We start from the raw sequence: 144,179 nt of genomic DNA, 5'->3' as shown, positions 1-144,179 counted from the left end.
TGAAATTATTCCCAACAATATGCATTATTTTACTATTTTCATTTTATGTTTCCTAACAATTGGTCCCAACAATTCTAACATATACATATATATTTCTGCATACATATATTTTAAGTTTTTCTTTTTCTTTACTATGGAACGGTACAACTACTCTAAACATTAATTAAAATAAGAGATATTGAAAAGAGAAGATAATTTTCTTTCTCTTCCAACTAAAATGGGTAATACACCTATATATATATTGAAACTCTTCCACTTTCAAATAAAAACTTAAGTAAAAATAGAATAATAGTAATTAATAAAAATAAAATATTAAAATTAACCGGGCAGACTTTTTAGCCCAAAAACCACAGGCTTTTTAGCCCCGGGCCCGATTAGCCCGGCGGGCTCATTGGGCGGGCTTTTTAGGCCCGGGTTTTTTCGGGCCTACACTTTGTCCAGCCCAAAACACGGGCGGGCCGGGCCGGGTCAATTTTTGCCAGCTCTACCTAAAAGGTGTTTTGCCGTAAAATAGAGATATATCCTCGCGTCCACAAAAAATACTTTTAAAAGAAGACGTTACAAATTTTTAATAAAAATAGTTAAATATTATTATTAAATTGAGATTTTATTAAAAAAGAGAAAAGAAAGGAAACCTAAAAAAACGCTTGAGAGCATAGAAAAGTAAACTAAGGGTCGAGCCTTATTAAAACCTTTTTAAGGCAAACTCGAAAGGGAAAATCCTTTTAAAAAAAAGAGTACCCGTCTAAAAAAACCAAAACTGTGCAGGAGCGGAAGTGAGACAGCTTCAAAGATTCCGGCCTAACCATCATCCCTAAATTGCTCGGCCCCCAGACACAGGGAAACAAAACACAAAAACACAAAAACAAAACCAGTCAAAGCACAACAAAAAAACCAACAAAACTAGTTAACAATACAGACATGACTGTGAGAAGCCATGTCATGACGAACAACCATTTTAATCTCATCGATCTCGTGAGGCCACCAGCCTTCAATCCGTTGTTGTTGAGCCATGATATCAGCTACAACATTACCTTCTCGGAAAATATGCGTAACATGAAGTCTAAAATTCTGAAGGCATTTCAGAATAGAATTCCAAGCTGCCGCGAAACGCCAGGGAACGGCAGACGAGCGAGTTTGGAGAATGAGTCCAATTTAAAAATAATATTAATAATAATAATTAATTGTATTGTGAGTGAAAAAATGACTCATTATACGATAAAAATCAAATTTAAAAAAAATAAAAAATGATTAATTTTTGTGAACGTCCTAAAATGATAAAAATAAATTATTCTCATGCGAGGAGTATTCAAGTAACGAAAATAATTGTCTGCAATTAGCCTGCATATATACAGCCAGTTACTTGGGTCCATGTGCACATATACAACAATAATTTTTCAAAAAATTAATAATACAAAAATAATGGTGTCACTACAAGAAATTGGGCGATTACTGACGGAAAATTTCGTCGTGAACGCCCCAATTTCTGTCGCTAAAACCGATCACCGACGAATCAACGACGGTGACCATGTGTCACCGTGAAAGTGGTCGTTAAGTTGACTATCGACGAAATTAAAATTCGACCTCGGCGGGTAGGACCCAGACCGAACCGGACCCGTTGCTCGGGTTCGGTTCGGGTCCGAGTCGGCCCGCACACATTTTTCGGTCCGGATCGGTCCGTCCTCTCAAAATTTTCGGTCCAGCAAGGTCGATCCAGGTCCTACACACCCCTGACGTCATCGATTAGAGACATACTAATGTCCGTCAGTAAATTCGTTGGTGTCCGACACACTTTCTTGTAGTGTGTGACGCAATGTATATAGCGCTATATATATATATATATATATATATATATATATATATAGGGAGTGGTTCAATTGAGAAGCTCAAATGTGTTGAGAAGTTGAGAAGCAATGTAATAGATGAACATGTTAGTGCATTTTGATGAACATGGTAATTAGACCCTAGATCAATAAATTCTTTGAACATACCAAATATAACTGACGAACATACAAATCTATTTAATTTGTTAAAAAATACGTCACCGACAAGGATCGAACCCCAGATCAAACTCGTGTTCATAAAAACTAATTGGCATGTTCATCTATTAGATTGCTTTTCAACTTCTCAACACATTTGAGCTTCTCAATATAACCTAACCCTATATATATATATATATATATATATATATATATTTGAATTTCTAAAGATTTTGAATTCGAATTTTGTTGGAGGGGCTTTTTCCTGGATATATATTTTCATAAGTTATCTTTTTCAGTCCATAAGAAAAGTTTATTTTAACAATCAAGAAAAGCTTAGGTCTTGTTTTACTCTTTATCTATATTTTTTCATAATTTATTTTTTCACTTTATAAATAAAATTTATAATATTAATTGACAAATGTATTGTGGCGCAATGAATAAGGTGTTGGTTTACAAATATGGTTCAATTCCAAGTTGCAAGGTGTTTTATTTATATTTATAACTTTTATTTTTCAAGAAAACTTGTGATACTGCTGCTGCTGAAATAAGATTTTATTAAAAAGAAACAACGGAAAACCAAAAACCCTTGAAAGCACAAAGCTGCAGACTAAGGGCCGAGCCTCGTTAAAACCTCAAAACAGTTGAGGAAAAAGAGTACTCGTCAAGGATCAAGGTTGACAGAGCTGAGTTAGGAGGTCTCAAGGATTCCGGCCGAACCATTACCCTTAGGCCTCCCGGCTCGAAACCGATCCAGAACGAAGAAAAAAACCAAAAAATCACGCGAAACGAGTAAAATAGGGAATAGAAACATCCTCCTTGACAAAATCATTTAAACCAGCAATGGCATGAGGCCAAAAACCCTCTTCCCTAGCTTGAGAAGCCAAAAAATCCGCCGATCTGTTGCCCTCACGAAAAATGTGGGAAATGCGCCATGTGAAAGTATGGAGTTTGGAGAGAGCAAGCTGCCACCGAGGCTTGAATCTCCAAGGAACCGTTTCAGAGTGCGACTGAAGAAGCTGAACAACGTAAGAAGTGTCCGACTCAAACCAAACTCTCTCCCATTTGGCACGATGCACAGATTCAATCGCAATAATAATAGCTAAAAGCTCTGCTTCGAACGCAACCCCCTGGCCGCCTGAGAAATGATAACAACCAAGAACGTCATTGAAGGCATTCCTAAAGACGCCCCCCGCATGAATCCTCCCTTCACGAACCGAACCATCAGTATTAACTTTAATCCAAGACGGCGGTGGAAGGTGCCAAGCAACGTAAATATAGGAGAGAGGCTTCCTGGGTTGTCCAGCGATGGAAATATTCTTAAGAATGAGAAGATCAGAAACCGAGTTGGCCATAGTACCAAGGACAAAATTGTTGGTAGCTTCACAAAGAAAAACCCGGACCTGCTTGAGAATCAAGTGGCGCGAAGGTGCTAAATTTTTGTGTATGACGTTGTTGCGGTGAGACCAGAGACTCCAGAGGAGAGAGACAACCCCAGCTTTCCACAAATTGCCAACTTGTTTGCTGTTGTTCTGGTGGATAGAGAAGCGAATCATGCTGCCCACGTCCAACGGCAAAGGTTTCTCAATCAAAAACCAACGAAAGACATCCGCCCAAATAGAAGCCGAGAAGGGACAGTTTAACAGAACGTGATCCATCGTCTCTTCCGCTGCCGAGCATAAAGTGCAGCGGTTCGGCCCCTGAATACCAAAGAGGCGGTTCATATCAAAGGTAGGAAGCTTGCCAACAATAGTGCGCCAGACAAAGAGAGATCGCCTAGCGGGGATAAAAGGGGCCCAAATCCAGGAGCCCCAGTCGACCTTAGGGAACTGAGGTCGAATGTGAGCAAAGGCAGAAGCAGCTGTAATGTTCCCGAAACCCGAGTGAATCCAGGATCTGTCGTCCGCCAGTCCAGGAATGGGGGTAGATATGATGTCGAGAGAAATGCGCGGGAAAGACTGCATAAAACTATAAGTGAGGTGCCATTTATTATCAAAGTAGTAGTCTGAAATTTTCTGAGAGAAATATGTTGTCATGAACTCCGGAATTTGAATTTTGTCGATCAACCGATATCCGAGCCAATTATCTCTCCAAAAATAAATCGTATCTCCAGTGCCAATCGTGCAGAAGGTATTCGAAACAATCTCCCGAATCGTCCTTCTAACACCAGTCCAAATCGACGAACTCGCCCATTTGGAAGCCCAATCCATGGTTTGAGTGAGATATTTCTGACGAAGCAGCCGATAGCCGAAGCTGTTCATGTTCATAATATACCAACCAAGCCGAAACATGAAACTATTATTGATGTCAGAGAAAGATTTGACTCCAATGCCGCCATGTTCCTTCAGAGCACGAGCTCTGTTCCAACTCACAGAAAAAGAAGGTTTCTTCAGAGTACTCCCAGTCCAGATGAACGCTTTACAAGCTCTGTCAAGAGCATGCAGAAGTTTCGCTGGCCATTTATAAACAAGCATGCTATGTACCGCAGCACTGTTGATAACAGAAGAGACTAAGCAGAGCCTGCCCGCCATAGAGAGTTGACCACCTTGCCACCTAGGGAAATGGGCAAGAATCCGATCATAGATAGGTCGAAGCTTAGCAGAAGAAGGTCTTCCCGAGAAAATAGGCACTCCCAAGTATGTGAAAGGCATGGAGCCAATGTTGAAGTCCAAAACCCGTTGAAGCCGAGAACGTCGCCCAGGAGACACCCATTTCCCGAAGTAAAGAGTAGACTTATGCTTGTTGCAATATTGACCAGAGACCGTGGCATATAGCTAAAGAATCGAGTCTATCATAATGCAATTACGCTTTGATGCCTGACAGAACAAGAGGACATCGTCAGCGTAAAGCAGATGAGAAGGGAAACTCAAAGATCTCGAGAAACGCATGCCGGTGATTAAACCCCGATTAGCAGCATCCAGAAAAATACGGCTAAGAACATCTTCCGCCAAGGCAAAAAGAATGGGAGACAAAGGATCTCCTTGTCTTACCCCGCGGCCGCATTCGAAATAGCCATAGAGAGCACCATTGAACCTAATAGAGATGCGAGCCGAGCTTAGAATAGTTTTGATCCAAGAGCAGAAAATATTGGAGAAGCCAAACTCTTGAAGCACGAACAGAAGAAAATCCCATCTAAGCGTATCAAAGGCCTTATGAATGTCGACTTTAAGAGCCATGTTTTTGCCGTGTAAAGACCTCTCCATGCAGTTCGCCCCTTCCGAGGCAAGAGTGATACACTCATGAATAGAACGTTCCAAAATAAAGCCAAATTGATTGTTGGAGACGATGGTGGCAGCAGCAGCATTCAGCCGGATCGCCAGAATCTTGGAAATAACTTTGAAAAAGAAATTGCCAAGAACGATGGGCCGATAATCAGAGATAACTTTTGCATCTACTTTTTTGGGAAGGAGGCTCAGAGTATTGGAATTGAGACCCGAAGGGAGATAATGATGAGTGAAGAATCTTCTGATGGCGGAAGTGAAATCATGCTCAATAATGTCCCAAGCGGAACGGTAGAAAGTACCTCCAAAGCCATCCGGGCCGGGAGCGCTATCTTTGTCCATAGCAAAGACCACCGCTTTGATCTCCGTCGTAGTCGGACAAGTAACCAAAGCCGAGTTCTGGTTCACAGTGAGGCTACTGGTGATATAATTAGTAATCCACGAAAGATCGCCCCCAAGATTCGAATCCGCCGCAAAAAGAGATTTATAAAAGTTTTCCACATGAGACGCCAAAGTGTTATTATTATCAACCAGGACGTCGTTAATCTCAAGATGCTTGATGGTATGACTAGCGCGCTTCATTCTCACCATGTTATGATAAAACTGAGTATTTCGATCTCCATCTTGGAGCCATCGAATTCTACTTTTCTGGCGAAGCAGGTCATCTTTCCGAGAGAGCATGACCGAGATAGAGGCTTCAAGTTCAACTTCTTGATCAAAGAGCTCCTCAGAATAGCCAGCATTATCGATATGTGTCTGAAGAGAAGAGAGCTTATTATAGAGCTCCTGAAGCGAAGTGTTGAAGTTCCCAAAAGTGGATTTATTCCAAATTTGGAGTTCCTTCCTCAAACGTTTCAACTTGTGCATCATACGCACCATGGGGCAGTTCGAATCAACCACAGGAGCCCAAGAACGTTGAACCATTGGAATAAAGTCAGAGTGAGAACTCCACATGTTGAGGAAACGAAAAGGACGAGTGCCAGAGGAATTAGGAGGAGTGGAACATTTAAGCAAAATAGGAGCATGGTCAGAGCCAAGACGAGGCAAAACCCGGCTCTCAGAAGAGTGCCATTGCGCAGCAAAATCCTCGGAGAAAAGAGTGCGGTCCAGCACAGACTCAGTAGTCAAAGGAAATTTGCGCCTGTCCGTCCAAGTAAAAAAAGGCCCAGAGGTGGGAGCTTGAATGAGAGTATGACGATCAATGAAAGCTTGAAAATCTCTACTGGAAATACGACTGGGAAGCCGGCGTCCACGCCGCTCATGAGCTCCAAGCACAGCGTTAAAGTCTCCAAGAATCACCATTTGAGGGACCATACAAGAAGAGATATCATCCCAAAGAATCCTGCGAGTGATATAATTACAACTCCCGTGAACAATAGCCACTCTGAAAGAATAGCTAGAAAACAAGATGTCAACAATAACCATTTGCTCCGTGGACATGATCAACGAGCAGGTAACCCCGGTGGCGATGAGAATCCAGATGTTGGAAGCATGAGGGGTGCGATCATTTTGATGGAAAGGAGTCAAATTGATAGATTTCCAGAAGGAGGCCGGAATATAAAGAAAGTTAGTCTTAGGTTCAATAATGCCCAGGATAATAGGATGATGAGCATGACAGTAATTGTGAAGCAAATTACGTGCCGTGTCCGTCATACCACGAATATTCCAAGAGAGAATATTCATTGAGAAAGGTGGATATTTTCGTCCTCCTCCTGAGGATCATAATCATCATCCACCAAATCACCCCATTTCCGTGAAGAAGCGGTGTCCATACTTTTACCAGCAGCAGAAGAAGTTTGATAGATAAGGAACTCTGAAATTTGGACGCCTTTATCCACCGCTTCCTTAACCAAAGAGTTAAATTCCGTCGTGGTCCCCTGAAGTTGTCCTACCGGATCCCCAATAGGAGCGGCCTGGTTGTGTCGAAGACGATCTTTGATAGTCGGAGAAGCCGTGCGCACCAACTGTTCGACAGTTTGCTTAGGCGGCCTACCCCGCCCTCGTTTGATTGGCACGGATTCAATCATGTCATTTGTATTACGACTAATTGCACCATCTGTTCGACAGTTTGTTTCTTGTTCTGGCCTTTCACTAGAACTATTTGCCTTTTGATTTTGAGTTAATGTAGTTTCTAAAATCTGCACTTTCATCATGTTTCCCAAGGCCACCTCCTTATCAGCAAAAATATCTGTCTCAGTGCTCTTGTTATTAATTTCATCTTCGGGTATTATATGTGGAACGATGTTCGAATCAGGAACGGGTCGGCACGCAGCTGCAAGCAAATCAGGTCCGGACAAACCTTCTTTACGCTGGGGCAAATTATGTGCCCCATCTGTCTGACAAAACTCGTCAGCGTTAGTGTGATTAATATGTTCCGCAGCGCTGATAATGGAAGTCCTCTCCTTGTCAATGACATGCTCCTGGTTGACGGCCTCATCTGCGGAAGGCTCTTGAGATAAAGCATCGAAAGAATTACCGATAGGAATATCTTTATTTTTCTTCCATTCTTTCCCCAAAGTTTTGTTTTGAATGTTTTTGAGAGAAGGTTGATCCGAGCTTGAAGGATTCGTGATGTCCGTGTTGTTGTTCTGCTGTTTCTTGCGGCGGCATTGAGCAATGTTATGACCAGCAAGATTGCAAAAGCCACAAAAATGCGGCAAATTTTCATAAACGAATTCAACCTCGAACGAGCGCGTCCCCTTATCCACCGTGAGAGTTTCGGGAATAGGCTTAGAGACATCCATGTCGACAAGAACACGAGCAAAGTGACCCACTTGTCCAGAAAACGCAAAACCGTCAAGTTTAATCGGAAGACCGACATATCTGGCGATGCCGATTATCACTTCCGGATGCCAGTATTCGTGAGGAAGATAATAGATTCTCAGCCAGACTTGGGAGAGAGCAGATGATTCTTTGTATGGGTCAAAATCCGGAACCCATTCCCTGATTCGAATAATACCTTTGTTCAATTTCCAAGTAGCCCTAGATTTTGCCGAAGCAAGCTCAGATTCATTCGCGAAAATAATCGAAAAGAAACCTTTCCCAAGTGGCACCACACGGATCGCATCCGAGGTTTTCCATAAAGCCATGAGTTCTTGTTTAATGTCAGAAGCAAATCTGGGGGCGTCTCCCTTATTCAGCAAAAGCCTGGCGTGAACAGCGAACTCAAACTCCTTGAGTTTACTTTGATACAGGGCTTCTGGAATCCGAAGAATAGATTTGTTGCCAATGTTTACCGGGTGAAGAGCGTTGTAATCCTGTGCGAAAACATCTGCTGGTTTGGGAACTGATCGTTGGACCGTTCGCGCAAAAGAGAGTTTGTTCCTTTTCGTCTCATCGTTATGGCTATAAATTCCCTGCCGCGTCGAGTTGACAAGAGCCTCGGAATGACTCTTGCTGTTCTCAGAAGCGGGTTTGAGAGTGGAACTCGAGGGAACATCCGAGGGCGGAGTTTGGTTCTTACCGGAAGAAGCAGGCAAAGGCCTGACAAAGTTGTTGGAGATTGGAGGAAAATCTGAAGCCATGGACTTCTCTGACACAAATCGTCGAACACGTTATGTGCACAGCGGAACCATTCGCTCCTAAACTAGTCCCAATCTAAAATGCCGTTTTTTCTATGGGAATTGATCAGATCACAGAAAATCAAATATACAAAAGAGTCAACAACCTAGCAGACATCAACCTAGCAGTCGATCTTTGAAATTCGGCTTTGAGAGAAAATCAAAGAAACAAAGCGAAAGTAAAGAAAAATAATCACCGTGCAAAAACTGCCTCTCAAAAGTGTTCAAACGGATCGAAGAGAAGGTGATAAAAATCACTCTAACGAGAAGTCAGATCACAAACCTCTCACCAAGAGCAAAACAAACGTTCTGGAAAGGTGGCTGGGAGGTTGGCCGTCCAGTTCTTCACCGAACAGCGGCGTCGTTCTCCTCAGCTGGGTGAGCCGGATCTCTGGTTGGCCGTCGTTCTCTACGGCGCTAGGCGAGGCGCTCGGCCCCGCGGGGAGGGCGCGGCCGCGGCGCACGGCGAGGGTGAGCGAGACGGTGGAGGCGCGGATCGGGTGCTGGCGAATCTGGGTCCCACACACACACACTCCCACAGTCAACAATTGCAAGCCAAATAGACCGTGCCTTGTGATACATTTCATAAAATCAAATAAGACTTTTCTTTAAAGTAAATAAATCTTTTTATTCGTAAAATCAGATAAGATTTTTGTTTGTAAATGAGATTTTACTTTTTATCTATATTTTTTTTTTTGCGCAACATGTAAATAATGCTTTTCATAGAATCAAATAAAACTTTTCTTAAAATAAATAAGATTTTTTATTCATAAATGAGACTTTGCTTAAATGTAAATAAAACTTTCCATAAAAATAAGGGATTTTGGCAAATAAAATCATGAACTATTTCGAATTTGCAATTTTAACGTGACTTTTGAAGTGTGGCAAATTAAATCATCACCTTTTCAATTTTTGCAATTTCGTCCCCCCATTTTTTTTAGTCCTCAGATTGTTGAGTTGGAGTTTACGTTGATTAGTTTGCCACGTAATATTCATGTTACGACGTTATTTTCTATAAAATTGTTGGATATTGAAAATTATATATGGTACAAATATAGGATGCAATGCTTTTATAATTTGAAGAAATTTTTAAATGAAATTTTACGAAACGGCATCATTTATGCCTAACAAAAACAACGTCGTCTTTACTAATCCACGTAAGCTCCAATTCAACATTCTGGCAACCGAAAAAAATTAAGTGGACGAAATTGCAAAAATTGAAAAGATGATGATTTAATTCGTCACACTTCAAAAATTACGTTAAAATTACAAATTCGAAACAGTTCGTGATTTTATTTGCCAAATCTCTAAAAACAAATAAGATTTTTATTTAGAGCAAACAAGACTTTAAGACATTTTATTCGTAAATGAGACCTTGCTTAATTGTAAATCTGATTTTTTATGAAATCAATTCAGGCTTCACTTTTTATTCCCAAATGAGACTTTATTCAAATGTAAATCAAATAAAACTTTTTTTAATAGAAAATATTGCCTCCGTCCACCACAAGTATGACATTTTTTTTTGGCCACAAGTTTTAATAAAATGAATGGTGATTTTTACGTAGTGGAGAAAAGGGTCTCATAATTAATTGTATGTAATGAATGGTTGAAATTGAATTAAAATTGATTTTTTGTAAATAAGGGTATTTGTAAGAATAAAGGTTAGGAAAAGATGTGAGACCATGTTCTAAAAAGAAAATTGTCATATTTTTGGTGGACATAGAAAATGGCAAAAATGTCATACTTTTCGTGGACGGAGAGAATAAGATTATAAGACTTTTTTATTCTTAAATGATACTTTTGCTATTAAATGTAAATAAGACTTTTTATAGAATCAAATAAGACTTTTCATAATAGCAAATCGAACTTTCAGACTTTTGGCAAATGTGACTTGCTTGAATGTAAATAATATTTTTCATAAAATCAAATGAGATTTTTCTTAAAAATAATAAGACTTTAAAAAAAATTTATTCGCAAAAAATTGCTTGAACGTAAATAATATTTTTTCATAAAACAAAAAAAAATTGTACAAAATAAAATAATCAAGACAAATAAGACTTTTCTTAAGAGCGAATAAGACTTTTTATTCGTAAACGAAAATTTTGTTTAAATGTGTATTAAACTTTTCATAAAATCAATTACTAAAACTTTTAGGTGCGCTTATTTTGATTGTAAAAATTTTATTGGAAAATGATGGATAAGAAAATATGAGAAAATATTATTCTTTTTCCCCTTTTTTTGTCATATGTTTATTAGAGATGAAAAGATGAGAAAATGTTGGAAAATATTTTCACACCACTACCAAAGATAATATTATCAAACATTGGAGAGAAAATGAGTGAAAAAGAGCTGCCCGAGAGATATCATGCTCAGAGAAAATTTTCTATTATAATAAATATATGAAAATGGTGGAAAATGATGAAAATATATATTTTCTCTCATTTTTCATCAAATTAAACGCACCCTTAAGGAACATACTTGAATGGCAAAAGTGAAATACTGTTATGATATGGAGATAGTATTAATTAGGGCAAATAGTGCCAAAATCCACGTACTTTTAGCGAATTCTGGTTTTAATCATGACTTTCAAATGTTAGCGTAAAATACATTAACTTTCGATTGATTTTGATTTTCCCACGTCGAACTCCTCCAGCCAAACTTTTGTTAACTTGGAAATGACATGGCTTACTAATGCTGACTTGGATAGTAAAAACGAGGTGATTTGATAGTAAAAATAAAAGGCAAATAGTGTGATGAGGAATTAGCCATGGCAACTCTAGAATCACAACAAAAACTGCCTCCAATCGAAGTGGTGAACAAATAATCCTTGGTTGACGAAGAACCTTAAGTCTTGTAAAGAAGAACTCTAATTTGTAGGTTGCAAACTCAATTCTACCCTAATTAACGAATTTCAACTCAAATGACAACTAGAACGACGACATTTTATGGGATAAATCAGACGAATCATGAAAGTAGTGTATTTTATTTTAAAATTGAAAAGTCATGGAAAAAATCAAAATTCATTGAAAGTTGGTGTATTTTACGACAAATAACCCTTTCATTTAAAAACCTCGGCGGACGATGTTGCTATGCTGTCAATTTTGGCTGCATGGTAAACTTTAAATTTGGTGAAATTGTAATTTATAAAAAAATTAGAATCAATTGAAAATTCATATATTTTACGCTAATATTTGAAAATCATGATCAAAATTACAATTCATCAAAAGTTCATGAATTTTAACAGTATTTACCCCATTATTTATCTGTAACTACCGAAGCGAAATTCGATAAAAATGCTCGATATATTCATTGTGTAGCTAACAATAGTACCAATTGACAAATTAACTAAAAGCTATTTAAAAGTTTCTCATATATAGTGGCAAAAATCTAAGTGGTCCAAACAATGACTTTATAACATATATATTACTCAAACTTTAGGGGTGTGAATATGCAATTATTAAATACTTCAAGGACAAACATGATAAAAGGTGAAAAGCATGATGATGCTCATATTCATATATATCTCCTGGTTAACAAATCATTGAAAACCCTTCCACACCATGTGGTTTTGAAACTCCCATATATTTCTTCCAATACCCTAAAAAACTAGTGAAAGATTATTTTGTACTTTCCCAGTGAGGTGAGGTCCACTCGGTTCATGGATATTGATTTCTTGTGTACTAATATTGGGGGGTCTGGGATTCATCTTGCTCATATTTTCATGGCAAAAACCAGCACAAGTTTCCATGTTCTCTCACTCATTCTCTTCCTATTCTTGATCACTAATTCCCCAATTTTATCAAAAGGGAGACTGCTTGTGCATTGCAATAATTCTCGTATGTTATTACAAGCATCATCAACTTCTTACAATGAAACTAGTCTTGGTTTCAAGAAAAGGGCATCTGCTGCTGCCACTAGAAAATCGTTCCGTGCCGCTGCTCATGAAGTTCCTAGTGGTCCAAACCCAGAATCCAATTGAACCAACGATTTCTTGCGCCAACAAGTTGTTGATTTGAGTTTGTGGCAGCTACGGATTTTTGCAGGTCATGAATGATGAAGGAAGAAGGACTCCAGCACAGCTGCCATCAACTGTACATTTCGCTCAGGTTTTGCTACTTAATTAAGACTGTTTTTTTCATCCTTTCACAAAATATTTCATGTATGTATGTGTAAAGAATAGTATTTAATTTTTATTGATTTGGTAAGGGGTGGCTTCATTCTTATTTCTTACACAAGAATGTATTTCGTTGCCTATTTAATACTATACCTTTCTATGTTAATGCATATAATTTCAATATTCTACTTTTAAAAACAAATAACCTTAGCTCAAAGAATGGCTGTAATTTTCTTGTATTTTTTCTATTTGTGCTAAAGAATTTAGATAAATTGGGTGGATGTGATATACTAATATTTTTCGTCGTGTAATGCCAAACGATGCTATAAATTACTACTTTTTACCCCTCACATTTGGTGAATTTCATGTGATCTTCCTGCAAACTATGAGATGGCTATTTCAAGAATCTTTGATGGCAGTGATTCAGAACCGAAAAAGATGAGAAGTCAATCGTGAAGTGTTGTCTTCATGCAAACTTATTTTTTGTTTATTTGATTTTTCGCATTGTTAAAAATTAGTGATAAAAGAGCTATGGATTTTTGTGTTTGTCCTGTAAAAGAGGTGGCCCAGAAGCCTACAAAAAAGAAAGTGATTTGATATGATTTGAATAAATGTAACAGTCCAAGATTCGAATTATTGATGCTTTTTATGTGACAAAGCATGTCACACAAGCTAATTCCTAGGTGTTTCAACTATATTTGCTATGATGACTTTGCCTTTTGTTAATTCCAATGTTAATTTTACTACCTACTTTAGAACAATCACGAAAAATAAATTACTACTATTGAAAATTTTGTTAATTTATTATGTTTTGGGAATTTTTCATGAAGAATGATTTTTAATGGTTAGCGCAAGTAAATTAAAAGTGTTAATGAGTACACATGTTTGATTTAATTTGTTTACCCAGAGAAAGAACTGAGAAAAAAATATAATACTGTTTGCTATTATTACGTTTTTTCATTCCTTTTTTTTTTTTTTTATACTTCATGATTTCTTTCTGTTACGTAAGTGGTTTTGCAATTGAGATTACTTATATATAACAAATGGTGCTTGTTTACTTTATTACGTAATTATAAAACATCAAATATATGACTCATGCTAGCTACTAAATAAAACAAGGATATCTATAGATGGTTCAACTTTTCATTTCTTCACTTTTATGAGTTTTGATATTTTAATTGTGGCAGCTTTAAATTAGTGAATATTTTAGCCTTATATAGTTTGGATAGTATGCATGGAAACAAAAATGAAAGGGGAGTTTGTAGCTAACATATATGCTTAACGCTTTTCCTTGCTCTGAGAAAGTATTAAAGCTTAGCTAGCTAATGCACATTGAAATTAAGGAGTTTGTGATTTTTACTTTACACTTTTTAAAGGCTTCCAAAGATTCCGATATATATAGGTCTTTGTTATAATGCAGTATTGATCCTTATTTTCTTAACAAGATCTGAAATTTTCAGATAAAAACAATTTGATTAAAAATAATGGAAAAACGCATTAAAGTTACATTATTGTATGATTCTGGAAATATCGTGACAACCAAAAGAAACTTATGTATATACATGAAGCTTATGTCGTCCCTAATTTTCCTTATACTAAACATCAAATTTCTACTATTGCAAATCAATTTGGGGACATTCATATGGTAACATTCATAAAGGCGAAGTTTCGATATCATATATATATTTTTCATCCTCCAATTAGAAAAATTGTAAAATTTAATTAGGGACTACCCTAAAAAACATCCCGAATGATAAATAGAACCAACAGCCTTTGCATAATTACTTCGATTTAATACCATAATAATAGTACAGTACTCCAATTTTATTTGACAGGCAGACGTTAAAATATCTAGTTGGCCTCATTAATTTCTTCAATGTAGCATATAGTACATGTTAGTAGTCAACAAAATACATATTCATAAAACTGTATATCACATTAATTAATGACCTATTGGAAGAGAGAGCTTTTGCCAATATATGTTTCAACTTTACCATTTGAACTATGTCTCATGGACGACGAAAAAATAATATTAATATATACCAAATAATAATTTGACGTTTAATTAACTAATTAAAAATGACCTTCTAATCTTATTTACTTCTCTAATTTAAGAAGAATGTCACTTTTAGTTAATACAATTATTGTAAAATACTAACAAGCTAGAATTATGTTATTGTTTATTTATGAAATTTGGTTCTCATATCTTACAATAGCTTTGTCTTTTAGGTTAATCCAATCCTATATATATAATTAGACCTAAAGTTTTTGAATAATTTCCACATTATTGTGAGAACTAGCTAGCCAGGGCCGCTCTAGACCAACCTAACTTGGACTCTATATGAAAGGAGGATATCATCTATATAACCAATGCCTTTAAATAATTAAATGTGTCCCAAAAAGAAGTACACTTTGCTTACATAATATCTCGGATATATGTCAACATTAATACTACATGTTTGGTCCCTTATTAATCTAGCACTACTACCACATTAGTAATGGTGATGCGAATTGAATTTACATATTAATTATCGTCTGGAAGGAAATTGATGATAAACTTGAAACAAGCTATAGCTAGCATTAATTATGAGAAAAGAAGAAATATCATTTGCACAGTGAAACAAACAACCAAGATAAAAACTTATATATTCAATTAATTAGAGCTGCATGACAAATAATACCACATTTCTCATGGAAAATGGAACTGCATGCATGCCTTTTAATCACCTAAGCGTTGGCAAATCCATTTCCATGATTGTAATAAGCCATTACATATAAGTTTTCCAAATGAAGGGAACAAACACGTTCATCAATTACTACAACATAACCACATTATCTATCAACATTCGACATTCCCAACTACTTCAACATAAATGAAACCATCCACAATTAAGGACGAATTTATCTAGTGGCCACCGCCAAGTCCTCCACCACCACCAAAGCCACCTCCGCCTCCAAGACCACCACCGCCACCTCCTCCGAAGCCACCTCCACCACCACCCCCTCCAAGTCCTCCTCCACTACCAGCACCGCCTCCAAATCCTCCTCCAGCTCCGCCTCCCAAACCACCACCGCCTCCGAATCCTCCACCTCCTCCGCCTCCCAAACCACCACCTCCTCCTAATCCACCACCGCCTCCTAATCCTCCACCTGATCCGCCTCCCAAACCACCACCTCCTCCACCAAGACCCCCGCCGCCGCCAAACCCTCCTCCACCACCTAAACCACCGCCGCCGCCGATCCCACCACCGCCAAACCTACGCTTAAACCCTTTCTTATGGCCGTGCCCTAAACCACCGCCGAAGCCGAAGCCCTTGCGCACGAACGGCTTCGGCTTCGGCTTCCTTAGGAATGGCTTGCCCAAGAACTTCTCGTCATTGCCATCAACATCAGCAAAAACCAAACAATCTACAAACAAAATCACCAAAACAAAACCAACTAGAAATCGAGAAGCTGCGCCCATCTTCATACAAGAATTGCATGACTACAGACTACATTTATAATGAATGAAAAAAGTATTCCACTAAATAGCACATGGTAGTAGGTCCACTACAACTCAACTGCCAACTTATTTTTGCACTAAATGCATGTGTGTCTCTAATTTAATAACTTTGCTGCCCAATTCGTGGCAATAAAACCATTTTTTTCTTTTTTCCTTCAACTGTCATCCAACTCTTGAAAGTTGAAACACAAGTACTTATATACGGATTTGCAGAACAATAATACTTGTGATATATATTAAGTGGTTGGATTTAATATAGGAGTTGATTTGCTGGTCTACTAAATTGAATGCAGTCACGTGTTCATTTATTCATTTAATTAAGGCACTAACCAAACTACGTCCTTCACTCGCCCCATACTTTCTGAAATTGGACCCGCACAAGACGTGACCAAATACTCCATCCCTCTTTCAAATAACTCCAAGGAGTCGCGAGTTTTAATATAAAAATAAAAATTAAAGGTAAACAAAGTAATGATGAAAAGTGAAAAATAAAATTAAATGAAATATTATTAGTGTTGGAACATAGAGGGTGTTTGGATAAGTTTATTTTAAAGAGCTACTTATAAGATATAGTTTCTTGAAAGCTTATAACTTATCAAAGTGTTTGGATAATTGAGCTTAATTATAAGGTAGAGAGGGAATTTTTAGCTAGATAGAGAGAATTGGGCATATGATGAAAATAACAAATTATAGTTGAATAATATTTATAAAATCATTTTTACATAGTATAAGATTATGAAAAAATAAGTTGGGGTGTAGGAACGTATTTTTTGGGGAGCTTGAGGTTTATTTTTTGAGCTTATAAGTTGTTTGAGAACTTAATTTTCTAAACACTTTGAATGGGCTTATAATCTGATTTGTTTATGCTGGCTTATAAGCTCTTTAAAACAACGTATAAGCTAAGGCAAACACCCTAATGGTCCAAAAAAGAAAAGTTAGGAAGTTATTTGTAGGACGAATGGAGTATTAATGAAATCGTCGCTCCTATTTTATAATTATTTATTTATAAAATAAATTATTTTTATAGAATTAATCCTAATTAATATTTATTACTAGAAAAATGAAATAAAAAGGTTTATACTATATCCTAACTTTGGATTAATTAACCATAATATGTTATTAATTTAAAATTTTGAAAATATTATAAAAAATAAATTTAAACCTTAATTAAATTTATGGACCCTATTTAATTATCTTAAAATTATAATAAAACATATAAATAAATATTAAAGAAACAAATTTAAAATTATACAAAAAAATTGAAAATAGGTCAAGTAATATAAATTATATAATGAAATAACAAAACTTGAACAGAGGATGTCATGTCGAGCAAATTAATAGTCATTCAGAATCTAAAAGATGAACTACCCAAAAGGTTTAAATCAAATTATGGCCTAAAGAATAAGGTTGAATTGAAATTAGACAGATTTTAAAATTTCAAATCGATCCGAATCAGACAATATTTTATTGAATAAATTTGATTCAGTTTGATTTTAAAATACATATGTGAACGTTGCATGATTAGAAAAATTAAAAAATATATATATTCAATTATGTCTCTCAAATTTTTTAATATGATTAGAAAATAAATAAAAATAAAGTTTAGATACAATATTAATACTGATTTGCATAATTGAGTATTTTTATCTTTAAGAATTTCTCCAATCCATCATTTTAATATAATAAAAATCAAGTAAAATTAATTTAAATAAAAAAAAATTAAAATCTCAAAATTTCAATCTATCGAAATAAATAATAAGAGATTAACCTTATTATTTTTAACTGTTAATATTTATCCTTCAAATAAACTCCAACTAAAAAAATTAGGAATGGTATATATATATTTGCCTATTGAAAAAGGGTCATAGTCTACAATTCACAGTCTACAGTGCAGTTGCGCATTAAATTCTAAATATCACTTTTCATAGTTGATGAGCGATGACAACCATTTATTGTTCACTGAATTATTGGACTATATGTGCTTTTGTGGTAATTAGTATTCGTATTTTTTATTTTCTATTAGAGCATCCGCAATGAGCTTACTTGATAGCCTACTTGATAGTGGGAGACCACATTGAGTAAGTAATGCTACATTGGAGTTACTTGATAGCCTACTTGATAACATTAGTTTTGATTTTTATGTTTGTCGTTTAAATTTTATTGCTCACATTTAAATAACATATTTTTCTAATAGTTAAATACGCCATTAAATTAAAACATCATTAAAAATTACATAAAATTTAAAAACACCTAAAACATCATAAAAAATTACATAAAAATTTAAAACACCTAAAACCATCATTAAAATTACATAATTAAAATCCTAGTCTAGACCATGACGCCTGAGCACGTCGGCGACCATGGACGCGTGCAATGCCCTTTGTGCGTCTGTCATGTGCGTCGTATCCGCACTCAGGATCTGCATATCGAGCTCCCTCTCCTTGATATCGTTCTTCCGCGTGTACTGGGCGGTGAATGCCCTCATCTGTTGGTCGAACCTGTCCAACCTCTCCACTATTTCGGGTGGAGGCTCTGAGCTCATCTGCGCCGCCGCCGCCTTCGCCGTCTTGTGGCCAATGGGCCGGGAAGAAGAGATCTTCTCGCCCGACGCCGAGGTGGTGAAGCCGCCCTCTTCCGTAGTCTTTGTCCTCTTGGAGGCGTGCACGTCTCCGGCGAGGTACATCGACTTGAACTTGGGATTGTTCCGGAGAACTTTCCACGCGTTCCAATAGTTGAATGCGGCCTTTTGTGGGCTTCAACCCTTGAAGAGGATTTGGGCCTTATCCCGGAGCATATCGTCGGAATGGCCGGAAGGCCAATTGTTGCGCGTCTCCGTCCAAATAGCTTCCCAGAGACGCATATCTGCGCTCACTCGGGCCCAGTGGCCTTGAAGTTGCCGGATCTTAAGGTCGACGCCGATGATGGGGTTGACACGTTCGCGGATCCGTCCCCAATATGCCTCCCCCTTCTGATCTGTCCCACGGATGGCGTCGTTCGTCTCCTCCGCCTAAACTTGGACGATGAGATCCGTATGCTCGGGAAGGTAAGTATGACGGATCCTTACTTCCTTGTCGTGCTTGATTTTGTTGGCCATTTCCTTCCTCCGACCGTCTTTCTTTGGTTTGGAGGCACTTTGCTCTGCACTTACTGGTTCCTCATCGGCACTGGCTGGGGTCTCCTCCAAGTTGATTCCCACCATATCGGGGTGATAATCGGCGGAGAGATCGGGGCACCAATTAGGAACATAGAAAGGGTTGTGTGGATCCATGAAGGAAGAAAATTAGAGGAGAAATGGAGGAGAAAAAAATTGTAGACGAAGAAGTGTGAGGATAAATGGAGGAGGAGGGGTTTTTTAAAGAGGAGAAGAAGAAGGAAAAAAAAAATTGGAACGGTAAGTCAAAGCCCGGAAATCGAGGAAAAACAGTCAAATTTTGAATTTAAAATTCGAATTTTTCCTTTTTTTTATAAAATAGCAGGCGCGTGCATTGTACGCGCCTAATTCTCCCCCCATCGTGCATACTCGAAGACTCGAGTAGCACTCGAATAACCCCCCCTGCAACGCCCTACTCGAGTGCAACGCTCTACTCGAGTAGGTGCGTTGCTGATGCTCTTAAGGAGTATTAGAGCATCCACAATGGAGAGCCAAGATGAGCTCTTAAATATGGTCCCCACTCTTTAAGAGTACATTTTCCATAATGGGAGAGTCTACCCATTGACTCTCTAATTTTTATTTTCATTTCCTAATTAATTTTATTATTGTTTATAATTAAAATTAACATTAAATTTAACAGCTTAATCTTAGATCTAACGACGTCAACGATAACCAAGGTATTAAAAATAGGGTTAAGTATCAATTTGGCCCCTAACGTAGAGGCCCCTGTAGCTATTAACATCCTATGGGCAGTGGTGTGTCAACTAAGCCCCTGAAGTACCTAATTTCCGCCAATTAACCCCTCCGACTTAATGGACGGTTAACACCTTTAACTATTTTTATTTTATTTTATTTTATTTTATTTTATTTTATTGGTGGTGGGACCCACACCATCTTCTTCACCAAGCTCGCCGGAAACACGCCAGAAACCTAATCCACCCCTTCCCCGAAAATTCGGCGTGGCGGCGACGACGGTGGCCGGCGGAGCTCTGGTGGCGAGCTCGGCAAGGCGGCACGTTGAGGAGGCTCAACCGCTTTGTTGCTGCTCATTTCGCTGCTATGGAAGACCGAAGGTGGCGCTCAGGGCTGGAAAATGAGGAAAAGTGGTGGCTTCGCGGTGGTGGTGCAGCAGAGCGCGAAGGCGGCGCTGCCAAGCTGCGCGCGGCTGTCGACTGCTGCTGGAGTTGCTGTCGAGTTGCTACTGCTGTTGTTACTCTGTTGCTGCTGCCGCTTTTACACCGTGGAAGAACGGCAACTGGTGGTGGTGGCGAGGAACGACGGCGGCGATGGAAGTTGGCGGCTGCTGCTTAGATGCACTATTTCGACGATAACGTCGCTGGGCCACCATCCACGGTCCATATACCTTGAAGTCACCAGATCTATCTATCTTTATCAGTTCCCTGCTTTTTCGAACCCTTTCCGCCTGCTGGAAGTAGGAGATAGGATAAGTCAAAGTAAGGATCGCTAGGCTAGTCAAAAGAGAAGAAAGCATTTCCAGCCTAGTCAGTCATTCCTTTCAAGGAAGGATACCCCACATTCAATTCAAAAAATTTAAATTAAAAAATTTAAAAAGTTAACGGTGTTAACCGTCCGTTAAGTCGGAGGGGTTAATTGGCGGAAATTAGGTACTTCAAGGGCTTAGTTGACACACCCCTGCCCATAGGGTGTTAATAGCTATAGGGGTCTCTACGTTAGGGGCCAAATTGATACTTAACCCTTAAAAATAATTACATCAAATTGATGAGGACTGAAATATGCACCAGCGCTGTGCTAAACAAGGCTATAGTATTTTGCTTTTATCTTTATTATCAATACTATTATTATTATTAATATTTGGTTCAGTTGGACTTGACAGGGAATTATTACGGCAGCGCAGCACGACTCTCGGTTCGATTAAAGAGCGAAGCTCATGTAATAGGGGCTTAGGCCAAATTATTTAGGGCTAGTGGGCTAATGGGCCAGATAGGCTCAAGGCCCTTACTTTCTCTCTTTCCTATAAATAGCTCATTTTAGCTCTCATTTGGGGATAGTCATTTTTCTAGCCTACAACCTGTAAATTGTAAAATACTCTCTCGATTATAGTGAAAAACCCCCAAAACCCCCGTGGACGTAGGTCTTCTCGACCGAACCACGTAAATCCGGTGTCGTTTACTGCTTTCTAGTTTAAGTGTTGGTTTCTCGTTTCACCACAAATACTATCAATATTGGTTTAACACACTTCTACCCGTCCAAAGCACTAAATGCTAGAATTTCTAAATGTTTGGCAAAATTGATTTGACACGCTTTTCACCTGTCCAAACTTCCAATACCAAAATTGCTGAAAGTTTGACATATTAAACATACTTCTGACGTGTCCAAAATTGCATAGTCTGAACTGGTGTGATACACTTCTAACCTGCACAAAGTTACATAGCCAAAACTATTAAAAGTTTATCACAATTTATTTAGGGGTTATTGCCATAAAATACATCAAGTTTGTCAATTTTCTGATTTATATCATCACCTTTTTTTTTTGCTAAAAAATACATGAATTTATAATTTATTCGTAAAAATCCCACAGTGAATATCTCCGACGAAATCAAAACTTATGTATCATTTACGTGGCTTATGTGGCACTGACGTGGCATTTAATTTATTTGAGAATGATGATGTGTTGCCACTCCCCACCCACCCCACAGACCGTCCCCTTACCCCCTCCCCTCCCCCCAACCCAACAGACCGTCCCCCTCCCTCACCCCCCGCCGCTGCCACTTCTCCTGCCCGGCGGGCGGAGCCTTCCCCTTCCCCCAACCCCGCCGCCACCACTTCCCCTCTCGATCTCTGCCGCCTTCACCCAAAGTCTTCCAATTTGCAGATCTGTAATTGAGCATGGTGAAATTGGTGGTTTTGATCGAATTTTTGAAGAAATTGGTGGTTTTGGTCGAGGGAGAAAGATTGGTGGTTTTGGTCGAGGGAGAGAGACTGGAGGGCGAGCTCTGTTGGTGGAGGAGGGCGGCGAAGGGGGGGAGGGCCTGCTGGTGGTGGGGGAGGGCGGCAGAGGCGGGGCTCTATTGGTGGAGGAGGGCGGCGAAGGGGGGAGGGCGGCGGAGGGGGCTTTGTTGGTGGAGGAGGGCGGCGAATGGGGGAGGTTCTGCTGGTCGGGGAGGATGGCGGAGAGGGGGCTCTGCTGGTGGGGGAAGGCGGCGGCCCGGATCGACGAGATCAATCTGGCCAGCCTCGTCGTGGCCCGAATCGAGAGGGGCGCGGTCGAGGAGCTGGTTGACGAGTCCCTTGGGTATGGGATGGATGCGGAGACTGCAAGGATGATTGAGGTGGTGGCGCCGCTGGCGTTTAGGCGCCTACATGTGGAGAAGAAGGCCAGGCTCTCCATGGATGAGGTTTTGAGTTGCTTGAATGAGATTAGGGAAGGTGATGTTGTGGCGGTGGAGAAAAAGACGAAGGGGGAGTTTGAGTATGAGATGGGGGGCGGTGACGCTACCGTCGCCGGAGAAGGAAGAAGGGGGAGTGGCTGTGCGTGTGTGTGCGGCGCAGTGGGTGTGTGCGTGTGTTTGTGTGTGTACATGTGTGTCTGTGAGAGAGAGAGAGAGGAGTGTGTGTATGTGTGATTTGGCAATTCCGGCAGCCACCTCAAATTAATTTGGGCGGAATTATAAATGGTGGGACAATTACGAACTAATTATAAATTCATGTATTTTCGAGCCAAAAAAAAAAAGTGATGATATGAATCAGAAAATTGGCAAACTTGATATATTTTATGGCAATAACCCCATTTATTTAACACACTTCTAACCTGCATAAAATTGAATAGTTAGAACTGTTGAAAGTTTGGCGTGATTGGTCAGACACGCATTTGACCCCTCTAAAGTTGCAAAGGAAGATATGGTGAAGGTTTCTTTTAACCGGCGAAAAAATTTAAAGCTGCTGAAAATTTGACATAACTGGTTTGAACTCACTCATTTGACTATTTTTTTATTTTTTATTTTTGGAACTTTTTTCACTAAATTATTTATTTCTTCTTAAAATTACAACCACGTCGTTTTTAATGAATAAAAAATTATCTCTTGAAATTTTAAAAATCTTATCATACTATTCATACACTCTCACTATTTTATTTGAAAATATACTTATTTTAAAATTCTTATTCTAATTTATATTTCTAAATTAGATTATTTTATTTTTATTTGTGCCTATCAAATCTATATATTTTTATTTATTTTTAAATAAGTTAATATGGATTGTTGGATAATAAAATTCAAATTTCATTATCTTAATAAAAGAGGTTCACCGAATTTTAGTCTGCATTAAAATCTACTTTAAATAAATGTTTGTCCTTTTATTAATAAATTCAATTTGTATATTTTATTTGCATTCATAATTCATGATTCAAAAATTAAAAATCTATTTTATTATTAAAAGATGGTAAATATTATTGAAGAAAGTTGTTGGAACACTATATATGGTTTATATTTAAATATGTCTTTTTCATTTAAATTCTTACCAATATATTTTAATAGCCAAATTATTCATATTTTTAATCTTCACTAAAATGTCGATTAATGGTGTCATAATGTGTAGCAAATATTATCTTAAAGTAAATTCTTTTAGCTAAATATTCATTTTCAAAATTTGTGATATAATGACTAATTTAATTTTATATTAAAAAAAATAACAATTGTACTAAGCATAACAAATAATTGTACACTACCCAAATCAAATGTATGGCCCGATGGCCCTATAAGAAACTACCAACCACCAAATCAAACCTTTTTTTAGCATACAAAAGTGAAAAAATAATCGCACGCAGGTGAAACTACTGCCCACACAACCCGCACTGAAAAAAAAAAAAAAAATTGGATGCCTCAACTTCGCCACTTGAGTTAGGCCACATTGGCCAAACCCAATTTATTAAAAATATGCACAACACCATATAATTTTAGAGTTAGAAATCCTAGTCACAAGCGCCGCTATTCATATTTTCTACAGCTGCTCAAAGTGTTCATGTTAATTTTGTTACTTCATCACCAGCATCGCTTCTTTGTTCTTTATTCCTCTTGCTTCTTTTCTTATTTCTTCAACAGCGTTGATTCTTAATCACAATTTCTTTCCGCCGCCTATGTCGAATCGAGTTGCAATCTCTAAGACGTGGCTGTAATTATAGGATGTGCCCTTAAGCTCTCCGCCGCCGCCGTCGAATGAAGTTGCATTCTCCAACGGACACAAGACTCTCCTTTGCTGCCATAAGAGGAGGTGCTCTTGAGCTCCCTCGCAGCAACAATTGCATTTGTGAAATAGGATAACTGCAAATTTAAAATGTGGGAGTGAAGCATCCATCTTTATATAGGGGGAAATTTGGAGGCTACTTATGGAATTCAAGTTTCTCCAGCTACAGTCTCAATATTTGTGTATTAACCATCAAATTCTATGATTACTATATTTACCCAATAGATTGTTAGATGCCAAACTTGGCCTACAAAGTTTAATAGATTCTTGTAAACCAGATGTCAAGATTAATGTACTCCCTCCGTCCACTAATTCAAGGTCTAGGAGAGGAAACACGGGTTTCAAGAAAAAATGTATTTTTATTAATTGAGTGAAGAAGAGACCCATATTTTTATTAAAGTCAAAGCAAAAAGGCATGAATTGAGTAGAGAAAGTGTACTTTTGTGATTAAAATATGAATAAATACTTACTAAAAATAGATAGGCTTTGAATTAGTGGACGGACCAAAAAGACAAGTAAGCCTTAAATTAGTGGACGGAGGGAGTATTTTTTTTTTGGGTTAAGTATCAATTTAGCCCCTAACGTAGAGGCCCCTGTAGCCAATACAACCCTATGCGCAGGGGTGTCTCAACTAAACCCCTAAGGTCCATGTTTTGCGTCAAGTAAACCCCTCCGTCTAACGGAGAGTTAACTCCGTCCGAATTTTAATTTTTATTTTATTTTTTTTATTTTGTGGGGCCCACCATTAAGGGCAAAACATGTTCTCCCTCTCGGTCTCCCTCCTGCTGCCGCCTCCAGACGGCAGCGCCGCCACCGGAGCCGGCGGCCCTGCCTCCTCTCCCTTCCCCCTTCTTCCTATCTCCCTTCTTCCCTCATCTCTCGCCCCCTTCGACCTCTCTCCCTCTCTCTCGTTCTCCCTCTGTTTTCTCCTCACCACAGCTGCGCCCAGCCGCCACTGCCTCTCACCAATCGTCGGCGACAACAGCAGCGTCGCCGCGGCGCCTCACTCTTCCCCTCTTCGTTCTCCCCATCTCGCCTCTCTCTCCTTCTGATTCCACAGGAAATCCCCAATTTCTCAATCCCTAATATCTCTTCGGTCTAAATTCCGGCAAGCCGCCGCGCCTCACTCTTCCCCTCTTCGTTCTCCCCATCTCGCCTCTCTCTCCTTCTGATGCCACAGGAAATCCCCAATTTCTCAATCCCTAATATCTCTTCGCTCTAAATTCCGGCAAGCCGACTCACCCCCACTACCACCTGCGATTCTTCCTCTTCGTATCACGACCGAAACCGCTGCCCCCTTCCTCCTCCATGGACCGGTCGAACACAGCCCAAACATCCCTGTATCAAGATTAAACTTGTAAGTTTTTATTTCATTCTTCCGTCTTTGTTCCAAGTGATCGATCGATGTAAAAGTCCATATGTCTATCATCTGTGACATGATTTTGTTATGATATCTATCTGAAAATAGATTGTGGTTTCTTCAAATTGTCCTTATGCAGTGACAATGGGTTTCGGTGATGGATTTGACTATGATTCTGTATCTGTAGGGATTGAATTATGAAGAACTGAATTGAGAGTATAAGCGGAAGAAACTATGATAGAGGGGTGGGGAGTAATCTCATCTCAAGTAAGTGGGGAAGATTTTCTTAATGGTGGGAGAACGAGAGAGAGGGAGAGAGGTCGAAGGGGGCGAGAGATGAGGGAAGAAGGGAGATAGGAAGAAGGGGGAAGGGAGAGGAGGCAGGGTCGCCGGCTCCGGTGGCGGCGCTGCCGTCTGGAGGCGGCAGCAGGAGGGAGACCGAGAGGGGGAACATGTTTTGCCCTTAATGGTGGGCCCCACAAAATAAAAAAAATAAAAAAAAATTTAAATTTTTTGACGGAGTTAACTCTCCGTTAGACGGAGGGATTTACTTGACGCAAAACATGGACCTTAGAGGTTTAGTTGAGACACCCCTGCGCATAGGGTTGTATTGGCTACAGGGGCCTCTACGTTAGGGGCTAAATTGGTACTTAACCCTTTTTTTTTATGTAAAGATAATAGATTACACATTGGACATTTTATGCTAGCACATTGGACAAAATGAGATACTAAATTGGCGGGAAAATGGCCAAACTTAGCTGCACTTGGCTTTTATATATCCAAATGGTGATTCAAAGGAGTCAAGATATATATCATACAAAAAAAGAATTATTTCAACATCTAAATCATGAAGAGATTTACGATGAATTTATCACTTTGATAAATAAAATTCATGGTTCAACATTTGAATATTATAGGTGATGAAAATCATCTTTTTTTTAAATTGTATTTTTTTTATAGCAAATTCATAATATTTAAATTTATAGTGTATTATTAGGACCAGGACTTATTTGAACTACACATCCTATATAGTGTGTGGGTTAGTGTGATGCAAAAATGAAACATAACATGCATTTAAAAGAATAAAAGATGAACTTGGATTCAAGATGAAACAGACATACATTATACATAATTTTATTCATCAACATATGAAGATAGGTTTTAATCGATACATATATATCTCATACAACAATATTCCATACACGCTCTATGTTACGTAAACCTATTTCATTAACTAGATAGGCCCAACATGAAACTAGTACGGTAATAATCAGATAAAGAATATCACAATACTTTTTTGAGAATGGCTATCACAATACTTTTAACAACAAATTATTTGATCTTTTATTTAACAACATAAATAATAATACTAGCCAGTAGTAGTACAGTAGTACTAATTCGAAATGGAGGACTAGTCTAATGGCCACCGCCACCTCCAAAGCCCCCACCGCCACCAAAGCCGGCACCAGCACCGGCACCGGCACCACCACCAAAACCACCACCTCCTCCTCCTCCAAAGCCACCTCCACCACCTCCTCCTAATCCACCTCCACCACCAAAACCTCCACCCACTCCATACCCTCCTCCAACTCCACCACCAAAACCACCACCCCCTCCTCCGCCAAAACCTCCACCACCACCTGCACCTCCTCCTAGTCCTCCACCTGCACCACCTCCGACTCCCCCTCCACCACCAACACCTCCCCCGCCTCCTAGGCCACCTCCACCACCAAGACCACTGCCTCCACCTACTCCGCCACCTCCTAAGCTGCCCCCACCACCTAGACCACCTACTCCGCCGCCAGCACCACCTCCTAAACCACCTCCTCCGTTGCCGCCACCAATCTTATGCTTATACCCTTTCTTATGCCCTAAACCTTTCCCCGGAAAAGTCTTACGCGGAAAATGCTTCTTATGCAAGAACTTCTCATTATTCTCATCATCAGCAAACGCCACGTCACCAACAATCAAAACCACCAACACTAAACCAACAACACAACGAGAAAACGAACCCATATTATCACAAACCAGCAAACCCTGATCAACACATGCATGCAAAACATGATTGGTTGTTTGCGTATTTATAGCCAATCAAATTATCTCATAACCACATATTCACATAGTCATCTGCATTACCTTCTCCAACTGTCTCCCAACTATAGACATTTCAAATAAATCCACACAACTGGCAAAATTACTTTCTGCATTATATTCATGAGTTCTCGTGCAATTGGGATTTTGACTTTGAGAAATTAAATTTTGGACCGATAACCGTCCCTGGCTATTATTTATGTTCATGAACCAATCTATATAATATATAAAAGAGGAGTTTTCTCCCTCTACCATTTTTTCTCTCTCTTCTCCCATCAATTTTTTCATTATTTTTCATCTCTTTTTTCTTCTACAATTTTAATACTTTTTTAAATAATATCAAATTTAATTTATGAAGAAATATTTAATAAGCATCTTATGTTTAAGTTTGTAACAAAATATTTAATATGGTATAAAAATTATTAAAAATAAATTTAAAACAAATAAGTTCCTAAAATTTTAAAATATTCTATTTTCTTTCTCTTTGTTAAAATTTTACAATTCTTTTATTTTTGTCTGTGTATGAAAATATTTATTTATATGAAAAAAATTGATGGGAGAAGAAAGAGAAAAAATAGAGGGAAAAAACTCCCCTTTTATATATTATATAAATTTTAAAAAAATGAATTTCTTAATTTTGTGAAAGAAATTTTGTTTATGGGTTTAATTGTAGTACTTAATGAACTTTGGGGTGTTAGTTGCTATCAATGTTATGTTAAGGGCTTAAGTGTAATTGGGGTGGTAACGTTAGGGGTGTTTTTGCATATTAACCCTTTAATATAATGTGTATATATTATATCATCTTAAATTTTTTCATGCATGTTTTGATTTAGACGAAATTAAAATTTAGGGCAAATTCTGAAATGAGCTAATGTTTATGTATTTATACTACAACTTTATATAGCTAAAAAAATATATCAAAATTCACTAATAATTTTTGGATTTACAACCAATTAACGCCTCAAAAAAATATGTTGTAAAATGAAACTCAATAAAAAGTAATTAAAAGTTCCAAAAACCCTTTCAAGACCAATAAAAAATTTGAAAGAAAAATATCTAGATATTTTGGTGGAAATTTTAAATAGATAATAATCATCATTAGATAAAAAGGTTTTGTCAAGTTCTTTGTCATTCATTTGATATGCCTCCAATTATAACATGATTTCATTTTTATTTTAAGACTACTATCTTCATTCTAAATATAATATTTTAAAATATAATTTTTTTGTTATCACCAACTATAAGATGGTTTCATCTTCATTTTCATGCTACTATATTCACATACTATAATATTCTAAAATATACTAATTTTTTTTTACTATTTTAATTAAATAAATATCACTGTGCATCGCACGGAGTAATACTAGTTTGATCAATAATAATTTGTTCGTGCTTATAATTACGAGCGGAAATATGTTAGGCTAGCTACTCTACCATTGCTAACCCTAGCTTCAAAAAAACCTCATATTGTTTAATAAGTAGTGGTAGTTAATCGTTAAGAAAGTTTATAACTTTGAAACTAATCAAATTAAAGTTGGTTTCCATTCTTCTCAAAAAAGAAGTTGGTTTCCATTAATGCCTTTTTGATCAGTTTAATAGACCGACATATTCATGCCTACTTATATATAGTGTATATTAATTGTATGATTTAATGAATATAGTTATCAACTTTATTAATTAAGTAATATGATAAATAATATGCAGTATTTCATTTATGATCATTATTTACTAACCAACATTCCCGTGTAATACTTAGAGCCGTCAAAATTGGCCCGTCTGATGGGCTCGATAAATTAGAGGCCCAAAAAATCCCGAGGCTAAAAACCCATCCGTCAAGTAGGCCCGTCGGGCTAACTAGGCTTTGGGGCTAAAAAGCCCAGGATCTTTGAGCTTTTTGGCACGCCCATTTTTAATTAATTATATATTAAAAATATTAAAATAGAAAATTAAAATTAGAATCACTCATTGTGCTACTAATATATGTATGTATTATTTAACAAACTTATTTTTCACTTATGATTTTTTTTATTAAGCAATTAATATTTAGATCTTTTTTGTTTTCTTGTAATATAGATGCGCAAAAAGATGAAGAGATACGATTGTACAAAGAAGACCCAGATGTCGTTGATTATGAATTATTAAGACTTTAAATTTGTTTAAATACTTTATATAAAGTTGAAAATATATGTTTTCAAATTCAAGGTTTAATTTATTAAGTAATTGATGTGGATTATTTTATGTTATTTTTAAAACATATTTTACATTTGTATATATTTTGACTTTATTTATTTATTTAACCATGTCGTTTAATTTCAATATTCGACGTACATCGCACGGATGAACGTACTAGTTACTTTATACGTTTGTAGATTTTATAGAAAATTAAATTTTTACTATAAGCCAACTATAATCGATATTTACCTAAAAATACCTTGGGATAAACTTACCTATCAGATATCCTATATGATTTGTTTTTTACTTGGAGGATGGAGAGCGATAGAATTTGAACCTTAGACAAATGCCCTACATGATAAAGAATTAAAAAGTCTGTCAAAACCTCGAATTCTAATCAGATTGATTCAATTGCCAAAATCTAATTATACTGAAAAAGTAAAAAACAAAAAAAAACCAAGTTGCTACTTCGTGTGTGAATATAACCCTAGACAGATGTCTATATGATAAAGAATTTAAAAGTCTGTTAAAATCTTGAATTCTAATCAGATTGATTCAGTTACCGAAATCTAAATAAACCATGTTGCTACTTCTGTGTGTGAATATATATACCTGACGATTTTGCAGCAATCTCCAAACAAAAGCAAACATCCGTCTCCTCTTTTTCCTTCATTATTATTCTTTTCCTTCTTCTTATCACTAGTTTTGCCGTAAAATCTTGCAAGCATGGATCCAAAAACTTCAAGAGTTTCATGGAGCAACCACAAGAAGAGGTTGCATTTGCCATTCGGGTACAGATTCGACCCGACGGGTGCTGAACTGGTAAAATTTTATTTGATTCCGAAACTGTGGGGCGAAGAGCTTCCATCAGACTACATTATGGATCTTGATGATGTCTACCGGTTTGAGCCTCACCAATTTCCTTTCAGTAAGTTGGGACAGCTTTAACATGCATGCTTCTGATTTGCTGTTTCTCAAATTTGCTTCAGCTTTTGAACTTGTCTTTTCATGGTTTTAAGGTTTGTCTAAGTGACTAGTTTTGATGTTTTTTGATACGGGTATCAAGTGTTTGGTCCAATGCTTTGCTCAATCTGGTGCAATGTGTTATTGTTATTCAAATCGAAATTCAAGCATCACTTTTCAAGTTTGATTTTTCGATTTGTTATCTAATAATTTGTTCTTGTACTACTGTTATTCAAATTAAGTTCATGAATCTAACGGAGGAAAGATACCACCTTTCAAGTTTGAATTTTTGTCATCTAATCCTAAAAATCAAGTATGATCACTGATTCTATAGTTACTAATAAGATAGAAGATACTTTTATTTTTGATTTGTCATAATTATGATCACTTAATTTTATTTTTACTAGCAACTGAGAAGTTCCAGCATGAGTAGATGGATCATGGAGATGTTACTAGTTATTCAATCTTTACTAGCAAGAGATGAGATACTTGCACTAGCAAGTAATAAGTTTAGAGTAATGTGTCAATACTAATATCTTCAATGAGTCTCAAGCTGCTCTGCATTCTAAGGGACGATGGGATAGAAATTTTCCAAGTTGGTTGCTTTATATTGTAGCTATTGATTCCACTCAATGAATATTTTGTTGTGCTCTTTAAAAAGAACAACATAACAACCTTCCAAAGCTACATATCCTTCAACTTGTCACATCAAACTACAAAAGAAAACCAACTAATATAGGACTAGTAGTTACACCTAGTACATAAAAAATAACTTATTCCTCTTCACATCAATACACATATGATACATATGAATATCTCCTGCATCTATTAAAATTGAAACTCAATTACTTTTATTCTTCAGATCAATTAAAGTATGTAAAGGAAAATGAGGCATTCTTTTTCACATTGGATTCAAGGAAAGACTCAGCAGAAGAAAGCCAAATTCGAACTACACCCAATGGCTATTGGAAAGTTTACCAAGACGGTGTGCCCATTCATCACTCCAATGAAGTCATTGGATTTGCGACCAAGCTCTTCTTCCACGATGTCCATGGAAATAAAACTGACTGGAAGATGATAGAGTACAAATGTCATCCCTCTCAAATTCCTACTAACACTAGCAATGTAAGTATCGACATTCTTTCTCGTTTTATGCCCCTGGTAGCGTTATTTATATCTATTGGAACTTGTTTTTTCTAAATTAGATAGATAGACTTGCTAATTATATAGAATTGCCATGTATGATTTGTAGAGGGAACTTATCACTCCATGATTGTTTATGTATATTGATATGTTCAGCTTAATTTAGTATTTATATTACTTTTTTTTTATGAGTACATATCGATTTATATGAGTCATGACACTACTTATTTATTTTTCAAAGAAGAGTTACATAGCTTGCAAAGTCAAGTTAGGTATAAAGGAGGAGAAGAAGTGTTTGGTGGAAGAAATATCAGAAGGTGAAAATGACATCAATGGAAGCAATAGCAGGGCGAAAAATATATAACTAGACCTTTTATTTTATATTTTTACTATTTTGAGTTGGAGTTACTAGGGTATCGATTGTTGACGATTTGACCTCACCCTTCTTTTGTAGGCAAACTCTTGTGCATCCATAAGCACGGTACATCCACCCTAATAAATTCTGATTATGATTAGCAAATCCTAATTGGTTTTAATTAAGATGGATACACCATGCATTCGGATGCACTCAAGTTTTTGCCTTTATTCTTCCTTCCTTTTTTTTGGTGTAACCTCACTGGTGTAACTTAAGATAGATTCTTTTTTATAGAAATGCATTCTTTTTTATGGTGTAGACCTCACTCTTGTAACTTTAGTTTAAGAGGGTGTTTGGCTGAGCTTATAAACTCCTCAAAATAGCTTATAATCTGTTTAGGAGCTTATAAGCTCCTTCAAAGTGTTTGGCAAAATAAGCTCCTAAACAGCTTATAAGCTCCAAAAATAAGCTCCAAGAGCTTATAAGCTCCTCAAAAAATAAGTTCTTCTACCCCAACTTATTTTTTTATAATCTCATATGCAACAATCATTTTACAAATATTTTTTAACTATAATTTATTATTTTTATCATTAATCATTTAAGTTCATTTCTTTTCGATTTTCTCTCTCTAAAAAAATATTTTCTCTCTCTAGCAAAACATTCTCTCTCTAGCTTATATGCTCAATTATCCAAATACTTTGACAACTTATAAGCTCTTAAAAATTATAAGCTCTTGAAACATCTTATAAGCTCAAGCTCTTTAAAATAAGCTTAGCCAAACACCCTCTTAAGTCTTTTTTATAGCAATGCATGAAGGACGTAAATTTGAAAAGGGTAAATATTAATTTATGTCCCAACAATTTTGCGATCTTTTAGTTAACATCCCAATCTATGCATATTGTTATGTTAATCTCCAACCGACGTTTTAGTAACATTCTATTATTGTTCTTCCAGTAGGATTCTGAAGTTCATTTGTATATGTGGCTAACCGGAGAGTCACATTTGACTACCACACAGATAATAATAAATGAATAAACATAAAAGTAAAATGGCCAGGACGTCATCGTTTCTCTTTAAGAGGGCTTCTCCACCCTCATCCCCAACCTCGCCCTCTGGCTCCGCCTTTCAACTGTAAGGGAAAACACTCATTAAGGAATATTTGGATGGTTGAGTCGAAGGTTAAAAGCAGCTAACGACAGACTATTTCGGATATGAAGTTAAGCTCACGCCATGGGTAGGCATGCCAAACAGTGTCTTATTCCCAAGGGATTCCAGCCGTTTGAGAAAGAAAGCCGTGTGATTGATGGCTTTTTAGGCCTTGACAAGATGAAGATTTTTAAGTATTACTTAACGATTTTGGTTGAGTGATGAAGGAGACTTTCGACTGAGAAAAACAAAAACGACTGTTCTTCGTGTCAGTGCAGATGCGCCGACTTTCAGGTGCGACCCTAACCACAAGGATGATTAGATGACAACAGGCTGCCTACTGTTGTAAAGCCCTTTGAATGTAGAATACATTAGGCTTTAGTTTCACGGTGTTTGGTCATCTTTTCAGGTGTAATTTTGGCGATGAACAGACACTACCACAGTACAGCTTAGTAAACTTTCAGGCACGATCCCGGCCACATTGGTGACCGGGATTCGGATGACAATGGGCCGCCTATTGTTGGAAAGCCCTTTGAAGGTAGAAAACATTAGGCTTTGGTGTTGTGGCATTTGGTACCTTTTCAGGTGTAAATTTGGTGATGAACAGACACTGCCACATTAAACTTTCAGGTATGACTCCGCCATTGATCAACGTCCTAAGAGGTGGCGCTGCCGAGGAATGACGCTGTCTGTCCATTTCCAGGCTCTATTGTTTAATCTATGTGGCAGTCAGATGTGGCTCTCCGATTAGCCACGTATACAGAACGTCGGAATCCCACCAGAAGGACATTAATAGAATTTTTTTGAAATGTTGGGGACTAAAATAACAATATGCTTACGTTGGGCTGTTAACTAAAATGTCGGAAACATTTTGACATAAATTGATATTTACCCATTTGAAAAGTACTAGTATACTTATTCTAGTTTAAAAATTGGAAGTTATTCGTATCAAGAACAGAGTGTTTAGGGTTATCCAGATCCCTAATACTGTTGGCTCTAAGTTCAACTAATCATATAATTTTAGGCTCTGAATTAAAATGATGAGAAGATAAATAATCCATGTTTTAAAATACATCAGAATCAGAAGTAATTCAATTACCGTGGGTTAAAACACTCATTCACCATCAGGTCATGAGCATAAGGTTAAAAACGTATGCATGAGAAAACAGACAGAGAGACAGAAAAATGGAACTGTCAAAGCATACTGGGGGAAAATAATGTAAGAGACTATCCCATTAGACTGTTGGTTTATTGCACATGACAATGGCGTACCTTTCTCCATCGAGCTTCAAGTCCATCCCCCTTATATCTCAGTATCAGAAATCTCAGCTGCTTGCTCCTGAAATTAAGTTGAGATGTGAGCACATCTAGCATGCAGAACAGAGCAAACAGCAGATCAAGGCATGACATGATATAATAACTTCATCTGATCATGAACTATATAAACTAACAACTGGAAACGCACAATTTGATTTAAGTTTATATGGAAAATTCAAGAGTTCCGCCTAAAGATAGTACGCGGAATTGCGTCCTGAGCCACCACCTTATTTTGCTTTATTAGAATCAAGATCACATTCTTAAAAGATAATGTACAATCTTCACAACCTAGAACTTGGAATAAAAGATAATACAAAAAACACTATGGCCTTGACGTACTCCAAAGGAGTTCAAGTAGAAAAATAGCCTTTGAATGAGTTCCTCAGTTGTTAAACACATTCAGGTCTTAGCAGAAGCATCAGCAATACATTTTGATGCAGAAAAATGAAGATTGTTTCAGCATTTTTTAGAAGTTACTTATTTTATTTTTCAAACTGTTCCTCTCTTAAATGTCTTTCTATATTCAATTCAATTGGGTTTCATCCACAGTCTTTTGAAGTTAATTTCAGTGGGGAGAAATGGAATTTAACTCATTTGCCAACACTTCCTATACCTTTCAGTTTCACTAACTTCACTGACTTTGCTTACACGGAACTTTAAAGCATCATTTTTCTGAAGCCTGTGAAAGAACAAAGGAAGTGAAACATTATAATAGGAGGGACAACTGACAAGATAATACAAAGTCTCATTAAATATAAGGTAAATTACAGATCCATCATAACTCAAATGCCATTTCTGCAACCTTTACTATTGAATTAGAGGTCAATGATTCGATTCGGTTATCATCTTCCATGTTGACTAGAGGACCCATAAAAGCAACGAATATAAGCCAAAAATATCATTATATGCCAGTACCACTGAGTTTCTCTAATCCTACTGATAATATGCATTAAACTTAATAACTCTGAATATTTTACTCTTCCTTTTACTCAAACTTATAAAGTGGCTGTCTTAATCACTCTTATCACAATTGAGAACTGCTCCTTCGTCATTATCAAGATTATTCTCTCAAGACAAAGGCGCCAACAAACCAAATCCGGCTCAAGCATAAACCTCCACATGCATAACCTTAAAGGTCCAAAATTGAATTTGGGACAAAGTTCGATAGCATTCCTTTGTTCTTTTGTCTGAGGTAACCTCTATGAACACAATCTAAAAAGCATCAAAACAAGTCCAGATCAAACAAGAGTTAAATTAATAATAACACGAAACATGAATAACACATACACATTCAAAGTCAGTCACGAGTTAACATTTTCAGGGAGATACAGTAAAACAAGGACTGATAAACGCCAAAACAACAACGATGACTAGAGAGAATCGATTGCAGCTAAAGAGCTAGAGAGTATTTGATTTTTAAATAATTTAGCTGAAATATAATTATTTTTAAAAAAAACGAAGAAAAGATCAATGAGAAACGCTAAAATCTCCCCTCACGGCCTCACCTCCGCCGCCTGTAACTCACCGGAGTAAAAAATTCCCGGATGAAACACTAAGGAGGAGAGAGAGAGTCTGTTTCAGCCGGCGGTGAAGAGAGACTTTGACATCGGTCGGTGGAGAAGAGAGACACGAGGGAACGTGGAGAGAGACAAACACGCGCGAAGAAGAAAAAATAACGAAAACACAGAAGGAGGGACTACTCATAATCTCTTTTATTGTATAATTATTTTTATAAAAATAAAAATTATTATTATATTATGAACTCTAATTAATATTTATTATTAAAAATTAAAATTTAAAAAATTATATACCCTAACTTTGAATTAATTAATTCAAATTATTTATTATTAATTCAAATAAATATAAAAAAATAATTATAAATCCTAATTGAATGAGTAAACTTGTTAATTATCTTTATATTATATTAAGGGTTAATAGCCAGAAAATACACGAACTTTCATCGGAATTGTATATTGCACATGACCTTCAAAAATAGCCCCATAATACACCACCTTTTAATTTAGTCGCAAATTGCACCTTTGAAGTACCCAATCGTGATGCAATTTGCGACTAAATTAAAAGGTGGTGTATTATGGGGCTATTTTTGAAGGTCGTGTGCAATATGCAATTCCGATGAAAGTTCGTGTATTTTCTGGCTATTAACCCTTATATTAAAGCATAATCAATTAAATTTGAAGAAAAATAATTAAAAATTTAACAAATTAAGAATGATACACGATGGTACACACTAAATTATGAGATAGAGAATCTCGTTTTTTGAGAACTAATGCATCGGTATTTAGGCATGATTATCAATTAACCTTAACAATCTAATTTTTTTAATAAAAAAAAGTTCTTTCTCCTTCTTTCATGTATAATTTATAATTTAATTAAATTCTACAGTTTTTATACTTGATTAATAATTCACTATAACTTAAATAATCCACTATAATTTAAATATATTTTCCTTTTTTTATTATTTATTATCATATTTTTTTATTTATAAAATGTCAAATGACATTATCTTACTATTTGATTAAAAAAAAAGGGTGATGAAAGGTTGGTTTCGTGAATATATAAGATTTTTCTTAAAAATAAATAAGACTTTTTATTCATAGCAACTGAAAGAAGATAATTTAATTTCTCAATATATTAGCTATATTTTTTCTTACAAATAAATAAAACTTTTCTTCGTTGCAAATAATATGTCTGTTTAAAACAAATATGATAGCGTAGAGATGTGACTTTTTTATTTTATAAAAAGCAAATGAAACTCTTTTCTTAAACGCGTGCCTTTGAGATATTTTGTAAAATAAAATGAAATTTAATCATTAATTTAATTAATTACTAAAAATTAATTATGATCATTGAGTATCCTATTAGATGAATTTTGTTATATGTTGCTACATACCATGTAGTTGCCACAAAAGAGTCTGTCCCTATGTATTAAGATGCATGACCATAGATTTTACTCTCTTCATCCTATTAATAATGTCTCATTATTTTTGTCACAAAAATTAAAAAAAATTATAGTTAATTAGTGTATAAAGTGTATTTATGAAAAATCTAAAGATTATTTTAAGTGAGTTGGGTTCATTGTTAATTATATTTTAAATGATTAATCTTTTACTAAAAATAGTATGGGACATTATTAATGAGACGTCACAATATAGTAATTAGGACAATACTAATGAGACGAATATAATATTAAATTTAAATCGTGATTATATAATGAGTTAATTGCACCAAATATCACCAACTTTGCCCGAATTTCATTTTTCCCATAATTTTAAAAAAATTCATTTTTTATCACAGATTAAATTAGTCATTCAATTTTCCCACGATTTTTAGCTCCTCTCAAATCGGAGATGACGTGGCGCTGATGTGGTTCGCCGGCACACGCCACACACGTTCCACTCCGACGATTGAAAAAATTGTATTTTTTTATTACACCAAATATCACGAACTTTGTCCGAATTTCATTTTTCCCATACTTTTTTTTTTCATTCTTCCCAGAATTCCTCTCTTCTACCTTACTAATAGGGGTGGCGTGCAGCAGTTGGGCCGGCGACTGGCGATGTCGCGGCGTGGAGAAAAGGGGTGGCATGCAGCGATTGGGGCGGCGACTGGCGACGCCGCGGCGTGGAGAGAAGAGGGGAAGCGTGCAGCGGTTGGGGCGGCAACTGGCGACGCCGCAACGTGGAGAGAAGAGGGGTGGCGTGCTGCGGATTTTGGTGAAGGAGACAGCGAGAGTGATTTTTTTCACATCAATATTATGTGTAAATTTAAATTCACATCAATATTATGTGTAAATTTAAATTAATATATATTTCACATCAATATTATGTGTAAATTTAAATTCACATCAGCGCCACATCAATTTTCCGGTCATCGGAGCTAAAAATCGTGGGAAAATTGAACGACTAATTCAATATGTGATAAAAAAATGGAATTTTTTAAAATTATGGGAAAAATGGAATTCGGGCAAAGTTGGTGATATTTGGTGCAATTAACCCTTATATAATTAATTTTAATTATAATTATAGTTAAAAGTTTAATTAAATCATAGTTTGAAATAAATAAATCTTTATTGGAGATTAATAAATCCTAATTAAAAACTTCATTAACTGTTGAAATAGAAATTTTATTAAAAAAGGAAAAAAGAATCGTTTAGAGGCAAAACAAAATCAGGCGAAAACACCCACAACTATGAGAAAATATTAAGAGGGTTGTCCTCATCCAAAGAATCTTCGTCGTCCAACATATCTTCCCATCTTTCAGAAACCACGGCTGACATAGCTCAAGCTGCGTCGGAAGAAGAATGAATCACAAAATTTTGCAGAGTCGCACCTCCAGCCTGAGCATGTTGCACTTTATTCAAGAACTCCACTGGCGACGAAGTGACCGCGCCCTGCAAAACGGCACCAGCAGCACGACCCGTTGCTTTTTGGGTCTTACTCATATCCGAAGATATATCATTCTTGATTATACGCCGAAGCCGGTGCTTTATAGAGGGATCAGAAACTCTCCCCTTTTTGGTAGCACCCTTCGAACGCCCTCGGCCACGAGTTATGGGGGGATCCTCCATCATCGCCTTTCCTGGCGTCACAACCAAAGCCAGATCTGGACTGCTACAATGCGTCGGGATGACAGTATCTATGCATATCAGGCATAGTAGTAGTGTCGTTCCTCTCCGAAACAATCTCTATATCATCACCAACCAATGGGTTCGAATCGCCGGTTTTCGGCCCGAGAACCGCCGGTTTTTGGCCCAGAACCGCCAGTTTTCGGCCCGGCCCGGAACCGCCGGCTCAGGGTTCAAAAACCGGCCCTTCAAATTTTAGGCGGGCCGGTTCAGGTTCATGAAATTTTTAAACCTAAACCGTCGGTTCGGGCCCGGAACCGGCAGTTCCTGAACCGGTGGCAACCCTACTACTATGCCTGATACGCATAGATATACTAAGTAATAATTGTAGAGTTTGTGTTTATATTTCGTTGCGGCCCATATAAGATCCATAGCAATAATATGTGGCGGAGCAAGATGCTAAAGCCCCTCAAATTTTGATTTATTTAAAAATATACTTCTCCGTTAATAAAAATAATCCTAGAAATGGATTACACGAATTTTAATAAAAATAATTAAATGTATTGTAAGTGGAGAATGAACCCCACTTAAAAGTAGGGGAATGGATCCCCTGCTGTGCACAGCATCATGCTGTGCACAAAAACAAGAACAAAATAAATACATAACTTAAAAAAAATACAAAAAAGAAAAATACTAAATCACTCATTTACCTTGTTTTTGTGCACAGCATGATGCTGTGCACAGCAGGGGATCCATTCCCTTAAAAGTAGTGTTAATAATGATAAATAATTGATTGTGAGTGGAGAAAGGAGCCCACCATATAGAAAATTTCCAAAAATGAAAATGGACTAATTTTTGTGAACGTTCAAAAATGGCAAAGAGACTATTTTTTGTGGACAGAGGTAGTATATGCAAAAGAAAAATAAAAGTACGAAAGGGACATGACCTTTTAATTTCAAACCCTTGTGCAGCTAAACTGAACTCCATTCCAAGCACAGCACCTAAACGCTGGACGCCGGTCGCTCCCACGACCACCGTCGGTGGCCTTGCTTATTTAATTTCACCACGGCCTCGTCGAGCAACAACCACTAATAGAGTTAGAGTGCAATTTGTGGTTCAAATTTCATTGTTCATTTGTAGTATATATTTTTTCTCTGAATCCTGTTCTATTTCAACTGTTACAATAAAACCATTCTGAAAGTTTTGTTGCTTTCGCAAATATAAAAATTTTGGATTGAATGATAGAACAATCAACCCAACATTACCGTATGAAAAGCAGTAAAGCAATAGAAAATTAAAGTACACAAAATTGAGTAATTTTATATTGTAATGTTAATTAATTTCAAGTGTGAACCCATTATAAAAATACCTTTTACAATGAATTACATGAACATATTCAATAGAATTCCTCTTATTGAGTAGTATTCATAAGAAAATAAATATCTTCTAATCTTATCATCAATGCTAGCAACAACTAGACTTTTAGTGAAGCTAATGTGCATCAGCTAGCCCTAGACACACGAGTCTCTCAATCAAGGTATGCTAAACACAAGAGTCTCCCATTCAATGTGTAAATAGACAAGATGTTGATGTTGGAACAGTGTAGCTTCATAATCCTGTGGCTCAGCACTTGTCATTTGCATTGAATGAACTGATACTGAATGTAGTGGCCTTAGCCCCTCTTTATAGATGCAATATATGCTTAGTGGGCAAGAATATGAAGGATGAGAACATAGGGTATGAAGGTATCTTCTAGAATATTCTTGGAGTCAAAGTATACTTCTTGATTAAGATAAATAACCAACATCCCTAAAAAGTAGGAAGACCAAGTTTTGGATGAATTTGTTTATTCTCTTCCATATTTTGTGATATCCGAAAAATAGAATATTAATTCTCTTATTAAATTAATTAATGAAGAAAATAAAATCAAAAATTTATTCAAATATGAATAAATAATTATTAGAAATAAGTCTTAACACATTAAATTGTTGTAGAAATTTGGAGAAATTATCCATTTGCTTTGTGCTTAAGGGATATTTTGAGCTTGAAGGACGGTTTGTTCTTTAAGGGAGAAATTGGGAGAAATTATCATAAATCACTTCCTGGAGATTTGTGCTTAAGGGACATTTGCAGCAATCAATTTAAGCAAGTTGAATTTAAAGTTTCTCCTAATTTTTGTGAATTTAAGCAAGTTGAATTCTTGGACGATTTGTGAATTTAAGCAAATTGAAATTATCCTAATTCTTTTACGGGTAAACTTTGATGAATGACAGTAATTTGGTATCGTACATTAAGAATGATGTATGACAATTTTATGAGTACACATCAAAATTAATTGACATTGTTTTCTCAAACAGAAACAATGAGTACACATTAAAATCAATTGTCATTGTTTTCTTAAACTGAAACAATTAACATTCCAAATATTTATACTTAAGTTATTTTGTAATGTATTGAAACTATTTAACATATGAAATATAACAGCCTGAGAAATTTTAAAACAAGAGCCTTGTAAAAACAAATTCTTAATCTACTTGTTCAAGATTAATTATATGCAAGTTAGGAAGTTTATGAAAGTTATACCTGCTTGGACGAGTTTAGATTATGAAAAGTTACCTATCCAATTGCATATGTCGCACACACAAAAAGCAAACGTGCAGCACAAAGTATCAACGAAAGTAACAACACTGAACACAAGAGTTGTTCACCCAGTTCGGTGATAAAACACCTACGTCTGGGGGGCCACGCCCAGGGTAAATTATCCACTAGTGAAGATAAGATATTTACAGGACTTATGCGACAGACTCTCTAGCCTTCTAGCCTCAATATCTTCCCAAACTCTCACAACGATGAATAATTGAGAAAAGAACAACGATCTAATCTCTAAGCGTGAATGAACCTCACTCACCACCAACACCCACGAAAATAACATCCACCAACAGGCTGGAGAAAGCAACAAGCGAATAAGAAAACACTACCCCAACAGATTGCTCAATAAACCCACAAAAAAGCAATCGAACAAGATCACACACACTCACGAAATTGTATGATCTGAAACCCACGAAATTACTCTCCAATATGTAGAAGAATATCAATGAAATCAGCCACCAAAAACGTCCTCCTTCTCTTCCTTAAATAGGCAAACCCTATAAAGAGTTATATCTTGAGTAGAACTCTAATAAAGATGATATACTCAATCTATAATCATAAACCCTCAATATTTCGAGCATATAGCTGATATAATGTGAGATATAACCATAAGAGACGTGATATACTCAAACACTAATGAGCTGGAAAATCGCAAAGCTGAAAACCCGTAATGAACAGTACTCCCGTAATGAACAGTACCAGCCGAAGTATCAACTCTGTCAGATACTTTGAGAGCAACACTAGCAAATTTGTCTACATAATGACAATAACCAAACTTGAGTATCAAAAACTCAACAGATTAATTATATGCAAGTTAGGAAGTTTATTTGGTTAATCAACAAGAGCCTAAGAAATTTTAAAACTATTCTTAATTTTATATACGTACTATTCTGAAATAATTGGTTTTTGTAATTTTTAATGTGTGTTTTCCTCTTATGTTGAATAAACGGGAGAGAACGCGCATTAAACCATCGAGCAAGTATAAAATAACACGAATATGCACAGAGTATGCTCGCATGTGCATCCAAAAACCCGCAAATAACACTAAAAAATGAGGTAAACATTGATCCTTTCCTAGCCGTAGATGGAAGTTGAAGTTCTAGCTTGATGAGGACTCTATTTGGATGATCTTGATCTATTAATCTGATAATTATTCTTCAATAAGCTCTATATGCATGCTGTATAATAATTTTGTGGGCTATCATGATTATTAGAAGTATATCTAGACAATAATTATACTTTAAGTAGGAGATTTGTGCTTATCCATAAGTATATCACTTCTGCAGGCATGTATCACCACATGTATCAAATATTGTTGTTACAGTCTAGAAAATGACAACACAATATAGAGTAAACATACTCTAATAATGGTCATTCAAGAAGTTAGTCACATCATAAACCTGTGATTGCAATTATGCATTATAAACTATGATTAATCCTACGTAATATTATGTCGAGATTAAATATAAAAATATATCTACCTTACCGAACATGATATAATAATACTAATCCTATCTATCCTATAAAACGAACAACCCAAATTACTTTTGTACCTTAGTTGTAAGCGAAAACTCTACATATGCGCAACAAAACTTATAAGAAATTAATAAAATCAAATCAACGAAGAAATATAAAATTAAAATACAAAAATGAGGTATTTTAGACTAAATTAAATAAATCAATAAACATATGCGCTTTACAGTAACATAAAATAAAATAAAAATCAAGAGGATTAATAAATAAAATCAAGATTTAATTATTTCAAAATTAAATTTGTCATAAATCAAAACTCATAAATTATGACTAATTCTACGTAATATTATGTCAACATTAATTAAATAGCACAATATATTTATCTAACCGAATATGATATAATAATACTAATCATATCTATCATATAAAACGAACATCCCAAATTGATAAAAATATAAAAATGCAAAAAGGAGGTATTTTAGAATAGATAAAAAAAATCAATAAACATGTGCGCATTATAAGAAAATAAAATAAAAAACAACATAATTAATAAATAAATATCGGAATATATCTCTCCAACCGAGTATGATATAATAATAATAATATTGTTGGGTCACGGAGGGTCATTGAACAGGTGTATGGGGGGAATACATCTGTAGGCTATTTTTCAAAATCTTTTGTAAATAACTGAAAGAGATTTTGATTGATATGTGCAGTTAAAAAAAACTTTAGTTAATAAGAGGTTGTAGACTGATACTGAAGTAACTTCGGTATTTTGATTTCAGTTAAGCTCAGGGCTTTAACTGATATTTACGTAAGGCTTCAGTCTAGATTTGAAAACAGAGAAGTGTTATGAATCTTACTGATTATCCGAAGATTTATCAGTTAGACTAATAACACAAGCAACGCAAAATTAAACTCAGGAAATAACCTTTGTGATTAACATGTTGTCAAATAAAGTTTCACTTTACGATTAATTAGTTTCAGTTATGACAACGTTTGTGCACAGATAAGAACAATAAAATTGAAAGCGATAAACAACAACAGATTTTTACGTGGTTCGGAACAAGGTCCTACGTCCACGGTCAGTTAAACACACTGACAATCACTCTGGGCTTGTGCTTGTAGGTGCACAGCCAACCTTCAACTGAAATAAAGTTTCAGTGCCAATACACTGGATTGGACTTCTCGTCTCCTTCTTAACTCGTAGGTGCAAAGACTACACTTCGTCTTGCGTACGAGGGCTAAGAACTCTTGAGTTTAGACCACTGTCTCGAACTCTCTCAAACACTCTTTTCGCTCAGTTGAAAAGGGGTTCGAATTATCAATTAGATTACAGAGAACAAGCTCTCTGTAATCGGGAACTTAGGTTTTGGATCTTACAAAGGATTTGCCTAAGAAACTAAGAGAATGTGTATAAGCAATGAACTGATTTAGGCTTTAAGTATTCTCTTCTTCGATTCAAACTTTGAAGGCAATGAAAGGCTGAGTTGCGATTTTGGCAGAGGTTCAGCTTGTGCGTTTGAATCGGTGAAGATTGTGATGTTCATCGAGCTCTATTTATAGGCGAAGTCTTGAATAGATCCGTTGGCAAGATGGTCTTCAAGAATTCGTTCGTTGTGAGAGTAATTTGAATTTGACTGAGGCTTCAATCTTCGAGGTTCATAATTTGGTGAAGAGAGGCGTCTCAGGTACAGAAGTAAGGCGCATCTGAAAAGTTAGCACCAAAAAGGAATGATCTGCAGAGAAGGACAATCTTCAAAATCTCTGCATTTAATGCGACTGTACGTGTGTGTACGCGACTTCCTTTTAACTTATAGATCATTCAGTCCGAGGAAGAATGTCAACTGGTACTTGACTTGAGTATCAGTCCGCTAATTCCACATGACCAACATTATTAAATCAGTCATAACTGATTCTTCAATGAGATCCTCGTCCAGTCAATACAACAATATTTGACTTTGTCTTTTCACATGCTATCTTCAGTTGTGTAAACTTCAGTCTTCAGTCCTTCGGTCTTCAGTCTTCAGGACAACAGCCTAACAAGAAAACATGAACTCTAACACTTGAGTTCGAAAAGTTCTAGTCTATTAAAAGAAAATTATAAGAATTTTGGTATCATCAAAACCAGAGTTAGGATATTTCATTAAGTTCCCAAAAAATTTCCCCTAATAAAATAATAATAATAATAATAATAATAATAATAAATACAAAAAAGGAGGTATTGTAGAATTGATAAAAATAAAAATCAATAGACATGTGTGCATTAAGAAAATAAAATAAAAATCAACATAATTAATAAATAAATATCAAAATATATCTACCCACCTGAATAACAACAACAACAACAACAACAATAATAATGAGGTATTGTAGAATTGATTAAAAAAAATCAATAAACATGTATGCATTATAAGAAAATAATATAAAAATCAACATAATTGATAAATAATTATCAAAATTTATCTATCCAACTGAATAATAATTCTTTTAATAAGAGTTCTGGTATAATTAAAACTAGAGCTAGGATATTTCATTAAGTTCCCAAAAAAATTCTCTAATAATAATAATAATAATAAATACAAAAAAGGAGGTATTGTAGAATTGATAAAAATAAAAATCAATAGACATGTGTGCATTATAGGAAAATAAAATAAAAATCAACATAATTAATAAATAAATATCAAAATATATCTACCCAACCGAATAACAACAACAACAACAACAATAATAATGAGGTATTGTAGAATTGATAAAAAAAAATCAATAAACATGTGTGCATTATAAGAAAATAATATAAAAATCAACATAATTAATAAATAAATATCAAAATTTATCTATCCAACCGAATAATAATAATAATAATAATAATAATAATAATAATAATAATAATAATAATAATAATAATAATACAAAAAGGAGGTATTTTAGAATAGATAAAAAAAATCAATAAACATATATTCGCATTATAAGAAAATAAAATAAAAACCAACGGGGTTAATAATAAAAATACGACAAAAAAGGTATTTTAGAATACCTCAATTTCTAAAAACCAACGGGGTTAATAATAAAAATACGACAAAAAAGGTATTTTAGAATACCTCAATTTCTCTTCTTCTCTCTCCTCGTACCAGGTATCGAACCCTAGACCTTTAGGTAAGGTTTAACACCCTCCCAACTAGACTAGGGATGACCGGTAATTTATTTTTGCTAGTTTGTTTATATTAATAGCCAAACTGCAATTTGCTACAAACCATTAAAATTGGCTTGATCAATGTTTCCTTACATAGACCACTTTATAGTAAGTAGTAACTCCTTTAATGTTTTGATCTTTTAATTAAAGTATCTTGTTTACTAGTTTAGATATCAATCAAGGCGTAAAGAATGGAAAACAGTTTATTTTCTTTCTATTTTTTATTTTTCCAAAAAAATATTTGAAAGTCAAGTTGTACAGATCTTCAGCTAAGCAATGTGTTAAATATACTGAAAATACGTGAAAGTAATGCATTTATAGAATGAGGTGGTCTTGGGTACATCCGGGTGTACCGTACAATCGAGTTATACATTCACTTAAACTTTCACCCGCAACCTGATTTGAATCCATATCCCGACTCAACCCATATAAATAATACTATTTTGGGTACGGGTCAATCTAATTGTACGGTACATCCAGGTGTACCCAAGATTTATGTTATAGAAATACCTTGGCATTAATGATAACCCAACAATCTTGAGAAGTTTTTGCGAGCAGAAACTTCAAAATGGTTGAATACTTGGTTTGAGGCCACCATTATATTGCTCCTAATCAACAAATGAGATCAAAGCTTTTACAAAAGAATTTTATTATACTTTCAAACAAATCTTGATTCATTCAATCAAATAAATGCCCCTTATATATTGGAGATAATATATGGATGCTTCTTGTGGACCATTATTTTTATAATAAACTTATATGATTATGATATCCTAAATGAATTGTACTCAAGAAACCATTAAGTGCGAAGGGAATAGGGAATCATTATTAATTCAGTTTAAGGAAAAAAAAAAAAACCATTTAAGTATATAATTTTTATTTATGTTATCGGGAATTTGAGAAATGATGCAACTTAAGAGTAAGGACACATACCAAATTATGGTTTTTTCTCTCTCAACAACAAAAAAAATCTTATAACTTTTTATTTTTTGGTACTAAATTTAAAATAATTAGGCACATAATTGTTTATTACGGGTGCGTTTATTTTGAGGGATAAATTTATTTATGAAAAATGATGGATACCAAAAATTTATGTCTTTAAATGTCTCATTTCTTTTTTCACATTTAACATAAAAGAGAAGTTCACTATTTTTCCTTACTTATTTTCACTTCAAGGATGAATAATATTATCACACCAAAAATTGAGGGATAATATTATCAATCCTTGAAGTTAAAATAAGGAAGGGAAAATAGTAAACTTCCCTTTTGTGTTAAATGTGGGAAAAGAAATGAGACATTTAAAGGCATAAATTTTTGTTATCCATCCTTTTTCATGGATCTTGTCTAGAGCCACAGATCGGAATCCATTTTTTCGAAGTTAGATTTTCTAAAAATAGGAATCGGTAACGAATTTGAACTAAATTTAGGTCAAGGTTTTAATATTCAAATATGGTCCATGGATCCATTTAGTTTATAATGATATATATTTTTTATGTCCTACCAATCTGTCCATTGATTTTTCACTTCACAAATCTCTATTCCCTCTTGTCATTTCAATCGTCGTATATATATATTGGAACAATTCTTGATTTTGAATATGTCAAAACCCAATTAACAAAATTTTGATGATAGCCAAACTTGTTGATGGATCAAAAAGTTCTTAGCTATAATGCAGTATGCTAAAGTATATGTCCATGAGAAAAGACTTAGACAAATACTATGAAAAGGTTCATGGCTGCTTGGAGACCCAGCTGGAGAAGAAGATTCTGCTAAAGATGGAGTCCTAGCTGAAGACAGAGTTCCAACTAAAGTGAAGATCCAAAGGAACTTGATGGCGAGGAGATCAAGCTTACAAAGAAGACTCAATATAATCAGAAGACTTAGCGAATGTGCAGATCCAACTAAGTATACAATAAGCAGTTGACCAAGCATTGTAGTTTATTTCCAGTCCACTAACAATGGACCCCATGCTAATCATTTGTACCTGACAAACTGCAAAAGAAAATATGAAATCGTAGAGTTCGCTGTACAAACTTACAATACTCGACAGCGACATCTCAGATACAGTCCAACGGGAAGTTTTCAACGGACAACAGATCAGAAGTGAAGAAGGTTCTCTCCAACGGCTCTATTCAACTCATGTCTATAAATACAACGGAAGATCATATAATAGGTGTGGGTCTGGATGTTGCTGTATTCTTGAATCTATAACTTTCATGGTCATTATCAGACAACAACAGTGATCCAAAGAGGAACTTGTTCTTCACTGTAACATTCCAAATTTATACTTGCGAATTTATATACAGTTCCTAAACTAGACTGTTCTTCATTGTAGCATTGTGTTCAATTAGTTGGAGACACTATCTAAACCTCTCATCCGTTGTAAATGATAGGTGTTGTAGTTAGAAGAAGTCCGACAAGTAAGCTAGGTGTGAGTAATCTGAAAGTTGACGGAGTAACGGGTGCTACCGAGAAATAGCATACGAAAGAATTTGATTGTATTGATTCTCATATTCAATAGGACTGTAGACGTAGTTGCAGTTGGCTCTGAACCACGTTAAATCTTGTGTGCTTTACTTTATGCTTTATATTGTCATTATTATTCATTTTGTTAAAGCACTGCATACAACCATTCCGCATATAATTAGCCAAGAAGTAGTGAGCACAAGCTTAATCTCTTATTTCCTAAGAAGTGCTGACTAAGTCTTTAGCTTACTAAAAAAATATTTCCATAAAGCGGGTTTTTACAAACCACTACATTCTGCACGCACATCAGTTACTAGTCCAACTGATTACTTGAACAGTTGTCAGTAGGATTGTTAATTGATCGCTTAGTGTGAACTAGGTTATCTAGACTTTAGTCAGTCTACCAATTAGCTGATTGGGATTAACCACGGCTGACTCATTATCAATTGGACATGTTTCTAGACACAACTCTGATAAAAAATGAAAAAATTTTAATTGATGTATTCCCCTCCCCATACACCAATACGCACTTACTCGGGTCCAACATTTGGCATCAGGAGCGCCGGTGGGAGAGGCGGCGTGGTGGGCTGGCCATCTAGGCTGCAGTTTTTGGAGGTGGCAAAATAATTCAGTAAAAAGTAGGAGAGAGGTGAAGGGGATGGTCAGTGGGTGGATGTTAAATTGGATGTTCGAATTTTTTTTAATTTTGTTATTAATTTAATATAAGGGTAGAATGGTAATTTACTTATTTATCTAAATTCTAATCTAAGCTATCAAACAAGTAACTCATAGTATCTATACTTTATATCTTATCAACCAAACACTAGATTACGATACTAATCTCACTATATCTACGACACATATCTTGAATTTTATCTATATCTTGATTTATCCCAACAAGGCTATCAAACATGCCCTTAACCTAATGTTTATTATGATCTTGATAGGATACTTGAGTAATGGAGAAAATGTCATCTTATGCTCTTTCATACTGGCATGTGTTGCATAATCTTCTGCTCTATTGCGTGCATCACTGATCCTGAATTAATTAATTCAAAATGTATAATGTGACGAAGCATGACGGGTCGGGTGTAGGTAGGAGAAATAGGGTATTTCTGGGGTCGGGCATCCGCAAATATCGGGTCGGGTACCCGACTGGACCCATTTCGACACCAGCACCTAAAATAATTTTTATTTGAAAAAACGAGTAATAATTGCTCTAACTATATATTTTATGATATAAATTTTTTGATACCCATATAATATTAATCAATAATTAAATTTTAAATACAAAAATATTTTAAAATAATATCTATTTTAATAAAAATAATGTATCACGTATATCGCACATGATTGACAAACATAGTTTAATTTATTATCATTTTGAAATTTAATTTGGCACATCTAGGTGGTTCAATAAAGTTATTTTTTCTATAATTCAATCGCTTTCTCGATTTAAATTTTAAAGTGACAAATCTTCTTTATAATGATGAAATAAAAATAATTTATTAATGAAATGAAATGTTATTAAAAAAGAAAACCTATCAAATCCTTTTTATAATAGCAAAACCACTTATCCTATATTATATATATATATATATATTATTAATTTTACACATAATCTAAATTAATAAATATTATTATTTATTTTATCTCGATAAAAATTAGAATTATATATCTGACAAGAAAAAAAATTATAATTTATATACGATAAATGATTTTAATTGAATGTTCGTAATTAGATGTATATTTGTTATTCTCTTTGTCCATAATATATTTGTCACATTTTGGATGGCACGAGCTTAATAAAATGTGAGGAAAGTTGTTAGTGGAGTGAGGGTCCCACTTTAAATGTGGGTGGAGATGTGTGGACCCTACTACAGTGACAATTTTTTTATGGATGGATCAAAAATGAAATTGTGGCAAGTTTATTGTGGACAGATGGAGTATTAATTTTATATTTCTTAAAAGCATATATATTATATAGATATTCTGCAATATATTATATTGTATGAATTTATATATAATATTTATCTTCTTAATTTTCAGTAAAATAAGTTTTAAATTGGGTTTAAATTGAGACATGCACGTGTATGTAAATTATAAACGGTTATGTCATTGATTTACATGTTTGCATAATAAGGTACAAATTTTATAAATTGATTACTTTAAAATAAAATCTTATTTTACGTCTAACAAAATAATTAAAATTTTATTTTATTTTTTATAAAATATATCCATACATTTTATCTGTATCGTGAAGAAAAATATATTTTTCATGTCTAAAAACTTTATTTGTTCCAGTTTCTTTCATAATAATAATAATAATAATAATAATAATAATAATAATAAATAATAATAATAATAATTATGAAATTCAAATTAGTAATGCATAAATGAAGAATTTAGATAAAAAAGAATAGAGGATATGATGTTAAAACATATTTGAAATCTTTAATTCTATATCAAACTTACAATAATCTCCATTGAGTGAAGAATTCATACAAATCACTTGATCTCACATTGATTCTTCTTTTTCTTCTTCTTATTCTTTTTTTTTTAATGAAATTTCACCAAAATAAAACATATATAAGAAGAAGCTCTTGCTCTCCAAACTAAAAATCTAGGCAGAATGATTTAATACAATTTGAATTACTTTGTTAATTCAATTTGACCAAATTTATTTAATTAAATACATAATTTGATTAATTTAATTTTTAAAAATAAATTGGTGTGATTAAGTAAATTATTTCTTCAATTTAATTTGGTCATAAAATAATATATACTTTTTAGGGTAAATATCATATTAAACCTTGAACTATTCACGCTTTATCAAAAATTACCTGGAAGTTTCGAAATGCTCTCTGAACCCTCAAAGTATCAGGGTTTTATCAAATATATCCCACATCTATTTTTCGGTCACCAGAAACGTGACGTGGCTCGCCGGATGACACAGTGTAATTTAAATTCTATTTTTTTTAAAATCCATGTCCTTTTATATTCTATTTTTTTAATCCATGTCATCCATACTCTCTCTCCCCCTCTCTCTCTCTGCGTTTCCTCTCTCTACTGTCTCTCTCTTCTCCGGTGAGTGTTGCCGGTTTTCGCCGCCTCCGACGCCAGTGAGGTCGGCTCATCTTCTTCCCTTCCTCTTTCTTTCCTTCTTTCCTACATCTAATTCCCCAAATTCTACATCAAAAACCTAGGAATTGGATTTAAGACTCTCCTCTTCGGATGAGACTTTCTCTTTCTATATCTATATCTGTATCCACATACACCAGAGCTTCAGTTTAGGCACCAAAACCAACGTAAACATAAAAAAACACAACCCCAAAACAACAAATCCCATGTTCTCTAGAATCTTGTAAAAGAAAATTAAAAATCAATCGAACTCAGCTTGCTTCAATTTGATTGCTGCTGCGACAACGACGAGGAGGTGCTCGCATTGCAGCCACAACGGGCACAATTCCCGCACGTGTCCGAATCGAGGAGTGAAGCTTTTTGGGGTCCGATTGACTGATGGTTCGATTCGGAAGAGCATTAGTATGGGTAATTTGACCCATTACATGGGTGGCGGCGGCGGGAGCGGGAGCGCTACGCCAGTAAGCGGCGCTGCTCATGACTCTCCGGCGGACACCCCCGACCACCCCTCTGCTGGGTCCTTCGCTGCCGAATGCTACGCGTCTGAAGACTCCGTTGTTGGCTCTTCTTCCAGTCGGGAAAGGAAGAAAGGTTTTAATTTCAATTCCTTTTAATTCTACATCAAAAACCTAGGAAATGGATTTTAGAATTTGGGGAATTAGATGTAGGAAAGAGAAGAAAGAAAGAGAAAGGGAAGAAGAGGAGCCAGCCTCGCCACGCCGGATGCGGCGAAAATCGGCGACACTCGCCGGAGAAAAGAGAGAGAAAGACGGTAGAGAGAGGGGTAGAGGAAACGCAGAGAGAGAGAGATGGAAAGAGTATGGATGACATGGATTTAAAAAATAGAATATAAAATGACATGGATTTAAAAAAAATAAAATTTAAATTACACTGTGTCATCCGGCGAGCCACGTCACGTTTCTGGTGATCGAAAAGTAGATGCGGGATATATTTGATAACACTCTGATACTTTGAGTGTTTAGAGAGCATTTCGAAACTTTCAGGGTATTTTTGATAAAGCGGGAATAATTCAAGGTTTAATATGATATTTACCCTATTTTTTATGCATTTTTAAAAATAAAATTTGAATTCAACATTGATTTTTTTATAAAGAAAATTATCAATTAATATACTAAATAAATTAATACAATTTGAATCTCACATCAACTTTCTTAAGCTTCACACGTGATGATTTTTAGAACTTAGTTATGGTATTTCAAAACTTTAAATGAGATGATGTTCACGAGTCAATTTTGTTCTTTCAAATTTCAAACGAGATGATGTTCAAAACTCAATTATGATATTTAAAGCTCCACATGAAATAATATACAAAAGTTTGTCAAGAATTTTCAAGCTGCATACAAGATGATGTTTAGAAGTTAGCTATAATCTTACAAGATGCTGATGATAATAATCTTTAAAGCTGCACTCGAGATAATTCTTATAACTTAGTTATGGTCAATCAAAGTTCAAATGAGATGATACTCACAAGTCAAATTTGTTCTTTCAAACTCCAAACGAGATGATGCTCGGAACCCAATTATATAATATTTAAAGCTAAATGCATAAAAGTTTGTCAAGATTTTTCAAGCTATATACAAAATGATGTTTAGAAGTTAGTTATGATTTTATAAGCTCAAGATCATACAATCTCACTTTATCCAAAAAAAATAAAAAAAAATCATACAATCTCACAACTCATATTTGATTTTTAAAGTTCCAGATAGTGATTTTTTTTAAAAAAATGACGCATAAAAAATTCATTTTTTGTATTTCAAGGTCTAGACGAGATGATGCTCAAAAGTCTGGTGTTCAAACGTTAGATGTCGTCTTTCGGGCTTTAGATGATGATATGGTCCTACAAGGTTCAGACGAGATGATGCTCATATCACATATAAGATCGTAACTTAATTCTTATTTGTCAATTTAAACAATTTGTACAAAATTAATTAAAATATTGTCTATATACAATTGACAACAAATGTGATACATCAATCCCTCCATCAATTTTACATTAAAAAAAGAAAATTTTCAATCTTACACCAACCTCTTATAAAACATTATTAAATGAAAACTTTTATAAAATAAATATCTATTATTCTAATAAAAATTAACATTTAATTGAAAATATAGTTGAGATTAATATAATTTTAACTATATTATCTCAAATTAAATAGATTAAAAAATAATTTACTTATACAAAAATAATATCATATAATTTAAATAATTCACCGTCGAATTTCGACTCGTTACCCAGTAGTCAGCCCAAAAGGAAAATCGAAATAATTTAAAAATAAATAAATGTTACACACTATTCATTAAGCTGTGAACTTTGCCCTTCTTCCAAGAAACCCCAATAAACAAGCAAACAAAGGAAACTTGAAAAACAAATCAATAGTTTTTCCTGTTTGCAGACAGAATTCTCGTAATCTTCTCCAATCTTCCTATCATCTTGGCACCCTCAGTGTAAACCCTAAACCCAAACCTCATTAGATCGAAGCCCTAAATTTCTGGGTTCTATCTAGTATCTACAATGGCTGCAGCGGCGGCGACGATGGTGAGTTCGGCGGGGGGACTTCTGGCTATGCTGAATGAGAGTCACCCGGCGCTGAAGTTGCATGCTCTCTCCAATCTCAACGCCTTTGTAGACTACTTCTGGCCCGAGATCTCCACTTCTGTCCCTATTATGTAATACCTTCTTTTAGTTAGTGTTTTTTAACGTTAATTTGAATTATGAACTGGAATTTTGTGCATTACTATGATTGAGGGTTCTTTCTGTCAATTGTGGATTCTTTTTGATGCGGCTTTTGAGGGAATGACGGAGTCTGTGGGGAAATTGTGTTGAATTAGTAGCATTTTGGTTATTTAAGCAAAATTTGAGCTCTTTTGCATTCATGTATTTTCTGTGGTGTTGATGCCACCAAGTGGTGAGAAATTGGGGTTGTTCTTTTGGGTAGTTATTGTTATAGAACACTGAATTAGGGGAAGAGAAATAAGAGTTTGGTGTTGGTGTTGTTTGGACTATGGCATTCTCTCTCTCTCTCTTTTTTTTTTTTTTTGATAAATTACATAAGTAAAGAAATTTAAAGATTGCACAGTGGACTCGACCTCAGTTCTTGGGCATTAACCACCTACCGCTATGGCGTTCAATTTTTGATGATTGAATCAGTGGGAGTCCGGTTTAATTTTATTTACTTCCTTTTAGGGGCAGAATAAAAAGACACGTTTTGTTTATTGGGTCCACGTTGAACACAAACTTCTACTTTTGATTGTATTGCCTGTTTCTTATGTATGCTTCATTTCTGATGATATTTATTATGTAAGGATCTGTAACATTTCTGTTTGGGTACTTTTAACTGGATGCTTCATGTATCGTGCATATAAGTTAGGCGAACGGCTTATTCTAGTTCTCAAAAACATTATATTGTTGGTTGGCACTTAAGGGTATTGCCTGCCTGTTCTGACTTGTTAATGCTTTGATTGTGCTTTTCTGTTCTTTTTGGCTATTTGTGCTCTCTGAAATATTAACTCGCCATGCTGAGATCTTCTGTGATATGTCTCTTGATTTTGATGACTACTACATGGATGGTGATAAGCTTTTTAAATGTCACCAAATTTTTAGCCATTTCTCTCATATTCAGTCATTTAAAACTGTTTTTTTCATGACAATGGATCCTCTCATTTTGCTTTTGTTTGCAGAGAAAGTTTGTATGAAGATGAAGAGTTTGACCAGAGGCAGCTAGCTGCCTTGTTGGTTTCAAAGGTAAAATTTCTTCTTCTTTCAAAAATTTCAGTTTCTATTTATATATTTGATTTGTTTTATGTTCCTTTCTTCTGCATGCTTTTTATAGTTGATTGTGTAGTTTGTTGGTCCACTAGAAGTACACATTGTGTAATGTAAATTGTCTAGTATTGTTGCAGATGCGTGATGAAATATTTTCTCGAATTTTTATTTCTTCGAAAACTATAAGTAACTTGCTTTAAATGAAATTAAATTGGTCTCACGTGCCTTTTCTATTTCTTTTATAGAATTACTAATTTTTAATCTAGGATTTGTTTCAGCAAAAGAAGAGAGTCATATATATATATATATTTATTTATTTTGTTTCTTTGTAAAAATGTCCTAATTTTAGTCAGTGTTGTGTCCTTGTTTCAATAATGAAAATAAAGTCGGAGCTTAGCATGACAAACTTAAGTTATGCATTGTCTACTAATTCCAAAAGATTTGGCTTCATGGCTATGTAATTTTAGTGTGTATTTATGTACTAGACATATTGTATATCTTTTCATAAGCTTTCAATGCTGCAACATTTTTGATATTTAGCTTTATTGTCTCATTTTGATAGTAGCAAAACGATATCATGTGAACTTTGGTTGAATCAACTTAAAAAGTTGCAAATGTTACTTGGGAAAAAAAAAACTCATATAAGCACATAATCACCATTGATAGTTTGATACCGGTAGGAACATTGTTAACACAAGCATTGTGGCGGAACATTGGTCCATATCCACATTAGATTCGCATAGGATATGCTGTATAGATTCACATAAAGTTTATTATGGTATAAGTAGTCGTGTAATAGATTCCTGGGTCAATTATGTTTGTGAGAGATAAGAGTGAGAGCCTGAGTTCTAATTCTTGTGGCTTCGAATGATGTAAGTGCTGCTATTGTTAAATAAGTTTGTTTAGTATAACTCATAAGTTTCTATTATATTGTAGAAGAGCATCTATATTCTATAGGTTCTTTAGGGATATAAGGCAAATAACATTATCAGACATATCATGCTATCTGAATTCTGAAGATAAGCGCATTCCAATTATCATAAAGAAAACAGCAAGTCAGCAACTGCTTCTGCTAGGTCCTGAAGAAGTTGCATGGACATCTTGCCTGTGCTAACTTGTATATTTTGTGAGAAGTATATGATCTAAATTTTGATGGCAGTTATGTATAGTTATGCATATATTTAGTATCAACTATATGAAAATAATTTAGCTTCAACTCAGACTTATGTCTTTTTTCTCTTACAAATTATTGTGCATTCAGGTTTTCTATTATTTGGGTGAGCTCAATGATTCATTGTCCTATGCTCTGGGAGCTGGTCCTCTTTTTGATGTATCCGAGGACTCAGACTACGTTCATACCCTACTTGGTGAGAAATATTTGCTTATCATCCCTTTGAAACTATCACAATATTCTACTTTCACTTTTTCATTAAGATTAAAGTGGCTACTTGATAAGTTTTTTTTTTTAAAAATCTTTAATAAGCGGTGCTGATGTCCTACTCCTATGGATGTGCTTTAATTCTTTACTGTTTATAATAGTTTATGTTGCATTCTTGTCTCACTCAGCTAAAGCAATAGACAAATATGCAAATCTGAAGACCAAAGCAGCTGAGGCGAATGATGAATCAGCACTGATTGACCCTAGACTGGAAGCTATTGTTGTGAGAATGCTGGATAAGTACGTGTAATAACCTTGCTGTTAGAAAACCTAATTATGTGGTATCCTGACATATATATTCCTTTGGCTATTCTCAATTGTTTACAGATGTACTGCAGATGGAAAATATCAACAAGCCATAGGGATGGCAATTGAATGCAGAAGATTCGATAAGCTTGAGGAAGCAGTTATAAGGAGTGACAATGTTCATTTGACAATTAATTATTGCATAGATGTCTGTCATTCCTTTGTCAACCGGCGAGAGTATCGGCGTGAGGTAACCTCCTTTACCATGTTTAGTAAAAAAAAAAAATCCTTCTGTAGGCCTGTTCTTTTCTGCTAAAAAATTGGCCTTCTGTTTTTGAACAATGTTACTTTCCAGAAGGAGCTCATATTATGTTTGTCCTTTGCTTTTTTGTGCTATTTGTGTTATATATAAAGGCTGGAGTAGACCTTGATTTCTGAGGTTTCTGGACGAAATCTCTATTAGGTCTCTAAATTACAATGAGATGATAATTAATTTCAGTTTTGAATTATTGAATTGCATTCTGATCCACAGTTTGAGAGATTTTAATATATTTTGCTAAATGCATGTTTTTTGACATGTGGTTCTACAGGTACTCCGCCTTCTGGTCAAAATATATCAGCAGCTGCCATCTCCTGATTATTTGAGCATGTGTCAGCGCCTAATGTTTCTAGATGAGCCTGAGGGTGTTGCAAGCATATTGGAAGAACTCTTAAGATCAGAAAATGTCGATGATGCACTATTGGCATTTCAAATTGCATTTGATCTTGTGGAGAATGAGCATCAAGCTTTCCTTTTGAAGGTGAGAGATCGGCTTCCCAGTCCCAAGTTGCAGCCTTCAGAGCCTGCACAGTTGTCGGAGTCAGCTCAGCCAGATTCTGCACAAATTGAAATTGCTGTCCCAACGAAAGATGTTCAAATAACAGAGGCAAATCAAGCAGATGAAAGCACAACATCTACTACTGATCCACGTGAAACAGTTTACGCAGAGAGGTTGACAAAAATAAGAGGAATTCTGGATGGAGAGACTTCCATACAGTTGACGCTGCAATTCTTATACAGCCATAACAAGTGAGGCTATATCATTTTCATCTTGAATCTCAATAATCTATATCAAGTCTGAACAAATTCAGTCCACGTACTGGATTAAATTTAAGAGCCGTGAAGCATTTTCTTTTCCTGTCTATTTACAGATCAGATCTCCTCATTCTTAAGACAATAAAGCAGTCTGTTGAGATGAGAAATAGTGTCTGCCATAGTGCAACTATATATGCTAATGCTATTATGCATGCTGGAACAACTGTGGATACATTTTTGAGGGAAAATCTGGTAAGGGCATATTTCTTAGTTAACAGCATTTTTTATTAGATTCTGTTCCATCCATTTTGGTGTTATTTCAGCTAATACTTCCATTAATTGTCAGGACTGGCTGAGTAGGGCTACAAATTGGGCGAAATTCAGTGCAACTGCAGGACTTGGCGTCATCCATCGGGGCCATCTACAGCAAGGAAGATTCCTCATGGCACCGTACTTGCCGCAGGGTGGGAGTGGTGGTGGCAGTCCATACTCGGAAGGTGGAGCATTATATGCTCTTGGTTTAATTCATGCAAACCATGGGGAAGGCATTAAACCATTTCTGCGTGAAAGCCTAAGGAGCTCTAATGTTGAGGTCCAAGCATTCTTTAAAACATGCTTTTCCTCCTCTTTTCCCCAAACAATGATTGATAACTTAATGCTACGATAAAATGCTACAGGTCATTCAGCATGGTGCCTGCCTGGGTCTTGGTTTGGCAGCATTAGGCACTGCTGATGAGGACGTCTTTGATGAAATAAAAAATGTGTTGTATACTGACAGTGCTGTTGCTGGTGAGGCTGCTGGGATTAGTATGGGTTTACTGATGGTTGGAACTGCTAGTGAGAAGGCTGCTGAAATGCTTGCATATGCACATGAAACCCAGCATGAGAAGATTATTAGGTGACTTGAGTCCTGAATCTGAGGTTGAAAGACTTTTTAACCACATTTGGTCTCACTTTTATATTTGACTATGACATGATTACAGGGGTTTGGCCTTAGGAATAGCACTTACGGTCTATGGAAGAGAGGAAGAAGCCGATACACTCATTGAGCAAATGACTAGGGATCAAGACCCTATATTGCGTTATGGTGGCATGTATGCTTTGGCCTTGGCATACAGAGGAACATCAAATAATAAGGCCATTCGTCAGTTGTTGCATTTTGCCGTGTCAGATGTGAGCGATGATGTTAGACGGACTGCTGTTCTTGCCCTTGGATTTGTGTTGTACTCTGATCCTGAACAGGTTGTGTATTTGGTTTTCTTTTTTATTCCCTCTTTGATGCTGTCAATTAATGGATTCTGAGAATTTTAAGAAGTCAACTTGCATTTATTTTGAAATCGTATGAACTTCTTTAATATGTAGACGCCTCGAATTGTCTCCCTGTTATCGGAGTCCTACAATCCGCATGTGCGGTATGGTGCTGCACTAGCAGTTGGGATTTCTTGTGCCGGTACCGGGCTTAGTGAGGCCATATCGTTGCTAGAGCCATTAACCTTAGATGTTGTCGACTTTGTTCGTCAAGGTGCTCTAATTGCAATGGCAATGGTGATGGTCCAGATCAGTGAAGCTAGTGACTCTCGTGTTGGTGCTTTCAGGTATTGTATCTGAATTTTATGTTCACTTTATCTATGCTTTATCTTTTCTCATCTCGCCCTTTTTCTAAATACTTAGGCGACAATTGGAAAAGATAATCCTAGATAAGCATGAAGATACCATGAGCAAGATGGGTGCTATATTAGCTTCAGGGATTTTAGATGCTGGCGGACGAAATGTAACCATAAAGTTACTTTCGAAGACAAAACATGATAAAATGACGGCAGTTGTTGGTCTTGCTGTTTTCAGTCAGTTTTGGTACTGGTACCCACTCATATATTTCATCAGTTTGGCATTCTCACCAACTGCTTTAATTGGTCTGAACTATGACCTGAAAATACCCAAGTTTGATTTCTTATCACATGCGAAGCCGTCATTGTTTGAATACCCTAAGCCTACTACTGTCCCTACCACTGCTTCAACTGTTAAACTGCCTACTGCAATCTTATCAACATCAGTTAGAGCCAAAACCAGGGCTAGTAAGAAAGAGGCCGAGAAGGCAGAGACAAGTTCTGGAAAGGGTAAACCAAGTGACAAGGATGGGGATTCTATGCAGGTAAATATTTGTATGATGTCATTGTTTATAATTTTGACACTTCTCTTTATCTCTTGCAATGGGATATAAATGCTGTAATTGCAATCCTGCATTTTGCTTATTATTTATTTGCTTTCCTGTTCTGGTTCTCTTTCATGAGGCATTTGTTAGAGGGTTGAAATTAGATATCTTGATCCTAATGTGCTGTTCAGTAAGTGTTAGTTGAAAATTTGCTTAACTCGGGTTCTCTTTGCTTCCTTTGTCAGGTTGATAGCAACACAGAGAAGAAAACCGAACCTGAGCCATCATTTGAAATTTTAACCAATCCTGCAAGGGTGGTTCGTCCCCAAGAGAAATTTATCAAATTTCTTGAAGATAGCAGATACGTGCCAGTTAAGACAGTACCGTCAGGATTTGTGCTACTAAAAGATCTACGTCCAAATGAGCCCGAAGAATTATCTCTCACCCATTCTCCCTCGTCAGCAACCTCAAACGCTACTGGTGGATCTGTCCCTGGGCAGCAGGGATCGTCCACAGCAATGGCTGTCGATGAAGAGCCTGCACCCCCACAACCCTTTGAATACAGCTCTTAATCCATTAGCATCGGGGTAACTATCTGTGTTTCGTTCTGCATGTTTTGATGGAGAAAGTTGATTGGTTTCTAGCTGGTGAGGAGGTGTACAATCAAAGTGCCATTCTTGTGCAGAATCTTGAAGTTGTAGCCATCGCAGCTGATGTATTCAACTCTTTCTCTGCCGTGCTTCTCCATTTTATTGTTTCTGGTTTTCATAGGGATTATGTACTAATGGAGGGGCAAAAACTGGACAGTGGAAGCTGCTGCGACGCTGTAATTTTCAATTCTATACAAGAAAAGTGAAAATTAGGAAGTCAAAGTTTTCCTCTATTCAAGGTCCATCTCTTGTTTGTGTTTTCGAATTATTAGGTGCCTTATATAAGTCAAGTAGCGATGTCTCATTTATTTATTTATTTATTTTTCTTGAGTTCAACATAGTCATATATTTTTTGATGATGCTAGTAACCTGCAACTAATTGAACATAGCTCCAGTACAACAGTCTAACCTTGTAACAAATTACACTTCAAAAACACAATGGCCTAGCCTGCAAATCAAAATGGAGACACAAATTATAATTAAAAAATCAGGTATGTTAGATTTAATGTGAAAGGTTTTGCTAAAATTTGAACTTGAAACAATTATAAAAATAAAATACCCACTTTACTAATAGCCTATAAAAAAAAACCCACTTTACTAGTAGTCCATCTTCGAAGAAAAATTACTTCCTTCGTCCCGACTATCTAGAGATAAAACTTTTAGGCACAAGATTTAAGAAAATTAGTGTTTTGTATGTTAAGTGTGGTAGGTGAAAAAGTGAATAAAGAAAAAAAAATTGCCAAATAAATAAATGTTTCAAAATAGGTGCGGCGCTAAAAAAGGAAATTGTTTCAAGATAAGTGAGACGAAGGAAATGATTTTTTTCTTTCTTTTTTATATTCCCCGTACTGTACATGTTACACCAGGCTTACCCAATAAGTCAATTTTGATTATTTTCATGTAGATTTATAAGAACAATATTGAATTTGTAAATTTTACAAGTAAATTACTTCCCCCGTTCCATTGAACTTGTTTTGTTTTTATTTTTGGCTTGTCCCATTGATCTTGTCCTGTTTTTATATTTGGTAATGATTTTACACTACAAATAATATGACTTCACACTTTTACACACTTTTATTATACTAATTATACTCTTCTTAAGATTCGTGTTCAAAAGAAATAGGATAAACCTAATGGGACAGAGGAAGTACTTTACAAGGACATCCCTGGTATAGCATATTATTGCATGTAAAGTGTACTTGCAAATAATATTACAATAATGCTATTTGGACAAAATATGTCCGGACAAAATATGGTTAATTATGTAATAAAATAAATTTATTTAAAATTTTTGATTCAAAATAAAAATGAATTTGGTTAGTTTTATTGTTTTATCCATATTGTAATTTTTTTGTAATTTTTTTAATAACTTTTTTAATTTTTATTATTTTTGAAGTACAAAAACTACAAAAAAATTAAAAAAAAATAAAAAAAATTGTTGAAACATAATTAAAAAAAAAATTACAATATGGACAAAACAATAAAACTAACTAAACCCTTTTTAACCTTGAACCAATAATTTTAAATTAATTAATTTTTAATAAAAATTAACACTTTTTTGTCCGGATAAATTTTATCCAAATAGCACTACTCATAGTATTATATGAATGTAAGAAGTGGCATCTAATATAAAACATAAGTACTAGTATTGTAATTTACGAAACGCAAAAGGAATACATATATATTACTATATCTTTAGAATGGAGGGAAGTAAAAAATAGATAAAATTAATTCTGAAATTAAATTTATTCACTATAGATTATTAAAAAGATAAATGGGCCAAAACTGCTTACCGAGTTGTAAAGTCCTGTGCATTATGAAATGTATAGTCCAATTAATATAAGTTACAGATCAATAAACAAATTATAATAAATAATATTACTAGTACTAGTATATGATATAGAAGGGCCGCACTCCCGTGAAGGTGCGCCACTTTTATTTATTTATTTACTTAATTTTAATTGATTAATTTAATTAATCTTCAATTAGACATAATTAAAATAATTAATAAAAATCTGATTCCTAATTTGAATTCTAAATAATTTCTAGCTAATCTGAATTAATATTTAACTAATAAGGCGTACGCACCAAAATCTTTATTCTTACAAAACTGGCTTTGTCTATAGGCAACAATATAATAATTTATTAGAATTTTCATTTATTTTTTATAATAATTTTCTCAATGTTATTGTACTGTTAGAATTGATAATTACAAAATATACATTGGTAAAATTTATTTGGCTAGTTTAACAAACGACCTAATTAAAGATTTGGTTTTGTACATGTAGCTAAGCTAGGTATATAGATGATAGAAGCAAAGTTCAGACCAAAACCTATATGCATTTTCAAGATTCAAAGTTCAAAAAAAGTTCCATGTCGAGCGTTGGTCAATTACAGCAGTCATGAAAAAAAAGGTGGTGGTGCTAACCTGTGATATGCATTAATTAAAGAGGCTGAAAAAAGTGTAGCTGATTATTTTTGTGTGAGGTGGAAATTAATCCACAGGCTCCTCTCCCACCTCATGACTCATCAATCACACACACACACATATACATATACATGGATCGACATTATAAAGTTAAAAGATTCAGACAACAATATCACCCAACTCCATTTTCTTTCAGATAAGTATGTATATTCATTCATCACAAACAATATTTTTCGATAATTTGTCTCTAACTTTCTGTACAAAATTCACTCTTGAATTTTCCACTCTCTTTCTCAAGGATGGTATAGCAAGAGTGTTGTTTTCATCATGGTGTGTCTTTATTTCTTTTGTATGCTTGCATGATTAATAATTTTTGTCATCATATGATATGTCAACCCAATCATTAATTGGTTTATGTTTTTGTTTTCTTTTTTCTTGTTATTTGACAGGATTTATATTGATAATTGTCTGTAACAGGTTTTTGGTGGACCCTTTTGAGCTGTAAAAAGCCCACCTAGGGTTTCGGCTAATCACACACATCTATGGAGAAAGAAGGGAATTACATGGTATGAAAAACACACAACACACACCATTATGGGAGGACAAAATAAAACTAATTTTAAAATATAAACTAGGAATCATGTTCAGCTCTTAGATTGTGAAAATCTATACTAGATTCATTATTTCGTCGACTAAATTTGTGGGAAGACAAAATTTTCATTTTTTTTTGAGTTCATTATTTACACAGCAAATTAATTCATCATGTTTCACAACAAATTATCATTATGTAATAGTTCATAGTGTAAATTATAAACAGGGTTTGTAGGGTCATCCAAGAAAGTTTATTTATTTATTGTATTGTATAAATTAAGTTACAATATCGATATATCATCATTTCATGAAAATGTTGTCTTACCTGGAGCCTTGTGTTTGGCAGGCAAATTTTGCTGGACTTGATTATGAGCTTAACAATCATCAACAACAACAAGATTCAATGAATCAAGAAATGGGAGCAACATCTGCAGATCAGAACAGCAGCCAAATCGTAGAATACATGCTGCATAATCCACCACAACACCACCAACCATCATCCAACTTTTGCGGGTCGAATTCATTTGACAAGTTGAGTTTTGCAGATGTGATGCAGTTTGCAGACTTGGGCCCCAAACTGGGGTTGAATCAAGGCAAGACATCCGAGGAGGAAGGCGGGATCGACCCCGTCTTCTTCCTCAAATTCCCGGTCTTGAACGACCATCACAAGGTGCAGCAAGATGACGAGAACCAACACCTCTCTTTGAGAGAAGATGAGCAAGGTGGTGACGATGATGGAGATCGAGTGGAGGAGAATGCGCAGCTGAGATTTGTTGGTGAGAATCTTGAAAAAGTAGAAGGGAAGAGCAAGAGGAAGAGGCCTCGAACTTCAAAGACTATTGAAGAAGTTGAGAGCCAAAGAATGACTCATATTGCTGTCGAAAGGAATAGAAGGAAGCAAATGAATGAACATCTTCGTGTCTTGAGGTCTCTCATGCCTAGCTCCTACGTTCAAAGGGTAAACCCAAATCTTCATATGTATTTATTTTGTTAGATTTAACATTATACTATTGTTTTGTAAATACAGCCGGAAAAGTTAAACGTTGTAAAGTTGCAAAAACATAAACCTTATATCTAGATGTAGGGTGCAAATTCAATTAGGGTTTAATAATCACAATTAGAATTTAATCAAGGCTTGTGTCTCTATTTTTATTCCCAACACAATAAAAGTAACATAACATATATGATATTGATAAATATAAATAGGGTGATCAAGCATCTATAATTGGTGGGGCGATTGAGTTTGTGAGAGAGCTGGAGCAGCTCCTCCAATGCCTGGAGTCGCAGAAGAGGCGGCGGCTGTACGGGGATGGGGGGAGGCCGGCCGGAGATCCGTCGTCCATGGGTGTGCAGCAGCCTCAGATGTTCCCTCCAATGGCTATTCCAAATGATCAAGGCTTTGAAACTGCAGGATTGCAAGAAGAAAGCGCAGAGAGCAAGTCATGTTTAGCAGATGTGGAGGTGAAGCTTTTAGGGTTTGATGCTTTGATCAAGATTCTGTCGAGGAGAAGGCATGGACAGCTCATCAAAACTATTGCTGCCCTTGAAGATTTGCACCTCACTATTCTGCATACTAATATTACTACTATTGAACAAACTGTTCTTTATTCTTTCAATATCAAGGTAAACCTTTCATGTATTTATTAATTACTACTATATCTCAATATGAATACGAGTTTATTGTTACTTATTGTTTTTATTTAAATTTCTGTGTATTGCAGATTAATGGAGAGGCAAGGTTCACAGCTGATGATCTGGCAAACTCAGTTCAACAAATTTTCAGTTTTATCCATGCAAACAATAGCATATAATAGAATTAAGATATTTATCTATATATATATGATATTTGTATGAATGTGTGTGAACCGAGATAATCTTAGATCTATGTAGTTTTTTTGTTCACATTCTTATATTTATATCTATTTTTATATAAATATTTACATATATATAGCTGTTCTCTCCAATTAATATGTGGTCATAATGCATATTTCTCTGCTTCTAAACAACGATTGAAATAAACGTTGTATTTGTATGTTACATGTGCATTAATTGATAACTCCATAGATATTATTTAGTAACACGCGCATAACAAATTATGTTTGGACCCTCTGATTTGATGGCTCAACACCCATGTTATATTATGCCTGTCCTCTACATGCATCTAGAAATACAAGGGCTTTTATTAGTCCATATATAAATCATGGAAATTTGGTAGGGCAAGACAAAATGTGCAGGAAGTGTCGATTTCATTTTGTAATAATTTAGAGCATGAATTAAAGGTCAATGCTTCCTCCCCCACTCGTATATAATTTTGGTTGGATGTGGGTTGACTTGTCAGAACTGATTGTGCTAGCATTAAGGTTATGGATTGGTAGATTTGTCTTGTTGTAGTCTGCAGAAAATCCATCAAATTTTGAATTAGAATTTGTCAAATTAGTCAAATATTATTTGTTCGTATAAGGCCCATTCTTGCTACTGCACATGGTGGTGGGGTTGATTCTCCCTAGTCAATTTAATTTCTCTGGCATTTCTAGCTCCCTCTACCATTGTATTGTCAGTACACTACAACAAAAATCTTCTAATAGGACTCTCATAAGTGTCCTATTATGCAATATAATAGGACTTTCCCTTGTATGGGACTTTTCCAAAATGAGTCCTATTTGTGCTAGTCACAATAAGTCATGATAGGACACATGCGCATGTCCTATTCTAGGACGCTTCATTTTAGGATGCTCAAGAGTGTCCTATTAAAAGTTTACCAAAAAATGCATAATAGGACATTTTTTGCCGTCCTATTATAGGTTGATTGGATTCTCTTATTTTAGGATGCTAGGAGGCTTTCAAAATACAATTATAATATGAAAATAATGCTATAATTAAATTAACTATTATTTTCTAATATCCACGACATTTTACGTAACAATAATACAACAAATATGAGATCAATCCCAATATAACAATGCTTTATTTCAAATCTGAAATTTCAAATATCACCGAGGAATATTCTGGTGAAGGAACTCAACCATGAGTAAAAAATTTATTACATGGTGTATATTATATCAACTATTTTAAAATAGGTTTCTCTGTGGTACCAACTGTCTTAGAATGGAACCTCTAGGCTCCACTTTTAAAGCTATTCAGCTTCTCATCAATCCAAATAGTCATTAGCTTTCACCTAAAATTTGCAAGGGAAAAACCCATTAGAATTATTCCAACAACAGGATACCAGATAATTGAATAAAAGTGAAAGTTAAACTTAGCAAGCATATATTTCAAGGGAAAACAAAGAAAGAATAAATGCTATCAATATTTTAAAATAGAACAAGCATACCAACATATGAATCAAGGAACATTTTCTTTGGAGAAAGCAAAATCAAGGAACATTTTCAGTCCATCCAAATACGTTTTGCTATGCCTAGGAAATTTAATCCAAGTCTTATCAATGCTTGTTACCTTCAAATTGGAAGCAAATAGGAGAGAGTCCCAAAATGATTTGTTGATACCTCAAGATACAAGCAGGCACAACGAAAATCGTGCAGCAGTCACAGCTTAAGCTTCTTTTCTAGTTATCCTGCATTTCGATGAAACAGAACATTGATTATGTTAAAGAATCATAACATTCAGACTCCAGATTATATAAGATAGATTTGAGAGGCTAAAATATGCAGCGAATTTCCCTATCCAAACCAAAGCATTGCTGGTTTCAGCGGTCATTTTACATAGCAGAATGAAAGCAGTGTAACTAGGCAAATTCGAATGATGAAGAAAGCTATTAGTCATTCCACAATATTCGTTACCTGAAGCAGTAAATTCCCAGAGCTGTTGTTATTTCTTGAATGATGGATGTTACAAAATGCATATATAGCACCGCTGCACACAGCAAAATGAAACTATAATTAAGATCAAGAGGAAATTGACAAGTACAGGAAATTCGATAGACAATATATTTGGAGTTATCATTTCTACTACTTCAAGAGAGAAAATAACTGAATTCCTACAAGAGGCTGAGTCAACTGGTATTGTACAATATTGCAGGAAGCTCGTACCTGAGTACCCAAAGAAACCAAGAAGAACCTAAAACTTATCAACAAGAGGAACCCTGTGACAAATATGAAGATCAAGAAAGTGTTAAATAATCAAATCAGATATATTCTTGCATCTTTCGGCTCCAGCATGAGAATATAAGAGTAAAATAAGAGGAGCTTAGATATATACTTGCATATTACCAATGAGCAGAGCAAATAAGCGGAGTCCCAAAATGGCTACTGCTATAGAAAACAAGACTTCCCTGAGATGCTTACTGCCCCCTGACCGAGTGTGCTGCACAAAAATTAAAATAATATCAGTCATGATACATATACATTCTCTAAAATCATTATCTAAGGCATGAAGTAGGTCTGACTACATTACTCATTGTGTATTCACCAAAGTAAACCATCTTTAAACATATAAATAATAAACTACAGATAATCATGGTTAGGAGATATGATTTAAAATGATCCGTAATATAGCAAAGACACTGAGTTTGTATCCTGTCCCTGTTAGTTTCCCACCAATGCTTGGCATGCACCTCTCCAAATTTTTCACGGCTGAAACACATCAACATAGCTATTAACCAAGTGAAAAGGCTATCTATCTATGGTGAGCTTTGTATGAGAAATGGTGACCTGAATTTGACATGCCGAAGCTCTCTAGTGCCATCAAGAAGCTGTCTGATGGTGATGTATACACCAAGCTCATCCTCCGCTATCCATTCCGATTCAATGTCACTGGCATAGATACGCAATATTATAAATGAAGCAACATGAGATTAGAAATTTTATCAGATTTATGCATAGATATATTAAGTGCACATAATCTTCCATTACCAAAAAGGTTGCGCTGCTAATAAAGACTAGTCATATTTCCATAACAATAATAACATATTTAAAAGTGATGTGTATTATTGCAACCACTCCACAATAAGGACATTCCAACTCTTGCCAGTCATCTATACCTATAGCAAAATGGAAATGCAAATCGTCATATACGTTATCATCTCAAATTTCATGAGTTGGAACTACCACAAATGGTGTAAACAGATAACTGTTGCAGATCGCTTCAAAAAACAAAAAGATAACTTTAGCAGATGCAATCATGCAAGGAGAGCTCAAAATTACTCGACCAGGCCAAAGCTGAAGAAATTACCTCAGCAATGCAGTTCTTAAGAGTTAGGGTTTCACCTTCAACATCATAGCAATAATACAAACTCAACGGATATGCAAGTTTCATACAACATAAACCAAACACAAGAATACCAAAAGCCCAGAAGATATTAGTATATGAAACAAACAACCTATTAGCTCCTTTCTAAAATAATTAGCATTAGCTTTCCCTATTCATCTTTTACTATAATTTGGCATTCTCTTTCTGATAGCGTGACACTATAAGATTGTTGAGAAACGGAGATACAGAACAACGACAAGTTCAACAAATACATGTGAAATAGAAAGCAACAAAAGACAGACTACTCCGCTTAAACATGAAACACATTTTCTTCTTCAAGGAAATGGAGATAGTTCGAGGGAGGGAGTCACAAAGTAGTTTAAGGACTCTTTTTAGTTATTGCTTTCATACTTGAGACTACGAAATCATTTGTAACAAGTTAATTTACAACATATAACATGAATTCCATGTGCATCTCTAACTATCTCTTGTGAATGAACATGACAATGATCACAATTACTAACCTGACAATCTTCTCTTGTTGGTAACTCATAATCCAGCTCGCATGAGAATTGTAGAATATAGAATTCTGATTAGGTTGTAGAAAAATACGCTCCTGCTAGCTCCACACTTGTCTAGCAAATCAAACCCTGGATAAACATGCCCAACAACTCCCTATCAGAAAATTCGATGAAATTGACAAAACTAAATGAATTAAACACAGAACACTGAAACATAAACATCCTTCATCATCAATCAACTCTTTTTTATGATAGGACAAAACAAGCATCAACCCCATAAGCAAAGAAGAAAAAGTACAAGAAAGCCAAATGTAAGAATGTTTCGCAGAAGCAAAAACAGCAAAAGTAAGCAGATAATAGTCAAACAAAAAGCTGAAAATCCACTACACCAGAACTCACCAGTTAAGAAAGCACACACATGAAGTCATGAGTCGTTATAAATTATAAAGACTTCGTATACCACTGCCTGCTCTTTTTGTGTGAGTGTGTGTGAGAGAGTGTGAGAGAAGAGGAAGGGGAGAAGAAACATCAATATTGGAGAAAATTAAACCACCAACATAAAATGGAGTAAAAAATTTAAGAAGAAATTTAGTCGAACATACAGAGGATAACACCAGAGTAACCGATAAACAATTAGAGATGAGAAGTTACCATGGTTGAGGAAGTGGCGAGCTGAGCGGGGGAGCAAGTTCAGAACGCCAAAATCGTCGACATTGCGACAGAGATCTTTCACAAAGGAGATAAACCTATTTCCACATATAAGAATTATATATATATCAAAGTAAGATCGACAATAATTCTTCATTTTTGAAGGAAAATTCGCAATAGAGCACTAAGAAATAAAACGCAGAAAAGTAAACACGAAGATGAAGAGAAGCATAACTAAACCATTTAAAGTGAAAATCGACAATGCAAAATCACAGCTTCTCATCGGCGGTAGCGCCAAATCGCGGACGTTTGGATTGGAGAGCAAATTCTCTTCGAAGATGGAAGATTTCTGGATGTGGATTTGAGAATTTTGCCGCATAAGGGTTTTTCTTTTGGAATTGGGGGAAAAAAACGAAGAGAAAGTTGGACAACTCTTTTTGTTCTTTTCATTTTGCTTATTTTTTATTTTTTTTCTAATTCTAATTTATGAATTAAAGGAATTTAATTTTTATTAAAAAAGAATTCAAAAGATTTATAATAGACCGCACCTATGGGTTCGTGTTCTTTGAAAGTTAAATACTGTAGTCTAAGCATTGTATAGTAGCAGTGAGTAGATTGGATAAGACATTTTAAAACAAAAGTCCCATTAAATACATTATAGGACTCTCATCATGCAAGAGTCCTCATATAAGCATCCCCAAAGGCTGATTTTGTTGTAGTGGTATATGATTTATTTATTTATTTTTATTTTTTATTTGTTATGTACTAGTATGAAGTGAACATGATATTATGTTTGAGAAATGTGCCATGTTTTGATAATAGTGAATTAACTATTTAAGAGTTACACGTATCAATCGGATACCCAAATTTGCTAAAAAAACTATGGAGTATATCAAAGTCATTGAACTATAAAACATCCATATTCATTGACTAAGGAGCTTATTCAATGGAGTGGGGGACCACTTATGAGTAAGCATTCCACGTTGGGCTTACTCATCCGTTTACCTTTTTTTTTAGGGTAATATACGATATTTCTTTACTGAGAAATGAAAGAGTTCAAACAAACAGGACAAGACTCCTCAAAGAGAGGAGGTGCGCGACTACATAAAGCAAATTTTGCTATTCTATCAGCTATGTCATTGCCTTCCTGTGGCGTTCAACTGAAAGCATGGTTATAAATGGTGGCAGTAGAGGCTTGAATCTCTTCCAAGGTGTTCCCCAGATAGGATGGATCAGTCTCGTTTTTCACGAGGAGCCAAAAGAGAGAGAAGCAGTCCGTTTCAATAATGATATTCTTGATTTCTTGTTCACCACAGAGCCGGAATCCTTCAAGAGTAGCAGATCGGCTTCAATAGCAGTAAAAACACCCGCAACAAAACCATATCTGCAACCCCGAAAATTACCAGCTCCATCTTTGAGGAAGACACCAAATCCCATACCTATTCCAGGTTCAACGGCTGCATCACACCAGATTTTGAATTGGTCTTCCCGGCAGCATTCCAGACGTGGAGGATTGAGCTGGGAGATAGCTAGGGGCACTCACTCGTTTTGTCCATGTAGCCCGTTGAGCAATATGTAAGCAATCCACATGAGAAAGTTCCTTATCTTGGAAGAGCAAGAGGTTTCGAGCATACCATAAAGATCAAATAAGAGTAGCAAAGGTGTTGTGGATCTCTTTGTGTGGTGTTACATGAATCTTGTCAAACCATTATGGGATAGTGCAAACCTCGTCGACAGCTGTTGGAGTTAGACGGAGTGGCAAAATTTCCCAGAAGAAAGAGGCCCATGTGCAATCCCGGAGCGCATGCTTCACTGTTTCTAATTCGGTACCGCATCTTCGACATATAAGATCTACATCAATGGCCCTGCCTTGGAGCCCCATAGACGTCGGAAGTGTATTAGCAAGGCATTTCCACATGAACAATTTAATCTTTGGCATGACTTCCAACCCCCATATCCATTTCCATAAGCGTCTATCACACGATGATGATGATGATGATGCCTCATCTCTTCACTTTAGAGCATCTGCCAGATAGTACCTAGATTTTACCGAGTAAACATTTTCTTTTCCATGGGGCCAAAACGCCCGATCACTAGAATGGGGAGCAACCAAAAGACGTGGTGTCAACTTCCAAACATTGCTAGGAGGTAAAGTGTCAGTCACCTTCGTCATATTCCATGAAAATTCATTGTCCAACAGTAGCTCTTTTGCCCTGATATTCGCCATATTGCCCGGAACCTTTGTTGTATGATATTTGCCATCGTCATCCGGAAGCCATGCATGCTCCAAGCCAATTCAAATTCTGTATCCATCATCCATACGCCAAGCAATCCCAAGAGCCAAAAGATCCCTTCCTACTAGTAAGCTTTTCCAAGTGAATGACGGATTATGGGCTTTACTAGCTAGGAGAATGTCGGACCGTGGAAAATATCGGGCTTAATTTGAGTGAGCGAGCCAAGAGGGAAGAGTCACTGTGAAGGATCCGCTACACCTGTTTAGCCAACATCGCTTGATTGAATCGGCTTAAATCCTTAAAACCAAGTCCTCCTTCATTCTTCGCCATGCATAGCTTTTTCCAACTTTTCCAGTGTATGCGTCGTTCCTCATTTTTTTGACCCCAAAAGAAATTTGCTTCCACACTATTAAGTCTTTGACAGATCTGATCTGGAATGGCAAAACAGTTTATCAAGTAAGACGATATGGATTGAAGAACGAATTTTGTAAGGACTGTCTTCCCTGTCCCCGAAAGGAAGCGCCTCTTCCAATATTTTGATTTCTTTCTGGTCCAATCTACCAACATCTGGAAGATCTCCGTCTTTGATCTCCCCACAGAGCTAGGAATTCCCAAGTACATGCCTCTTTGAATTTCACATTGCACTCCTAGCTGTCCTGCTAACACTTCTCAGATCCTCGGCAATCCCACTACTAAAAGAGAGTGTAGATTTGTCGAAGTTGACCATTTGCCCAAATACATCTTCATAGCTTCTTAGAATATCTCGAATCACTCTGATTTCAGTAGAATTTGCTCACCTAAAGATTATACAGTCGTTGACGAAGAGTAAATGGCTGATTCTAGGGGTAGTTCGGCAGAGTCGAGCACCATAGATCAGTTTTGTTGTCTCGGCCTGGCGAAGCAGTCTAAATAAGGCTTCGGCACATAACGGGGACATTTTTCGTGCTCTTTTTGTGTCTGTTTTTTAGGTTTAGATCGAGTCTTTTTGCATGTTTTTGTGGGTGCTTGTGCCTGGGAGGGCATGTTTTGGGCACAGAAAGTGTGCAGGAGGCATAAGAAGGAAACCGGCTCCATTCCGCGAAAGAGGCAAGTACCCGACTGCAAACAAGGGCACATACCATTCTGTGCCCACATCAAGTACCACGCGTGATCGGGTCGTGTTTGGGCAGGATGCCCAGATGAAGCCACATGAGCAGAAACACGGGATTGAAGGCAAAGGAAAGGAGGCCAAGAGAGAAGTTGAAGTTGGGCACAACTGGAGTGAATAGGCACAGGCAGGAGAATCTGCCCCTCGGGTCCAGAAAATGAAGGAAATCCACTTACCTTCCACAGCTGAGATTCTTGCCATACCGGAGGCTCTGCAGATCCTAAGGCACACCATGGAAGGAAAGAACCAACCATGCAAACCCTAGCCCAGCCGCCGCTTGTTCTGGGCCAAGCCCTAGCCCAAAACCTTCTCTATAAATATGGATGCACCTGCCCAGAGGAAGAGTTCAGAAGTTAGGCAATATCAAGCTTCTTAGAGAGCTCCGGCGGTGTACTGTTCCAGTCCGACCCCCTACACTGCCACATTCCTTTAATAGCTTTCCTTAGTTTATGTTCATGTGTTGAGTGACTGTGAGGCAGATACACGGCCACATGCCACTTTACTTTTCTGTTTTATATTTTGTTTGTCTATGACCGGAGTTGGTGCCGGCAAATACTTTGTTTAATTTCCGCTTAGACAATTTTCAATTCAAATATGTTTTTCTTTACTTACTTTGCCTTTATTTTTACGTTTATGAGTAGCTAAGTTCCTTAGCCTAGTATGGGCTAGTGGAGGTTAATATGTGATAATTATAATTCGTGAGGTCAAAACGAGCACAGGAGTTGTGCACTCATATTCCTGAAGCATTTGGCCTGATGCCAATACAACTTGGGCAAACCCGGAGCTTCATGCAGCCGATGGCGTTCTGAGCACAACCAAGTTACAAACAACAAGTGGAACCATTAATGGAGAAATTCAGCTCCACATAGTACAACAAATGTGGGAAAGGTGATCGTATGTCCTCGGACATGCTTATGGGTCATTTGGGTCCGTCAGCCACATGAAGGGCGCGGATGAGGATGGGGTAGGCTGCGCACGTGACGAGTAAAAAAAGGGGCTCAGCCTATTGACTAATGTCCATAACTGACAAACATGGTTTTCGTACCTCAATTCCACATGATTTGTTGTCATTTTCCTTCATGTTTTGTTTGCCAATGCGTGTTTGTACCATAATGTTGAGTTTTATGAAGATTTGATGTCTTGGTGTAGTTTTGGAGTAATTTCAGGAAAAATCAAGGATTAATTGGAGGATTTTGAAGATATGAGATTGAAGTACGTCTCGAGAGGAATCCGTGAGCGCAAACGGCGACCAAATCCGAGTCCGGACGAGGGAGAACGGAGCAAAACGAGCGGACTGTGCAAAACGCCCAGTACCCCGCGGTCACCACCCGCGGCCGCGGGGTGGGACCGCGGGTCAGCTGTTCCCGACTCCAGGAGTCACCCGCGGTCACCACCCGCGGCCGCGGGGCGGGACCGCGGGTCCCCTGACTCTTCCCCACGTTTGCCGGCCGCGGGCGCGGGCCAGGACCGCGGGAAAAGGACGGAGCCTCCCCAAGTGGGCCCCAGTCGGGTTTTTAACCCCTTTCTCCCCCTTTTCCTCACATCTTTCATCTTCCCCAACCTCATACTCACCCATTTTCCATCTTCCCCAATTCCTCCACACCAACCCTAGCCTCCATTACCACATCTTTTTACCAAGATTGAAGGCATTGAAGAGGAGAGAAGATTGAAGAAAGCTCATTAATAGGATTTGTCACTTCTTACTCTCTCTTTCATTTATGTATTTCTTTGATTTAGGATTGTTGTTTGTGCACATGTTAGGCTAAAATCCCCCATTGGTTTGGGGATTAGGCTAGTAGATTATGTAATGGATTGATTATTATGCTCAATATTTGTCTTTGATTATGCCTTCTTCATTATCTTTTCAAGCCCTAGCTTTAATTCTTGTATGGATTGTTGGCCACTTTCTATGCATTTCTAATTTGTGATTTGAATTGGGAGAGGATAATCATAATAGATTAGGAGCTTGAAACATATTGACTCAATAAACCGGGAGGTTGAGAGTTGAGTGAGAGTTTACCGATCATTTGTGCTCTTGGGAGTTATAGGTTAGAAGTTGACCGGGGACGGCAACTATGACCCGTAATCTACAGTTTTAGTCGTCCGGGAGGGGGCTAGAACTAGTGGGGAGATCACTCTAGATAAATAGGAATATCAAGACTAATATTGAGCTAATTTGAAGTCCATTGCTAATCCATCGATGCCTAATCCCTAAACCACCTTCATCACTTAATTAATCCACTTTGTTTGATTGTTCTTATTTTGTCTTTAAATTTGTTAGTTAATCAAACCACTCACCTCCTTGTTTAGTCTAAATAGCTCTAGCATAATGACTTAAGGTAATCACTAGAATTTGACTTCTAATCCTTGTGGAATACGACCTTGCTTCCCTATATTGCAACTACACCGTATACTTGCGGCGTAGTAAAAATAATAGCGAACAATAATCAAAGATGTGATGTGACCGCACAATGAAAATCCTTGAACCTATGATCGAAAGAATTATCCCATATCAAACAAAGACTATGCCCAGACCGGGTTCTTTTTATTAATGATATTTCTCTTCTGTTTTCTCTTTCAGCTTTTACATTCTGCCCATAGATAGATTTCAATTCTATTTGGCCACAGATTGGCGAGTGATACCTTTGCTCAGAGACGGGCAACCAAATATAAAGCTTGTGACACGAGTACTGTGATACACCGATTCCCTGTGGGTTCGACCCTATTACTTGCCATTAATACTAACCTTAATTGCAGGGCATAGGAAAATACAAATATCATTTGCCCGAAGTCTCACGACGAGCTTCGGCAGCACATAAAAGAAAGAGGAAGGGCGACAAAGGGTTGCCTTGATGCAGCCTGGTGCGTCATTTTATACCAAAAATATCCGACGGTCAATTGGTATGCCCACACTGCACAGACAACAGTAAGCAAGATCGTCTCCCAAAGGATCGGCGAAAATTCTCCTAAAATTCAACCTGCAAAGTAACTCAACAAACGAGATTTATGGGGAAAATATGAAATACTAAAATAGAAATAAATAAATAAAATTCAAAAGAATTGCAATGGTTCATCTATTAAATAAATACTCCCTCCGTCCGCCAAAATTATGTAAAATTGCTTGGGCACAGGATTTAATAAAATTGGTGATGATTTTGATGTAGTGGAGAAAGGGTCCCACCACTTTATGAGATGTGTGGTTGAGATTGAATTTTGAGTGGGTTTTTTGTAAATAAAGAGTGTTAGTAAGGATAAAATATTAAAGAGGATGGTGGGACCATTGTTATAAAAGGAAAGTGACATAATCTTGGCGGACGCCAAATATAGTAATTTTTACATAATCTTGGCGGACGGAGGGAGTAAATAGAAAATTCTAACAATTAATAAAGAATTCCAGCAATCAATTAAGTCCACCCTAGCTTAATTATTCTGATCATTGATGCAAATATAACTTTAATTCATGCAAGCAATCCAGTTATAACCACCGAAGACGCTTCTGACGTGATCTTATTTCTTCTTAATTATTCGGTAACCAGGAAGACGCTTCACTAATTACTACCCTAATCGACTGACAACCGTAAGAGACACTCTATAGATTTAATGAGTCGACAACATTAATTTCTAGAGAAACTCGATTCAAAACCAATAAACTCTGACGCAGGATTATTGAATTAAGACTGCTTTTTCCTTGACCCTGATGTGTCAATTTACCACTAATCAAACCAAAACCACGATTACGTATGGTCGATTCAATTGGTTGTATAATTAATTCTAACCCACTAAATATTGCGCACTACCTAATGGATTAAAAAAATTAATATTGATAAACACAGAGAATCACAGATACAAGCATAAAATAAAGTATAAAAACAAATTAGATTTCACATAATAATTTTGCTAGTGCTTCCCTAATCGTTGCTGAAATAAAAGAAATTAGCTAGAACGCATAAAATAAATTAAGAGAATAAATAAATAAATTGCGAAGGAAAGAATAAAAGAAAAGAAGAAACTTGAATTAGTTGCTGGAATGAATCACATCCTCTTCCTGTTCCCAAGTATGCGTGAATGTATTTCTCAAACTATATATATAAACTAAATAACCTACTTCTAATGGTGAATGGAAAAGTGGCGCAAAGGCCCACAAAAGAAAGTCAAAGGCTGCCTTTAGAAAATAAGTTTCAGCCCACTTAAGAAAGGTAAAAATTTTCAACCGCCTAATCTCTCGTGAATTCAGTTCTGGCGGCAATCCAGACGGTATGGGCACACCGCACAGCAAACGCGTACAACTTTCTCTTTACAGCTTCACGACTTAATAAACTCTTCCCAAAACTGAGCTTTTTCTCCAAAAGCTATCAAAAACCATCAAAAAGATTTATTAGTTCCACAATTAACTCCAAAAAATAATAATAAGCAGGAACTATGCATTAAAATCCACCAAAAACACTCAAAATATGCGTATAAAATACGCCCAATCACAACCCTCGGCTTGGTTCGAATTGATGCCCCGGAATGTCATTGACAAGCACATGAAAGAAACCGTGGTAACACAACGCATTATCAACTCAACCACAGACGAATGAAAACCTAAGTGATGCACCATAGCTTCAAGAAAAACCCATTCAACCCTATCATAGGCTTTTGCCATGTCTAACTTAAAAGCAAATGCACCATAGGCCTTGGCTTTGTTTAGCTTAATCATATGAAAATTTTCAAATGCAAGAATTGCATTATCCGTAATGTGGCGCATCAGGACAAAAGCGGATTGACTTTCGTGAATTATGGATGAGAGAATAGGCTTCAAACAATTTATAATGACTTTAGAAATCACCTTATACACTATGTTACATAGACTAATGGGGCGGAAGTCCGCCGGGGTGGAACATTTCTTTTTCTTTGGGATAAGACAAAAAAAAGTGGAGTTTAAAGGCTTAGGACACGCAACATTGTTAAGCACATTTAGAAGCATAGGTATGAGATCATGCTTAGCAGAGGACCAACTAGATGTACAAAATAAGACCGACATACCGTCCGACCCTGGGCCTTGAGGGGATGCATACGTTTGAGGGCAGTGATGATCTCTTCGGGGGTGTAGGGGGCAGTTAAAGCTCTGTTCATTTTCTTTATGATGACCGGTTCAATGGAACGGAGAACCTCTGTGGGGTTATGACTCGCACCAGCAGTGAAGAGGGTCTGAAAATGGGACCTGAATACCTCATCCATATCCTTCATTTTCTTAGTCACAGTTCTATCTGCTCTAGTAATCTCCCTGATATAATTCCGTTTCTTACGTCCCTCAGCAACTTTGTGGAAGAAGCCCCGTGTTTCTATCACCCTCTGTCATCCAGTTGGCCCGGGATTTCTATTTCTATCACATGATTTCTTCCTTTGTGAGAAGGTCATCAAGCTTCTTTTCAAGGAGCCGCTGTTTCACCTTTGTAAAGGAGTCCCGCATTGGGGTTTGTAGCTTTGTCAACTTTTCCTGAATCTTGGAGCACCTCTTTTTAATATGAGCGAATTACCATTTTTCCCATAGTTTTAGCGTCGTTCCCATAGCCACAATGTTCCTTTGTACCTCCCCAACTGATAAAACATTTATCCCATTTTCCCAAAGCTGGGCACAAAACTTCTTGTATTTATTTTCCTTCAGCCACATTGCCTCGAAGCGGAAGGGTCGTGGGCGATGTTGGGTGTCGTCACTAGACCTCTCGAGCACTAAGAAGATAGGACAATGATTACTAGATTTTCGAAGTAAGTGGGAGACTTCATATCCAGGAAAAGCATCTGTCCAAGCTTCATTCCTAAATATTCGATCAAGACGTTCCAAAATATGATCTTCCCCACTTTGATTAATTGTCCAAGTGAAGAGATCCCCAGAAAAATCAGATCAGTGAGGCTACAATCTTCCACCACTTCTCCAAAATTTGCCAAACGAGAGTCTGACTTAACATTAGAGTCTGACTTAACATTTCCCCCAATCTTCTCAAAGTGGTATATTGTTTCATTAAAATCCCTGCCACAAATCCATTTTTCGCCACTTGTGGAAGTAGAGATCGCATCAAAGCCCATGTTAAGTGATGGTCCTTCGTCCTACTCCACCCATAAATTCCACAAAAATCCCAGGAAGGAAGACCAGGGTTCTCAACCGAAGCTAGAATATGATTTTGAGAGTAGGACTTTATAGATACCATGAGATCGTCTGCCCATAGCAAACATAGGCCTCCACACAACCACCTTGAGAAACATCACAATCCACGACCATATAGTTACTAAAACCAAGTTTTGACAGAATAGGTGTCTAATGAGCCCATGTTTGTGCTCGTTTTTCGTGTCTGTTTTAGGTCTAGATCGAGTCTTTTTCCTTTGTTTTGTTAGAGTTAGTCGCTTCGGAGGGCGTAGTTCTAGGGCAGGCCCGTTCTTTGGGCAGAAGGTGCTTTTAAGGCATAATGCTGCTGCATTCCGCGAAAGAGGCATGGGTTTGAAGCAGAGGAGTTTGGCACACTCAGAAGCTTGTTTTGAAGATCAAAAGTTCGAGAAGCATGAAGTTGGGCAAACCGATCCTTTGCCCGTAAGTGCCGCGCGGGATCCAGTTGCACCGGAAGAATGTGACACCCAAATCCAATTAAATTTTAAATGAAAACGCACGCGGAAAATCATGACTATAAATAAATATTTAATGTGAAAATAAAGAAATAAATATCTTATTTTAAAATACTTTACTAAACATAACATTTTTAAGTAAACCTAAATTCAAAATATTTGATTCGCCATTCGACCTTCCACGCGCCTCCGGCCTTTAAAACCTGAAAATATTTAATATGGGATGAGCATACAGGGTACACTCAGTGTGGGAACATGCAATCATTGTCCACGTTAATAAAATGGTAACACATATGATCATAACATTTCATAACATTTGCTCGCACGGTGGCATACCAAGGACCTTTCCGTCCTGGATCCATTCAACGGGCCCCTGACGATAATTAAATGGTTGCAACCTTAACTTTTACATTTATATCGCATTGTGGCATACCAAAGATCTTTCCACCCTAGACCCATTCAACGGGCCCCTAGCGATATCCTTAAAATATACGTCATAACACATATGGTAAACACATATTATTAAAATGGATAAGAATTAACCACAACATGTACTGAAATAAATCACACACCTGAAATTTGAGCTTCGAAAATCAACTTGAGTAATTCAAATCAAAATCGACGTCTTAGTTGCCCGCACCTAATTACAATTAATAAAAGAATAGAAAAATTTAATTATTATATATAGGGATAATTGCATGAAAATACACAAACTTTGCCAAAAATCCATATTTGACGCGAAGTTAGGATTTTACATTTTAATACACCAACTTTCGTTGTTGTCCAAATTTGACACGACTTAATTCTTAAAAATTCAAAAAACAACCCCTTTTTGTAAATAATTATACAAAGATCCACTTATGTTATTATTTGGGACATTTAAACCAAAACAAGATATTTTTCTTTTAATCTTTGATCCGCACCTAAAATGGTTTAAAAGAAAACATCATAAGGAAATATCTTGTTTTGGTTTAAATGTCACAGATTATAACATAAGTGGGTCTTTGTATAATTATTTACAAAAATGGGTTGTTTTTTGAATTTTTAAGAATTAAGTCGTATCAAATTTGGACAACAACGAAAGTTGGTGTGTTAAAATGTAAAATCCTAACTTCGCGTCAAATATGAATTTTTGCCAAAGTTTGTGTATTTAGGTGCAATTTTCCCATATATATACATACTCGTGCGTGTGTGCGTGTGTTAATATATCACTAAATTATATAAGAACTAGTAAGGTAAGAAAATTACCTTAGTGTATTATCAAATATTTAGGTAGTGATGATGAAACTGTCACCCCAATTCTCGTCTATTTATACTAGTTTCAAATTTAAAATGCAATGAATATAAAGTGTAGGCTTGATGAGTCATTATGTAAGCTTTGTAGGTTGGCTTAGGAAAACTCCACGCGCGTATACCTTTTGCAATAATATAAATAGATGATATTATCTATAACTACATACATATCTATTTTTTTCGTGTACTGATACATAGAAATTTACACATTTATTAAATTATTTTATTGTTTTGTTTTTCTAGATAAATATATATATATGTGTGTGTGTAAGTTTCGTGTATATATATATATATTGTTTAACTTATAACTTAAAAACTTATATATATTGTTTCTCGAAAAAACTTATAACTTAAAAATTCAATTTATATAATTTAAAATTTAAAATGCTATAAATCGTACAAATACATAGCATTAAAATATATTTTTTTGTAAATTTTCACAACTAAAAATTTAACATTTTACAAATAAAAATTATAGAGAAAAATAAATGGTTTTGGGCTATGACAAAGAAGGTTCTAGGCATAATGCGACTTTGGTTCGGAAAATAAGTATGAGCACAGATACAAAGCCAATTGGAGCTTGAAGCATCAGGTTACAAAAGCTTGGATGAAGTTTGAAGTTGCTCAAGTCAACATAGCACTTTGGCCATAAGCACCACATGGGACCCAGTTGCATCAGAAGATGATGGAGGGCAGAAGGTACAGACGGGGCAGAGAAGAAGAATGCAGGAGATGAAGTACATAAATTCATGTTGAGGGCAAAGGCAATGCAATCTGATCAGAAGATGTAGTTAAGGAAAGAAATCCAAAAACCTTATCCCTTGAGGTTTGGATAAGAACAAACCAGCTTGCAGATCTGGATGCAATCTCTGGCAGAAGAAGTCCTAATTCCAGCCCACTCCTTTTGGGTTGAGCCTTTCGTAGCCCTAACTCATGTCTATAAATACCACATAGCTGTGAACCATTCAAGGGTGGAGAGGACACACCAAGGAGGCACCAATTCAAAGACTGACTGCAGCGACTAAATCTATTTTGTTCGAAGTTCTAGCTTAGCCCAGGCTGTGGGCATAGATATGATTTACTTTACTTATGCTTGGAAAGACACTTTTGGCCGTAGGTATTGTTTTTATTTCGTAAGTTTAATCAAGTACTTTTCTTTATTTTTTCAATTATGTCTTTTACAATTGTTATTTACTTTATGTTCGACTAGTTTTATATTCTGATTTGAGCGAGATGATCTAAGCATGAACACTTAACTCGAGAGGTCTAATTTGGGCATAATAACTATATGAGCATATTCTTGATACACTAGGTTTGATTAAAATACGGTTTGGACAACTTGGTTAATTAACTGATCACTAGTTAACTAGGGAGTTTTGGCCACAAGTAAACTTTAGGGAAATGCGACACGCCATCGACCTCCAAAGAGTACAACGAGTGTTGGAGCCGTGACTGTGGTGAAATATTCCACGTAAGACAAGTTGGGTTTATCTCAATCCAAATGCATCTTGGGCAAATCACTCTTAGCGAGAGGCCAACGTCGAGAGTGGATGTTGCCCGGGGTAGTTAATTCACATTAGCTGATAACTTCTAAGGGATTATACACTGAAAGGATAGATTGGGCAGAGGGCTGTTACGTGCAAGACACGTGATAATTGGGGGCGTTGCTGTCTTTTGCCTATAACCGACTGGTATGCGAGTGTAGTGAATTATCTTTGCACCAATGACCAAGTGTCTAGTTCATGTTCAGCAAGTCAATCCCAAGTCAGAATTATTTTGTTATTTGATCAAGTTACTTTTGTTATTTCAGTTTGGTCCGAAACCCTGTTCTGCCCATAAGCAAGTTGTGGTTAGAACCTTCAAGAAACAAACCATTTTTAGTGACACCCTTGTAGGAGAGGTTACTGTTCAGTTCTCTATGGATTCGACTCTGGACTTATTGCTAGCTAACCTAGTTGTGGGTACAGGATAAATTTATTTGCGCGAAGCTCAAACGACGGCTTCGTCAGTGTCCAGTCTTTCTTAACTAATTTAGTTTTCATAAGAAAAACTAAATCAGGGCACTTTTGTTTGGCGAGCCCGCCAAGTTGACGAACTATCGATGGGTTCCCAAGCCCTCAACAGTTCCACAGAAGGCAAGTCATTATGCTCGGCGGGATTGCTTCAAAGCAATCTCCGCCGTTGTTGCATTAGTGGGGGTATCATCATCAATGACTGTTCATTTGAGTCTGTTCTGGACAAGCTTAATCGCAAGGTCATTGGTTAGGTCCATAACACTCTTCTCCACAAACGAGCGTCGTTTCCAGCAGTTACATTTTGATGGTTTGGGGTTTGGGTGATTGGGTTTGGAGAGCGAGTATGGTGGGTCCATTTCTTGTGTTTGGGGGTGGGCTGTGTAGTGGGGATATTGAGAATGGTGAGGAGCTCATGTGTTAGAGTGAAGGAAGCTAAATGTTTGATGGAGTTTGTATTTTGTTTTTGGTAGGAGAGGTCGTCGGGAAATGTAAGACTTTGTTTTGCAGGGGTAGGGGGCTTTGGAGGTGTCTGACCTCGAGAATTTGCGGGTTTGTGGCTGGTACAATGGGTTTATGTTGTTTGAGGTGAAGGTAGAGTGGCTGGCATAGCTAGCTAGGGTAGAGGGGTGGGTTGTGTGTGTACTAGATTCAGGCGTAGGGTTGTAGGAGAGGGGTGGGGGACGTGGTCTGTGACTCTGTGGCGTATGTTAGTGGGTAGGCTAGGTGTTTGACGAAAGTCACAAGAGAGGCTTAAGTGGTGGGGTGTATAGGTATGGTAGTTTTGTATAAGGCCACCAGGTGTTTGTTGCTTTTACCTAAGAGGATTTTGGAGGAAATGTTTCAAGTGTATCTTGTCATGGGATTCCAGATTGGCCTAGAGGGCGTACCCTTTTGAGAGGAGAGGCCTTGAGTATCGGACCATATATTAAATCTTCAAAATGTTTCCAATCGCCATCATCCTCCGTCTCCAGTTCGCACACCCTTGTGTGGTGCCATATTGTTCCACATCCGTAGCAAAAAATCGGGAGGTTCTCATACTTCAACGATATCCATATCTGTTGTCCTTCGAAAGTGATAGTGAGCCCCCGTAGGAGTGGTATAGTGACATCAAAGTTATCCTTGAACCGGGCAAAACACCCAGCATAGTTTGCCTTAATATCTGCATAGTACCTCTCTATCAAGACAAGTGATTTACTATATTTATTACCAACTTTATAAATTTTCAATATAAAATACGAACTATTAAATCGGAGAAGTGAATAGCATTAAAAAATTTAGAATAAATTCAAATTCGTTATTACAATTTGAAGTCATGAAGATAATCAATTTTTTTTTCTCACACACATTAACATAAATTGTCTATTTTTTAAAAAAGCAAGAAAGTGAAAACATCAATTCAAAATAATTTCACTACATTGAACCTTAAAATAAATCTTTTACTCTATTTAAAAAAAATCTTAAACTTTTACATTAACTTATACTACCATTTTCCTCAAATTATTCTTCCAGTAAAAAAAGTACTCCCTCCGTCCCGTAAGAGTGTATCACATTTTCCATTTTCATATGTTTCATAAAAATGTATCACTTCCATTTTGGGACATGGTCCCACTATCTCCTTTTAATCACAACTGCTCATTTCTACATAATTCCACAACCAATTAAGCCACAACCACTCATTTCCACTCAACACTTTAGCTACCAATTTTTTTCTTAAAACCCGCACCATTCCTACTATGATACACTCTTACGAGACGGAGGGAGTAATTTATTTTAGTTTCAAATTTATCTAAAAAAAATCCATAAATTCACACCAAAAAGTAAAATTTTAATGTGCGCAAAACAATCATCCAATTTCTTATCATCTCTATTGTCCTCATCCGTGTGGACAAAATATATTCTATCTGTCTCAATTAAATAGACTTATTTTTTATTTTTCTGATGTCCCAAAATATAGGATAATTTTCATAAAAGGTAATAGATTTTAAAATCATTTACAAATATATCTGCTTAATTCTTTGATTAACTCTAGTATAAATGTATCGCTAAATAATATATATGAGCATATTAGGAAGTTACTTGTATAATTTTCTTTTTCAAAGATTTTCTTAATCCTTGTGCAAAATTCAATTAGCCTATATAATTGGAACAAATTAAGTATTTGACAAAAGTTTGAATTGTATAATATGCATCAAAAAGTAAAAAGTCTAGAAAATCTTTCTAACATGCATAAAAAAATTTCTAGAAAATCTTACTATATGTAGAATCCTGAAATAAAAAATATATAAATATTTTGATAGACATTTTAACTAGCTAATAATGATTATTGATATTGTTGAGATATTGGTCATTGATTTGACTCGCATATATCTATAGAAATCATCTTTATTTGAACCCTTAGTATTGGTGAGATATATTTTATATAACTTAAAAAATTTAAGAATTTTATATTTTTTATTATAAAATTACTAATTTTACTATAATTGTATAATATAAAAAGATATTCAACTTCAAATAATATAAATTACTTATATTTTCTAATCATTTAATTAAATAACTATCATCGCGTATCATACAGGAACAAAATTAGTTCTCTATAATGCAATCACCTATAGATTATATTGTAACATTACTTGGCACATGCATGATTAATAAAAAATGCAAATTAATTTAAATATTAAACACTGAGTGTTTTAATAAATTAACAATACGCTTTAAAAAATTAAAAGAAATCCATTATCCATCAAGATCAAATCAAGTATAGAGACAAATGAAAAAAACTCAAAAGTTTCAATTATCAATTACGATGAAATCTATGTACAAATGAAATCAAGTAGTTCCATCTAACTGAGAATGAAACAATGTAAAATAGCTTTGTTTGAAACGCGTTGCTCATAGAACGTACACAAATCGACTAACAACATATCTCCGTCATTGAAAGCAAAGACAGGGCCGGCCCTTCCATTAGGCAAAAAGGGCAAGGGCCTAGGACCCCTAAATTTTGGAGCCCAAAAATGTAAAGCTTAATAATATTATCCCTAATATTAATAAAAAAATTATCTTAATTTTCTTCTCACTTCAGCATTAATCTAACGTATTTATAAAAAAATAAATAAAAACTAACGTCTTTCTCTTTCTCTCTGATTCTCGCTTTTGTACTCTGCTAAGCTACTCTCTCTCTTCTCATTCTCCAATCTACCATAATCTCTCTTATTCTAATCTACCGTAATCTCTCTTTTCCTTTACACGATGTTTTTCTCATTGAATTTTTGCTTATAAGGTTTTAATGAGGCTCGACCCTTTATTTTGCTTCTCTGTGCATTCACTGCATTTTTTTCTTATGTTTTTTTTTTCTTAGGTGTTTTCTTTTTCTCTTTTTTTTCAATAAAATCATTTCAGCATTGAACATGAGGTATTAGACTAGTTCGATCTTGAAAAAATTATCAATAATTTTGCTTCTCAAAATGCTAGAAGATCTAAATTATTTCTATCATTATTTGACCATAGTTTTCTAGTTTATTGCACTTTGTAGTTAATGTTACAATTGTATGGCTATCTCAAGTTTGCTACAAATTCTTCAAGCTTCATTTTTGAGGGGGCCCTTTTTTTTTCCTTTTCGCCTAGGGCCGACCCTAAGCAAAGACCCAATCATCATCTTCTGCTTCCGAATCTTTAGCTGTTGGAAAGGGAATATTAAATTGGCGCATCATCTAACAAAGGATTCCCACTTGCTGGTGTGGGAAGACCAACAACAAGCTGTCGTTTCAAAATTAAGGCAATTAATTCATTGTACACAATTTTTGTAGGTTTTTATCTTTAAAATTCATGTGAATGTGTAGTCACGTGGACTAATTTTTGAATTTTTTTTTAAATTATTAAAAATATGTTGGTATATTTATTCAAAACAAAAAAGTCAATATTTCTATTTTTTTTATGGATACTATTTGTTCTTAGTAAGTTAGAATGGATAGATTGACATAATAACTTAATATTGGAATGACATGAATAATTTTTAGAGCTAACTTTTGAGATAATCATATTGAGCAATGAAACTCAATATTTGACCCTCTCATCTTAAAAATATAAATTTTGGCTTTTTTTGTTTTGTTTTTTGTAATTTTGAACTGTATTGCCCTTAATTTGGATGGACTGAATCAGGTTGGACACACGCGGGTTCGGGTAGTACTTTTGACACTAATGTTATAATTTGTGCCAAAAGTATCAACAGAAAGCAAAACAAAAAAAATACTACTAAGTAATTTGGCACTTTTGGCACAAATAAAAATATTGGTACCAATAGTACCCAAAAAAAAAAACCCTAAGTAATTTGGTACTTTTGGCATAAATAAGAATATTAGTGTCAAAAGTACCAATAGAAAGCAAAAAAAAATATATATATACCAAGTAATTTGGTACTTTTGACATAATATTAGTGTCAAAAGTACCAAATTACTTGGTATTTTTTTGTTTTGATTTATGTTGATACTTTTAGCACAAATTATAACATTAGTGCCAAAAGTACCACCCGAACCTGCGTACCCAACCCGATTTGATCCACCTAAATTAAGAGCAATATAATTCGAAATTGCAAAAATGACCAAAATTTGTACTTTTAATTAGATGGAAGGACAAATATTAAGTTCCTAAATATTCTCTAATTTTCACATACTCTCTTCGTCCGTGAAAGAACTTTCTATCTTCGTTTTTGGGACGTCCACAAAAAATTTTCCTACCGATTTTTGGACAATACCCCACCACTTATAATTACTCTTACTTTCACTTTTTCACATTTTCCAATATTAATTATAACACATTTTCATCACTCTCAATACATTCAACAACTTTTTCTTCACTATCAATACACCTAACAATATTTTTCTTAAAACGCGTGTCACTCCCTCCTAAAAAGTTTTTTTTGTGGACCGAGGGAGTATCATAATCCTACGCAGCTCGTCTCCCTCGACCAACAGCTGTGACTGAGCATCTCCGCCGCAGAAATATGGCCGGAGGGAATTGCGGCTGCCACATCGTAGCGTTGCCGTACCCCGGCAGAGGCCACATCAATCCTATGCTCAACCTCTGCCGCGTCATACTCGACTCCCGCCCCGAAATCAGCGTTTCCTTCATCGTCACAGAGGAGTGGCTCGGCCTCCTCGCCGCCACGCCGCCAACCCCTAACTTCAGATTCCACACAGTACCTAACGTCATTCCCTCCGAGATAGGCCGAGGCAACGACTTCCCCGGCTTCATGGACGCCGTTCTCACAAGATTGGAGGCGCCGGTGGAGCAGCTCCTGGACCGCCTTCCTCCGCCGAAGCCCACCCTCATTATATACGACACCTACTTAACCTGGGCGGTGGCAGTCGGTGGTCGCCGGAATATTCCGGTTGCTTCCTTTTATACCATGTCAGCCACCGTCTTCTCCATCTTCTACCACTCTCACCTCATCTTCCAACACCGCCATTCCCCTTCCAATATTGCAGGTTTTCTTTTATTCGTATCTCATTTTGTGCTTCATTTTTTTTTTCCAGTTAAATTTTCTGTAGGGACTACTGTAGAATAATATTTTTATGAATTACGTTGTCCTCTCATTTTTTATCTCTTTAGAAGATAACATGTCAATATTGGAATTAATTATTTTCCCTAGCTAAGCTATATACTTTATAGACATTTATATTTACATTGTCATTCTATATACATGGCCTGATGGCCTAGGGGTGTTGGCATAAGAAACTAAAAGTTAAATGATATAATAATTCAAATTAAATCCAATTAATTAGGATTTATAGAATTTATTAATTAATCAGAATTAAAGTTTAATTAGGATATAGATGTACTGTGCTTTCAAATGTACGTACTGGACTGCCTCATAATAATTATTGCTTAATTAAAGATTAACATGAAATTTGCAGATGATGAAGAAGGAGAGGAAAACTTAGTAGACTACATTCCTGGAGTTCCCCCAATAAGAGTCACAGATCTTCCAACTCCAATCCATGGCAAAGGCAATGAAGTTTTTCCTCAAGCTTTACAAGCAATTCAATCAGCACCAAAAGCTCAATATCTTCTCTTCACTTCCCTTTATGAGCTAGAATCCCAAGTTATTGATGCTTTAAGACAAAAAATTCCGACCAAAATCTACACATTAGGCCTTGCCATACCTACCTTGAGTTCCACGACTGATGAGAGGCCATACTACCTCAAATGGCTGGATGCTCAGTCTAAGGATTCTGTTCTTTACATCTCACAAGGTAGCTTCCTCTCAGTTTCAAAAGCTCAATTTGAGGAGATCGTTGCTGGGGTGGGTCGTAGTGGGGTTCGTTTCTTGTGGGTGGGGCGGGGGGAGGAGGATGGCCTTGAAGAGAAGTGTGGGGGTAGAGGGCTAGTAGTCCCTTGGTGTGATCAGTTGAAGGTGCTGTCACACCCCTCTGTAGGGGGTTTCTGGTCGCATTGTGGATGGAACTCGACTAAAGAAGGCGCGTTTGCAGGCCTTCCCATGCTGACATTCCCAATATTTTGGGATCAAGTTACTAATAGTAAGATGGTGGTGGAAGAGTGGGGGTTTGGAATGAGAGTGAAGAAGGAGGATGATAGTTTGGTGAGAGGGGATGAGATTGGTGAGCTTGTGTTGAGGGTTATGGAATCGGAGAGCGAGGAGGCCAAGGAGAGAAGAAGAAGGGCCAAGGAGATCCAGCAGATTTGTAAGAGTGCAAGTGGTGTGGGGGGATCTTCTCATAAGGATCTTATGGCTTTCATTAAAGACATTTCTGGATGTTCAACTTAGTTTTTCTGACTGTATTTGTGGTCTTGCAAAACTGGGAAACGTTTTCTTGTATGTATTCATGATTGAAGTTACTCTTGTTTCCTCTGCATTTTAGTGGTTAAGTGCATGCTCTACGCTATGGATGGAAAATGTTTCTCACAATTGTATCAATTGAAAAATCAAATGAAAAATTTGCTTAACGTGAAGCAGGAATAATTACACCAACATAAACAAGAAAAATAATATAATTTTCTGTTTTTGTTTTTTAAGCTAATACATGTAATAGCAACAATAAAAGAAATGCATCATTCTCCCCCATTGAGTTCATAATTCGTATTTCATCGTTTATGATAATCGATCAAAGTCTCCAAATAAAAACATAAGAAAGACCCCTGCTTTAGTCGCAATCTGAAATATGAGACACGTTACACATAGACTACCAAATTCTCCAAAATCACAAGACCTCAACTATGAAAGGATATAAATACATATTTAATCATGATGATAAATTTGTAAACATATTAAAAGTATAAAAACTATATTTTGAATTAGGAACGACTTTAACCTCTCATTTATATTCACCGTAAATAGTTAAAATATTTTCATATGTAGATTGTAAGATTATGAATGAAGTAATCAGAATATCTATAGTAAATCACTTGAGATCCAGTGCAAAATCCAGAAAATTAAGCATTCTGCTTTTTTACTTTCAATGTTCCAAAAAAATGAAAGCAACAAAAACACAAAACCCATACAAATTGGGCCCAAAACTTATAAAGCTCAACAAAAACGCAAAAGCCAGTACAAATTGGGCCCAAAACTTATAAAGCTCAACAAAAACGCAAAAGCCAGTACAAATTGGGCCCAAAATTATAAAGCCCAATATCGAAGCCATACAAACTAAACCAAACTACATACAAATACCGCACACCCCATAACCCTAATCTCCCCATCCATCATCCCCCATTTCATCCGCCTCTTCCACAGACAGAGCTCGCAATTCAGAGAGGGAAAAATGGTGTCGGGTTCAGGGATCTGCGCGAAGAGGGTGGTGGTGGACGCCAGGAACCACATGCTCGGCCGCCTCGCCTCCATTTTGGCGAAGGAACTCCTGAACGGGCAGAAGGTCGTCGTCGTCCGCTGCGAGGAAATCTGCCTCTCCGGCGGCCTCGTTCGGCAGAAAATGAAGTACCTGCGCTTCCTCCGCAAGCGTATGAACACCAAGCCCTCTCATGGCCCCATCCACTTCCGCGCTCCTTCGAAGATTCTCTGGAGGACTATTCGTGGGTACGATTTTTCTTTTTTAATAATAATCTACATGTTTGATGTTTCAACTGTTTGAATCCGAGTTGGACATATCAATTAAATGCTCTATAGACCTAAAGCAACAATTTTTAGTTCAGTTTTCTTTTCAATTTTAGAAATGTTCAGGACATTTTGTCATGTGCCATACAATTTTAACTGTAGTTTGACAGATGAATGTAAGACATGATCCATCGTTTAGTTCATCGAGTTTCCAATGTGACTTCTTAACCATGTTGTGTTTATCGTTAATTTTTTACTCTTAGACATTAGCATTCTATTTGTTTTGTATATTTATGCATTTGGAATCTTTGGCATGGTAATCTTGAGGTTGTGCTCATTTTAGTTATTTATTATCACAGTATGATTCCTCACAAGACTAAGAGAGGAGAAGCTGCTCTTGCTCGTCTTAAGGTTTATGAGGGTGTACCTCCACCGTATGATAAGATAAAGAGGATGGTTATTCCAGATGCTCTCAAGTGAGTGAGTTTGTGATTGATCAAATGACTTAGTGTTATAATTTTGTTCTATGTTTTTTGTATTTAATATTGTTTCCTATTTCGAGAGCAGGGTTTTGAGGCTCCAAGCTGGGCACAAGTATTGCCTATTGGGACGACTGTCATCGGAAGTGGGATGGAACCACTATGATACTATCAGGGTAAGTTCAAATGTTATTTTGATTATATTGTGGAGTAATGTGATAATGTAAAAATACATTGACATTTGTATTATTGCCTACATAGTGTTCAAAGGATATTAAATGTTGACATGATGCTTAGTGTATGTGTAACTGTTGGGAGAGGATGTGTTTTTCTCATGGTTGTATATTTTGTGACTTTAATTTCTAACTTTTAATTTGTTCCATTGGAACCAGTTATAACATGGTTTTACACTCTGCTACATTATTAACTACTCTGTTTTGTCAAAGCTGGCGTTGTGATTCACATATTTATTTCTGGTATAAGCTATTCTCTCATTTACCGTGTTCCGATGTATCATAGGAGTTGGAGAAGAAGAGGAAAGACAGAGCTCAGGCAACATATGAGAGGAAGAAGCAGTTGATTAAATTGAGGGTTAAAGCTGAAAAGATTGCGCAAGAGAAGCTTGGTTCCCAACTTGACGTTATTGCTCCGATCAAATATTAATGTTAGTGTTGTTCTTTGGCGTGACAATTTTGAGGGTTAATGATTTGCATTTTGGATTTATTTCTATTAGTGGTTCATCTCCAGGAGTATTTTGCTTTTATCAAGTCAAATTAAATTGGAACTTTATTCATCACTTGATTTGGTTCGTTGCATTTTGCAGCCCCGCCACTTTTTTTTTTGTATTTGATGTTCCTACTTAAGTATGATAATAATTGTTAAGGTATTATTTCATAGTATTAAATTTGGTACTCTCTTCATCCTCTAATGTGGTATGGTTTGGAGGACACATCTTTTAATAAATTTGTGTATATTGTGGAGAAATGATTCGTCAAAGTTAATTTATTAAATAATTAATAAATTGATATGATCTCTAATATAATATTTGTTCAAAAAGTTATTTATATTAATGATAAGATTTTGATCTTAATTTGCCATAATAGTTATAAGTGAAAATTAGAGATTGTTTGAGACTTTCAAAAGGTTGCATATTTTTAATGTTGTGTTTTGTGATAGCTTTACGTAGATAAGAGAAAATATTGTATTGTAAATTATTTAACTTTGCAACACTTGCGCCTTATTTAGTAGGCTTGATATGAGCTAGATAGAAAAGCTATCTGACCTTATCAGGTCGTTTAGTATCAAATTGGAAGGCCCGCGAAAAATCTTAGCTTGTCACAAACCAAACCCTACGATTAACAATGATTTAAAATGTTTCATATTATACTCCTTTCCTGCAAAATTTGAATAATTTTTTTTTACACAAGTTTTAAGGAGTTATTAACTTATTATTTTGTGTATTAAGTTTGGTAAGTGAAAAAGTGAATTAAGAAAAAAAATTGTCATATAAGAAAATTTTTTAAATTTCGTGGGACAATTCAAAAAAAATACTGCTCAAGTACTTCCTTATCAAATATCCTATATCTTATATTATCATAACTAATCTATCAAACACTCCTTTAATCAAATATCCATCAATCAGCTAAGCCCATTTTAATTTGATTGATTGCGTCACATTGAAAAGAGATATTAAAAAAAAAAATACCATTACAAATATAGAAGCCTAATTTTTTAATTGGCTATTTCAAACCAAATGAGATCACTTGGTCTCTTTCTTCTTTATTCAAAAGGAAAGCCATGCGTCATTTTTTAATTGGTTTTGATTGATTGTATAAATTTAATTTAGATATTATAATAAAATTTTAACATTTATATATATATATAAAATTAAATTTACATATATATAAATTTTTATTTTTTCCCTCTATAACACACATCACATGTGTCACTTTGCAATTTATGTTATTAATATAGTCTGCATAATTTTCGTATTACCTTTTAATTTCCTAGTTATTGCTCAATTTTACTTTTTGGAATTTTTACAATTTCTTGTTATAATCATAATTTTATATACTCCCTCCGTCCCAACGAAGATGCTACATATTCTTTTTTGGGCCGTCCCAACGAATATGCTACATTTCTAAATATGGAAAAAAAATAAGGAATTTTAATTACAAAATTACAACTAATTAATCACTCCCTTATTAACTTTTCTCTCCTACTTTATCAATGTTATACTACACACTTAAAACACTAATCTACAACTTCTTAAATCTCATGCCGAAAAGAAATGTATCATCTTGGCTGGGACGGAGGGAGTATTATTTTTAATAAAAATAATTTTTTATGTTTAAAACTTAAAATAAAATAATTATATATATATATATATATATATATATATATTGTGAATAAATCATTTAAAATAGACGCAGTTGGGTTGAGATGAATATTGATGACGTGAAAGAGAGAGATATTATTAAATATTAAATAGATCGGATGATTGGATAGTTGGGATGGTTGCAGTTATTTATGGTCTTACCACCATCAGTGGTTTCTATTTCTTGAAAAATCAATTAAAAATTAAATCAAACACAATAACTATATATTAACCTAGCAATTCGATATTAATTTGCGAAAAATATCCATATCTGAAATCAATCAAGATATCCCATAATACCTTGGGAAAATCGATATGCAAGATATATATAGAAGTATAGATTTGATGTATAATTGAAAATTAAAGAGAGAAAAGACAAGGTTTTTTGTTTTCTGTAAGGAAAAAGGAAAAACATGAATAATAGTTGTGAATCAATTATTGAAGGTTGAGACGTTCATGTCTTTGAGCATGTCTGGTGTAAGCCAACCATCACTGTTAATGTATTTGATGCTGATCAGGGACGGATCTAAGAATTTAATTAGGACCGGGCGAGATTTCATCGGATGATTCTAATGAATTTTTAGTAAAGAAAATAGACCGAGTCTTGAAATAATTATTTGAAATTACACAATCAAATATAAAAAGATATATAACTTCATTTATAAAAGTATCTTAAAAGCTATATAACTATACAAAATAAATAATAAAACTACAGATTCACTTGCAACCAATTTTAAGTTGCGATCTACGAGTTTTCATGAGATCAAACTCATCTATAATTGAGTCAACATCAAAGCTCTGAGCAATTTCTCTCTCGATAAACATTATCAGAGAACTAGACAAGAAGTCATCTTCCATTTTATTCCGCAACCTTGTCTTCACAATTTTCATGGCGGAGAATGCACGTTCTGATGTTGCCGTTGAAACCGGAAGAGTCAAAATAAGTCTAATCAACCTGTCAACAAGATAGTAAATGGCTGACTTGCCTGTCTTTGATAATAGTTGACATAATTCAGGAAGTGTCTCAACATGTTGAAAGTGTGCACTTTTTCGAATGTCAAGCTCATAAAGTTCGAGTTGATACTTAAGATGCAGCTTATCTTGACTTGAAAAATCAGCCGGATAGTACTTCTCAACTAGCTTGCAAATATCATCAATATTAAACAATTCAATGTTGGATTTTGTGAAGAAGAATGAAAACCCAAATTATGCTTTCGCGCGCCTTTCAATTTTTTGCTTCTTCTCCTTTTTACTTTTTAGATGAACTTTTCGTTTCTTTCTTCTGTAGTGTGAATTGTGAATAGTGCCAATTTTTAGTATTGATAGATTTAATTAAAGGAAAGTCAAATGAAAGTGGTGGAGTGAGTGGGCCGTGTATTTGAGAATTTAAAAATTACATATTTATATATATATATATATATATATATATAATACGTATATATATATTATATATATAGCTAATTCATCAATATATATATATAGGTAATAAAAAAATAAATTTGACCGGGCGACCGCCGAGTGTGCCCGGGCTCTAGATCCGTCTCTGAATTGCTGATTAACTGCTGCAGCTCTTTAGGGCTCAGCATCCTGTTTGCCCATTTCACTCTTCCTGATGTGTCGGCGCCTTTCCCCAAACACTCCATCTCTAAGAACGTCAAAAGCCCCCTACACCATTGCATTGCATGCATCTCAGCCGTAGAAATTATTTATATAGTTGATTAATTAAACAATCTTTGTTAATTCTTATTAATCATTTCTTCAAAATTAGTTGATAGAAATTGAAAATGATATACTCTTGGCCGCCGGCGTTGGCAGCAGCATCCCATCCTTGAGGAACAATGATGTCTGATAGAAAACAACTCTGGCATATTTTCTCCATGGCCTTCCCAGATATGTTTTTCCTTTTCCATTTATATTGCTATGTTTGAATATGTATCCGTTTGTTTTCTTTGGATCATCTCTTCCTTGAGCTGTGATGTATCCTACACCTCCGTTTAGAGTATCTCCTACCACTGATATCACACATTTCTACACCCATACATATATATACCATTAAATAATTGTGCCAATTCTCATCAAAATAAAATGAAAAAGAAACTGTCCAAACGTTTCTTATATATATATTTAAATCGTGTGTATTATTAAATTTAATATATTTATAATATTTATTATTTGAAAAATATTACTCCTCAGTCGACAAAAAATAGTTTTTGAAGGGGGCGACACGAGTTTTAATAATAATAAAAAAAGTTAAGTGCATTTTTGAGTGGAGAAAGATTAAAAGAAATTTTATTAATTAGAATTTTTTGAGTGGAGAAAGAGTACCACCGTATGGTAGAAATAGTAAAATGTATTGAGAATAATAAGTTTTGGGGTATTGTCTAATTAAAAATGAAAAGGAACTAATTTTTATGAATATCCCAAAATGATAAAAATTGACCCTTTTTTTTGCACTCAAGACTACCTCATATTTATATACTACTAATGAACGAGCTCTACTTTAATATTGTAAAATTAAACTAAAATGAAAGACAGTAAAATTTAATAATGAGACTGGGACGAATTACCAAATAATGGAACCCAGACATATAGAAAGTTTCGAGACATTTAGATCTTATCTTTTACAATTCAATGGAAGCAAATTAAAACAATATATAGATGCATATATGATGCATCCGTCCTAATAAATTTCAATTGTGGATTAATAAATTCTAAATAGGATAATGTAATGTACATTTGAAGATACACAAGTTTTTTGTCTCAATAAAATACAAACAATTAAACTCCATTTATCCACCAAGATTAATAATCCCCAAAAAAAATTTGAAAAGAAAGTTATAATTATTATAGTATTATAGTATTAGAGGACGCTTACTTTAGATGATTGATAAGATACATGATTGAATATTTTTATCCACAAGAGTAGGATTTCTCCAATTCCATCATTTCAATGGGATAAGAATCAAGCACAATAGAAGTAGTCAAGGACATTGGAATGTCCTAGTGTTTCAATCCATCAAAGTCAACAAGAGATTAAAATTACTATTTTTATTTATCAATGGCTAATCCTTCAAAAGTAAACGACCCCTTAAGGGACGTTTAATTTTGAGAATTGCCCTAAATAAATAAACACAAGGAGTATATGATAATTCATTGTCTACAAAGATATAGATTAAAATTTTGAGATATATCAAAATCCTTGATAATTTCTATTAGTTTAGCTAACTTTATTTAATTCATATCTTAATAAAAGATGGGATTGAAGATATTCTAATGATGAGCATATAAATATTTAATGACATGCATGAAAAATAAACGTTGGTTAGTTAATTATTACCTCATAAATAGATTGGGCAGAACCAAAGATGAAATCAACAGCTCCTTCAATGGTACAAAGCTTGAAGTAATGCCTCCCGCTCTCATCCCACAACGTATCTTGCAGTCCGAAGAATCCGCATTCATAAAACGCATTTTTGTCTCCTTCTATCTTCGCTGCTACTGCCGGTCTCCTCGGATGCGTTCCAATCGGGGGAGAGTTGTAAGAATTCTGCTCAAAACAAATTTCTTACAGATCACCTAATAACCGCAATTTTCTTTTAAGTTCGTTTGTTTGAGCTACAAATCTCCCAGCTTGGCTAATGGAGATACGTTAGTTCTTATTTTCTCTTAAAAACATAAATGTTTAGGGTTTGCTTACGTTGAAGCTTATGCCCTCAGCAATAATGTTGTCAGCTTGAGTAATGAGAGTAGCAGTTTGATCAATCGGATCAAGGCCGTCCGATACGACGTAGGTTCTCTTGGGTCCATCTCCGGCGAGGTATATGAAAGCCCTTTCGCGAGGGATGTAGATTCTCTCCCTACATATCGGATTGAATTAATCTCTTTATACGCCATGTGCAAAATCAAAAATGGAATATATATATATACCTGTATACGCCTTGCTTGACGAGTATGCAAATCCAGTTGCGATTGTTTTTAGGGACGGTTTCGATTGCTGATTGGATGCTCTTGAAGTTGCCTCCACCCGATTGATCCACAAAAATCGTTGTTGTACACTTCACTTTGATTTTCCGATTATCGAGTGGCGGCGCCATGCTTGCTTCAAATGCTAAGAATAAAGCAATCAAACTGCATATCAATAATGACATTTTTGAGTTATTAACGTACATTTTTTTTTTTTTTTTGCAATAAAAGTAATGAAAATGGAGTTTTTGGGGAAAACATATAGATGTGGCGGCGTCTTTACCTTTACACTGTAGATTGATTACAACAATTTTGATTAACTGAGCAAATTGGTTAGAGCGGCTAAATTGGCCACCGGATTTTACTGAATATTGGGTTAGTTTAGTAATCCGATGAAGAAATTGGTTCAACTAGTAAATAAGAACAAATGAATCGGTTTATAATTTCAACTATATTTTTCAAGATTTTTTTTCTTCTTCTTCAATTTTGGAGTTCTGGAGAAGTTCTTGTGATTTGTATGTATGTAATAAAAAAGTAGTAGCAAAAATAGAAAGGCAGAATTGTCCCACTCAAATTCGTTTTTGCGAATTAATATTATATTTATTGATATAATATTACTCCACTGAATATTATTGTTATAATATCTTCTCAAAGTACTATATATATTATTATATAGTAATATATTATTATTATAGTCTATATATACAAATGATATATATTGCAACTATATAAACGAATACTACTATCTATTACTCCATCCGTCCCATTCTAACAGGCTCATTTCCTTTAGGCACGAAGATTGATAAATTAACTTACTTTTTAGGAGAATAATTAATGGTGTAGTCCACACTGATTAAATATATATATATTTTTTTACTTAAAATAGAAAATGAGCTTATTCTAGTGGGATGTCCCAAAAAGGAAAACGAGCCTGTTAGAGTGGGATGGAGAGAGTAATATATATTACGTATATTGTCTAATATTAATATATATTACTACATTCCTACATAAAGAGTATGCAATAATTAATTTGCGTTGGCGTTCACGAAAAATATACTACTTAATTTTCTTTTGTGAACATGCACCTCACTTTCTCTTTTTATATTTCATGTTGGTCCAGAGCGAGCACGTGCTGTTACATGGAAGATACACTAGTTGTAAACTTTTCGTTGCTTATTAAAGTTTAGATTCTAAGACAAGTTCAGGTGATAATGAGTCGGTTGGAGTGATTCAGCTCAGTGACCAAAAGGTAAGCTGACTGGTAATCCTGATAAGCTTGTCTAACAGAGTCTTCAGCTAGCAATCCTACTGATTGCTTGTAAGTTGATCAGGTGGACTGATAACTAAGAAGTGCATAATGTGATGGTTAAGTTACTCCCTTTGTTAAAATCTTTAAGTGTAACACCCCGTATTTTTACCTTATTATTAATAGTATCGAGACGCTATTAAGAGCACTGGGATTGACACTAGCTTACTAAGGATGAGATGAAGTTTATCAGTAGATGGAGATGTCAGCATTTTAGAAGCTGATGATGGAACTAGTGAGTGAATCGCTTCGATAGAATGAGTTTAGATAGAGATGATGAGTGAATTGAGAATAGATTATAAACTCTGTTTTCGATTGAGGAAGCATAGCTATCTTCGTGACTGTTTATCTTATTAAGTTTCATGAGGACACCCAGCTAGAAATAGAGTCGAGGTAAGTGAGTGAGAGTCACTATAGAGAAGAGCCGGATTCGGGAGCCGATTAGATTGACGATAAATTTTGACTGATTTTCGATGTGACGTTCGTGAAAGATTATTTGATTGACCGTTATGTGACCTAATTGATACATGTGTATTTGTGATTGAGTGATTTATGATTCTCCTGAGCATAATAACAAACAGGATTAATTTTAATCGGTGAATCGTAATGTTACTATTGATATTATACTTTTCTTAACGAAATTTCTCGGAATTTATTTTCTGAGATAAGTGTGGATTTAATTATTGAATGCCTAAGTGTTATAATTATTTTTAGTCACATAAGTGCATAATGTGTATTTTTTTTTATTTAATTTTTTCATGATTAAATTTTTACAACACATTACTACTCTCACTAATTTTATATTCTTTAGTTGGTAGATGTTTTCAAGTGGATCAATTTGCATTGTGTAGTATGCATATTAAAACAGCCCACTTAGGCTTCTTTTTCTTTTCTTTTATCAAATTCAGCCTTACGGCTTCAAGGTTTGGAATTTCACTTTGAAACAAGTATAGATTTAGTTATTAAATTAAATATCTTGTGCTTGAGAACACTACAAAAAAATCGTGAATTACCGACGGCGAAATGCCGTCGGTAACAAAAGACGGCCGCCGGTAAATAGTATTACCGGCGGCGTTACCGGCGGCAACTCGCCGTCGCTAAACGGTTCGTCGGCAACGCCATTACCGACGGCGATCGGCTGCCGCCGGCAATTAACGGCGGCGAAGCCGCCGGCATTTCCGCCGTTGAACGGCGGAGAGTTGCCGGAAAATTACCGACGGCGTTTGCCGTCGGTAATTAGCGGCGGCGAGGTCACCGTCGGTAATTTTCACCGGACGGTGGTGGCGCACACGCCGGAGTTGTTCACGATATTACCGAGGGCAAAATGCCGTCGGTAATTACCGACGGCATTACCGACGGCATTTGCCCTCGGTAATATTTTTTAATTTATTTTTTTTATTTTTTTTATTTATTTTATTTATTTATTTATTTTATTGTATATCCACAATTTATTTCGGTATTTATACAGTATTGCATAATTTAGACGAACTTCCCAGTCGGTCACCCATCTTAGTTGTGCTCTAAGTCAAGCACGCTTAACCTTGAAGTTCTTTTCGAATGGTCACCAGTACAGAACACTCGTATTATTGATATATATAGTATCTATTAATTCATTTAAAGTCTACTTCAATATACAATATCATATATATTCATAACCTTAGAATATGTCGAGATGATATACAAAAAATGTTGTTAATTACGGATTGGGCTCGTTTCTGTTCTTATTTTTATGTCGGAAAAATATTTATTAATTAATTTATTATTAATTTTCGTTTTTTTTTTTTTTTTATTATCAATCTAGTTTATACACCATTCATAACCTTAGTGTTGATTGATGAGTGAATCACTAATCAAATTAACATTCTTAAATTATAATTATAAGTTACTTACTAAGAATCTTGAATTCTTAGTAATAATATTAGATTAGTGATGATTGATGAGTGAATCACTAATCAAATTAACATTCTTAAGTTATAATTATAAGATTCTTAATAAGAATCTTGAATTCTTAGTAATAATCTTGGATTAGTGATGATTGATGAGTGAATCACTAATCAAATTAACATTCTTAAGTTATAATTATAAGATTATTACTAAGAATCTTTGAATTCTTAGTAATAATCTTGGATTAGTGATGATTGATGAGTGAATCACAAATCAAATTAGCATTCTTAAGTTATAATTATAAGATTCTTACTAAGAATCTTGAATTCTTAGTAATAATCTTGGATTAGTGATGATTGATGAGTGAATCACTAATCAAATTAACATTCTTAAGTTATAATTATAAGATTATTACTAAGAATCTTGAATTCTTAGTAATAATCTTGGATTAGTGATGATTGATGAGTGAATCACAAATCAAATTAGCATTCTTAAGTTATAATTATAAGATTCTTACTAAGAATCTTGAATTCTTAGTAATAATCTTGGATTAGTGATGATTGATGAGTGAATCACTAATCAAATTAACATTCTTAAGTTATAATTATAAGATTCTTACTAAGAATCTTGAATTCTTAGTAATAATCTTGGATTAGTGATGATTGATGAGTGAATCACTAATCAAATTAACATTCTTAAGTTATAATTATAAGATTCTTACTAAGAATCTTGAATTCTTAGTAATAATCTTGGATTAGTGATTATTGATGAGTGAATCACTAATCAAATTAGCATTCTTAAGTTATAATTATAAGATTCTTACTAAGAATCTTGAATTCTTAGTAATAATCTTGGATTAGTGATGATTGATGAGTGAATCACTAATCAAATTAACATTCTTAAGTTATAATTATAAGATTCTTACTAAGAATCTTGAATTCTTAGTAATAATCTTGGATTAGTGATGATTGATGAGTGAATCACTAATCAAATTAACATTCTTAAGTTATAATTATAAGATTCTTACTAAGAATCTTGAATTCTTAGTAATAATCTTGGATTAGTGATGATTGATGAGTTAATCACAAATCAAATTAGCATTCTTAAGTTATAATTATAAGATTCTTACTAAGAATCTTGAATTCTTAGTAATAATCTTGGATTAGTGATGATTGATGAGTTAATCACAAATCAAATTAGCATTCTTAAGTTATAATTATAAGATTCTTAATAAGAATCTTGAATTCTTAGTAATAATCTTGGATTAGTGATGATTGATGAGTGAATCACTAATCAAATTAACATTCTTAAGTTATAATTATAAGATTCTTACTAAGAATCTTGAATTCTTAGTAATAATCTTGGATTAGTGATGATTGATGAGTTAATCACAAATCAAATTAGCATTCTTAAGTTATAATTATAAGATTCTTACTAAGAATCTTGAATTCTTAGTAATAATCTTGGATTAGTGATGATTGATTAGTTAATCACAAATCAAATTAGCATTCTTAAGTTATAATTATAAGATTCTTAATAAGAATCTTGAATTCTTAGTAATAATCTTGGATTAGTGATGATTGATGAGTGAATCACTAATCAAATTAACATTTTTAAGTTATAATTATAAGATTCTTACTAAGAATCTTGAATTCTTAGTAATAATCTTGGATTAGTGATGATTGATGAGTGAATCACTAATCAAATTAACATTCTTAAGTTATAATTATAAGATTCTTACTAAGAATCTTGAATTCTTAGTAATAATCTTGGATTAGTGATGATTGATGAGTGAATCACTAATCAAATTAACATTCTTAAGTTATAATTATAAGATTCTTACTAAGAATCTTGAATTCTTAGTAATAATCTTGGATTAGTGATGATTGATGAGTGAATCACTAATCAAATTAACATTCTTAAGTTATAATTATAAGTTTCTTACTAAGAATCTTGAATTCTTAGTAATAATCTTAGATTAGTAATAATCAATGTTTAAATTCACTTGTATTTCAATATATATTTGATTTTAATGTTTTTGTATTTTTATCTTTGATCAATTTATTAGATGATAAATGAAAAAAAAATTAAAAAAAATAAAAAAAAATTAAAAAAATAAAAAAAAATAAAATAAATTACCGACGGCATTTGCCCTCGGTAATTAGCATTTGCCGTCGGTAATTAGCGGCGGAAAAATGCCGTCGGTAATTTTGGCCGGACGGTGGTGGTGCTATCGCCGGATGTCACCGGCGGTGGTGATTAGCGGCGGCCGGTTGCCGCCGATATATACCGACGGCAATTGCCGTCGGTAATAAATAATATATATTTATATTAATATATATTTAAATTAGCGGCGGCGTAACCGCCGCTAATTAGCGGCGGCCCGTTTGCCGTCGGTAATGCGCCGGTAATAGTCAAAAGGCGGGTCGCCTTTTTTGCCGCCGCCGTGCCGTCGGCGGCGCCGCCGTCGGTAATTTTGGCCGCTATTTTCGCGTTTTTTTGTAGTGGAAGTTACAGTGATTTTCCCTTAAAACGACTGTAGTTTAGGTTAAAAGATGATTCTCCAGTCTTGCGGATCGAAGATTTAACATTAGGTGGTTGAATTTGTTGAATCACAATGAAAATATATACACGGGCCTACCCCCAAGCAATTTTTTTAAAATTATTTCATACAGTTCATTTTTATGTATTTTTTTAACAGTCACTTAATATAAAAAATAATTGTTCGCAATTCAATTAATTCAACATTGAGTAGATTGAAAGCATATAAAGACATACTTTCATGCATTGTTTTAAAAAAATTTATTTCATCTTCTAAACAAATAAACTAATTTTCATTATTAATAGTTTCTAATTTTAGTTTAACTTGAGGATTAACTCAAATTTAACATTAAAAATTAACTAAGAAAAGAAAATATGATAAAAATAATATAAACTTAACAAATTAATGTAAAATGTTAAGCAATTAACATAGATATTATAACTATTAAAACAATGTATTATATTTTTTCTTATATTTCTTATTTATATACATACACACATATATAAACTCAAAAATTAGGAGAGGGCTTCAGCCTCCTCTTCCCCCCTCCCCATCACTGTCTCCAACCGCTAATTACCAAAGGTAAATATCATATTCAACCTTAAATTATATCCATTTTATAAAAAAAAAATCTCAAATTATAAGAAATATTTTTAAAAGCTCTAAATTATTAGATTTGTATAAAAAATATCATGCGTCCATTTTCTGTTTTCCGCAATCACGACGTGGCTCGCCGAATGTCACAGTATAATTTATATTTTATTTTTGTAAATGACATGACGCAATGCCACGTCGTTTATGCCATATCGTTTAAAAAAATTAAGAAGATGTTGAATAAATTGACCTTTATGTGATTTGAATCAATTGATGTGACATAAAACGACGTCGTTTTGTGTCATATCATTTAAAAGAATAAAATATAAATTACATGGTGACATCCGGCGAGCCATGTTATCGCTTTGTGCCATATCATTTAAAAGAATAAAATATAAATTACACAGTGACATCCGACGAGCCACGTTATGATTCTAGAGACTGAAAAATAGACGCATGATATTTTTGATACAAATCTAATATTTCTGGATTTTTAAAAATATTTCTTATAATTTGAGACATTTCTGATATAGCAGATATAGGTTTAATATATTTCACAATTATTAATATGAAAATTGTATTTTAACTTAAATCTAAAGTGATGATATTTGAAATCATAATTTTTCAATCGTGGTTTTGCCCTCCACGACTTATAAGGTCATTCACGTGGGCACAATTAAATGCTTAATTAGCTATTGAAAGTTAATTTTGGAATATTGAAGAAAAATTACTACACACATGACATGAATAGACTAATAGGGATTATATAGGGATTCAATGAATCATATTCAACTACACTGATGTGCGAAATGTATAAAGTTTTCATCTGATCCTTCTTTTGGACAATAAATCTCACATTAGTAAATAACTTAATTTCTAACTGTTCGAAAAAAATATCTTAAATTCTGAATAGAAACAAATATATGCGTCATTAAGAAGCAACCGACGAGATATATATGTTGAAGATGTTGATTTTTCTAGAAATAGAGAGTTTTTCTGGGGCAATAATGTTGCTAATTATTGGAAAGCTTTCATCAATATACATCGCAGAATAGATTGTGGCAGAAAGTTATGTAGAAATTTTATTTTTTCACTTTTCTTAATTACGTCATGCTTATATTTTGCAGATGTGTATGCCTCTAGTAATTGCACAATTATAACTTACAAAAAATATTTTATATTTAATTTTATTTATAAAATAAATACTAATTTAATTATTTTATAAAAAATTATAAATACGATAAAATATAATTTTATTACTTAATTTAAATACAAATATGAATATTAAGTATGGTTAGTTAGTTTCTTTTAATTATTATTGAAACAATAGTATTCAAAACAAAATATGAGTAACTAAAATATTTAAAAATGTATATATTACAATAGGGATGAGCTAAAATAAAAACTCATTTTAAAATATAAATTAGAAATCATTTTTAGCCTTTGGATTATGAAGGTCTATGGTGGATTCATCTCTTAGTTGGATGAATTCATGGTACGGGTTCGAATTTAATACAGGGCGGAAATTTTAATTTTTGAATTCATACATTTTACAGCAAATTCATAAATATTCATGAAAATTTATAGTTAGTACACCCCCATCCCACTAAAAGTGACATTTATTTTATTTTGGATTGTCCCACTATAAGTGATCATGATCTGTTTTCATAAATAGCAGAATTTAATCCTTAAAAAAGTGAGTCATGCAACTTTTAACCACTTTACACATTCTTCTTAATTTTCATATCAAAAAATTTTGTGACACTTATAGTGGGACGAAGGGACTAGTTCTTATTTTATAGGAGATTTTTAGTCTCCTATATATATATATATAGGGAGAGGTTCAAGAAAGAACCACTAAATAAAAAAAGAACGGATTTGGTCTTCGTTCTTCGAATTTTTTATTGTCTCCATAGAACTCTCTATATATATATATATAGGGACAGGTTCAAGAAATAACCACTAAATAAAAAAAGAACGGAGAACTATTTTCAGCCATTCAATCATCAAGATCTACGGTGGATGCATCATCTTGTTGGATGAATGCAGATCCTGGGTTCGAATCCTGAAGTGGGCAATTTTTTTTTTATTTTTTTAGTGCATTAATTTTAACACCGAATGCATTAATTTTTACAGTGGATGCATTAGATTTGATGGTTCTCACGTTCCCACAAATATTATAGTTCTCTCTAGAACCACACCCTCTATATATATATATATATAGTAATACATCTTTGTGATAATGCATTTTATATATTACTATGATAATGCATCTTTGTAATAATAATACATCTTTTGATGACAATAATAAATTATGTAAGGATTGATAGTCTAGATTGATTTTTACATACTACGAAAAAAAAAAGATTCTATTTAATCCTCCATTCTATATATATATATATAAAATATCCAAGTTAATGCAACAAAGTGATAATTATATTTATAAATTTTATTTATCATTAAATCAATAATAAAATTCCAAATGTAATTATTTGAGAAAACTTTAACCTTCGAGTTATTTAATAATAGTGGTATGTGGTAGACATTATTTGAGCAATGCGCAGCTATAAATTTGTAGGCAAAAATCTCATAAATTAACTAGGAATAGACATTAGGGGTTATCTTCAAGAAATTTACTGAAATCTAACGTAAGAAAAGTGACAAAACTGAAATTAAAGTAGATACATCATAAATAAAATTAACGTATGGTTATAATAACTTTAATAAGAATTAACTAAGTATTATTAACTTCCACGGAAGCCCTTCGAAATCCAATCTCCATATTTTTTTCCCGAAAGAAAGCTCCATAATTGAGAACCAGGATTTTCATTTTCATTATTTTTCTTTTTCTTTTTTATCTTTTCGGAACTCTTTATATATATAATTCTCTTTTGAATTTTCGTGGTTAATACCTTTCTCTCTTACTATATTACTTAAAAATGGCCAGATTTCTGCTGTGTGCATTATTCACTTGTACAGTTGTTTTTGTGTGTAACCGATTCACAAATGGCATAGAAGATATGCCAACAATCAATGTGGATAAGTCACAAAATTCGAGCTTTTCTAGTATTCAAGCAGCCATCGATTCTGTTCCTTCAAACAACAAGAACTGGATTTCCATCTCTGTCTCAGCTGGAGTTTACAAGTACTACTTCTTTCTTTCCCTTCTTCTCTTAGCTAGCCTACTCCATGCAATATAATTGTTTAACATATTACATATATGTGCGTGTGAGAAAGAGTGAGAGATTTTTTCCTTTATAATAGGACTTATTTGTTTTGTTTATGTATATATATGTGCAAAGGGTGGCCAAGTTATATATATATCTCTTGAACTATGTGTGAGTAAGTGTGTGTTTGTAATGGTAATGCAGTGAACAGGTGGAAATTCCTTCAGAAAAGCCATTTATTTATGTAAAAGGAGAGGGAATGGATAGAACTAGTGTTGTATGGGATGGGCATGGTTCTATCTTGACTTCGGCAACTTTTACTTCCTTCGCTGACAATATTGTTGTCTCAGGAATCACTTTTGTGGTAAGAAATAATCTCAATGCTCATTTTCATTTCATTTCGTTAATGCTTAATCAAAACATCAGTTTTACAAAATTCATACCCCTCCGTCCCATATATCTTGAGACAAAACTTTTGGACAAGAAATAAAGTAGTATTTAGTGTGTGAAGTGTGGTAGATTAAAAAGTGAATAGAGGATAAAGTTTTTGTCAAATAAGGAAATGTCTCAAAATATAGGTGAGACGCCCAAATTGAAAATAATCTCAAGATAGGTGGGACGGAGGGAATATATGTTTTAGTAATATGATTTTTAAATCTTAGTAATAATACAATTTTTGTTATTTATAACGTCGATTGAAATTAAATGAATTTAAAAATGATGTGATTATAGGAAAAGTACTCGTGAACTAGCCGTCAGGTTACAATGATAATGTTGACGTAGTCGGCCGGCTAGTACACGAGTACTTTTAATGGATTAATATATAGTTTTAACTTGGCTCGAAATAGACCCATGTCATAAACTGCAGAATTTGTAAAGATCAATTTTGTGCCAAGATTTTAAAAGACATTGTAAACCAAAAATTGAGTAACTGTGGTGTTATTACACGCCCTATATTAATTAAACGATTTTAGTGGATTTTTCATACAAATACATATAAACCAAGAAGAAACCGAAATGTTAAAATATCTGAATTTTTTGGACAGAACTCTTACAATTATCCTCCAAGCAAGAACGTGAATCCGGTGATGCCGGCGGTGGCGGCGAGGATCTCCGGCGACCAATCGGCCTTCCGCGAGTGTGGTTTCTTGGGGTATCAGGACACATTGTTGGACGATAAGGGCAAACACTACTTCATGCTTTGCACCATTGAAGGAGCCGTGGATTTCATCTTTGGAAATGGTCAATCCATTTACGAGGTAAAATCAAACTCAAATTGCACAAATTTGATTATATTATGCTACAATCAACTTTATTGACTTTGATTTGTGCTGTGTAGTAAAACCACACACGGTTCGATTATGTCATAAAATTTTGGGTAAAGTGGAAATTTTAAAGAGAAGGATGATGTTGAGCGCAATATCCTAACTTTTCAAAATCTGCATTAATTAATTAGACGCAAGGAATTGGTTCGTCATTTATTTATTACACGTGGACTTATAGTATATAACCTTGTTTGTAATTCGTAGGATATGTTAAGGATGAAACCTTATTACTCAAAAAATTTCAAAAGTGTTGTAATAATTGTAATTGTTTGAGTTTATTTCTGGAAAAGGTTAATCTATCCATTAGAGAAAGTCCTAAGTCAAACTCCAAGAAATGCCATAAGAAATCTTAAGCTAGAAATTATAATAGGTGGATAGGAACAATTACATGTATCGGAAAGATAGATTATGTCAATGAATTCAAAAGGTAGATTAAAAAATCACAAAATTTCCTGTGCACCCGAGTGTACGGTACACTCGGGTTATATCCGACTCGGATCCTGATACCAAATCTAACTCAACTGAATTATCCTACCCGAATATCATGTGTGTTAGTGTCATTTCGCTATAGTGTTAGTGTCATTTCAATATAATATTAGTGTCATTTATAAAATAAAATAGTGTTTGTGTTATTTTTGAAATAGTGTTATTTGTAAAACAAAATAGTATTATTTGTAAAACAAAATAGTGTTAGTGGTGTGTTAGTGTCATTTCAAGAAAAAAAATGAATCTGAATAGACAAACTGAATCAGGATTCGGATTGGATACAACTCAAATGTACAGACCACCTCTTAAAAAATAGAGCGCCTTACTTGAAATATTCTTCCTTGCTTGAAGAATTAAAAAATAAACAGTAAAGGTAATTTAACATAGAAATTGCATTCCTAAAATATATTCAATTAGTAGATTTTCCGTATAAGTATTTCTTTATTAATTTTCCGATCGAATTTGTTCTCACATAGCTTTTTGTTTTGGAAACCAATGAAATTAATATTTGTATATTTGGGGCCAAATTTCAGCCACTTTGAAAATCTCCCAAGTGATCCCAAATAATTGATTCGAGTTGAGAAAGTAGATGATCTTAAGTGATCCCAAATAATTGATTCGAGTTGAGAAAGTAGATGATCTTGATGATCTTGGGATTATTGCAATTGAGTTTAGTACTATAGAGATTGTCTAAGCGTAGGATGCTAAATAACAACTTTAATTAATTAGCTAGCCTCTCATAAACTCAATGTTTGTATAATATTAGAAATGATATTGGAGGCCCATTATTAGATTGAGTTGGCTCTAATACCATATTAGAAAGGGAGATGGTTGCCTCACCATATAAAGTGGCTCATGCCACTATCTCCAACCAATGTGGGACACTTTAACATATAACAAAGGGACAATAATATTACAGTAGTAGAGGTAATCCATTTCGGCCCAACTGGATCATGCATGTTTTATTCGATATAAAGAAATTATATATGTGTATACACACAAACAAATATTCGCTAGTGAATTAAAAAATGAATTTGTTTAATGACAGAAATGCAACATATCATTGAACGTAGGAATACCAAACCCTGGTTCAACCGGTTACATAGCTGCACAGGCAAGACAAAGTCCGGAGCAAAGAAGTGGGTTTGTGTTCAAAGGGTGCAGCGTGGGCGGAGAGGGCCACGCCCTCCTCGGTAGAGCGTGGAAGCCTTACTCTCGAGTCATCTACTACGCCTCCTCTCTCTCAAACGTCGTCGTTCCACGTGGCTGGGACGCCTGGGATTTCGTCGGCCAAGAGTAACTAACATATATGATCTCAACCTTATTTCATCTTTTTCTTTTAATTTTGATTGGCGTTGATGATCATCAGGAGCAGAATAACTTTCGTGGATGAAGACTGCTGGGGAGCAGGATCCAACAAGTCGGAGCGCGTAACATGGGAGAAAACCCTAACGCCGCAAGAGCTCGACTCCTTTACTAGCATCTCTTACATCGACACTGGAGGCTGGATTCGCAAGCTGCCTATACACATTAATTGAACTCAATTCTTAGCTCTTTGGGTTAAGGATTATGTTTCCACACAGCTTTTCATAGCTTCGAATTGGATTGATGTAGTATACGTGTAATTAATTTACATGAAATAATTAAACTATATATGTGTATTTGATGTTCATGGTTGGTATAAGTATAGACCTGAACTGAGTAGCGCTAACCTAGTATTTCTAGTTTGCTATCAAAACCTAGCTATATATAAGCTAATTAAGCGTGGTGTCCAATTAGGGATTACGCATTTTTGATAGCACCTATCGGCATGAATATTGAATATTATTTTCAAGTCAAGAGATTAAAGAGAAAACGAAGAATTAGAAGAGTTGTTGGGGAATTTTATTTTATTATTCAAGAAGAACCAAACAAGAATTTTTGTTTACTCATTATTAGCATTAGTTTAACCTTTGGGCTTGTCCATTATATAATTGTTCAATTATCCGCCCATTAGTGGCTAAAGTACTTTATATAGTACTTAATTAATTAACTCCAACAAACTCCCCCTTTTTGCCTTTCTTCACAAAATCAATCTCCATGAAATCTCCCCCTGAACAGATGTTCTCCCCCTGCATTTGTACTTCTTGAAAGAGCAATTTGCACCATCCAGAATTGGTGGTCGCATAAAACCCAGATTGTTGGACTCCATGTTGAAGCAACTGTTCTGATAACAACTAGGATCACACTCAGTGTGTCGAGTGACCGCTCTGATACCACTTGATAGTGTTGCTTCGTCTGGAACAAAATGTTGTGCATAATGTTGGAACAACACGCACAACAACACAGAGTAAACAGTAGCGGAAAACTTGATGTGACGCACTGTGTTTAGGAAACACACCAGTGCACACAGAGAAATATTGCAATGAAAATAAAAATGGGAAAAGACACAAGGAGATACAAAAATTCTTCAAGTTATAAAGTATAACTTGAAGACGCCTCATGGAAAAATGACTAAACGGAGAATGAACAACTCACATTCAATACCTTTACAAGACTCTAGGTATTGAACATACGACACTCTCACTAAAAAACAAAACTCGGTTCAAGAGTAATACTTCGAAACCTTACAAAATTAAACAACGAGTGTTGACTCTGATGTCATCCCAACATACATAATCACACTCGTACACAATTGCCCTACATGGCTTGATTTCTCTCTGTAAGCTCTTGGCAGACTTAGGGAACAACGAGTGCTGTAAAAGATGTTATCGTAACACACAACATAACACTCGTACAAGAACCGTCTATCACCCTCTCAAGCTGCACTTTGAATGAGAACTCTTCCCCAGCTTATATAGGCGTCTCCAACTTGCTCTCCAAGCCTTGAAAAGCGTGCTGCAAGTGATGGATGGAGTGGTTGTTGAAGTGGTTAGGTTTTCCTTATTTGTAGGAACAAACTCCACCAACTTTCTTCCCTTAACTTCCAACAGCCACGTTTGAGCCTCCAACCACTCCCTTTCTCTCTCTTTTCCCTCTTCTCATCTTCCTTATTTGTAGGAGTCTTCAACCTCTCTTTGACTCAGCCATTCGAACCCTACAAAACACACGTGAAGAAGGCAAAACAAACCAAAACTTTAGGAAAGTTTTATGGAGTTAAAAATTAACTCCAACATAGATTATTATTAATTTAAACACATCTGCAGACTTGACCAACTTTTTGTAGAAGCAATCAGTATTATTCATTTTGTTTCTTTCACCATTCCTCATTTCAATTTTTGTGGTTATTTTATTACGAATTATTATAACCAATTTCTTTTCTTTCGGTAACGATTATGGAGGCACGTACACACTAATGCGATTATTCTATGAAATTTAATACTCCCTCCGTCCTATTTATCTTGACACACTTTTCTTTTTAATTTATCTCATTTATAATGACAATTTTCAAAAATAGTATGTGGTCCCTAGATTATCTACACACAACAAATAAATAGTTGGTGAATTATAATTAGACGGATATGGATTTAATCGGTGCATTATTGTTGAATTATAGATTATACCTAGTGTTGTTCGGAAAAGCGAGAGAAATGCTAAGTTGTTGAGGGCACGAAAGTAAGGTTGCTAGCAAGTAAAGAGAACGTAGATTTACATGGTGCGTGTGCATGGCTATTTATAGATTACATATGGAGGGCAAATTAGTAAATTCGTTGCTAAAACATGCGCCCCGCGTGGTCGAGGGCATAATGGTAAATTTGCCCCTAGGCAGAAGGTTTCCCCGCTTTTTTAGTGATTTCTCTGGCGAAAACCATTTCTCTGGCGAAAACCATTTCTCTGGCGGGGGTGATTTCTCTGACGGAGGCGACTTCTCTGGTGAAGACCATTCCTCTGACGAGGCCCGTTCCTCTGATAAAGACTAATTCTCTGCTCTGCACATATTACTCCTCATCAATAGTCTCTACCCATTTTACACTCTTAAGTCTTAACCCTTTATTCTTAACTTTCCTACCCAAATCAAATATGTGTCTAGATAAGTGGGACGGAGGAAGTATACATGTTCTTTAAATTTTAATTCTTATGCAAGTATTGTGATTCTTTCGTGGTAATGTAAATATACTGCAATTGGACTATTTATTAGGATTCAAACCTAAGATTATGAATGTGCAAATATTTTATAAATTAAGTATAAATACTTATATTAAATGAAGTTCGTAATTTTTATGTTAAATGAGTCTTTTATTCAAACCATTTCCAAAATATACATTATTGCAAGCATTTAAGAGAATATTATTCGTTTATGTTTTGGCACGTTTTACATTTTTTTCTTTGTTTTTGGAAAGAGTAACAAAATTATTTAAAAGACGCATTAACTATAAGTCATTCTTATTCTATCACTTTTAATTATAATGAGAACCTTTTATTTTTTTTACAGATAGTTGTAATGTGACATTAAGATTAAGAACAAAGTAATATTGGAATTTAATAAGATGAAATCTCAGAGAAATTTAACAAAAAGGAAAATGGAATTTGCCAATTCTTCTAAGGCAATGATGGTACTAATAATATCAGGTAAAACAGAAAATTATATTGTACTAAATTTAAAGGAATATTATACTAATATTTAGTAAATTTTGCTAAAATCTATACATATATGTAAATATTTGTCCGATCGGCCCTAACGCTGAAAATGGCCAAACCCGGCCAATGTAGGGTGAAAATCTCCGAAAGATTGTGATGAATTTGTTGCCATAATTAAGGCTGCTAATGTGCATAAACAACGTAAAAGTTGTAAGGCCCTCAAACTCCTTAAACCAACCTAATATAAAAGGTTTGCACAAAGTAATAAAAAGAAATTTAATGTTTTTTAAGATAGTAGAGAAAGTTAATTAGTGATTACCTATAGCTTATATACAAATATTTTATTAAAGTGTGTGAGACGTCTGCACTAACATATTCTAACAGAATACTCTAATAAGACATTTGTATTAGATTATCAAATAGCTAACGAACAAATATCCTATTAAATGCATCGCACCGATATCCGCATATGAGATACTCCCTATTGTATTTATATAAATGACGCAATTTAAAAAGGTAAGAGTAACTGAAATAAAGTAAGACGATAACAAGAATCTTTAGTTCTGTGAGTTATTTCCACTGTGGCTTTAAATAAGATCATTCTCACTTCAAACTTTTCTTCACCAATTAAGGTAAAAATGTGGAGGAATTTGCAAAGTATATTCACGGTTTTGGTATTTTGTTTAGGGTTGAGAAATTGTGAGCTGCAAAGACATAATAGAAAATTAGAAGATGCGAGAACAATCAATGTGCCGTCATCGAGCTTCTCTAATATTCAAGCAGCCATTGATTCTGTTCCTTCAAACAATAGTAATTGGATCATCATTGATATCAAGGCCGGGATTTACAAGTACTCATTTCCTAAATTCGTGTTCTTCTCCTTTTGATGATATTTCATTTCGCACATATTCCAATGTGTTACATATGTGTTTCAAGAAGCAAAATGATAGTTGAAATTCGAAGAATATCCATGGATAAAATTGATTGAGTGTGTGTAGGGAGCAGGTGAAGATCTCTGCAGACAGGCCATTAATTCATCTAAAAGGAGAAGTTGGGAAAACGTCGATAGTGTGGAATGCAAGCGGCTCAATATTCGATTCTGCAACTTTTGATTCCCTCGCTCCTAATATTCTTGTCACAGGAATTACTTTTGTGGTAAGAACATTTTATGGTCATTTCTAGGAATCTATTTTCACTTAATTATAAGATTACTTAAAGTAATTCCAGCATTTGTAATGACGTTATTGTTTATATCTATGCTTTTTGATTGTTGTAACTATTCGAATCATCAGAACTCTTACAATTATCCATTAAGCAACGGCGGAAATCCGGCGAAGCCGGCGGTGGCGGCAAAGATCTCAGGCGACAAATCAGCTTTGTATGATTGTAGCTTTTTGGGGTATCAAGATACATTGTACGATTACGATGGCCGCCATTATTTTAAGAATTGCAACATTACTGGAGCTGTTGATTTTATATTTGGGAATGGCCAATCTATTTATGAGGTACCAAACCAAATACACAAATTTCTTTTTTTTTTTTTTTTTTTTGGTTTTTTTCTCTAATGAATACATGCAGACGATTTTCACTTTTTTTTTCCTTTATTTGGTCGAAGGGAAAAAAAGATTTAACATTTCTGATGAAGGGAGAATGGTGCTTTTAAGTCCCACAAAATTAATGGGACCCAATTTTGTTTTTATTTTTATTTTTTATTCTCGAATTAATTAAGCTTAGATATATTAATGGGCAGCACAAATTAGATTAGTTATGAAAATTTTCATCTTAAGGACCCAATTATTACTTAGAGAAATATTTGAGAATTATATTGAAGTATATATCTGAGTTGCATTATAAAGTAATAATTATTTAATTAATTAATTAAAGTGGCCAATGATCCCTTTTATTTGTAATGGCTAATGAAATTTGTTTTTGGTTGGGATGTAGGAGTGCACCATATCAGTGGATCGTGGTGCACAAGGCAACAATTTTGTAGGTTACATCACTGCCCAGGGAAGAGAAAATCCAAATGTTGGTAGTGGTTTTGTATTCAATAATTGCAATGTAATTGGAAATGCGAAGATGTATCTTGGAAGAGCTTGGAGGCCTTATGCTAGAGTCATATTTTACAACTCATTTCTCTCGGACATCATCGTTTCTCAAGGATGGGATTCTTGGTATAATGGTGGCGATGAGTAAGATCATCATTCCATTCCCTTATTATTATGCTACCATTTTCTAATTTTCTTTTCGCTTTGAACCATGTTTCATCATAGGGAAATTAAATTCTATACTAATTTTCTCACCTAAACTCTTGCCATTCACCACATTTGACATAGGAATTCAAATTTCAAATAAAACCAAAACATAAGCGCATCAACACTTGTTTACCGAACCAATATTATTTTGCTTGTAATATGATGTTTATTTGGGTGGTATATAACTTAGATAGATAAAAGTAATGCATTGTACATTAATTTTGATGGATTAATGAACCACTTTGAGCTTTGCTAATCCTTCAACTACAATATTACTAATCAGTATAAGTGTGATATATATTTATTTCATTTTTGTGTGAAACAGAGCTAAGTTAACTTTTGCTGAGGAACAATGCCGTGGATTAGGTTCGGATAAGTCTAGCCGAGTGAAGTGGGAGAAAAGCCTTAGCCAAGAGGAGTTGCAGTCATTTACTAGCATCTCTTACATTGACAAGGAAGGATGGATGTCCAAACTACCTTCTCATTCTCATTAGAACACCTCATTGGACATTTACTAGCCTCTCTTACATTGACAAGAAAGGATGGATGTCCAAACTACCTTCTCATTAGAACACATCATTGGACTTGCTTTGTGTTTTTGATCAGTTTAATTTAGTTTAGTTTTTTAATTAGGAATTTGTTGTTGAGGATTGTAACCAACAAGGAAACAATATTGTTTTGACAAATTCCGATCCACCTGATCGATAACTTTTTGTTTTTTCTTAAATTATGTTAATAGCACGTTTTCTTAGTATGATCAATGCTCACTTCTCAAACAGGCTACAAGAGTAAAGCAAACATGATATTATATTTATATGCACAGTGAGCAAATAAATTTGAATTTGGTTATTCGATGGAACATTCCCTCTAATTAAATTTTAATTGTGATAAAATAATTTTAATTAAAAATTAATAAATTCTAAATGAATCTATAACTATTATCTAATTAATTATTAATTAATAATCAAGTGTTAATTCTGCAATGAAATATACAACACACAATATTTATATAAGGATTATTCTTGAAAAATAGTTCAAACTTTAATTTCACAGTAACTTATTAGCCTGAATTTATGATTATTACAAAAATAGCCCGTACTTATCTGTGTTGTTCAGTTCATAATCTGAGTCGAATTTTTCTACCAAATAAGGTTGATCAAAGTTTGAGCTATGTTTTAAGAATAACCCTTTATTTAATTGGGTTATTAATACGCAAATTTGGGCTGATTTCTATTTTTGCAAACAAATAAAATTCTTAGTGACCGAGGTCTAAGACCAAAACACCAATTTTACTTTTGCTACTATACAATATGCAATTTAAATTCTGCAAATTTATTTTTGTTTGCTGGTTTTAAGGCCTTTTTCATATAGACCGGCAGATGGCAAAGCCCTGATGTAAAGCCATTCCAAAGCCCTTATATAAAGACGTGTTTTCATATCTTGTGAGTTACGTTGTGACCCAATGTTCTTTAGCATTTTTAAATTTCCGTATAAATTGTTTTATCAAACATGTCTTATATACTTAGAGTGCGTTCTCTTTGGTTGTAAATTTATCATGGGAAAAGGAAAGATAAACAAAATTTCACCCTTTAAATTCTTCATTTCTTTTCCCACATTTCCTACTTGGCCCTTACTAATTCCTCATTTACACTATAAAAGAGGGATAATATTATCACATCATTTTTGGAGGGATAATATTATCCCTTCTTTGTAGTGTAAATGAGGAATGAGTAAGGGTCAAGTAGGATATGTGGGAAAAGAAAGGAATAAGGGTCAAGTAGGATATGTGGGAAAAGAAAGGAAAGATTTAATGGGTGAAATTTTATCTTTCATTTTCCCATGATAAATTTACAACCAAAGAGAACGCACCCTTAGGGTCCATTTGGTAATAAAGTTTAGCCCGATTCATGAAATAGGCGGAACAATCGCCGAGAATCACCGTTCAATTACAAGAGGTCGATTGTGAGCGCTCTTCGAATTCGGCGAAATTTCCCTCCAAGCATATGAGAGTATTTTGCCTTTTTTTAATTTCAATTGTTACAAAATATAGAAGGGTACATTTATCCTTTGTGAATTTGGTTGAGGGTAAACATGTAATTCCATTAGTTATTTCTAATCCCTAGTAGTAGTTGTTATCAAACGGCGAAATTTGTTATCTCTTCAACTAACTTAGCTATCAAACACACCACTATATTACCCATCAAGCTTTACCTGCAATGGATCATCTTGTTTTAATCTAACAAGCTTTATCTGGCATTGGCTGCCAAACATACCTTAATATTAATCTGTAACATGGTAAATTCTTTATTAAGTTTTCTTAAGTTTAGTGCTAATTAGATTTTGTGTTTAATATATTTAAGAATATATACTCTCTTTTTGTTGTGATTAACCCACATCTAGTTGCCATATATTTTTTATGCGTACTGATCAATAAGTTCTAGTAGCTTTTATGTACTAATAGCCAGCAAACTATTTTTTTGAACTTAGTAATAATACATATATTCATGCATGATTTAAGAAAGAGTTATCGTCCGAAATGTACAATCTAAACATAGAAAATCAAATGTTGGACACTAGTTTAATTTCAATAACTTTTAACCAATTTTGACATAAAGACATGGCCTTACTTTAACTTCATACAACTATATATTTATCGAATATAAATGTATGATACACCTCATATAAAATTCGTATTAATCATAATGCACAACATCTTAGTACATATTGTACGAATTAAAATTATTCGTATTAATTATACCAGAACACTACGCGTCACAACTAGTACGAATAATCCTTCTGTCAAGCCAGGGCTAGGAGTAGGAATGAGACATGATGCATTCTCAGGGTCAAGGGTTCTCCTAAGGTCCTTTGGAGGGGTTCAACGATATCAATTTTATTAATGGATAGTTTAATGTGAGATATGAATTTGGATCATATCTATTTACACAAAATCTCATGTACATTCGGATGTACGGTATACTCGGGTTGTACCCAACCCAGATCTAACTCAATTGGACTATCCTACCCAAATGTCAAGTGTTAGTGTCATTTCGCTATAGTGTTAGCGTCATTTTAATATATAGTGTTAGTGTTATTTTACATGTAGTGTTAGTGTCATTTGTTGCGTGGGCTGGCTTTCCCTCGGCGAGACCGAGAAGTTTGGTTCAACACTTTGAATGGTTTACTCATCTTGGCAGAGGAAAGAGGAGTGGGAAGCTGCTAAAAGCTCTGTGGGTCTGCACGGTCTGGGTGTTGTGGAAGAGACGCAATGAAAGCAGATTTGAAGGAAAAACTTGGGCTTATGAGGAGGTGGCGATGGAAATTAAAGGAAGGCTATGGAGTTGGAACGAAGCATTCAGAATTTGGGCAACGGATGTTAGTTTCTCGTTTTGGTGCTCAAAAAATTTCTTTCTTTCTTCATGTATGACTCTTTAGGTACCCCTGGTACCGGTGGTTTTTTATCAAATTCCTTTTTCATATCAAAAAAAAAAATATAGTGTTAGTGTCATTTGTAAAATAAAATAGTGTTAGTGTTATTTTTAAAATAATGTAATTTGTAAAACAAAATAGTGTTAGTGTCATTCCAATATCGTGTTAGTGTTAGTGTCATTTCGTGTTTTTTTTTTACTTGGGGGAGTTGGGAGGGGGAGCAGTGGGGTTTGAACCCGGGACCTCACTGTTCACACACAGGAGGTCGCACTGCTTGGTGTCCCCTTGGGGACAATGTCATTTCGCGTTAGTATTAGTGTAATTTCAAAAAAAAAAATGAATCAAAATAATCCAACTAGTCAGAATTCGAATCGGGTACAACCCGAGTGTATAGTATACTCTCGAATGTACATGAGACCACCTCATCTATTTATCATATTGATCATTTTGTATTTGGGCCAGACCCATGTCCCATCAGAATAACTTTTCGAGGGTGAAACTAATAAAGATTTTGTGGATCATAACAGCTCAAAATTTTTAAATATATCTTGTTATACTTATTTATATTGTTTGGATGAGAAGTGGTCTCAAATTTTTGCTGGGCTTGGATGAGTGAGTGGAGTGAGCTACAGAATTACAAAAGGATTAAGAATTTAATATTCTACACATGAAATTTAAGATATTACACATGGAACTAAAAAATATTTGTGATCACTAATTATTTTATTTTTTCATATAATACTAATCTTTATTATTTTGCATTTATTCATATAAATTTAGCTTGCTGTTAAGATTAAATATATAAACATAATATTATGAATACTCAATTTAATGCAAAATTTAAAGCACAATATTGGAGATAAAGTGCACCAATGCTATTTCTCGGTGCTTGAAAGTTGAATATGATAATTGATCGGTGAGGATTTTTGTGACCATCGCGAAAATTCATTTCTGAGAATTTTTGTACGACTTCTTTTATCCACATTAAATATGCGACGATTCTATCCGGCTTTCAAGTACTCAAAATTCAAAAATTTATCCGGGATAGATTTGCATAATTTATCATTATTTAGGTATTAATTCATCAAAATCGACAGTTCGAGATAGATTGGACTTAATATTTAGTCTTAAATTAATAATAGTAATAATATCTTTTATTGTAGTTTATGTGGAACTCTAGAAAAAATAAAACAAAGTGAGCTATGAATAAATTTTCCTTGCAGTTTTCGAATGACGGAACCGTTAATTTGAGAAATCATTTTGCATATTTACACAAGTACATAACATTATTTTTTATAAATGAACCAGTAAATTTAAAGATTATTTGATGGTGAATTGGAACGTAGACTTTTAGCTTCAAGCGCTATTCACGCTATTATTAGATCAATACATACACTCAGACATATTTTTTAGAGCTACATACTTACACTTATATAGACACAAATCTTCATATGTGACTCAAACCTTCAACATACTAATTGAAATGAAAGTATTTTACTAATTAAGATGCGCTTTTTTTGTTTAAATTAAATTTTATTTATGGAAGAAATGCGCATATGAGTTGGTGAATTTTTTTTGTTTCAATTAGATACATGAATGTATGATCTACTAAAATTCATCAAAGGCACACCTAAACTAATAAGCACATGTAGGTATACTTATATTTTTGATGTTTATTTAAGTTTTGGCCGGTTGGTTTTGTCATTTCTTTGTTGTGGATCGAGTTGTCCCAAGTTGACTTCAATGATTGAACCTCTCAATAATGTACATATTTTTCATTTGAAATATAGACCATACAACTTGCTTCATATATTCTTAGAAAGTTGGTTTGGAAGACCTCATTGACAAGGACTTGACAAGACCAAACTATTTTTCTATCTTGGGTATTCTCGTTTTCTCTCATTTATTAGTAAATTCTTATGTCAACATACATCGAATGTTTTAGATTCTTGATTTTATTAATCATCTATAAATCGTTGTTAGGTTTTTGATACACACACGAATATATATGAATCTGATTCAATCAGTAGCTCTGTGCTTTTGTAGCTTGGTTGCTGCCACTCTATTTTGAAAAAGATTGGTAAAGAGTGTTGAAAGGAAAGAATCTATAAGCATCAATTAAGGATCAATATATCAATCTAGATCCTAATTTATTGTTTCCTAGTTTGTGACTTTCTTTGTACAAATCTTTCAACCCTATAAAGGGTGACTGTAATTCTCAGAAACAAAACAAGCAATAAAATTACAATCTCACAGCCTAATCCTTTCTAGGTTCTTCATAACTATGTCGATACCATGTTCTAACATGGTATCAGAGTAGGTTTGATACTTGGAACTCAGAAATTGTTCATCATTGTTCCAAAACCTTTTCTCACCCTTTGTTCATCATTGTTCCAAAATCTTTTCTCACCCTTTCTTTAAAAAAAAAAAAAAAAAAAAACAATCAAAGGCAGCAGTAGCCTTATCTTCTTCTTTCCTGCAAAAAAAAAAAAATGCCAGATTTCAGGAGAGATTCAAACCACCAACTCAGCCTCAAATGAATTGACTCTGCAGATCGCAAATCCAGTGCGAAATTCAGACAACGTTACGCTCTGATTCAAGCTAGACGGAAACAACTATCCGCTATGGCCTATGGGCTCGCCTCATGAAGGTAGCCATAGGGAGCAGAGGTAAGTCCAACCACATTACTAGACAACCACCACCACCAAAAGAAACAAATTCAGACTACTACAAGTGGGAAGAAACGGATCTATCAATCTTCTCTTGGCTAATACAAAATATAAATGGGAGATTGGTGACCAATTTCTCCCAACATCAAACAACAAAGGCCGTGCGGGATAGTCTTGCGATTACTTACGGGAGTGGAGAGCAACTTACTTTGGAAGATTACTGGAACGAATTACAAGCCATATGCCTCACCATTAACCGAAGAGAGCCCAATCCTCTCGACTGTTGTGAAGAGGGAATCAATAAGTACCGAAAATTGATCGCGAACCGGCAACTATATCAGTTTCTCTCTGGATTGGATGCTAAGTATGATGGTATTCGGCGAGATATGCTCAAGGAAACCCCCATTCCCCCAGCCGAGTCGACATTCTCAAAGGTGAGAATGGAGGCCACTCGGCTACATATTCTACGGCCGGCAACCAACCCCGCCAACTCTGAATATACATCATTGGGAGGAATCGGAGCCGGTCTCGCCGCCACTCAACATACCCTTTCTGGCCGGAAGGATTCCAACAACTAACCACCGCCAAAAGACCGCCTCAAAATCGCTCTGGAAACCCATCATCGCGAAAGAAAATAGACAAATCAAAACTTTACTGCATTCACTGTGGAATGCAGAAGCACACCAAGGAGATGTGTTTCCAACTCGTCGGGTATCCCGATTGGTGGGAAGATAACCATAAAATCGTGAAAGGGAAAACGACGATTGGGGTGGATGGCCAGGAGGTGGCCGGATCGGCGATAGCGGTGAGCGGCCGCCAACAGCCGAACGAGAAAAGAAGAGCAGCGGGTGAAGGAAAAAAAACAGCGGACATAGCTGGAAAAAAAGAAGAATCGGGTATAGGGTTTGGTGGATTTCCACTAAACCCTTCCACTCATCCTTATTCGAAATTTAAACCCCTAATTTCGGATAAATTGCAGAAGCGACCCCATTTTATGCAATAATTCTAAATCTGACCCTGAATTATGTAAAAATCTCTTAAATGCCTCGATTGCATACCAAGTATTAAGTGATAACAATGATAGGGATAGAGGATGGACTTTTGATTGTGGGGCCACAGACACGATGACTTTTGATAAATCTGATATACTCGAGTCATAAAAATCTTTTAGAACACATGTTCAAACTGCCAGTGGTGATTTAACTCGGGTTGAAGGAGCCGGAACTATAGAAATTTCCCCAACTTTACAGCTTTCCAATTGTCTATATGTTTCGTCTCTCTCTCACAAATTAATGTCGATCAGCCATGTTACAAAAGAGCTCAATTGTACCATGTTAATGCATCCCCACTTCTATTTTCTTCAGGATGTCAGGACAGGAAAGATTATTGGGCGTGGCACCTAGCGGAATGGATTGTACTATGTGGATGAGATAGCTCAACAAGGAAAGGTGATGCTGGCTCACGAAACTGCAGACCGGGAAGCCTGGCTTTGACATCGACCATTAGGGCATCCTTCCACGTGTTATCTTAATATTTTATTTCCCAAATTAGTGCAAAATGAAACTTTATCTTGTGAAACTTATGTTTTGGCTAAAAGCCACAGACAATCTTTTAAACCAAATGATACATAAGTTAACACTATTTTTTCTCTAGTTCACTCTGATGTTTGGGGACCTTCACCTGTTGCGGGGGGTCAAGGTTTTAAATATTTTCTGCTCTTTATTGATGATTGCACTAGGATGACATGGGTATATTTTCTAAAAATATCCAAACCCTTAAAACTGATAATAGGGGGGAGGGGGGGGGGGGAATTTGTTAATAATTCCATGAAAAGTATTTGCTAACAAAAAGGGATAATCCATCAAACCACTTGTCCCCACACTACCGAACAAAATGGTGTTGTCGAACAAAAGAATCATATTCTCCTTGAAATGACCCGTGCTATGATGATTGAGTCTCGTGTACCCACTCATTTTTAGCCTGAAGCTATTGCAACCTCCGCTTATCTTATAAATCGTCTCCCTACTAGAACCCTTTAGCTTCAAACCCCATTACAAAAATTATCCAATCTTGCCGCTATACCTCTCGCCCTTACTCTTCAACCTCGGGTTTTTGGTTGCTCCGTATTTGTTCATATTCTCAAGCATGAAAGAACTAAACTCTCTCCTTGTGCTATTAAGTGTGTGTTTGTCGGTTATGGTGTTAATCAAAAGAGGTATAGTTGTTACAATCCCAAAACCCGCCAAGTCTTAACCACCATGAACTGCAATTTTCTCAAAATCGAGTACTTTTATAATAACCACCTTAACAGTCAGGGGGAGAGTGAGAAAGAAAGTGAGATCGACTTGCTAAGTTGGTTACCAATGTCAGGCCCGGAAGTAGATCTAACAGAAAAAGTTAACCTTGCCACCGAGCACGCTTCACCCATTTCAGAACAATGTAATTCACTGCATGATCCCATGTCTCCTCCGCCATTGATATCTGAGGTAAGGGCTTCTGAACCTACCATTGTGGCTTCTAATTCAACTGATTATATTTCTCAAGTCGTTGAAGAAGAACATGAAGAGAATACGGTGGATGGAAATACTGGGAGATATGTGCTACCACTTAGGAGTAATCGGGGTGTTCCTCCTAAAAGATATACCCCAAAGAAGACTGTGCGAAATTCTCGGTATTCTATTGGGAATTTAACCAAGGAAAATTTGTCTAAGAGTGCCACAGCCTATGAAGCAGCTTTGTATGATGAAGAGATCCCACAGACAGCAGAACAGGCTCTCAAGATCGAACATTGGAGAAATGCTATGAAGAAAGAGATAAGTGCTTTAGATTGGAATCATACATGGGAGAAGTGCAGGTTGCCGAAGGAAAAGAAGCCTGTAGGATGCAGATGGGTTTTTACAATCAAACGAAAACCAGATGGATCTATTGAGCAGTACAAAGCTCGGCTGGTTGCAAAAGGATACACACAAACGTATGTGATCGATTATGCAGAGATATTCTCACCTGTTGCAAAAATGAACACTGTCAGAGCTCTTCTCTCCATTGCTGATAACAAGGATTGAGATCTTCATCAATTTGATGTTACGAATGCTTTTCTTCATGGGGAATTAGAAGAAGAAATGGAGGTCTACATGGAAGCACCCCAAGGTTTTTCAGATGAATTTGAAGATGGTGAGGTCTACAGATTGAAGAAAACTTCATATGGGGTCAAACAGTCTCCTAAAGCTTGGTTTGGGAGATTTACCACAGCTATGAAGAAGTTTGGATATCAGTAGAGCAATTCAGACCACACATTACTCCTAAAGAAATGAGGTGACCTTATTTCCTGTTGGGTCATTTATGTTGATGACATGATCATAACAGGAGATGACTTAGAAGAAATCCAGAAATTGAAAGAAAATCTGTTCAAAGAGTTTGAAATGAAGGATTTGGGAAAACTGAAGTACTTCCTCGGAATTGAAGTACTCAGATCAAAGAAGGGGATTTACATCAACTAGAAGAAGTATACTCTAGATCTTTTAGCCGAGACAGGAATGTTGGATTGCAAGCCAGCAGAAACTCCCATTGCTGTTAATCATGGGGTGCAAATTGTGAAGGGGGCCGAGTTAGCTGATCGAGGACAATATCAACGTCTGGTAGGGAAACTTATCTACCTTTCTCATACACGACCTGATATTGTCGATGTTGTTGGTGTTGTGAGTCAATTTATGCACCAACCATAAGCTGACCACTTGGAAGCTGCGCTCAGAATTGTGAGATATTTGAAGGAAACCTTTGACTATGGATTACTGTTTAAAAGGACTGGACATCTGGAGATACAAGCCTACACAGATGTTGTTGGGTCCCGGAGGGTCACTGAACAAGTGTATGTGGGGAGAGTGAATACACCCGTAGGGAATTTCTTCGCGAAAACTGAAGTTTGAACAGATAAGAAAACTTAATTGATACAGAAAAGTTTTGGATAAGAATATCAATTGGAAGTTTCAGTTACAAAATAATTTTCAGTTGAAGAGGGGCTAGCGACTGATACTGATAATAGTATCAGTGGGTGACTTCAGTAAACTGAATCAGTCAGATTACTTCAGTCCAGATAGGCTTGAGTCGAGTTTAAACGAAAACAGAGGAGCGTTACGAATCTTACTGTTTATCTGAAGATTTATAAGTTAGACTAATAACACTAGTAACGGAAAATAAACTTAGTTCAAATAATCTTTAGAAAGGTTTGTCACTTTATTAAATCCTTAGTTTCTCTTTTCAGTTAGTCAATTTCAGTTGTAAACAGTTTTAGCGCAAATAAGAATAACTGAAAGTAGATTAAGAACACAAGAATTTTTACATGGTTCAGAAAACAAGTTCCTACGTCCACGGCCAGATGATTAGTCTGACAAACACTTTGGGCTTGTGCTTACGGGTGCACAGCAAACCTTAGACTGAAAATACAATTTTCAGTACCAACACACTGGGTTGGATTTCTCGCTCTTCTCTTAGCACGCTAAGACAGCAATGCCTTTGCAGCGATTGGCTAAGATCTCTGGGTCAGAACACTGGTCTGAACTTCCTTAGCTTGTGGGTACCAAGGAACCTAACTGTTTAGTTTACTGGTACTAAAAAACCACTGATTTGGTCTCAGTCTCGAACTCGATTACAATCGCTCTTCTCACTCTAAAGAAAAGGTTATGTAATAAACCAACTAGGATTACTGAGAACAAATTCTCAATTAATCAGAAACTAGGCTAAGAATGTATCTTGTTTAAATGCCTAGATGTTCTAAGAGAGTTTATATAATCAGTTGCACTGATTGTGTTATCTCGGATTGTTCTCTTCTTCAATTCAATGCTTAAGGAGTTTAAGCTCGAGTTGATCTTTCGATGTAGCTTTAGCATAGATGATTGAATCGGATTCTCTCTCTATTTTCTCCCCCACTCTTCTGGGGGTGTTTTCCTGAGCTATTTATAGGCAGCTCTGGAGAATAGATCCGTTAGTGGAGATCCCCTCTTCAAATTCTGCCGTTGTGAGATGTGGTCCAAATCTGCTCAGGTTCTTTGTCTTCATTCTCCTTTGATGAATGGAGAGTTGGTCTTCTTGTCATTCAGAATTGATGTTGCAGACTTTTACATGAAAAAGAAAATTTTTTCCTTTTAAAGTCAATGCTCTGACTTAGGCATTAAATGTGGCGTGTCCAGAAAGCTATCCACATAGCTGGAGTTAGTAAGACATCATTTCTTTCTTCAATCCATCATAGTCTTTAGTGTAACTAAACTTGTCTTCAGTTGAAGTGGTTGCTATGACTCGTGGATTCTTCAGGTATTTTCAGTGTATTTTCCATCAGTCAGGACTTCAGTTAGATCTGCAACTCCAATGCATTCAGAACTTGTAAGAAGCTTTTAGTCGAACTGTTCTTCAGTTGAGTTGACATCTTCAGTCTTTAAGATGTTCAGTCTTCAGTCTAGCTACTATAGGGACTAAAACATTTAAGTCCAGAAAGATAACCTCTAGCTAGAATGTGCCTTCTAACAATTTTGGTATCATCAAAACACAAGGGTTGAATATATCTTTCATTTCCCAACAGATGCTGACTGGGCTGGAAACCCAGTTGACAGGAAATCAACAGCCGGATACTTTGCTTTTATTGGAGGTAATCTTGTCTCATGGAGAAGTAAAAAATAAAAGGTGGTGGCTCTTTCAAGTGCGGAAGCGGAGTTTAGAGGAATCAAGAGTGGTCTAACTGAAGTCCTTTGGTTAAGAAGACTATTAATGGAATTGGGCCTTCATCCAACGAAGACATGCCAGATGTTCTGCGACAACAAAGCTGTCATCAGCATATCAGAGAATCATGTTCAACACGACAGAACTAAGCATGTCGAAGTTGATAGGCACTTTATCAAAGAAAAGATCGAAGGTGGTATTGTGGCATGACCATTTGTGAGATCTGAAGACCAACTCGCTGACATCCTAACCAAAGCCATGAATTCTAAGAGTTTTACAGAAGTTCTCGATAAGTTGAGCATCAAAAATCTCATCACTCAACTTGAGGGGGAGTGTTTAAAGGAAAGAATCCATCAGCATCAATTAAGGATCAATATATCAATCTAGATCCATAATTTATTGGTTCCTAGTTTGTGACTTTCCTTGTATAAATCTTTTCAACCTTATAAAGGGTGACTGTAATTCTCAGAAACAAAACAAGCAATAAAATTATAATCTCACAGTCTAATCCTTTCTAGGTTCTTCATTACTATGTTGATATCATGTTCTAACAAGGAGAAGCTCAGTAGTTGGAGTATTCTTTTGCCTTTGATTTGAATATATATTTGGAAAAACTATCGTAAAATACATAAAGTTTGAACAAATTCTGATTTCGTATATAATTTTTAAAATTTGAAATAAAATACATCAAATCTTAATTTTTTGATTGTTTTTTTCCCAATTTAAAATTCCTCTAAACTTAAAACTTCGTTAAAATACATCAAATCTCAATTTTTCTGATTTTCCCCAATTTAAATTCCCCTAAACTTAAAACTTCGTAATTCAATGTGAAAATAAAGCTTTCCTTTACATTCAAATATTAATCCAGTAGAAAATAAAATTAAAATTTTAATTTTGCTCACAACCTTTGAAATTTGAAATAAAATACACTAAATTTTAAATTGTTACAATTTTTTTTTTTGAATTAATGTTTGATTGCGAGGGAAAGCTTTATTTTAATATTGATTTGTTGAATTGTGAAGTTCATTAAATGCATTATATGTACGACTTATGAGTTTCTTGTGTTAGGTTGTAGTAGCAATTTTTATTTTTTATTTTTTAATTTTAGGGGAAATTTTAAATCAAACGAAAAATCAGAAAAAATTAAAACTTGGTGTATTTTATTTCAAATTTCAAAGGTTGTGCAAAATCGAATTTTTTCCAAACTTTGTGTGTTTTACAGAAATTTTCCCTAAAATTAAAATACAGAAAGTATTTTCACAACCAAACGTCTCCTAAGAGTTTAATTTTCAAATTATTTTTTTGGTTTGAGTGAGAAGGCATAATTGATAAAATAATCCACTTTAATCAAGTGTTTGGTTTGCATGATTGGATCCGTGATTAATAATCCGGCCCGCATCTAATCATCCAATTGAGTGATTATTTATCACCCAAAGTTGGGTGGATTATTTAATCACCCTTCCAATCCTATCAATCGTATCTATCTCATCCACTAAAGTAAATGTCTTCTTATAGTATAAAATAGAAATAGATTTACATCATTGATCTACCAATAATCTAACAGTTGATATTTAATCTTAGAGCATCGTATACAAATGTATGAATTCTATTTAGCTGAAATGAAATTTTATTGAGAAAAAAAGAAAAAAACCTAAGAAAAAAACCCATTGAATGCACAGAGACACAAACTAATGGGCCGAGCCTAGCTCATCAAAATCTTACCGGCGAAAACCTAGTGGGAAAAATACCGTGTAAGGAAAAAGAGTACCCGTCTATTACAAAATAAAAGCGGAAAATAAGGAGAAATCAAAAGGAACACTTTCCTGATTAAAATAGGAAGTGGATCATGCAGGTCCCACCCCTTATAATAGTATATAGATCAAAATATGAACCACACATCGTATGTATGTGGCACGCAAAGAACATGACATGTGGCAGAGACCTTTCAAGGAAAAATATATAGAAGAGTTAAATAGGAGATATGAATTTTGGATATTAAAAAAAATTAATAATAGTTGTTAGGTCCGGAGGGTCTCGAATAGGTGTATGGGGGGGGGAGAATACACCTATTGGCTATTTTTCTCCTCTAAAACAGAGGGATCTCAAGATAGAGATCAAAATGAAACTTTACAAGCAAACTAAGACACCTGTTAACATAAAGGAGTTTTGACCAAACAGGGTTGACGAATGATACTGAAATACTCTTCAGTAAGGAGTTATCAGTTAAGTCACTGGAACTTAACTGATGCACGTTAAGGCTTCAGTCGAGTTTGCTAAAACAGAGATGTTACTAGTCGTCCAGACTATCAGAGGATAGATCAGTCAGACTGATAACATACGCAGCGGAAATAACTTTGTTTCGTAATAGCCTCGGTTGAGCACGTTGTTAATCTTATGTTTCTCTTTGCAGTTAATCAGAATTCAGTTTATCAAATGTAAGAACACAAGTATGAATGTAAAACTGAAAGCTGTAAATAACACAGAGAATTTTACGTGGTTCGGAAAACACTTCCTACATCCACGGTCGGTTGATCAGACCAACAATCCACTCTGCAAGTGCTTAACTGGTGCACTGCAAACCAATCCGTGTGCTTAGCCGGGTGCACACAACCGAAACAACTGAAGATCCTCTCTTCAGTACCAACACTTCACTCGCGTTGGATTTCTCACTCCTAGCACGACCTGCACTAGGATCTCACGGAGTCAGAGTACCTTCCTGAACTCCTTTTCACTCAAACACTCGATTCAGTATCTCGAAGGGAGGTTTGAAATCCTGCCAACTAAACTTCAAAGAACAAGTTCTTTGGAGCTAGTTTGACCTAGGCTTCTGGGTGAACAGAGGTTTGCCTAAGGTCTAAGAGAATGTGTGTAATCAGCAGTGACTGATTTTTAGCTTTTGAATTCTCTTCTTCGATTCAAGCTTTGGTGAGGTTAAGCTTTGGCTGAGAAACTATTTTGACAGAGTTTCACCTTATGTCGTTGAATCGGTGAAGATTAAAGCGATCCTCGAGCGCTATTTATAGGAGAGGTCTTGAATAGATCCGTTGGTGGAGAACGTCTTCAAGATTTCTTCCGTTGGAGAGCTTTTCGAATTTGGGCTGAGGCTTCAATCTTCGAGGTTCCTTGTTTGGTGAGAACGGCTATGTTGAAGAGCAGGAGATATGACGTCTCTGATAAAGTAGCCACCAAATAGGAATGACCTATGCAGAGAGGGATGATCCTGAGATCTCTGCATTTAATGCGGCTGTACTTTTTGAGTACGTGGCTTCCTTTGAATGTTGGAGGTTTAGTCCGAGGAAGAATGTTTAACTGATACTTAACTTTAGTATCAGTCCGCTGAATCTGTTGGATTTGTATACTGAAAGCAAGAACGTTTTATGCTTGTATACAATGTTTCCTAAAGTTCACTATCTAATCTCCTATCTGATTGTGTTCATGATTGCATATGTATGTTCTTTATCTCTATATAAGTAGATTATATGGTGTGTTGTAGATCACAGAAGACCATATAATTGGAATAACCTTAAGAGATATAATATGATCACAGCCGAAATAACTCTAGGACAAGTTATTGGTTTAGGCTGCAGTATAGATGGAAGTAGTTTGTCTTGGCTACTTGTCTATACTGGTACGTCATTACGTATTGATAGGACCAACAGTTGAGATGTATTCTTCTATCTGACTTAAGTGAAGAATCAAGATCTCGGTGACTCATAAATCTTAATACTAATAAGTATTCAGATATATATGTTAATTCGTATATCACTTTGACTTACTATGGGCGAGAGTTAAATGCTAACTCGAGTACTCTGTATCTTGGGTGATAGCGGTTAATATATGATATTTGATTATCTGTATTAGTACCCGTATCCGGTATAGGATAATGACATCCCCTTAAGGAGCTCAATAAGGTTTATTGCGCTAAACCCTGCAGGTTGATTAAGTTCAGGCGCAATAATAAAGTTTGAGTGGTACTGCTTAAGGAATTATTAAGAGATTAATTAATTTAAGCTGTCAGAGCTCTAATTAATTAATGGATGTCGGATATTTTAAATACGGAGATTTATTAAGTCTAAATACAAGCCCCGACTCATCACCGGCAATAAAGGGGTAAGTCAGTATCGGTTCTCTAGTGGAATGAACTGATATTTATAAATTAATTATGGTCTGGGCTGACCATAGATAAATTAATTTATTTGAGGCCCATCTTTATTCCTTGTATCTGGTCCCTGGACTGGCCCAATGTCTCCTAGCCCTAGAAGGAGAGAAAAACGCCTCCTACACTAATTCTGTGCCCACACGTATTTAATTAAATACAGCTGTCAGCTCTCAGGAAAACAGACTGATAAAATATTAGGGTTTTGAGAGAGCTGTGGGGCGCAGGAAAAACGTGTGGAGCATTCTCTCTTGGGACTTTCATAGATCGTTGTCCATCCAACGGTGAAAGCTGAGCGGGATACAGTCGAGAAGATCAGAGCTGGAGTCAGATTTTCGCAGGAAATCAAGTTCTGGCAGTCTCCGTAAAACGGCCATAACTTCCTCCACAGAACTCCGATTCAGACGAATCAGGTGGCCACGGAAAGCTCTCTCGAAGACGAAGAAGTCGTATTTCTGGGCGAAATACGATTTGAGGACATTTGAGGCTTCAAACGAAGGCTTGAAGCTGACTGGTCTGTTCAGATGCGAATCTGCGAATTCTTCTGAATTCTTCAGGTATTTCTGAGCTCCAACGTGCAGCTGTTAAATTCATAGGAGCATGTTAGGGATTAATCGTTGTATGATAAATTAATAATATTCCAAGAAACGATCATCGGGCAAACGGAACGTTAATTCAGTTTAATATTCCTTCAATTGGTATCAGAGCCCAGGATTAATTTCTTGGCTCTATTATTAATTTATGTACGATTAATAATGTGCGTTGTTTTTACTGCTGTGGTTCTTCGTGGTTCGTTGATTCGTGGAATACGTCGTTTGACGTTGTAATCGTTTTTCACCACGAGAAAATCCGTGGTTAGATTAGGATTTCAATTGTATTTGTTTTTCCGTTGTAAATCTGTAAAACTGAGGAACGAAACGAGGATGACGACGAATCAACGACGAGGAAGGTGTAAGGAGGACGTCACGGGGCACGGTGCGGCACGGGCTGCCGGCGCCGAGGGCCGCGCGCGCACGGGTGCTTCGGCACCGTGTGCTGCGCGCGCCTGGTCAGGCCGTCTGCTGCTGCGTGCTGCTGTCACCGTTGCTGCCGGATCGTGGCGAGGCGAGGAAGACCGGGAGCGAGGGGCTGCGGGCGCCGAGGGGCAGCGCGCGCGCGGGTGCGTGCACACCGTGCGCAGCGCGCCCAGATCGGCGACCGCGCGGCCGCTGCTGTTCTCTGGTCCGTTCTGCGTGCTGAAGGCGAGGAGGGCAGGAGCTGAGCGAGGGCTGGAAGCCACCGGCGGGGGCGGTGCGCGCCCGGGGCCGCGCCTGCGCGCTCTGCGCGCTGCGCGCCCGGCGGGCGGCGCACTGCCGCTGCTGCCGTTGCTGTTGCCGTCGGGTGCTGCTGCTATCGCCGAGTTCGCCGAGGAGTTGCTGCTGCTGGGGCTGCCGGAAGGGAGCTGGTGCAGTGGTCGAAGAAGGTGGCGGCGCCGCCCTAAGCGGCGAAACCCTAAGCGGCGCCTTTTCTCGCAAACCCTAAATCCGACGCGGGTCGAATGGCGGGTCAGACGGGCAGGGCGCGGGTCGACGGGTCCTGAGCGCGGGTCTGGGCTGCTCCTTGCGGGCCTGGGCTTCTCCCTGCGGTCCTGGGCCGCAGCTGGACGGGCCTGGGCGGCTGGGCTGCGTTTTTGAGCCCAAGCAAGGGCTGTTTTGTTTTTCAGCCTTTTTTAGGCGTTTTTGGGCTGTTTTTGCCCATTTTTAATTTCTTTTCTATTGTTTTATTGTAATAGATTAGAAATGGGATTCCACGAATGGGTCACGAAGAATTTTAATTCTTTAATTATGTTCTTTGCATGTCGTGGTTGTTAATCCTTTATGCTCTTTGCATGCTGTTTTTGTCTTTGCTTGTTAATATGTGTTTATTAACTGCGCTTAGACAAGCATGCTAGGTTTATCATTTTCTTAAGCATGTTTTAGAATTCTGCGAGCATGTTTTACATGTTGCGTTCTAGATGAGCATGTTTAGGATTATGTGTTGAGCATGATCAAACCTTTTGAAAGAAAAAGACTAAGCTGTATTAATAATTTTATAGATGATTAAAAATTATTTAGATTTCCACAAGCGGTCTCTAGACAAAGTGATTGGCGATGTGAGTAAACGTCCACACAGCGTGGCTTACTTCATGTTTGTTCTTTCATAAGTTTGTCAGATGAGATTTCTATAAAATATTTAAATCCATTAAAGTAGTGGGAGTTATGCAGTAAACGTCCACACAGCGTGGCTTACTCGTATAATTTTTCACGAGTACTTTAGAGGATGGAATTAAATAAGATAACTAAGAAATTAAATTGAATGCGGCATGGTCCGAGTGAGTATGTCAAATTCGAGAATTTAATTTCAAAGTTAAATTGTGGTTATTTCTTATTAATTTTTATTCTTAAAATTATATAGACCTCCACATGCGGTCTCTAGACAAAGTGACTAGCAATATGAGTAAACGTCCACACAGCGTGGCTTACTTCATATATGTTTCTCATAAGTTTGTCAGAAGAGGTTTCTATTAAAAATATTTAAATCCATTAAAGTAGTGGGAGTTATGCAGTAAACGTCCACACAGCGTGGCTTACTTGTGTAATTTTTCACAAGTACTTTGGAGAATGGAATTAAATAAGATAACCAAGAAAATTAAATTGAAAGCGGTATGGTCCTCGTGAGTATGCTAATTTCGAGAATTTAATTTTCAAGGTTAAATTGTGGTCATTGCTTAGATATCATATCAAGTACAATGTACAACTCCCCGAGGAGTCCCTTCTTGATGATGATATGGTCTAGTTAAGGTGCCAACTATTAATTTCCTTTGTCAAAAGGTTAAGTTGACATGGATGGAAATTAAATGACTAGGTGAATAGTCTGGTTGAGGAGTTCGTGTGTAAACGTCCACACAGCGTGGCTTGCACATGGGATTCCTTGAGCGGTTGGAGGTTTCATTAATATTGTTTTATCAAAAGGTTACAATATTATTGTTACGAATTATATGCGTTCATGTTCTTACATGTTTAATTTGTTTACTTTCAGATATGTCTATGTCTCCTGTTTCTTTGTTCTTGCACAAAGTCTTTTAACCGGCCCACATATATAAAATGGAAACGCAGTTTTGGATTTTTATCTTTATCACAAACCAACACAATTTTTGTGTTGCTTACTACTCCACGTTCTATTGGTCCGAATAATGAGTCAACTGATGAGAAAAATGAATTACATAAAAGGTGACATAAGGCGAATAATGTGGCTATATGCTATATTATGAGTATAATGTCACAAACCTTGTAGCTCCAACATCAGGGCATGGACGATGCTATTAGCATCATGCTGAATCTCAAGAAAGTGTTCGGAGAGTCGAACTGAGCTGCTCATTTAAATTTGATGAGAGTAATCTTGTTATTTTTATGAGTGAGCACAGCTCAGTGCACGAGCATGTCATGCATTTTTTGACGGACTTGACTTGCTCAGTGGGAGTATCGACGGTGAGGTAAAAGTCGATATTATCCTGAACTCTCTTCCCAAGTCTTTTAATTAAGAACTTCCGCCTCAATGCTGTTATGAGCAAGAAAGATAATGCTCTTTTTGAGTTGTTGAATGCTCTAGTTACGGCTAAGGAAGTTGTGGGAAAGAGATGTGCAAGCACTTGTTATTGCCAAAGGAGAGCCATCTTCTTCGTCGAATGACGGGAAGAAGAAGGGTCTAAGGGGCAAGAAAGACAAGGGAAATAGTGGGAGTAGTGGTGTGATAAGATTGAGTATTGGAGATTACTTTTAATACTCAAGGCAAAGGGTTAAGGTACTTCACTTGCTATAGTAACTGAGACATATCAGCTCATTTTCTACTCAGTTGTGAGTAGTGGATAACGAGAGAAACTGATAATGATTGTTACACCTTGCATGGCCTTTTAAGCTGACAAGGAAGCTGAGAAGTGATGAGATGATTGTCTTCATAGGCAACGTGACTAGAGTCGCAGTTGTTGCAATTGAAGCCTTGTCTTTAAGTTCTAAAGACATAGTTTAGTTTTTTGAGAGTTCCTTATCATGTTCCAAAATTTTGAATAGATGGATCTTATGTCATTTTTGATAGTGGTGTTTCTATCATAAGAAATGACAAAGTTGTCTATTCTGGTATTTTTTGAACATCTCTCTTCATACTATAACTTGTCTACAAAATACCTTTATATTGCATTTACATCATCGAACAAAAGAAAGAGAAAAGTTAAGGCTAATCTCTCATGAGGATCTTACACATATATTGATACCCTAGAAATAGGTCACATCTATCTTAATAGGATCCAAAGGCTCGTGTCTAAATAAGTACATTGGATTCAATCCAGGTTGTACTATTTCGAACCTGCGAATCCTGTATAGAGGAAAAGATGGAGACCAGGTCATTCATGACAAAGGGGATAAAGGGCCAATAATGTGTTAGGAATGATCTTTTCTGATTCATTGTCAGTGTTTGGGATTCCAACCCAGTTTACTACACCGTGTAATCCCTATATAAGATGGTGTAGTGGAGAGAAGAAATAGGTCACTCTTGGATAAATATGTTTGATGATGAGTTATGCATCTTTGCAATTAGTTCGAAAGAATCAGAAGGTGGTTATTAGCAATGACACACGATTCTTAGAAGTGGACTATGGGAATAATCACTAATCCAAGTCAGATAGTGTGCTTCAAGAAATTGAAGTCATTAGACAGGCGATTCCATCACCCAAGCCAAGTGTGCAAGAGTTTTGTACCACAAGACACTGCACGCACTGTTGACACACATGTGCCACCACAGATCCATTGTAGTGGGAGGGTTGTGGGACAACCCGATCGATTTATGTTCTTGGGAGAATCTTTGGATTCAGTCCCTGGTAGTGAATATAAGAGAATCGACCCAGATATCTACTTGGAATTAGTGGAAGACGAGAATGTAGATTTCTGGCACGCCTCAATGGAGCAATCCATTAAGAATATGGTTGTATACTAAGTAAATCTTGCTACCAGAATGCCGTAAAGCCATAGGTTGCAAGTGAGTATACAAGAGAATGATAAGTCCGAATGAGCAAGGTCGTAGCTTTTAAAGCTAGACTGGTGGCGAAAGGTTATGCCCAGTGTGAAGGTATAGGTTATGATGATATTTTCGCCAGTGCCATGCTCAGAACATTCGGATCATTTTACCCATAGCAGCTCACTTAAACCATCGAGGTTACGTGAGGGAGGGAGAGAAACATCTCGTGTCAATCGCTCTCGTGTCATCGGTGATGTGGTTAATCTTGCATTTTATGTAAACAATATCCTCCTAATTGGCGACAATATGGAGCTATTGTTAAGACATAAAGTAATGGTTATCCGAACAGTCTCATATGAAAGACTAAGGAGGTACAGTATACATCTTTGTGATCAAAGTAATAAGGGATCACTAGAAAAGGATGTTGGGCTTATCTCGAGTGTCTTACATTGATACTGAGAATACTCGTTGTAGTATGAATACCGCCAAGAAAGGATTGCTACCTTTTAGATATGGCGTTCCTTTATCTAAAGACTATGTCTTAAGATGCCTGTTGAGGTTGAGGAAATGAAGACAGTATTCTACGTTTCCGCAGTAGATAGCTTCATGTATGGATTACTATGTACGAGATCTTATATTTGCTATGCAATTAGCATGGTTGTAAGATATCAGTATAGTCCTAGTTAAGACACTGAACTGTGGTAAATTATATTCTCAAGTCCATGACTAGAGAATAAGGATAGTTTACCAGTTAGACAGTTTAGTTCCCTTTTTGGATTATACGGTTTCGGATTTCCAGGCTGACCGGAACAAAGAATAATTACCTCGAGCTATGTGTTTTTTCTTGGGAGGTAAAACCTTTTGGTTTGACCACTACCTCCAGGATCTAAGGGTAATTCCTAGTTTGCGTGGGAGCATCACCTTCGTGATACCTCAAGTGCAGTTGCGAACTCTAAGGAATCCAAGAACCACAAGGGGTTAAACACATGGAGAGTAAGTACCAATACGATTATTCGTAAATCGAGGTTTTTGTGCTCAAAGAATAAATTCTCACATATTGGAGAAACCTACTGATCTTTCACAAAAGGCTTATCGCAAATGGTCATTGAAAGATGGGAATGCGATTGATGCCAGATTGATGCCACCCACTTAGGAAACTTTAAGTATAAGTGGGAGAAGTGTTAGGTGATTGGTAAATAGACGCATTGTATACTAAAAGTTTGCTTTAGTATAAGTGGGAGATTGTTGGATTTGTATACTGAAAGCAAGAACGTTTTATGCTTGTATACAATGTTTCCTAAAGTTCACTATCTAATCTCCTATCTGATTGTGTTCATGATTGCATATGTATGTTCTTTATCTCTATATAAGTAGATTATATGGTGTGTTGTAGATCACAGAAGACCATATAATTGGAATAACCTTAAGAGATATAATATGATCACAGCCGAAATAACTCTAGGACAAGTTATTGGTTTAGGCTGCAGTATAGATGGAAGTAGTTTGTCTTGGCTACTTGTCTATACTGGTACGTCATTACGTATTGATAGGACCAACAGTTGAGATGTATTCTTCTATCTGACTTAAGTGAAGAATCAAGATCTCGGTGACTCATAAATCTTAATACTAATAAGTATTCAGATATATATGTTAATTCGTATATCACTTTGACTTACTATGGGCGAGAGTTAAATGCTAACTCGAGTACTCTGTATCTTGGGTGATAGCGGTTAATATATGATATTTGATTATCTGTATTAGTACCCGTATCCGGTATAGGATAATGACATCCCCTTAAGGAGCTCAATAAGGTTTATTGCGCTAAACCCTGCAGGTTGATTAAGTTCAGGCGCAATAATAAAGTTTGAGTGGTACTGCTTAAGGAATTATTAAGAGATTAATTAATTTAAGCTGTCAGAGCTCTAATTAATTAATGGATGTCGGATATTTTAAATACGGAGATTTATTAAGTCTAAATACAAGCCCCGACTCATCACCGGCAATAAAGGGGTAAGTCAGTATCGGTTCTCTAGTGGAATGAACTGATATTTATAAATTAATTATGGTCTGGGCTGACCATAGATAAATTAATTTATTTGAGGCCCATCTTTATTCCTTGTATCTGGTCCCTGGACTGGCCCAATGTCTCCTAGCCCTAGAAGGAGAGAAAAACGCCTCCTACACTAATTCTGTGCCCACACGTATTTAATTTTAATTAAATACAGCTGTCAGCTCTCAGGAAAACAGACTGATAAAATATTAGGGTTTTGAGAGAGCTGTGGGGCGCAGGAAAAACGTGTGGAGCATTCTCTCTTGGGACTTTCATAGATCGTTGTCCATCCAACGGTGAAAGCTGAGCGGGATACAGTCGAGAAGATCAGAGCTGGAGTCAGATTTTCGCAGGAAATCAAGTTCTGGCAGTCTCCGTAAAACGGCCATAACTTCCTCCACAGAACTCCGATTCAGACGAATCAGGTGGCCACGGAAAGCTCTCTCGAAGACGAAGAAGTCGTATTTCTGGGCGAAATACGATTTGAGGACGTTTGAGGCTTCAAACGAAGGCTTGAAGCTGACTGGTCTGTTCAGATGCGAATCTGCGAATTCTTCTGAATTCTTCAGGTATTTCTGAGCTCCAACGTGCAGCTGTTAAATTCATAGGAGCATGTTAGGGATTAATCGTTGTATGATAAATTAATAATATTCCAAGAAACGATCATCGGGCAAACGGAACGTTAATTCAGTTTAATATTCCTTCAGAATCCACTTGGCACGCATTAAGTAATCAGTTCCGAACTGATTCTTCAACTGATACTTCAGTTGGTATCTTCAGTCTTCAGTCTTCAATCCTTCGTCCTTCAGTCTTCAGTCTTCAGAACCGCAAACTAAACTAGAAAAGAACTTTAACACTTGAGTTCAAACAGTTCTAGTCTATTACAATAAGGTCCTATGGATTTTGGTATCATCAAAACAAGGATTAGGATATTCCATAAAGTTCCAACAATAGTTTTCTTTAAAACAAGTTCTCACCGCGCGCAAAAATATGCAACATAAATACGCATATAGTGTAATACAAATATGCATGATGTTGCCACATGGATAATTATTAATCTATTATCTAACAGGTCGTCTAGTGCAATGTTATTCATGTTTATATATATACATATACTAATGTGTAATCGGTCGAAATACGATGGGGAATCACTTTACATCATAATTATCATTATATATTATTTATAATCATAGTATATGAAATAGTCTTTATATAAATTATTTTATAACTAATTTTATTTGACCAAAATAAATAGTGGTGCAGTTCAAATTATAATAATCTCATCAATTTTTGACAGTTATATATTAATTTTTGTTGAGAGCTAAAATAGATTGCCTTTATATATAAATTTTTATTTGATGAAATTTCATAGAAAGCTGATGTGAGGTTGGATTTTTGGAGACTTTGGCAAGGCAGCAAGGGACGAAGGTGACGTGACTGTGAGTGGAGAGAGAGAGAAAGAGAGAATTCAATTTTAGATTTTGTGTGAGTGTGACTAATGCGGTAATGCCCTATTAGGGCTAGGATTTTGAATATTTGATTTATATATATATATATATATATATATATATATATATATATATATATATATATATATACACACGTGTGTGTGTGTGTGGTTCGGTTCGGTTCGGTGCTTGACAAACATGGTTTTCGTACCCCAATTCCACATGATTTGTTGTCATTTTCCTTCATATTTTGCTTGTCAATGCGTGTTTGTACCATAATGTTGAGTTTTATGAAGATTTGATGTCTTGGTGTAGTTTTGGAGTAATTTCAGGAAAAATCAAGGATTAATTGGAGGATTTTGAAGACATGAGATTGAAGTACGTCTCGAGAGGAATCCGTGAGCGCAAACGGCGACCAAATCCGAGTCCGGACGAGGAAGAACGGAGCAAAACAAGCGGACTGCGCACAGAGCCCAGTACCCCGCGGTCACGGGCCCGACCGCGGGCCTCTGCTCTAAAATCGTCCAGAACGCCAGACGGCACCCGCGGTCTGGGCCGCGGCAGCGGGCCTGACCGCGGGCCCCCTCCAAAAGCTCTCCAATGGTCCTGTACCGCAGTCACGGCCGTGACCGCAGTAAAAAAAGGCGGAATTGTGCATTTTTGCGGGCCCAGATGGGATTTTTAGCCCCAAAACTCCCTTTTCCCCCTCTTTTCTCATGTCATTCACCATTCCCACACTTTGAATTCACTTCCTACCTCCATACCCAAACCCTAGCCTCCATTACTACCTCCAACAACTCATTTTGAAGAGCATTGAAGAGAAGAGAATGAAGAAGATTGAAGAAAGTCCATTAATAGGATTTGTCACCTCTTACTCTCTCTTTCATTTATGAATTTCTTTGATTTAGGTATTTTGTTTGTGAACATGGTAGGCTAAAACCCCCATTGGTTTGGGGGTTAGGCTAGTAGATTATGTAATGGATTGATTATTATGCTTAATATATGTCTTGATTACTTCCTTGTCATTATCTTTACAAGCCCTAGTATTCTTTCTTGTATGGATTGTTGGCCACTTTCTATGCATTTCTCATTTGTGATTTGAATTGGGAGAGGATAATCATAATAGATTAGGAGCTTGAAACATATTGACTCAATAAACCGGGAGGTTAAGACTTGGGTGAGAGTTTATCTATCTTATTGTGCTTTTGGGAGTTATAGGTTAGAAGTTGACCGGGGACGGCAACTATGACCCGTAATCTACCGTTTTAGTCGTCCAGGAGGGGACTAGAACTAGTTAGGAGATCACTCTAGATAAATAGGAATATTAAGACTAATATTGAGCTAAATTGAAGTCCATTGCTAATCCATCGATGCCTAATCCCTAAACCACCTTCATCACTTGTTAATCCACTTTGCTTATTTGATTGTATTTATCTTTGAAATTGCTAGATAATTGTTTAGATAATCGAACCACTCACCTCGTTGTTTAGTCTAAATAGCTCTAGCATAATGAATTAGGATAATCACTAGAATTAACTACTAATCCTTGTGGAATACGACCTTGCTTCCCTATGTTGCAACTACGGCGTGGTGAAAATAATTAGCGAACAGTGCTCAATCAATAAAAATCGGATAAACTGAAACCGAACTAAATTAATTTTGGGTTTTAATATGAAGAATCAAATCGAAAATCACACCATTCAAAGCAGAACCGTACTACACCAATAAGTTGCGGTTCGGTCGATTTTGCATGTTTGGTTCAATTTTTGCACACTCCTAGTTTTTGGCGAACTTGTACAAATTGACCATATTCCTTTATTCAATTGTGTACTTATTAGGATCCTTCAGTGTGGTGGTTTCTTGCTCGTCTCCAA

At 35.5% G+C, this 144,179-nt stretch overlaps 9 protein-coding genes, 2 long non-coding RNA genes and 1 pseudogene across 18 annotated transcripts in view; 7 read left to right on the top strand and 5 right to left on the bottom strand.

The window, feature by feature from the left end:
• The window catches only part of LOC131025689 (uncharacterized), a 12,336-nt gene extending 5,483 nt beyond the window's left edge, over positions 1–6,853 (bottom strand). The window contains exons 1-2 of the mRNA XM_057955480.1: positions 4,796–6,853; positions 2,975–4,753 (exon numbers count right to left, since the gene is read on the bottom strand). Coding sequence (XP_057811463.1) covers positions 2,975–4,753; positions 4,796–6,853 — 3,837 coding nt within the window. The remainder of the gene's footprint in view (positions 1–2,974; positions 4,754–4,795) is intronic.
• Positions 6,854–15,497: 8,644 nt separating this feature from the next.
• Positions 15,498–16,466, bottom strand: LOC131024164 (glycine-rich protein 23-like). Its single transcript, XM_057953665.1, has one exon. The coding sequence runs from the start codon at positions 16,341–16,343 to the stop codon at positions 15,780–15,782; it is 564 nt and encodes a 187-aa protein (XP_057809648.1). The 5' UTR covers positions 16,344–16,466; the 3' UTR covers positions 15,498–15,779.
• Positions 16,467–27,214: 10,748 nt separating this feature from the next.
• Positions 27,215–36,809, bottom strand: LOC131024162 (glycine-rich protein 5-like). The gene is made up of 4 exons (XM_057953664.1): positions 36,800–36,809; positions 35,908–35,973; positions 35,250–35,316; positions 27,215–28,144 (listed from the first exon to the last, which is right to left on the bottom strand). The coding sequence occupies exon 4, from the start codon at positions 28,121–28,123 to the stop codon at positions 27,524–27,526; it is 600 nt and encodes a 199-aa protein (XP_057809647.1). The 5' UTR covers positions 28,124–28,144; positions 35,250–35,316; positions 35,908–35,973; positions 36,800–36,809; the 3' UTR covers positions 27,215–27,523.
• On the top strand, positions 32,325–32,923 carry LOC131024163 (uncharacterized). The gene is made up of 2 exons (XR_009101676.1): positions 32,325–32,458; positions 32,718–32,923. It is a non-coding gene; the product is annotated as an uncharacterized LOC131024163 (long non-coding RNA).
• Positions 36,810–55,128: 18,319 nt separating the features above from the next.
• On the top strand, positions 55,129–62,459 carry LOC131024161 (26S proteasome non-ATPase regulatory subunit 1 homolog A-like). Its single transcript, XM_057953663.1, has 13 exons — positions 55,129–55,489; positions 56,501–56,564; positions 57,847–57,952; positions 58,152–58,263; positions 58,351–58,519; positions 58,860–59,338; positions 59,461–59,596; positions 59,691–59,936; positions 60,022–60,242; positions 60,328–60,586; positions 60,707–60,939; positions 61,016–61,493; positions 61,739–62,459. Exons 1-13 carry the CDS (start codon positions 55,335–55,337, stop codon positions 62,063–62,065), a joined length of 2,985 nt encoding a protein of 994 aa, XP_057809646.1. The 5' UTR covers positions 55,129–55,334; the 3' UTR covers positions 62,066–62,459.
• Positions 62,460–64,666: 2,207 nt separating this feature from the next.
• Positions 64,667–67,108, top strand: LOC131024160 (transcription factor FAMA). 3 transcript variants are annotated; one of them, XM_057953662.1, is made up of 5 exons: positions 64,667–64,771; positions 65,049–65,137; positions 65,509–66,120; positions 66,369–66,785; positions 66,884–67,108. In XM_057953662.1, exons 2-5 carry the CDS (start codon positions 65,114–65,116, stop codon positions 66,971–66,973), a joined length of 1,143 nt encoding a protein of 380 aa, XP_057809645.1. In that variant the 5' UTR covers positions 64,667–64,771; positions 65,049–65,113; the 3' UTR covers positions 66,974–67,108. The 3 variants fall into 3 exon arrangements, with proteins under 3 accessions (XP_057809645.1, XP_057809644.1, XP_057809643.1); XM_057953661.1 differs by having other exon boundaries at positions 64,733–64,901; XM_057953660.1 differs by lacking the exons at positions 64,667–64,771; positions 65,049–65,137 and having other exon boundaries at positions 65,201–66,120.
• A 991-nt stretch (positions 67,109–68,099) lies between these two features.
• On the bottom strand, positions 68,100–71,996 carry LOC131024159 (uncharacterized). Of its 5 annotated transcripts, XR_009101671.1 has the most exons (10): positions 71,777–71,996; positions 71,540–71,634; positions 70,892–71,017; positions 70,031–70,158; positions 69,830–69,931; positions 69,378–69,751; positions 69,209–69,261; positions 68,960–69,032; positions 68,616–68,733; positions 68,100–68,337 (listed from the first exon to the last, which is right to left on the bottom strand). It is a non-coding gene; the product is annotated as an uncharacterized LOC131024159 (long non-coding RNA). The 5 variants fall into 5 exon arrangements; XR_009101669.1 differs by having other exon boundaries at positions 69,830–70,158; XR_009101672.1 differs by having other exon boundaries at positions 68,666–68,733; positions 69,830–70,158.
• A 17,553-nt stretch (positions 71,997–89,549) lies between these two features.
• LOC131024157 (UDP-glycosyltransferase 87A1-like) lies at positions 89,550–91,674 on the top strand. 2 transcript variants are annotated; one of them, XM_057953659.1, is made up of 2 exons: positions 89,550–90,302; positions 90,741–91,674. In XM_057953659.1, exons 1-2 carry the CDS (start codon positions 89,819–89,821, stop codon positions 91,601–91,603), a joined length of 1,347 nt encoding a protein of 448 aa, XP_057809642.1. In that variant the 5' UTR covers positions 89,550–89,818; the 3' UTR covers positions 91,604–91,674. The 2 variants fall into 2 exon arrangements, with proteins under 2 accessions (XP_057809642.1, XP_057809641.1); XM_057953658.1 differs by having other exon boundaries at positions 90,732–91,674.
• Positions 91,675–92,471: 797 nt separating this feature from the next.
• LOC131024156 (60S ribosomal protein L13a-4-like) lies at positions 92,472–94,162 on the top strand. The gene is made up of 4 exons (XM_057953657.1): positions 92,472–92,869; positions 93,247–93,363; positions 93,455–93,542; positions 93,886–94,162. Exons 1-4 carry the CDS (start codon positions 92,598–92,600, stop codon positions 94,027–94,029), a joined length of 621 nt encoding a protein of 206 aa, XP_057809640.1. The 5' UTR covers positions 92,472–92,597; the 3' UTR covers positions 94,030–94,162.
• A 2,298-nt stretch (positions 94,163–96,460) lies between these two features.
• On the bottom strand, positions 96,461–99,837 carry LOC131025688 (probable pectinesterase 29; annotated as a pseudogene).
• Positions 99,838–108,941: 9,104 nt separating this feature from the next.
• LOC131024155 (probable pectinesterase 29) lies at positions 108,942–112,676 on the top strand. Its single transcript, XM_057953656.1, has 5 exons — positions 108,942–109,177; positions 109,404–109,563; positions 110,246–110,458; positions 112,059–112,306; positions 112,380–112,676. Exons 1-5 carry the CDS (start codon positions 108,972–108,974, stop codon positions 112,546–112,548), a joined length of 996 nt encoding a protein of 331 aa, XP_057809639.1. The 5' UTR covers positions 108,942–108,971; the 3' UTR covers positions 112,549–112,676.
• Positions 112,677–116,205: 3,529 nt separating this feature from the next.
• Positions 116,206–118,476, top strand: LOC131025687 (probable pectinesterase 29). Its single transcript, XM_057955479.1, has 5 exons — positions 116,206–116,417; positions 116,566–116,722; positions 116,860–117,072; positions 117,512–117,759; positions 118,148–118,476. The coding sequence occupies exons 1-5, from the start codon at positions 116,206–116,208 to the stop codon at positions 118,314–118,316; spliced, it is 999 nt and encodes a 332-aa protein (XP_057811462.1). The 3' UTR covers positions 118,317–118,476.
• Positions 118,477–144,179: the final 25,703 nt, after the last annotated feature.

The sequence above is a fragment of the Salvia miltiorrhiza genome, chromosome 5, assembly GCF_028751815.1.
Source record: "Salvia miltiorrhiza cultivar Shanhuang (shh) chromosome 5, IMPLAD_Smil_shh, whole genome shotgun sequence".
In the NCBI taxonomy this organism is placed as follows: domain Eukaryota; kingdom Viridiplantae; phylum Streptophyta; class Magnoliopsida; order Lamiales; family Lamiaceae; genus Salvia; species Salvia miltiorrhiza.
Note: the sequence above shows the minus strand (reverse complement) of the source record. Positions and strands in the feature narration are given on the sequence as shown.

Bases quoted from the DNA above. Each gene is read 5' to 3' on its own strand.
- LOC131024157 (XM_057953658.1), top strand. From the start codon at position 89,819: ATGGCCGGAGGGAATTGCGGCTGCCACATCGTAGCGTTGCCGTACCCC. The intron at 90,303-90,731 runs GTTTTCTTTTAT...TGAAATTTGCAG, and splicing joins TTCCCCTTCCAATATTGCAG to ATGATGAAGAAGGAGAGGAA.
- LOC131025687 (XM_057955479.1), top strand. From the start codon at position 116,206: ATGTGGAGGAATTTGCAAAGTATATTCACGGTTTTGGTATTTTGTTTA. The intron at 116,418-116,565 runs GTACTCATTTCC...GAGTGTGTGTAG, and splicing joins ATCAAGGCCGGGATTTACAA to GGAGCAGGTGAAGATCTCTG. The intron at 116,723-116,859 runs GTAAGAACATTT...TCGAATCATCAG, and splicing joins TCACAGGAATTACTTTTGTG to AACTCTTACAATTATCCATT.
- LOC131024160 (XM_057953660.1), top strand. From the start codon at position 65,470: ATGAAAATGTTGTCTTACCTGGAGCCTTGTGTTTGGCAGGCAAATTTT. The intron at 66,121-66,368 runs GTAAACCCAAAT...AAATATAAATAG, and splicing joins CTAGCTCCTACGTTCAAAGG to GGTGATCAAGCATCTATAAT. The intron at 66,786-66,883 runs GTAAACCTTTCA...TGTGTATTGCAG, and splicing joins TTTATTCTTTCAATATCAAG to ATTAATGGAGAGGCAAGGTT.
- LOC131024155 (XM_057953656.1), top strand. From the start codon at position 108,972: ATGGCCAGATTTCTGCTGTGTGCATTATTCACTTGTACAGTTGTTTTT. The intron at 109,564-110,245 runs GTAAGAAATAAT...TTTTTTGGACAG, and splicing joins TCTCAGGAATCACTTTTGTG to AACTCTTACAATTATCCTCC. The intron at 112,307-112,379 runs GTAACTAACATA...GATGATCATCAG, and splicing joins TGGGATTTCGTCGGCCAAGA to GAGCAGAATAACTTTCGTGG.
- LOC131024164 (XM_057953665.1), bottom strand. From the start codon at position 16,343: ATGAAGATGGGCGCAGCTTCTCGATTTCTAGTTGGTTTTGTTTTGGTG.
- LOC131024161 (XM_057953663.1), top strand. From the start codon at position 55,335: ATGGCTGCAGCGGCGGCGACGATGGTGAGTTCGGCGGGGGGACTTCTG. The intron at 57,953-58,151 runs GTGAGAAATATT...TGTCTCACTCAG, and splicing joins CTACGTTCATACCCTACTTG to CTAAAGCAATAGACAAATAT. The intron at 58,520-58,859 runs GTAACCTCCTTT...GTGGTTCTACAG, and splicing joins GGCGAGAGTATCGGCGTGAG to GTACTCCGCCTTCTGGTCAA.
- LOC131024156 (XM_057953657.1), top strand. From the start codon at position 92,598: ATGGTGTCGGGTTCAGGGATCTGCGCGAAGAGGGTGGTGGTGGACGCC. The intron at 92,870-93,246 runs GTACGATTTTTC...TTATTATCACAG, and splicing joins CTCTGGAGGACTATTCGTGG to TATGATTCCTCACAAGACTA. The intron at 93,543-93,885 runs GTAAGTTCAAAT...GATGTATCATAG, and splicing joins ACCACTATGATACTATCAGG to GAGTTGGAGAAGAAGAGGAA.
- LOC131024162 (XM_057953664.1), bottom strand. From the start codon at position 28,123: ATGGGTTCGTTTTCTCGTTGTGTTGTTGGTTTAGTGTTGGTGGTTTTG.